At 44.6% G+C, this 144,179-nt stretch overlaps 2 protein-coding genes and 1 non-coding gene across 5 annotated transcripts; 1 reads left to right on the top strand and 2 right to left on the bottom strand.

Moving 5' to 3' along the window:
- Positions 1 to 27,260: 27,260 nt before the first annotated feature.
- On the bottom strand, positions 27,261 to 44,663 carry POLDIP3 (DNA polymerase delta interacting protein 3). Of its 2 annotated transcripts, none has more exons than XM_066596207.1 (9): positions 44,531 to 44,663; positions 41,560 to 41,941; positions 41,356 to 41,445; positions 39,292 to 39,402; positions 37,566 to 37,766; positions 37,321 to 37,398; positions 34,459 to 34,588; positions 33,347 to 33,413; positions 27,261 to 27,804 (listed from the first exon to the last, which is right to left on the bottom strand). In XM_066596207.1, exons 1-9 carry the CDS (start codon positions 44,593 to 44,595, stop codon positions 27,621 to 27,623), a joined length of 1,308 nt encoding a protein of 435 aa, XP_066452304.1. In that variant the 5' UTR covers positions 44,596 to 44,663; the 3' UTR covers positions 27,261 to 27,620. The 2 variants fall into 2 exon arrangements, with proteins under 2 accessions (XP_066452304.1, XP_066452305.1); XM_066596208.1 differs by having other exon boundaries at positions 39,292 to 39,399.
- Positions 44,664 to 44,921: 258 nt separating this feature from the next.
- LOC136622766 (U12 minor spliceosomal RNA) lies at positions 44,922 to 45,070 on the top strand. The gene has a single exon (XR_010791949.1). It is a non-coding gene; the product is annotated as a U12 minor spliceosomal RNA (small nuclear RNA).
- A 19,025-nt stretch (positions 45,071 to 64,095) lies between these two features.
- Positions 64,096 to 142,430, bottom strand: LUC7L2 (LUC7 like 2, pre-mRNA splicing factor). Of its 2 annotated transcripts, XM_066596205.1 has the most exons (10): positions 142,068 to 142,430; positions 133,912 to 133,982; positions 127,008 to 127,102; positions 122,229 to 122,327; positions 102,831 to 102,941; positions 94,077 to 94,220; positions 78,695 to 78,871; positions 78,120 to 78,214; positions 77,084 to 77,260; positions 64,096 to 70,221 (listed from the first exon to the last, which is right to left on the bottom strand). In XM_066596205.1, the coding sequence occupies exons 2-10, from the start codon at positions 133,967 to 133,969 to the stop codon at positions 70,077 to 70,079; spliced, it is 1,101 nt and encodes a 366-aa protein (XP_066452302.1). In that variant the 5' UTR covers positions 133,970 to 133,982; positions 142,068 to 142,430; the 3' UTR covers positions 64,096 to 70,076. The 2 variants fall into 2 exon arrangements, with proteins under 2 accessions (XP_066452302.1, XP_066452301.1); XM_066596204.1 differs by lacking the exon at positions 133,912 to 133,982 and having other exon boundaries at positions 142,068 to 142,429.
- Positions 142,431 to 144,179: the final 1,749 nt, after the last annotated feature.

Here is a 144,179-nt window from a genome sequence, read left to right as displayed (position 1 = left end):
TTTGAACCGGAATACTCAATGGAAAAAGAGTCATTGCGTTCAAACTAGTAAACCAAGAGGCACAAAAACAAGCACTTTGTAGGTCAAGATGACATTGTATGCAGCGAAGTCTGAGCGAAAATATCCTTTAGATTTTTTTTTTTTTTTTTTCAGGTTGCAGTTAGCATTTTTTAACACAAGGGGGCGCCACACAATTCAAATTTTACGTCACCCAGTGTAATAGTATTTCTGGGTATGGCCAGCGTTTAGCTTTTACTCTCCTGTCGGAATATAATTATAGCTTCAGTGTAGACTGACACTAGAATATACAAAAGACTTAAAGAAAAACTAAAGAATACGGATGAATTAACATCCTACTCTGGGCAATTCAGTCCCTCTTTCTTCACATAAAAAGTAAAATTACTTCACCAAATTGCATGAAAAAAGTTTGCTGGGTGACTATAGGGAAATTATTTCATCTGTAGGAGCCTTCCATAACATCATCTGTCTGAGCATCCATTGGAGAAGCGGGCAGTGGAAAACAGAGCCCCTGGAAACATGAGAGAGCGTCCCCTGTCATGTATTCCTGGTCTCTGCCCCCCATGCATCAACTCCAATCTTCCATGCACTATAAACCAGCTTAGTCGTCTACTATGTCCCAAGCTGCATCTTCACAAAGGTTTGTTTCCCTGAACTTATCACACATCCAAAGTGGCCACATCTTGGAGCGCAACAAAGTCTGGTCAAACAAAACCTTACTTCAGACAATCATGATGTTAGCACTGGATACAGTGGCATTGGGGAATATAGGCCTCCCAAATGCAGCAAAATGGCCGCCAGAGGCAGAAAGGGGCGGGGCTACAGATCTCCCAGGCGAGGCAAAATGGCTGCCGGAGGACCGGGTGGGGCCAGGGGCAGCAGCACTCCCAGGTGAGGCAAGATGGCCGCTGGAGGAGGAAGGGGCGGGGCCAGGTCCTGTCCCGGATGGGGAGGGACCGGAAGTAACATCACACACCCTGAAAGTGAGCACATGGGGGGGAAGTAACTTCAGGGTGGGGGCAGGCCTCACTACATTTACTGCAGAGTCACACTATGTTGGATTGTAAACATTGCAAGCGCGGCCGCCATTACAGGGAGGGGCTGTAGTCAACACAAAGGCATTACATTGTTCATAAGCAATACACATACCCCCCTACATGCTTTCTCCTCTTCAATCGCTTAATTACGTTATACCTCCTCCTAGCAATCTAAAAACGCCTTTCTTTCTGCTAGGCTTCCTGCTCATCTTCTGAAAACTTTCTACAACTTATCCTACCTGTCCATGACCTAACATTTCTTTCTGCAACTTTTCCTGGTCCTTCTCTTTGTATAACATTTCTACATGTTTTGCATATTCCAAAACATCCTGTACTGATCCCTCATTCTATTCTGCCTGCTTATTCTATTCTATACTGTGTCCAGAAACTTCGAAGTGTTCCTTTTGTAAAATCTGCTTTCTTCAAATCCTTCCCATATAACCTCTCTTTCCCACTCAGAAAAGACAAAGGAAACAGAAAGGGTTAATTGAAAAAAGCTTTCAGTTCACTCTCTTATCAGCAGCCCTCCCCGCAATAATAAACACTGCACATTCTTTCTATAATAGCAGACAGACGGGATTACTGGAGAATACCCACAACGGCTCAAGGTATATATATATATATCTCATCTACCTTTATATCAACCCAAGGTCTACTAGCAATCCCGAAGAGCACTTCCTGTACACGTCCTAGACAGGACATTTTAGCTATACACAGAGACTGACGATTATTTTCAATGACCAAGAGTTTTCTGGAGCCAGCCGTCACACCACGGCTATACTTCATACCTTTTTACATATGAGAACATAACACGCTCAATCATAAAAGGTAAATATACGTATCATAAATCTTCCTAACCTCACACTAGTATTACCTAGGAGAAAGTGTCACTGGCGTGTTCCCTCAGACGTAAACAGCCGAGTCCGCCCTCCCGACACATTAACCCTCACAGAATTTATCTCTTGGTCTTGTATACACAGTGTTTAACCGTCTCAGACACAACAGCATACAAAATACCCCTAGACAGGTAACATGGTGATTTTCCGAGTGGACAGAACTAGAGTTATTACCTGTCTTTCAGTGAAGGTCCAGTCTGGATCAGGAACAGGCAGAAAAGCAGTCAGAACCCAGCTCACATCGGTAGATTTACATAAAGCAATCTTACCGTGTTCTGTAGATTTTCAGGCCCCTGAGTTCTGCGTGCCATCTGCCGATCTCTGTACGTTCCAGGCTGTGACCTCACAGATCCACTCGCTCACCCAGGGACTCCACTGATCTGGATTATGATTTTCTCCAGCAGGCTTTTGGGGTATTTTGTCGCTTTCCTAATTGTATCGTGTGCACACTTCGTGGAGCAAATTAGACACAAGCTATCAGCCTCATATCCAAAATGGCTCTCTGCCCAGAAACAGCCAGACAGGGCCTTTTATTGTACAGACACACAATGGGCGTGCAACAGGTTACATCAGTAACATATAGGATTCTCATTTGTCGGATCATATAGAATCCCCCGCCTCCCCTTCTCCCCACCTCTCTCAAGTAGAAGCCTTTGTCTTTAACATGTGTCCAAATCTGAAAGTGAAAGTAGATATCCCTTTGTTCAAGAAGATTCTGTGTGTGGGGGATGGGGAGGACTGGGAAAACACTCAAGCAATAACATAACACTGTGATTTAACTCTTTCCTTATGCAGCAGAGTTCCACCTTAGGCTGAAGTCACAAAACACACATAATACGTCTAGTGCAAATCGATAGACATTTTACACCAACCAATCATCATGTCTATCACATAGAAACCTTCACCCCTCTTCATCTGTCCACCATAGGAACAGGAAGACACTGTTGGTGGAGGTGCTTTTAAGGCTCTTCCTGTCCCTACAGAGGGCATCCGTCATGTGTAAAGGGTCCGTCGTGATGACGACCGGGGAAATATGGGTTTCAGACGGGGTGTGTGTGTGTGGGAGGGGGTGGGGGGGGTGCCCAGACCACCCTGGCAGTTTCATTCTCCCCCTCTACTGGGCGATGTCACTTTTGTGTCATCTGTAGCTGACCGTAGGTTGGTTTCCCACCTTGCGAGATTGGGACACTACCCCCAATCAACAGGATGAGTGTCTTCTGTCACCTTTCCCTGATTTCCTTTCTTCTTTGTCAGTCCCTACTACTTTTTCCTCCCTTTGTCTTACTAATGCCTCACACCTCAGTCGTTTTGGTGATTCCCTTTTGAGTAATTAAATCGCCCCCCATGACTAGCAGCTCATTTTGTATTTATAATGGCAGATGTCTGAACATCCCCGCTATGATGGGCTAGATTCTGGCACATATGCACAAAAAACGGATCCTGATAGCCATCTTTCAGGGAAGACACAATATTAAACGTTGACGCGAAAATTTTCGCACGAACTATAGTTAAGTGCTTAAAGAGGTTGTCCCAAGGCAAAACATCAAAATTTTACATTAGCCCATTCCCCCTGTCACCCCCCGGCATAAAATAGCACTTTAAAGCGGTTTTTAAACCGCTTACTACTCACCGATGCGATGAAATATGGACTTAGAAAAATCTTCTCCCTAAGATGGCCGCCGGTCCTTTCCCAGGGGTGCACCGCGGGTCTTCTCTTCTCCTTCCTTGTGTTCCATTGCCGATTCCAGCCTCCTGATTGGCTGGAATCGGCACACGTGACGGGGCGGAGCTACGATGACGACGCGGTGACCAGCTCTCCGGCACGAGCGGCCCCATTCACCAGGCAGAAGCACGGACTGCGCAAGCGCGTCTAAAAACGCCAGAAGACATCGGAATTAGACGGAGCCATGGAGACGGGGACGCCAGCCATGGAGACGGGGATGCCAGCAACGGAGCAGGTAAGTGAATAACTTCTGTATGGCTCATATTTAATGCACGAAGTACATTAGAAAGTGCATTAATATGGCCATACAGAAGTGTATAACCCCACTTGCTGCCGCGAGACAACCCCTTTAAGGTCTCGTATTTTTCAGCTGAACCATAGAGACTAGATGGGACTTGTCCCAGGGCCGTGAGGCTAGGGACAATACGATACAGACCCTCTCATTAATAGGCAGAGCGCGAGAAGCAAACAGTCCCCTGTGCCTTCTCTTGGTTGATGCAGAGAAGACTTTCGATCGGGTGAGCTGGGCATTTCTCGAGGCCACACTGAAGAAAATAGGTCTGGGTAGTAGACTAATAAGTTGAATAATGGCCCTTTATAACAACCCCACAGCACAGGTCCAGGTAAACGGGAAGCTCTTTGCCCAGATCAATATCGGAAATGGTATGATGCAGAGGTGCCCACTTTCCCCGACCCTGTATGTCCTAGTTATGGAATCGTTAGCCAATGCCATCAGGGAGAACAAGGAGATACAGGGTTTTAGGGCAGCCCAAAATAACCACAAAGTGGCATCGTTCGAGGATGGCCTTTTTGTATATATTACAAATCCTAGCCGGGCTTTACCTGTTATTCTTCCCGAATTCGATAGATATAGCCAGGTTAGCAACTTTAAAATGAACTTTAATAAGTCAGAAATCCTGAACATCACACTCCCAACATCGGAAATTATACACCTTAAACCCCTGTTTTCCTTGAAGGGGCAGGATTACAATACTTGGGGGTTTCCTCACTCCTGACCTAGGAAAATTATTCAAATTGAATTTTGAACCAATGTTCTCCTCTATAGCAAAATATTTAGAAAGGTGGCATCCGCTGACCCTCTTGTGGTTAAGTAGAATCAATACCATTAAAATGAATTCTCTCCCTAAGCTCCTTTACCTTTTTCAAACTCTGCCCATACAGATCTCACAAAATTATTATAACCCGTTAGTGACCAAGCCTGTTTGCGCCTTAATGACCAGGCCAAATTTTGCAAATCTGACATGTGTCACAAAGGTTTTGCATATCCAAGCGATTCTGACATTGTTTTTTCGCCACATGTTGTACTTCATTTAGGCGGAAAAAATAGACCGATAGAATTTGTGTTTATTTATTAAAAGCGCCAAAATTGGGAAAATTTTGAAAAAATCGTCATTTTTTCACATTTCCAACGGCAATATCCTAAATATGTGCAAACATAATATAGAAATTTTTGCTAAGATTTATATTTCCACCCGTTTACTTTATTTTGGGCGCACATTGGAAAAACTTTCGTTTTTTTTTTAACCATTTAGGAGACGTACAAATTTAACATTACTTTTTAGCATTTTGAGAAACACTTTGTTTTCCTGCACCAAGCCAAGATTGGAAAGGCTCATGAGTGTCAAAATAATAGATACCCCCACAAATGACCCCATTTTAAAAACTACACCCTTTAGTGTATTCACTGAGGGGTGTTATGAGTATTTTGACCCCAGCTTTTTTTTCAAGAATTAATTCAATTTAGAGGAGAAAAAGTAAAATTTCATATTTTTGCAATTCTATCATTTTAAAGACATATTTTTTTCCTATAGTTTACATGAAAATGAGGATGTACACCCCAAAATGGATACCCCTGTTTCTCCCGTGTTCAGAAATATACCCATTGTGGCCCTAATATTATATCTGAGTCCACAACTGGGCCCAAAACGAAAGGAGTAGTCAGTGTCTTTCAGAACAGAAATTTTGCTTGAAGTCCTTTTAGACCCCATAGCACACATGTAGAGTTCTTGAGCGCCCAAAACCATAGAAAACCGCCACAAATGACCCCATTTTGAAAACTAGACCCCTTAAGGAATTTATCTAGGGGTGTACTGCATATTTTGACCCTACCGTCTTTGAATGAATTTAAGCCAAGCAAAAGGAAAAAAATTAGGATTTTCGGTTTTTTGGCAATTCTGTCATTTTAAAAACAGCTTTTTTTGTACAGCACACATATGAATGAAGACTTGCACCCAAAAATGGATACCCCTGTTTGTCCTGTGTTCAGAGACATACCCATTGTGGCCCTAATCTTATGTCTGGATGCACAACAGGGCCCAAAATGAAAGGAGTAGTCAGTGGCTTTCAGAACATAGATTTTGCTTGAAGTCCTTTTAGGCCCCATTGCCCACTTGTAGTGTTCTTGAGCGCCCAAAACCATAGAGAACCCCCCACAAATGACCCCATTTTGAAAACTAGACTCCTTAACGAATTTATCTAGGGGTGTACTGTGTATTTTGACCCCACAGTTTTTGAATAAATTCAAGCAAAGCAAAAGGAAAAAAATTAGGATTTTCGTTTTTTTGGCAATTCTGTCATTTTAAAAACAGCTTTTTTTGTACAGCACACATATGAAGGAAGACTTGCACCCCAAAATGGATACCTATATTTGTGCTGTTTTCAGAAATATACCCATTGTGGCCCTATCTTATGTCCGCATGCACAACGGGGCCCAAAATGAAAGGAGTAATCGGTGGCTTTCAGAACATAGATTTTGCTTGAAGTCCTTTTAGTCCCCATTGCCCACTTGTAGTGTTCTTGAGCGCCCAAAGCCATAGAGAACCCCCACAAATGACCCCATTTTGAAAACTAGATCCCTTAACGAATTTATCTAGGGGTGTACTGTGTATTTTAACCCTACAATTTTTGAATAGATCTAAGCAAAGCAGTAAGAAAAAATTACGATTTTCCTTTTTTGGGCTATTGCGTCAATTTAAAAACATTTTTTTTTGTACAGCACACATATAAATGACGACTTTCACCCCAAAACGGATACCCCTGTTTGTCCCGTGTTCAGAAACATGCCCATTGTGGCCCTAATAGACTTACAGGACACATGGCTAGGCCTACAATGAAAGGAATACCCGTTGGATTTCAGGGTACAACTGAATAAATTCCAGGCCCCATTGCCCACTTATTGAGCCATTGAGCGGCCAAAACTATAAAGAACCCCCTCAAATGACCCCATTTTGAAAACTAGACCCCTTAACAAATTTATCTAGGGGTGTACTGCGTATTTTGACCCCACAGTATTTGAATGAATCTAAGCAAAGCAGAAGGAAAAAGTTATGATTTTCAATTTTTGGGGCAATTTTTTAAATTTAAAAACAGTTTTTTTGTAAAGTGCACATATGAATGAAGACGTTCACCCCCAAATGGATACCCCCGTTTGTCCCGTGTTCAGAAACATACCCATTGTGGCCCTAATTTACTTAAAGGACCCATGGCAAGGCCTATAAAGGAGGGAACACCCGTTGGATTTCAGGGCACAACTGAATAAATTCCTGGCTCCATTGCTTATTTGTACGGAATAAAAATTGACTCCCTAAAAATTTCCCCCTCCCCTCCCCCACACACTCCGCGCCCTTTTTGGCGTTCGCAAATCTTAGATAAAAGTAATAATATGAACTGTGTGGTATTTCCGAAGACAGGGGTAATTACGAAGGCTGGTTGGAATGGGCCTATGGGGCAATAAAACCGGTATCCCCCTCCTCTCATGCTTTTTGGGGGTCATTTCAGTAGGGGGTATGGGGTGTAAAAAGTGGCGTTCCATGAGTCTCCGTAAGCTTGATGAGGTGCGGCGGTCTCACATAGAAGGCGCTCAACAAGCTGCTCCTGGAACTGCAGGAAGGCGAGCGTTCCCGGGGCTTCTTGTAAAATACGTATCACAGGTAGCGGTCTGAATAGCACTGGGCTCACGCAGCCGTAGGCGGAATCTGCTTGCGGAGGCCTGCAGCGGATCCCAGCTGTGAGCCCGGCTGTGACCCTGCGTACGGCCGCATAATGTACTGCGCATAACTGCGTACTTACACGGGCGGTCATGCGCAGTAGTTTTTTTTGTTTGTATTTCCCGCACCGTCGCTTAGCGATGACGTGGGTACCCGCAGCCCGTATACAATGTAGTTGCGTATGGGCAGCGGGTATATCCGCGACCACGGAGCACAATTTGTCTCTATGTTGCGGATATCCGCGGTAAAATAGAACCTGCTGCGTTCTCTTTTCTGTGAGTGGATTACACAATTCCGACCCACTAATGTGAGCGGAATTGTGTAATCCAATGCGATTGATCTGCGTATTACTGCGGATCAGACGCATGCGGAATCCGTAATTCCTATCCGGTCATGTGAGACCGGCCAAAGGTAGATCTCTACCTATTTATCACGTGACCGGGGACCGCTCAACGAGGCCACCGGTCACTGCTCCAGGCTCTCGGCGACCGTTGGTTGCTGGGAGCAAGGAGATTTTAAGTTTCCTGGGCTCCCCGACTCCTGCACATGTGTCCGGTGTTTTGCCGGCGGTCGCATGTGCAGAATCCGGGTAAGTTCATGGATGAGGATCGCGTCGGGGTGCAAATACGGAGGCCTCCGGTAAAAAGTTTCATCTCCTCTCACCGATCGCATCGGTGAGGGGAGATGAAACTTCAAATTTTTTTTAAAACTTTTACGTGATCGCCATTATCCATTGTATAACGGCGAACACGTGACCAGGAACCGCTCACCGCGGCTCCCCGAGAAATCTCCAGGCTCTTGGCTCAGTTTTGTAGCCAGGAGCAGGGAGATTTTCAATTATCCTGGCAATCCACAGCTTTTGCGCATGCGTCCGCCATTTTGGCGACGGGCATGTACGCAGAAGCTGGGGGCCTTATGTGCGTACTTTCATCCTCCCTCACGGATATGATCCGTGAGGGGAGATGAAACGTACGCTTTTTTACCTTTTTTTTTTTTACTTTTTCACACTTTTTTTTTAACTTTACATGATCACTTTCATCCATTGGATGACAGTGATCATGTCCCCAGTGACATCCCTCTGCTCTTGGCTACACATGGCAGCCAGGAGCAGAGGGATTTTGAATGTCCCGGGGCTCGAGCCCCTCTGTGCACGCGCCCGATGTCAATCATCGGGCGCGCATGCGCAGAGGGGGACCTCGGGTCCCGGACCATCGGGACATCGGGGAGGACTTAGGTGAGTATTTTCACCTCCCCTCATGGATCCGATCCATGAGGGGAGGTGAAACTAGCACTTTTTAAAAAAACTTTTAAAACTTTTTCACGATCGCCGCTATCCAATGGATAGCGGCGATCGTGGGCCCGGGGACCGCTCACCGCGGTCCCCGGTAACACCTCCTGGTTCCTGGCTACCTTCAGGAGCCGGGAGCCAGGAGGTTTTGAATTTGCCGGGGGCTCCCGGGCTTCTGCGCATGCGCCTGACGTAATCGTCTGGCACGCATGCGCAGAAGGCCGCCGGCGGGTCCGGGAGGACCAGATCTCCGGGGGATACCGCCGACAAGCCAGGTGAGAATTTTCAGCTGCGCTGATGGATCCGATCCATCAGGGCAGCTGAATATCTTTTTTCACTGCTTTATTTACTTTTTTGCGATCGGCGCTATCCATTGAATAGCGCTGATCACAATGCCGGGGGGGGGGGGGTTCTTGCAGCCCGGGATGACAGTTCCATGCTGTCGGCTACCTGCGGGCACCGACAGCATGGAGCTGTCACGTCCATAGCCCGAGGGGCTTTATTCTCTGTAGGACACATGTTTTTATGTCCTCAGAGAATAAAGCCCACTTGGGCAGGACGTAAAAACACTATGGGCTGGTCGTTAAGGGGTTAATGAACTCTGATGAGCAGTGACACACTTTGTTTTGGGAGGTTTTGAGGTCGCGTCTCAGCTACAGACTGCTTACTCTGCGAAAAGAGAGGGGTTTACCAGATCTGCTTCTATAGTACAGATCGGCGATCTGTAAGACTTTCTTGGACCTGGTGCACGGTGAGGCCTTTCAAATTATGGGTTGAATTGGAACACAGCTATGCTCCAGGATGGGTCCGGGGACTTCTTTGGCTGAGAGGAGGATAAGGATGGCGGTATCAGGGTTAAAATTCTAAGTACAGCACCAATCAGGCCCACCCCACTTGCCCCGCTGCCGGCCGTAAGAATAGACACCACACAGGGATCTGGTATCATTCCTCACACGGGACATGGCTCTCGGCTGTGCCCACGTCGACGTCGTGCTTTATTACAGATTACATGAGATCTTATACCCTTTGTCCCATCCCCACTAGGGGGTGATGGGCTCATAACCATATATGGGAAGTCCGGATTTGCGGACTGAGACAGTGAAAATCATATAACAGTCATTATCTTGATACTGGCGCCTCTGGCTTACGTACAGAAAATCACGTATTCAATTAACTCCAGTACAAAGAATCACCCACTCAATTCTAAGAAGTCCGGATTTCGGCCTAAGACAGTGAAAGTTATGTACATTTGAACATCTTGATATCTTGTTTCTGGGAAAACGGCCAAGTACATGCGTCCTTCATGTCTGGTTCTTTTTTGCTGTGTTTCTAGAACATCTCTTGCAAAGCCTTGGGATATCTGATGTAAGGCGACATATAAGTTTTTTCTCTCATTTGGAATTGAATAAAACTTGCATATAGGTATAAAACATAAAAAACACATATGGCAATATATATATATACCCTCACAAACCCCCCTAAAAAACTTAATATGAAGATCAAGCATCAGACTTTGCACTCTTCCTCGGTCGTCTCTCCTTTGCGTCAGGGTTTCTCCACTGCCCGTAAGTCCCTACTCCTAAAAGGGAGGGATCCCTACCTCACCTCAGAAGGAGGCCATGGATTCCCTGGGCTTATTTCCGGGCATCCATACCCTCTATCTGTACAAGTTAACACCCCGCAGGGTGTGCCCTCGCCGGAACCTAAGGTCTTCTGCACTTTCCCTAGGCAAATGGGAAGTCCACTGACAGTCCATCTTATGAGACTGAGGCAGACACAGTACTAGTCCATCTCTCCATTCTTCTGGTAACGTATCTGGTTGGCATTATCGGAACTGGCTCTTCATCTTTTTCAAACAAGGGAAATTTTGGTCACATTAAAGGGATAATACACGTACAGGAAATTACATACCCCACCTCTTTCTGCTAAAATCATATCCAGGGCCACTCTATTTTGGAACGCCATGGATGCAGTGGGCCCTAATTGGTCAGCTAACCCTTGTAAAGCATCCCTAGTGTAGTTCACAAACCTCTGCTGATTGTAATAGATATAATTCATCCAATCTACATTATTATTAACAGTGACAATAGCAAATAAGGACTCAAAACCTGCTTTAACCTGATCTCTAGAATTAAATTCATCTGGCACCCCCCTTGGCACTCCTATTGTATCTATGTATACATGTGGATTAAAGTTACCACCTGGAGCGTCAATGTCTCTCTTAGCACAATGCGGTGTTGGATTCTCACCCTCAGTGTACTCTTCATATTGCACATTTGATTGTATTAATTTGTTCTGAAACAGGGGGCTAGTGTACAGTAGTCAAAGGTGTGTGTTAGAGGAATTGTACCACATTATAGCATGTAAAGGATATGCAGGATCATGAGTTCTTTCAGTGCGAAGTGTGGATCCAAGTGGGCTTTCCTTCGAGCTTGACTGCAGTTGGGGTGGTGAACAACATCTGGTAGGGACATTCAAACCGGGTTTCTCTCTCAAACTCTTTACATAGACCCTGTCACCTGGTTTCAGATTGTGACACTCATCTGTAGGACCTGGGAGAAAAGCAGAGACTGCAGAATACATTATTAACAATTCCTTGGAGGGACCTATGACAAAATTAACAAGAAAATCATTCCCCAAACTCTGATACTGTGGCATGTATCCTCCTAAGAGAAAAAGAAAAACTAATAGAAGACACTCAATTCAAAATTTACCCATTTCCTCTATTGTCTTTTGTATCTACTTTCCCACTACTCCGCGGACGGTAGGGTGTGTGAAAAGCCTGGAATATACCCAAAACAGACATGATGTGTTGCATTATTTCACCTGTGAAGTGTGTACCTTTGTTTGACTCAATCACTTCCGGTACCCCATATCTGCAGATTACCTCATTCATGAGCTTCTGTGCGGTTACCTGCTTATTTACTTTGGTAACAGGGTAGGTCTCCAACCTGAAAAGACATCAACAACAACAAGCACATTTTCATGCTTCCCAACAAGTAGTAGCTGAGTGTAGCCAATTTGCAATCCCTGAAATGGGTAGAGTGGTCTAGGCAAGTGTTATGTGGCAAATTTTACTTCTGCCCTGTTGCTTACGGCAAAGATCATGCAAAATTGGACAAATGATGCAGCAGCTACAGAAAACCAAGGAGCCACCCGTCCTCGTTCAAGCGTCGTCATCATTGCTGCTTCGAGAGGTGTGTCTTTCCGTGCATCAGCTGGGCCATCATGGGGCACAGGGACTATGGTGGGCAAGTGCTGTTGACTGTTCACCATACATCGTCCCTTTTTAGTCCATTTGTCTTTTTCTTAACTGTAAAGTCTTTAGCATATCAAAGTCCAATGTTTTTATCAAAGTCCAAGTTGTTATCAAAGTCCAAGTTTTTATCAAAGTCCAAGTGTAGTCAAAGTCCAAAGTTATTATCAAATTCTTCTTTTCTTCTTTCTTCCACGGCTTGAGGGCCGCTGCTTTTGCTGTGTGGCCTGTGATGGCGTTGCCTCTTGTTTCTCCGGTGTAGGAATTGGTGTGAGCTTTCCACTTTGTCAGGTAGAAGTAGGGTCTCAATGAGACTGCACCGCTGCAACATTTTTAATTGGCTGTCCTGCTGAGGTAAAAAACTGTCTGGCCTTCCATGTTGGGCCGTAATCATGAGCTATGCCAAATGCATACCGGGAGTCAGTGTAAATGTTTGCCGTCTTACCTTCCTCCACTCTACACGCCTCCGTGAGTGCTTTTAATTACGCTTCTTGTACTGCGACATGCGGAGACATTCTGCTTTTAGGACATCTTGTTGTGTAACCACTGTATATCCAGTGTGGAGTCGTCAATCACCCTGGGTACCATCTATAAAAAACAACTCAAAATATGCATTATTAACAAGGGCTTTCAGTAACTTTTTAAAACTTAAATTTTCTTGTTGCATCAATGCTAGACAATCAGGCTGGTATTCTATTTCAAAAAGATCAGAACCTTGTTGCAAAAAATTTAAAAATTTAAAAAAAATGGCTTGCAAAAAATTTTAAAATGGCTGAATTTAAAAATGGCTGACTTGCAATACCTAGATCACCTATGCCTTCTCCTCCCCCCCTTTAAACCAGGGTACGCAATTGGAACAATAGTACCCGGTTTAAGGTATTGTAAAAAGATTTGATGGATGCAGATAAGGCCTGTAAGATGTTAGCACCAATAACAGACATAAGTTACATCGGGACAGAATAATCTACAAACATCTATTCATATTTGAAATGTGAGATCCCTTTAAGTGAATTCATTATTAGTCTGATCCTGCCTGCAATATCTTTATCAAATTTCAGACAGGAGAAAAAAAAAAAAAAACTTTTACTAGCTGCTCAAAATCCTCACCCCTCCCTTGTGGACAAGAGGGATGAAACTTTACTACGTACTATTACATCATCTAGCTCCACCCCTTCGATATTGGCACATTGCGTCCGTCTTCTCAGCTCCATTTCAGCTTAACCGTCTACACGTCCACATCTCAACCAAGCAAAGTCCCATGCATGGGGAGGACTTTTATCCCCAGTCAATTATCTGCATCACACATTCCACCACAGCTCGAACACGGGTCACCAACTCTCATCCATCCATGCTCTCAAGTTTGCTCCGTCACCCCCCTTGGAGGTGTACCAGTACATGCAGATGCACGGACAAAAAAAGTTTGACAAACATACATCAGTTGAAAAACATTGAGGTGAGTGCTATTATCTTATAAAGTACATAATTCTATTGAGATGAGATTGTGAATGAGCGCTATCTTTGACAAATTATGTGAAAAAGTTTGCTGAGTGACTGAAATATTCTATATTTCTTATTTACTGAAGCTATTATATGCTGTATTAAACGCTAAAGTGTTTTAGAATCTGTGGGTGTTTTTCAACCCCCCTTGTGACCCTGAGCTCAGAGTGAATCTGAAAGCCCCCACCTTTTCAAAATAAATCTCTGAATATGCATTCACTGACTGAACAGCCCTGCATTTTGAAATCATAATTAACACATATCCTGGGACCTTGCAACATTCATTTTCAACCCCTGTATAAGTAAGAATATACATTAGAAATTACTATATTTCCCTGCCTACTAAGACAGTATAACTACCGTATATACCGGCGTATAAGACGACTTTTGAAAAATCTGCTCTGCAGTCGGGGGTCGTCTTATGCGCCGGTAATACAAAAAAAAAAAAAGTGTAAAAAAAAAAAATGTATTACTCACCTCCCACGGCGTTCTGTCGCGCTCCGGCAGGATGTCGCTCGCTCTGGCAGGCTGTCGCTCGCTCCTCGTCCCCGGCGCAGCATAGCTTTCTGAATGCGGGGCTTGAAATCCCCGCTTCCAGAAAGCTAATACACACGCCGGCAGCCATGACAGCATTGAATGGCTGTGATTGGCTGAAGGCGCACGTGTTAGCAATCACACCCATTCAATGATGTCATTGAATAGTGTGATTGGCTGAAGCCACGTGTGCTTTAGCCAATCACAGCCATTCAATGATGTCATGGCTGCCGGCGTGTGTATTAGCTTTCTGGAAGCGGGGATTTCAAGCCCCGCATTCAGAAAGCTATGCTGTGGCGGGGACGAGGAGCGAGCGACAGCCTGCCGGAGCGAGCGACATCCTGCCGGAGCGCGACAGAACGCCGTGGGAGGTGAGTAATGAATTTTTTTTTTTTCTCCACTGTATACCGGCGTATAAGGTGACAGTTGGGGGGTCGTCTTATACGCCCCGTCGCCTTATACGCCGGTATATACGGTAATTAAATTCATTTCAATTCATTGCAAGCAAGCCAAGATATTAACCAAGGTTGTTATTGCATTTTCTCTCTCGCTGTTATCTTCCGACCTTGAAGACTGAACACAAGCTCGCAGCTACATGTCAACAAACTCTTCTCCCCTAAAAGCAAGCTCAGTTAACTATTTGCACTTACAGTATATACATATATATATACACACATATATATCCATATCTATTATCTATCTTGTATTATACACATTTTCATCTCTTTCTTTGCCAACAAATCACATGCATTGTAACTTACTTATCGACTTTGCCTGCTCCTTCAGCACTTTCTCTCCCCTACCTAACTGCCAATATAACCTTCAATAGACACTCTCCTGACGCCCTCTTGATCACTTACTGTACTTTTCAACATTTCACTTACGGACACTTTCTTAAACAAATAATGTGTATATACTTTCTCTGACTGTCTCTCTCTCTCCTCTCCAGCACTTTCTAGCAAACCTTGGTCTTTCAAGGCACCTCTGCGTCCTAAAGACCTCCTCCCAGACACCATTTTGTAATCTGCCGTGCGGGTCGGTGTCACACATTTTCATTAGAGTTTTCTTACATTTTACAGATTCATCCACACGGCGGCAGCCCTTGAGGGGCTCTGTCTTCTTTAATAAGGTCTTACGCATATTACAACAACAATAATAATACGCTCCATAGAATGCATCCCTCTTAATTTTCAAATTGTCAGCCCCTTATATACCGGCAGAACAACCGAGGGTCCCTTCTCCTTATGGAACCAAGCCCCATAAAATGCATCTCTCTGAAATCAAATCGCTAGCCCCATATATAAGGCAAACCGACCGAGAGTCCCTTCTCTTATGAAGCCTTATCTCACAAAATGCATCCCTCTCTGCTAAACCATTAACAACTAACTAAACTAAACTGAGGGTCCCTTCTCTTGTGAGACTAAATGAAAAGAAAGAGAAAAAAAATACTTCTGCAGATAGAACAAACAATCAAACAATCTCCACTATCGCTAAAACGCTACGGACTTCAAAGTACAAATAAACTACAGACTAGTTTCTGGGTGAGCCATTGGTGCGCATATCACGGTCAGTGGTCCATGACGGCAAACCCGGAGCCCACACGAGTTACCGTGTAGAACTCTTAACCCAACCCGTCCGGTCACAAACCACAGATAGTCAGTCCCGCTGCAAGACTCGCAGTGTAAAACACAACATAAATATATGTTTGTCTTACCTGGAGTTCTAAGTGAGTTGATCAGGCTCGGTTTGCAGCAGGACGGCTTCTCAGTAGCGTGGATCCGGGTGGAATGCGTTGTAAGCTCCGATTTTACCGCCGCACGTTCGGGCGCCATTTATCAGGGTTAAAATTCTAAGTACAGCACCAATCAGGCCCACCCCACTTGCCCCGCTGCCGGCCGTAAGAATAGACACCACACAGGGATCTGGTATCATTCCTCACACGGGACATGGCTCTCGGCTGTGCCCACGTCGACGTCGTGCTTTATTACAGATTACATGAGATCTTATACCCTTTGTCCCATCCCCACTAGGGGGTGATGGGCTCATAACCATATATGGGAAGTCCGGATTTGCGGACTGAGACAGTGAAAATCATATAACAGTCATTATCTTGATACTGGCGCCTCTGGCTTACGTACAGAAAATCACGTATTCAATTAACTCCAGTACAAAGAATCACCCACTCAATTCTAAGAAGTCCGGATTTCGGCCTAAGACAGTGAAAGTTATGTACATTTGAATATCTTGTTTCTGGGAAAACGGCCAAGTACATGCGTCCTTCATGTCTGGTTCTTTTTTGCTGTGTTTCTAGAACATCTCTTGCAAAGCCTTGGGATATCTGATGTAAGGCGACATATAAGTTTTTTCTCTCATTTGGAATTGAATAAAACTTGCATATAGGTATAAAACATAAAAAACACATATGGCAATATATATATATATATATATACCCTCACAGCGGGGAATCAGGGTTTCACCCTTCACAAGTTCCCTCCTGAAGATTTGAGATGGTTTTGCATACGGTCCTTGGATGCCACTGAGTGGGAACCTGGATTTCTCCCAGGGAGATATGGGATTACCACTATTTGACAGACTGGGGGCTCTGTTCCCGATAGTACAGGACCTGATCAACGAGGAAGAACTATTATCACTTAACATGATTTTGGGAGAGAGGGGTTCTCTGGCACGTGCGTGGTTCCAATACCTCCAGATTGGTCCCAGGGCACGTATAAAGGGACCTATCTCAGATCTGACTGTGCTACCTACCCCCTTTAGGATGCGTGAAGACCCTCGCGAGACGAGGGGGAGATTTCCGCAGTCTATGGCATCTTGGTAGCTGGGGACGCCAGGATTCAAGTCTTGGGAAAAAGAATTGGGATGAACCTTGGCAAAGGGGTAATGGGCCAAAGACTTACTCACAATAGGACGGTCTTGGGGAATGATCAAGAATTAAACTATAAATTGATAACAAGGTGGTATCGCACAACAGCTCATTTGACTAGATATTACCCAGGAACTTCTGACCTGTGTTGGAGATGTATGGTGACACAGACACGTTCATGCACATCTGATAGACTTGGCATCGTATTCCTGGACTTTGGAAGGAGATCAAGGTCATATACAATATTTTGAATTGGAGTTCTCAGATGCTGGTTCCTGAGATTGCACTATTATCAATCTTGCTGGGGCGCATCAGAACTAGCATCACAACTCTGGAGATTCAACTGGGTAACTGCTATGGACGAAATAGGCGGTATGGAGGAGTTAAGGGCCAGAGATGATAAGTACTTGGGCTATTGGTCTACTTGGGAGGCCTGGATGACATTCCGCAGTTCCGCAGAGTTCGAGCAGTGGCTGGTGAACTGAATGGGGGCTTGCCTAATTAGGGCTTGGTCAGGGGTTATTCGTCTGATACTGGACTGAGGCACTTTCTCTATTCTTTGACTCCTCTCTTTCTCTTCTACTTATTCTTTTCATACCTGCCTTCTAGTTCTTCTCTCATATGTACCTACCTCCCTCACTTCCCCCTTCTTCTTACTCCCTGTACGTCTCGATCTTCTCAGGGTGATCTCTCTTAGGGATCATCGTATCAAGTTTGTATCGTTCTTAAACGTTCATAAGCTCATTAATGCATAGCTATTTTTTTTTTTCTACTCAGCTTCCAAGAGCTAAAGGCGACTTATCTATATAGAGCGCAGTTTATTACATAGTATGTTAGGCTGAAGGGAGACAATGTCCATCTAGTTCAGCCTGTTTCCAGCTACCCTTGTTGATCCAGAGGAAGGCAACGGGGGAGGGGGTGGGCTGGAATTATTTGAACGTTGGTTGTTATACTGGATACATGAAAGTGAAGTTGACGCCTATTGCACTGTTTGTATCGCATAACGTCGCTAATAAAAATACTTTTTGAACCATAAAGCATGTGGATTTGATTTGCGGACCCTTTGTTCCAGAAAACAAGTCGAAGCATGCTCCATTTCAATGCGGATCCCGCACGGACAGCTTACATTGAAGTCAATGGGAGCCATCCAATCAGCGACCCATCCAAATGTATTTTTAAAGTAGTTTATATAAAATCCCACTTTTAGCTCTCAATAGACCACTGGACGCATAGTGCTCTATAGTGTGGGGTGGCCAGAGCCAGCGGCAAAAACAAGGGGTAGGAATATTGTTACTTAATGTGGTTCTGCAGTGGCACAATACACTAAAGACTTGTCAGTAAAAGCAGTAGCCTCCCTTATGGATCAGTGATTGTTGATAATGGGCATAGAAGCCAAACGCATAAGTATTGGGCGTGCTGACAGGAGACCAGGAGATGAACAGAATTCCTTTTGTGCCATTAACACAAAATAAAAGACAGAGAGAGTATATAAAAGTTGTGTAAAAGTGGCAGATGATGTCACATAAGCCCAGCAGGCATACAGTCAGAAACACTGAGCGAGCCAGGATATGGATACAACTCAGTGGATACAAATAAAAGCAGAAAAAAAAACCATGAAGAGGTTAACAGAGGATACAGTACAGAACGATTAACTGGACATGTGAATATATAAAAGCAAAAAATGCCTGTTTTTCACTGAAGCAGGAGAATTTACTAGATAGTTTAGTAGATGTATGTGGTGGCCAGGATTATGCAAATGGTAAGAGCAGAAAATAACAAAAAGAGTAGCAGCACCAGCCGCCAGCCTACCATAAGGGCTGGTGCTGCTACCCTTTTTGTTATTTTCTGTTCTTACCTTGGGGCCGGGATGGGGTGTGAATGCTATGCTAGAATAGCTGCAGCTAGATAGGATCGGCTATCACTCACCCAGCTATAGTTATAGGATCAGAAATTTTAGTTCCTTTTTGCAGCAGCTTACTGATGTGGCTGCTGGCAGTATCTTTTTGGTTCCTGACGAAACCAGACTTACTGGTGGAAACGCGTTGAACCGTTTTATAGAATCGGGTCGTGATAATGATCTCCTTTAGATTTGCTGGTCGTGATAACAATCGCCTCTTTGATCGGCATATATTACTGGTTTATCCAGTCTTTTGGCAGAAAATTGAATATTTTCCAGGATTTAAAGTCAGAGGGACATATAATTGTCCTACAGGACCCTTTTATATTGATGTGAGCCAAGCGCTTTTTGGTCTGGCTTTCTTGATTAAGGATATCTGTCCTGGTATAGAGGGCTTTCTGCATAGAGGCATTGTTCTTGGCCTCTCCTTCTTGCCCTTTTTCTTCCTTTCCCTCCAGCCCTGGTTTCTACTCATAGTAGGGCTATGAGGAATTTTTAGACTTTTTTATGTTTGTGTGTCCTATTTCTAGACTTTCTTAATTTTTTTTAAAGTTTTGAGTGGATATTTATTAGAAGTTACGTTTTAAGCTGCATAGAATTAACTAAACCATGAAAATTCAAAAAATGCCTGTTTAGATGAAACTTGGTGTGAAAATTAAAAATTTCAAATGAATAAAAATAGCTAAAAAAAACCTAAAGCATATCTGAAAAGCGCCAGAGAACAGGACACTTTAACCCATAACGGCACCCCTATTGCAATATTCTCAGACTTGGCGAGGCGCACCTTGCAACTGCGCAGAGCAGTAAGGCCCCTACTGGAAGTCCTGAAATCCAACAAAATCTTGTATCGCTGGGGGTACCCTTTTCAGCTTACGGCCACGAAAAACGGCAGGACAGGGACTTTTAGATCCCCTGCCGATCTCTCTAGATTCCTGGACATCCTGGAACTACCAAAGGTGGCATTACCAAACTGGCCGCATTTGCCATCCCTACCCACCCCCGGTCCCAGAGAAACCTGGCATGAGGTGGGCTCACCGGGGCCGAAAGCTCGCGGCCGCACCAACAGACCGCCTCGCTTAATGCACACCACCCAGATGGCCTGACTAAGACCACCTGGGCAGGCCGAAGCGCTTGAAGGAGCCCTTTATAGATAAGATGCTTTAATACGAGCGGTTAGACCCTACATGGTCCTGATTAAAGATAAAAGTTTTTGAACAGTAGCGGCTAAAGCTCTAAATCCACCTGGCACTTGACCAGATGGATGAAGTTTTCCTGAGCTGACTGATCGCCAAACGCATATGATCCTAATGTTACAAATGTTATTAATGTACCTGGTAATATAACTCGTTTACTGATTGAATGTTATGCCGGTTGGGGCGGAGGGAGCCCTGAGATGCTCAGGCATCTGCGACATCTCCACCTACTCGGGGGGACGACACAACAGTGTCGTCTACAACTGACCGTAGGTTGGTTACCCACCAGTTGAACTGGGAATATACTTCCTAGTCGACAGATGGTCTACTCTCTGTCACCCTATCCCTCCTCCCCCCATCCTCCTCCCTCTCAAGTGTCCTTAAATTTATTTCTCTCACCCCAATCTTGGTTCCGGGAGCTGTGGTACTCTAAGATGCCGCCACGCACGCCAGTAAACGATCATGACTAATATATGATTCTGCACTGTCCAGAGGTCTGAACATACCGGCCAAAAGGGGCCAAATACTTGCACATTTACACAAAAAAAAAAGATTGCAATAGCTATGTTCCAGGAAACACACTATAAGAAAGACCACATCCCTAAGGGCAACAACAGATACTTCACAAAGTGGCACCATAGCACACACCCGGACAAGAAAGTCTGCGGAACTTCCATTGCAATACACAAGAACCTCCCCCACAGAGTCCTGGCCTCCATGGTGGACACGGAGGGCAGATACCTTTTTCTTAAAATAGACCTGGGAAATCGCATAATTACAATCGCTAACGTTTATCTCCCCAACACAGGTCAGGTCGCCTACGCCTGCCGGATGCTACGAGAACTGACACGGTTCGCGGAAGGCTCACACATTGTACTAGGCGGGGACCTCAACGTGGCCCTGGACCCCACTCTTGACGCTTCAACGGGTAAGTCCAGTCTATCCCATACGGCCCTACATAGATTGCGGAGAAAATTATCTGAATTGAAGCTCGTTGATCTCTGGAGAACACTTCATCCAGAGACCAAGGACTATAGCCACCACTCCATGGCCCATAACAATTATGGACGATTGGACTACATATTTGTTTCACATAGTCTTCTAGACTGGAGCCACAGATGCTCAATAGGAAACTTCATCTGGTCGGACCACGCACCTGTCTATGGGGCCCTATGCGGGGAGGAGACAACAAGAGGCCTAAACAGTTGGAGACTTAATGACAATCTCCTGGGCGACGCTTGCTGCTTAGAGGAGATAAGGCGGACAATAGGAACATTTGTGGAGACCCACAGGACAGACACTACTTCACCGACTATCCAATGGGAGGCCCTAAAATGTGTCTTAAGAGGAGTCTTCATATCCCATGGGACAAGATTAAAACGGGATAGAGTAGCAAAGTTAGCTGACCTGATATCTAGACTAGAAAAAAATGGAGTTGGCCAACAAGGCTAGCGCTTCCCCGACCCTAAAGGCGGAGATCTCGGCTCTACGCCAACAAATACTTGGGATCATGGACCAAAAATACCTACACATAAGAGACAGAATAAAAAGGGGGTACTACGAATTCGGAAACAAATGCAGCTCCTGGTTGGCGAAAGCATTAAACCCTCGGGAGAACCAGTCATACATCTTTGCACTGAGCAAAGCTGACAAAAGCAAAGTACATGCCACAAAAGACATCCTGGAATGTTTCAGGGAATTCTATGGGGAGCTATATAACAGAGGGGGTAGAGGAAATAACGGCGATAGATCAATATCTACAAAAATATGCCCCGACAGAGATCCCGACGGAAAACGCGCAACAGCTGGAGGACGACATTTTAGACCAGGAGATAATAGATGAAATTAAAAGCTTAAAGATTGGAAAAAGCCCAGGACCGGATAGCTTCACGCCCAGGTTCTATAAGATATGCGGAGACCTATTGACCCCTATGTTAAGTAGAGCCTTTAACGCGGTATCTGGAAACTGCCCAATCCCATCCCAAGCCCTGCAAGCAGTAATCACAGTAATCCCAAACCGGGCAGAGACCCCATGTCATGTAGCAACTAAAGGCCAATATCCCTGTTAAACGTCGACACTAAAATATTTGCTAAAACATTAGCCTCCCGCCTCCGTCCCCTTGTCCCTGGGCTCATCCACAGAGATCAAGTGGGGTTTGTGGCAGGACGCGAAGCCAGGGATAATACAATACGGACCATTTCCCTGATAGAGAGAGCACGAGAGGAAAAAAAGCCCACTATGTCTGCTGTCGGCTAATGCCGAAAAAGCTTTTGATCGCGTAAACTGGAGGTTCCTAGAGGCTACATTAAAAAAAATAGGATTAGGCAATAGGACAATTGGCTGGCACTTTATAACAACCCCACAGCTCAGATACGGGTCAATGGGAAGCTCTCCACACCAATAACCATAAAAAATGGAACACGACAGGGCTGCCCGCTGTCACCGACGCTATGCATCCTGGTAATGGAGTCGTTAGCTAACGCGCTGAGGGAAAACAAGGAGATAAAAGGATATACAAAATCCAGACAGGAGCACAAGACTGCCCTGTTCGCAGATGATTTACTAATATATATCACCAATCCCAGACAGGCCTTACCTGCAATCTTACAAGAATTTAAAAGATACAGTTATGTTAGTAACTTTAAGATCAACCTGAGTAAATCAGACCTTTTAAGCATTACACTCCCGGCATCCGAAATTGCACAACTTAAACGTCTGACCCCCATGAGCTGGAAAGAAGATAACATCAAATACTTACACGATTTGTGTGTGGGGGGGGGGGGGGGGGGGAAACAAACCGCGTCTGAATAACAAACTACTAACCCAACGGAAGGAGAGAGGAGAGACTGGACTGCCAAACCTACTCCTCTACTATAGAGCGGCCATATGCAAGACAGTCTTGGACCTAGTACACAAGGGGACCACTAAACGCTGGGTTGAGCTGGAAAGGGAGACAACGGCAGGGCGAATTAGGGGCCTTGCGTGGTTGCGAAGCGGGTTAGGAAGGAGAGGCATCAGAGTCTCTCCCTTCATAAATTCCTTGCTAAAAATATGGGATGGTTTCGGGACGCGACACGAGCTGGTAAAAGTGCCAGGGCCGTGGACACCGCTGAGAGGGAACCCAGACTTCCCTCAGGGAGATTCGGGATTACCCCTTCTGGATGATCTGGATGTGGAGTTCCCTAGGGTCAGAGACGTGATGGATAGAGAGGGTCTAAAACCGCTAGGAGACCTCCTGGGGGTGGGGAACCAGAAGACAGGTGCATGGCTCCAGTACTACTAGATAGGCCATTATATACGATCCTTAGGGCCAATATCAGGCCTGACGGCACCAAACACACACTTTGAAATGCTATGTGATCAACCTCAGAGGTCCAAAGGAGAGATCTCCGCGATCTATGGCTTCTTGGTTGCCGGGGAGGGACTGGACTCCGGAGGGGGGCACAGGAGAGCCTGGGAGAGAGAACTAGGGAGGGAAATACCGGAGGAGGACTGGGACAAAGCCATATGCTTGACTCACAAAATGACGATTTCAAGCTGCCACCAGGAACTTAACTATAAGCTATTAACGAGGTGGTACCGAACACCAGTGCGGCTGGCTAAGTACGGAGGGGGGGGTGTCTGACCTGTGTTGGCGATGCCTACGAGAGGCTGGCACACTCTCACACATATGGTGGTCATGCCCCCAGGTTAGGACACTCTGGGAGGGAAATAGAAGCACTGTACAATGCGCTGAACAAGGGATCCCATGTGTGGACCCCTGAGATGGCCCTCTTATCGATCCTCCCGGGGTCACTAAAAAACAATAGGAAAAGCTCTCTTAGGTTCTACCTTCTAGCAATGCGCACGGTGATACCCAGGCTGTGGAGATCCCAGGACCCCCCTACCAAAGTGCAGTGGGTGACCGTCCTAGATGAAATAGGCCGCATGAAAGAACTGAAAGCACGAGACGACACGAAATATCCAGTATATCACGCCACATGGGAACCCTGGCTAACATTTCGTAGTTCCCCAAGATTTGACCAATGGTTGGTAAGTGGAATACTACCTAGTTAGAACCAAACCTGAAAGGGTGCAAAACAGCCCGGGAGCCAAGAACCCCCCCCCCCCTTCCCCTGTCCTACACCCATCTCTCTTAAGGCTTAATAGACCCTTGCGCAACATGCGCATACAATTAGGCGCGGTCCACAACTTCCATCCTCCGCACCCCCGCCACCCCCCCTATTAGGGGTCCAGGGGATGCCGAGGCAAGGCTGGGGACCCCTACCCCATGTCTCAAATATTCTCTCCCCCCCCCCCCCCCCATTACTAACCCACCTTAGACCCCTCCTACCCCTTTTCCCTTCTATGATGTTGCAAAGTTTTAGAATAAGACGATCATAAAAGTTTACTAGAAGCAACTATAAGCGTAACTAGCAGGGGTGGGCGGGATGAAAACCTTTATTAAGTACAAGCAAGAAGTTTAATGAGCAAGAAAGTAATAGATGCTGTTGAAATGTTTTTGAAAATGATTGTACAACTGAGTATTGAAAATTAATAAAAACACTTTTAAACAAAAAAATAAATAAATCAATTTTTTTGAAAACCTAAAGAATAAAAATCAAATACAAAATTAAATCAAAATGTGGATAAAGTATATGAAACATCCCAGAACAGTGTATGATAATAAGCCAGTATCATCAGACTAGATATTATGCAAGGAAAACTCACAAAACAAGCCCAGATTGATGGCAATCTGAAGTCTCATAAGATAACAAATTATAAGGAAAGAAAACGTTCTAGAAAAATGTAAATATACAAATATTAATAAGAATAAGGGCTAATGCCCACGGCTGGATTTCTGCCGCATGAAATATGGCAGAAATTCGCAGAATTATCCCGCAGCTATTAGGTTCTATTGATCCTAATAGCTCAATGTTCACGCTGCAGAATTGTACCGTGGAATTTTGCAGCGTATAAAAGAAACAGCGGAAAAATGTGTGGTCGGCTTCCATTGTAGTCAATGGAAGCTGGCCGTCATGTTATACTTCCACTGTGAGCACGCTGCGTGATCACTCACTGCCAGCACGTCATGCGCACCGGCTCACCTGCCGGTACTCGAGCGCTAGATCCGGAGAGATGATTATGGGGTCTTTGGGGGCGCTGTTACAGACTCAGTTGTCATATTCCGCTGGCAGAGTCAGTCACGGCAGTGGGCATGAGGCCTAAACAGGTCTAGAAAAAAAATGAATATAAATAACCAGCCTCAATGCAATCATTCCAGCAGTTAGTAACCAAAGTACATAATAAGAACTCCCGTTGTCTTAACTTTAAAATATATTTTAGGAACTCAAAAGGAATCCGTTTAGATTCCTTTGAGTTTCTTTTCCTAACAGGCAGTGGATGGAAATCTGTGTGTGAACAAACTGGCGTGATACACTGTGGAAATCAAAGAAAGGCTATGTGATTTTCCACATTTAAAAGAACCAAGGACCAGGGAGGGGTTGGGGGAAAAACAGTTGTGTACATTAAAGATTTATAATATACTTGAAACCTGTACAAAAAAAAAAAAAAAGAACCAAGGAGGGCAATGGGCAATGATGAGGGTTTCAAGTTGCTTTATGTGAGAGCATAAGTGATTCTTGGGTCATCTATCGGCAAGTTAGGGATCACTTTATAGCATGGGCCAACTCATTTGAAAGCTAGGATTTTAGGTTTTGTGGTACCATCTATGTCTAGTCTTTAGATATCAATGGGTTTAAAAAAAAAAAAAAAAAGGAAAGCAAATAGAAAGCTTTCAGTTTACTTCCCTTCACTGTTGTTTTTTTGTACTGCAGACTACATTTGTTCAGTTTAAGAAACGGAAACCAAATGGAATGGAGGCAAACTAAAAGATTTACATTTATTTTTAAAACCCACTGAAATCAACAGGAAAAATAAATAAATAAAAAAGCAGAAATGTTTGTTTTCATTTTGTTTCTTTGCACCAAAAACAGAACACAGATGGAAAGCCTCAGCAGAGCCCTTAAAGGGGTTGTCCCGTGAAAGCAAGTGGGGTTATACACTTCTGTATGGCCATATTAATGCACTTTGTAATATACATCGTGCATTAAATATTGGCCATACAGAAGTTATACACTTACCCCCTCCGGAGCGGCCCCATTCAACAGAACAGAAGAGGAGACTGCGCAAGCGCGTCTAATGGAAGGAGAAGGCGGCTTCGGTCGGCGCCATGGAGACGGGGACGCCAGCACCGGAGGGGGTAAGTGTATAACTTCTGTATGGCCAATATAATATTACAAAGTGGCCATACAGAAGTGCTTAACCCCACTTGCTTTCACGGGACAACCCCTTTAAGGCAGGTGTGAATGGGGCCGAAATCTGGTTTGGTCAAGGGGTGGTCTTCTAAGAGAGATTTAATTGTATGTAAAAGGTCTTGGATTTAATTGCTTGCGGCTATAATATAAAGGGTACAGCATAGAGTGACGATACCACAAAGCCCAAAATCTAGGACATTCTAGGTTCAATATTGGGGGGCACAGAAGTTTTACTTCAGGACTGTGTGTATGAGGAAGGGTAAAGCAGCAAATGACAGCAGAAAAATAGATTGCAGCCAGTTACTGTCACTTCTCCTTTAAGGCCTACCAGTGACCCCGGGGGAAATGGCATTACAGGAAATCTGCTGGCTCCATCACTAAAGTGTTTACTTCTCTGATCACAGAAAGGTTTGTTCTATTTAGTGCTGATGAAGAGACAGTCATGGAAGTGAGGAGAATGTATGAAGTCTGCATGTCTTAAGCCATTATTTCATCAACCGGCTCCCTGGCACATCCCCTACTGCCATACCAGTTAACCAGTTTGCCATAATTGTCTAATATGGGAGTAACCCTTTCAGACGAGGATTCATTTCATAAATCAAGACAAGTCAAATATTTAAAGCCCAGCTTGTGTATAGACACAGGAACCGCTCATGTCTGGATAATCCTGCTGCAATCCAATTGTAGAGATCTAGGTGTACTACACCAAGTACAAAATATCACCAACAGATTCTCCTTTTAGTAGAAAGGGTTTATTGAAGAGTTTTAAACAAGTTATGCGACTCACTGTACATTTAGTTTTCCATTTCAGGAACAGTAGAACCATAATCGTGCTCTATCAGAATACTAAGACAAAAGGGACAACTGAAATAATGCGATAATGCAACTGCCCCACGGAGGGTGAACTGTACTACAATACTAGGAAGAGGATTGATTGTCCAGTGACTGCTGCGAGAACTCCAACATTACCTATCTGCTGGTGGTCAAAAACAAAACCTCAGGAAGCAAAATAAAGTTTTTTTCCTAGAGTCTCTGGGCCTGTGGGTCAGAATTTTCTCCAAAGTTTCTCTTGCTAGTCTGCAGTTTGTGTATCACATCAGAGCTTAATCTTGAATGCAGTTGGCTGGACAATTGCTGATGACCCTGAGGATTTAAAGAGTGCCTTTAGGATAGTATCAGGGTCAACTTCAGCTGGAGGATTAGAAGCAGCACTGGAGGATGTTGTGTTTCTTCTGGATTCCCCTTCCTTCTTTGTTGTTGAGGGGGTGTCACTTAATCTTCTAAGAAAAAAAAATATTAAAAGTTTACGTTTTTTCAGCAGACTTATTTTAAAACTCAAAATATGTTCAAATAATTCAAGATTCAGTTACGAGTAATACAATATGTGAAAGACGCGCCATCAAAACCAGTTAACATGGAATCTGGCAGTTTTACATGATGCCTACAGTTTGATTAGCATGTTCATAGAGCAGAAGGTGCCGAGCAGACTGATACATAGTTTTATGGGGAAAGATTAAGGAGAACTCGTATTTATTCATTTAAACCTCCGCACTTTGAGCTGAACAGTCCAGTGGGTGGAGCTATTAGTGATTAACTGCCCACAGGAGCAGACTGGTCATACAACCCACTAGGATTAATGGTGGCCCAGTCAGGTTCTGGAGCCAGAGGAGGGGAGAAACTTTTTTGCCTCAAGTCAGCAGGTGAGCTGTGCAGGCGCAGACTGCTTGGGCTGGGGCGGGAGTAGCGTCACAGGCAAGATTGTTTTTTATTTTTACTATAGCTAAATGGAGAAAACTACTGCCTGAAGGACCTTCCGCCCAAAAATGCCAGCTCCCTATCAGTATACAGATCCAAGTGATAATGCTTAGACCATGTGTGGATGTTACATCATGTTGCAACTTTACAAATGCTCGGTAGAGCTTTACTACGTTCAGCCCATGAGGAAGCGAGAGCGCTTGTAGTGTAGGCTCTCCTTCCCTGAGGGGGAGGCAGATCGTCTGGCTTTATATGCTCCCTGAATTGATGTTTTAATCCGTCCAGCGATGGTATCTTCAGATGCTGGTTTTCCCTTATTCTGATATTTAAGGAATCCGTTATCTTTTTTTTTTTTAAAGTTTTGTGAGACCTGTAATGGCACAACTGATGTCTAAACTGCACGAGCGCCTTTCCTTGTCATTTTAAAAAAAAACTGACAAAAAGGCAGAATTATTCTCTGTTCCATGTGGAGTGTCGACCCCGCATTAGGAAAGAGAAATAAGTCTAGTCTCATGACTATCCTATCATCAAGCACCTTTAGGTAGGACTCTACAGGATAATTCCCGTATCCCACCCATCTGCCCAGGGGTTGTAAAAACTACCAGCAAGGCTACTTTGATGGATACGTCTTTCAGTGATACGGAATGTATGGGTTTCAAAGAGAGGTTCTTAGAGGCTGTTTAACACTCAACTAAGATCCCAGATCTTGTAAGGTCCAGGCTGCTGGGATCTCGACTACCTGCTCCGTACCAGTTGCAGAATTTCCTCCAGACTCTTGTATATATTGGAGGTAGAGTTCTTTCAACCCTTGAGAGTGTGTATTACCTTGGACGAATAGTCATTGGTCTCTCAATCTCTGCCACTCAGTAGCCAGGCCATCAGCTTCGTGCAGAGGATCTCCTGGCAGAACACTGGACCTCAAGACAAAGGTCCTGCCTGAGGCCAGCGGAATCAGTGTCCATATCGCATAGAAAGACAATGACGGGAACCAGGGCCTTTTGACAACGCTGTGCAATGCATACAACCCTGGTCCGGCCGTTCTGGATTTTATGCAAAGTCCCAGAATTTAGGGGAAGGAGGGAGAGAATATGCCAAATCCATGTCCCATTCTTGTTAAGATGCATTTGGTGCCAGGGTATTGTTTGCTGGATTTAAGGAAAAAATTCCTACATTTCGAATTTATCTTTGATGCAAGAGGACTATCTGGGGTTAACCAGATCAACAGATCTAATATGTTTAGTTTTAGGGACCATTCCCCTGGATCTAACCTTCCCAAAAAATCTGAAATAACGTTTTGAGAGCCTTTTAGATGAATAGCCGATGAGGACTTTATTTAGTTCTCTGCCCAGGAGAATATGCTTTTGATAGACATCTGAAGATGGTGTCTGGTGTCAAATAAGACACTGTTGGCTGACAATATTTTTACGTGATTTACGTGAAAAGGGTTTTTTGTTTTTTTTTTTAAAGTGTATGGCTCTGCTGCGGCACCTGCCAGCTTCAGATGGTCTCCTAGCTATGAGGACCACAGGCACATTGGGCATGCCACTGAAGTGGTTACTATAACGATTTCTGGGAGAATACATGCAGTCTCACACGATTTCATGAGGTCTTTCAGCTGGGCCTGAACAAGGTGGTTGTTTGTAAATCAATTATAGGAACTTTACTACAGAGTTCCAAAGTTTTTAAAAGTCCATGGAAGACAGACAGCCTTTTACAAAGTTGCTCCTTTCTGCTTTAGCTGTTGGATTTAAAGTGCTGTCCTTGTATCTGTGACTATTATCACAGATATCAGTTCTATTAGCTGGATCTTTATAGATTATATAACATTTTTGCTTTTGTGTAGAGAGCAAGGAAACTGCTGAGCTAAACTTTGGTTCTCCTGTTTTACTAGACGTGTTTTAATCCAGTTTAAGGTATAGCGCCACATCCCCTTAAGGGTGCTCATAAATACAGGTCTTTATTTGCTGGTCTAGAGGGACCTGGCTGGGGGTAGAGACTAGTTCTCTGACTATCTGGCGGAGATTACTCAGCTCTGCTCTGATTAGCCTTCTCCAAGCTATGACTTCTCTCTTGACTATGGATTTCCATCCTGCAATAACAGGCGATTACCATTATACCAATCATATACCATGAGCTTCTGTTTCAGCGAACTACTCAACATGGCTTGGCTATGGAGTTTCATCCATGTAATAAACAGGTGAGTGCCATTAGGTAATGAGCTTTTTTCCAAGTGGATTTGTCACAGTTTGTAGATTTCCCCTGCTACCTCCTTGCTGTCCATAGTGTTAGGAGGAAATGCAGAGCTTTAATTCCCGTAGGAAAAGCTCTCAAGGATTCAAATCCAGCACCCTACTTTGAATTTGGCACGCTGATGCTACTAAAATGCATCAGTCACGCACAGTGCAGCACTGCATCACCACTCACAGCCGGCGGCTAGACACCTGGACCTGAGCGCAAGATGCAGAAGCATTTGCCGCGAGTCCTGCGGCCTCCTGACTGCCTGTGGTTTCCTTGCAATAAATTTTGCTGTTCATCCTTCACCATTTTGGTTGTACAATCAGAACAAATTGTCCTTTTAACATTATTGTCCAGCCTTTCATATATAAAGCGCATCTCTTTATCCTTTTCATGGGAACGCCGCCGGCAGCGTGCGTCTGACGTCATTGCGTACGATGCAGCGCCGTGTCATGACTGGGAGCCGTGGGCCGCTAGACGCCGGGACCTAAGCGCATGATGCATCTGCACCTGCCGTGGGTCCTGCAGCCTCCTGACCGTTCTGTTTTACTGACGGGCCAGATACTGGATATTCCGTCTCTGGTGAGTATAATTTTCAGCGTCCATCTTTCAGCACGAAGAACTCCCTCTGTGTCCGTTTGGGACTGGAAGAAACATTGGAGATGGGAGGTGGTCTTAAGAACTCTCCTCTTCTTGTCCCGATGAGCTTAGGCAGGGCAACCTCCATGTGTTCTGTCAGGATGGACGCTATGGTAAATGACAACTATATGGAAGTGTGGTAGCCCTGCTTTAAAAGTACCAGGAGATATACATTTCTTCTGCCTTCTGAAGATAGCCTACTGACCTGAGTTTACGAGACCTTAAAAAAGAAATCTGAACCTCAATGAAGACTTAGACCACCAGGTAGCTTCGCAGAGGGTACAGTAGTGTGCAATTGAGTCACTCACTGTATACCTAATGCCTGTGGAACTGAGGGAAGAGATAGAACTCAAGCGTCAAGAAAGAGGAGTAGGCCAGGAGAGGAAAAGAGCAATAACCAGCTTTGCTAGTGGTAAAGGGCAAGCAAGATTATAGCTGGATGGATGCTGAAAAGGGAAAGATGTCCAATCACTGGACAGGTTCACTCTTGAGGGGCACAGAAGTGCAAGAAAAGAGAGGCAAGAGACTTGATGCTCCACAGTGTACTGATCATCTTCAACCTGGCTGCAGCAAAATGTGGGTGTTTTCTTAACTGCCTTGTTAAGACATTGCTGTGGCTTTCAACAGAACCATAATAAAAAGTGAATAGATCTGGTGACTGAGGGGCAGAAGGATGGATGAGGTGCCAGGCCAAGGACCATGAGAGAGGATTCCTGAGTAATCTGGTCTGGAGCATTTAGAGGGGGATTACAGGCTCCCCTTAGTGAGGGAAATAGATCCAATGGAGAGCAATGAGCTCAGGAGACTCATGAAGCCTCGAAAGGCATGCGTTGTCGAAAACAAACGTGGACAGAGGAGGACAATATGTTCAAGGATCTGCCCCTTAGTTGTGAAGGCTGGTGGGAGCTTGTATGCATGCAGTTTGGAAACGGATGAGAAATGCTAACTGTGCACAAGGGTTAGGCCATTTAACCAGTTCCACACACCTCAAACTTAACTGCTTCGTGACCAAGCTTTGTTTTTTTTTAACCCATTTTCATTTTTTCCTTCCCCCTTTAAAAAAAAAAACAAAAAAAAACGTAACTCCTTTATTTATCCATCAAAGTAGCTGCATGGGGGCCTGTTTTTTGCGGGACAAGTTGTATTTTTCAATGGTACTATTTAATGTACTATATAATGTACTGAAAAACGTTAAAAAATTCTAAGTGGTGAAAAATGGGGGGGGGGGGGGATGAAATTCCGCCTTTCGGTCTGTCTTGTTTCTACGGCTCACAAACTGCAACAAAAATGATATAATAACTTTATTCTAAGGGTCAGTAAGATTACTACGATACCAAAACATAGGTTTTTTTGCTGTACTACTTGTCCTTTTTTTTTTTAAAGATATTTAACTTTTTTGTCAATTATTTTTTGCCGTCATTTTCTGAGCGCAATAACTTTTTAATTTTTTCTTCGACATAGTGAGAGAGCTCACTTTTACGAAATGTCCTGTAGTTTGTTTTGGGACCATTTTGAAATACATATGACTTTTTGATCGCTTTTTATTGCATTCTTTGCTAAAGACAGGGTGACCAAAAAAAGCTCATATCTGGCGCTACTTTTTTCAGATGACGTTCACCGTGCGGGGTAAATAATGTGTTAATTTGATAGATCAGACTTTTACAGACACAATGATACCAAACATGTACTTTTGTTTTATTATTTAGATTTTATTATAAATGTGGCAAAAGGTTGTTTTTTAAAAAAAAAAAAATTTTAAATAAAGGGTTAACAGCCCCGATGAGCCACGCAGCTCGTGGGAGCTGTTGCCTATGAGTGTCAGCTGTAAGAAAATAGGCAACAAAATAGGATCTAATCCCATATTAAAGGGGTATTGCATGAGTCCTTTTGACATCATGGTTTTGAAATCAAATGCCCAACAAGCGCGTAAAGGTGTTATTTTAAGGGCTCTACATACTTTTGGCCATAAACTGTAGTTCTAGTATGAGGGAAGGATGATAAATTCAGTTTTGTACATGTTCAGTATTCACTATGGAACCGTAGCCAGAAAGGTAATATTGGGACCAGTAATGTCAGACATAAATACAACTGCAGATAAAATGATCGTTCCATGTGTGGTTCGCATACTACATTTTGTCTACTTATTACAAAAGCATTTTTTAAAGATTTTCTCATAGAAAAACCAAAACTTACAGCAGGATTGGCTGGTCTGATGTGATCACACTGCCATTCAAATGAAGATTGCATTTCATCGGTTGCCCTGAAATTACAAGTAAAGTAAATCAGTAGAATGTTGATCAAAACAAAACGTTTAGTGCGCCTTCATACGGGGGTGAGCGCAATATCGCTCCGAGAAACTCAGACAGATATTGCGCTAGTAAAATTGTCCGGTAAATACAGGAAGCTGGATGGACCTCTTCATAGTCAACGGAGTCCATTCGACATTTTCATTGTTCGGCTCTGCGGACAGAGTCAAACAATGGAAATCACCTGGAGCCCCAGCGCAAGTGTGAAGAGGCCTTACTTGTCTAATTTGCTCCATCCTGTATGCGATCCTATGGTGAGTTAAGTCCAGCTCAGTAAACAGGTGAAGAGGTTGGGTATCAAGACTATGAGCCCTGAAAATGCACCCATATTATGGATATGTGAAAGCAAATTTGGGAACATTTCATTTTTTCCAGTGTGCCATGTTCACTATATGGTCCATTGGAAACTAAAGCTAAACAGTACCCTAATCAAACAGCCGAGAGCGAGTTCTAACCTGCATCACACATTACAAGTCCTATTCTCCTGTAGACTCGCACAAAAATAGGACATGCTGCAATTTTTCGATCTCGCATTGTCGGTGCGAGCAAAAAGTTGTTTATGTAAACTAACTTATTGAAAATAGGTTAATTCAGTGACAGAAGTTTTGCGATCACACAGAATGTGTTATTTTCTTGCCTAAATACAGCCTAAACTATCTCAACACTAAAGAAATTGACCAAACCCATGATTTATTTTATTTTTTTTAGAACAGCTTACAGTGGTGCAACTGAAAAATAAAAAGGAGTAATACTTTACCACGTCCCTGCGACTTGCCAGTCTGTTCACTCTGCAATGAGGTGTCTACACGACATGTAACCGCTGCAGCGCTAATCTCAGCGATTGGTCGCAGCAGCCACATGCATGTTGACAAGTTACCACAGAAACTGGAAGAAATGAAGCTAGGGGCAGAAGCACTGACGAGGCAGGGGAGGGTAATAGAGTATTATGCATTCTCTTTGTAGGAGTTGCCAGTCCCTCACATTGCCCACACAACTTACCATCTAGATATCTGTTGTTGTATTTTTTGTAGGCGCCAACTGCATCTTCCTTTCTCACGAACACAACCTCTGCAACTCCCGGGCTAAGCAGGCGGGCACGCTTCAAGGCTCCACATACACAGAAAAGCTCCTGAAAAGACAGTCTAAATTATGATCGCTGTGGCTTAAACTGATCTAATAGGACTAATGCGGCAGAGGCTTCAAATGGAATCCCCGTTGCATGTGTGAACATGTCCTTAATGTGAATTTCAGTACATAGAGACATCTGATAAAAGGAAAGTTTCTGCCACTGACTGTTAGTCAATCTTTCTGAAAATACACCCAATTCTATATACAAGAAAGCACATCTCATTGCAATCGCCCAGGCAAGAGTTTTTGGTTCTGAATGATACCTTGCTTGTAAAGCACAGGAAAAGTTACAATGGTATATGGGACACCAACACCATTCTAGTGAGAGGAAGGCTACTTCCCAAGCCACGAAGACCTGGCTAGCAACGAAAGTACACAAATCTTCTCCCCATGTCTACAGCAAAATACAACGATCTTTAACCCTTTCCAATCCAATTTTGGATTCCGGGTTTCCTAAAAGGCTTTCCCTTTTTGCTGTTATACAACGGTGCCATCTGCTGGCTAAAGCCAGTGTGTGCGCCAGAGTGGCTCCGACAGCAGAGTGGCTGGTAATAGACGGTAAGACTACCCTGTCGGACGTCATCTGACATTGAAGCTGTGCAAGCTTCAAATCAGAATGTAGGAAGACGTCAGACAGTGGATTAGAAAGGGTTAAAAGCATCTTCCTGTGCGAAGATGGCCGAACAGCTTCTCTGACTACCTGATGTACGCTGTCAGTTAATATACATCGCAGTCCATGCTGCTCTGACCTGTCGTTACAGCTCATGTGGACAGTGCTGGTCACTAAGAGCAGATGGAGAGTCTTAGACTAAGCATGCATACTAATACACAGTGCACATCAGGTAGTCAGAGAAGCGGTTAAGACATTGTTCGTACAATGGTGGGCTGCTTTAAGGTGCGTTCAGACAGAACGATTATCATTAAACTAAAAAAAAAAATCGTTAAAACAAATGGTAGTGACTAGTTTGGTCTAAACGCAAGCCAATGACTCAACAATCGTGCACTTTGTTCAGGATTCAGTTTCTGCAGGACTAAAAATATCGCCGGCTCGCTCAGTTCTTGTTGCTCTTAAACGCTACCTGCTCCGTATATATATAGGAATGTGAGTGCTGAACGAGAAGTCAGCAATTCAACAATGATCAGGCTGCACGAGTGCGTACAAGTCAGCAGTGACGTCATTCACTCATTCAAACGAGAAATGGCTCGTCGAAAAGGATCCTAAGACTTAAAGCATTTCTGCTCACCGGTGGAATACTTCCAGACCCTTCTCATATATTCACTAGAGAATCCGATCGTGAACCAGCGGCTGACTAGACACAAATGTACTTACTGAAAGACTAAAGCATGTCTAAGCTTCTTGGTGTAATACTGCGGTCATTCACAACGCCATAGTGGAGTTATACAGTTTATCCCTTACCCTTCATACGTATAACGGTTACACATACATTCATGCACACAAAAGCTGCTAACAATTAAGTAAATGCTTAGATCATACATTGAATCTGGGTGCCCTCCATAGTCTCCACTCTTTCACATGCTCAGACCGAAAGACACTAATGGCAGACCCATCAATTCTGCTGTCCACGTGTGGATGGCAATCACGTGAGGTCCTAATTGTGAGCACAGGCTCGACACCTTATGCCACCCTGATGCAGTCTGAGAGTTTGGTCAGAAACAAGCAGCCCGCTGGAAGTTATCATATAAATCCGTGCGTGCCGCAGCCATGCAATATATTTACCCTTCCGGACGCTGCAGAGCTCTCCTCAGTGCAGGCGGGATGTGCTCGACACGCCGGCAGCATCCGCCGTGCACAGGCTTTCTCCTCCTCTATCTGCAGGGAATAGGGCTCTATGCAGATGTCCAAAGTCTGTGAGATTATTCTGGCATGGGGTGGTAGTATGATCAGTCTCCCTGTCTGGCAATGCTGGGTGTTGCAGGGTTAACTTTTCACAGTTCCCTGCTGATTGCACTCTGATATTCAGGGCTACTTTCAGCAGTGTCTTCAGTGTCCCACTGACTGCTGGTTACAACAGCTTTATTGCTTTAGTGCTTTATTGCTCTGTAATCTGCCTTCTAGCAGTGTGCTCCCGTTGTTCCTGCTCTGCACTGTAGTCTGCCTTCTAGCAGTGTGCTCCCCTTGTTCCTGCTCTGCACTGTAGTCTGCCTTCTAGCAGAGCCTGTGTGCTGCCGGCTTCACTCAAGCAGGGGGGCGTGGCTTCACCTCCTGCTATGGCCAGGCTCGTGGCAGAAGCTGGAGATGCAGGGGCTGAGGGCAGAGAGCAGGGCTCTGATGTCGTCTGTTTTCCCTCCTGTTGGTGAGCCCCTCCGCTGCTAGAGGTGCCTATGGAGGTATGTTGCTGGGCACTTCACTGGCTGCTGTCAGCAGCGCTGGGCCTCCCTGCACAGGCACATGTCAGTTAACCCCCGGCTGTTGTGTCTAAGTGGAGCTGGTGTGGGGAGGCTCCCGATGGCTCCACAGACTCTTTCGGCAGGGCTGGGACGCGTCAGACGGGCGCCCACTATGTTACTGGCCTGTTCCTGGTCTGTCAGCTGGATGTTGCTCCTTGTGTAGCTCTCTGAGGCCGGGTGTGCAGCAGGAGCTTACCTATCTGCAGCTCTCCATGCTAGCGCCGGAACAGGAAGTCCCGTGTGAACCCAGCTTAATAGCGTACTGTTACAATAAACACAAAATCCCCCACCCTTCATACAGCTCACAGAAAGTACAGTACTTACCACAATGTCCTCCTCTGTGACCCTCGGGTGCAAGTTATTAACGGTCATTTTTGTGCCTTCTAAAGGGCTGAAAACAGACTGAAAATAACATGAATTGTTAGTCACAGCATTAACGTGTCAACGGACGTGTAGAAGTGTCTGCACATTGGGAACAGAACACCATAAAGTGCAGAATGTGAAGAAGTAGCTTCTACAGCACAAGCTGTTGCTAGATAACAGGGTTACGTGATGCATGCGAGGCTCACCTCTGTTGGAGTCGCAGGTACTGAAGCATTGGCCTCCTTTGTGACAAGTGTCCGCGACACATTGTTTAGGGTCTTCGTGCGCAGTGAAGTTGATGCAGAGCTAGACTGCGGAGGAATGGGAGTGGTGTACGCATCATTCTGCACCACTTTAGTCAGAGGTAATGTTTGGCCAAGCGAGAAAGTGTTTCCAGACATTTTTAGCTACAAAAAAAAAAAACTAAAATAAAAAGATGTTCATTTTTTTCTCTCCATCTCCACACTGCTAATTTCTTTAGCTGTATATACACACACACACAAACACGTTAGGCTGGGTAGGCTAGATGTAAGTGCGAATTGCACATGAGAGGCTTGGGCACAACTCACATCGAGTAACGCTTGGACACCAGTATGCTGAGACGGCACATTGACCAGCATCAGCAGGTCCCATTTTTCATCTGTGACAGGGATTGGACATGTGGAGAGTTCTTTCACGAAGACCATCAGGCCATATGAAAAAAGGTCAATGTGCAGAACCCTACAAGCGGGCTGTGGCTGTCTGTGGATTAACATGTGGCCCCCACATACACTAGTGTGCAGGGGCCCCATGAAAAGAGTGGAATAAAAGGCACATGCACCCATCCATATTACTGAACCTGAGTATGGGACATTTGGCACCTCAAATACATCTTAGATCGGCGCGTTCTGTCACATTACAGAATTACTAAGCGAAGGCACGGGACATATCTATGGTGGAAAAGTAGCGTTCTATCTAAAAAAAACTATAGCCGTGTGCATGAGGCCTTAAGAAAAATAAAGTTAGACAGTAACCCCTTAGTAACCGGGCTAGTTTTCACCTCGTGAACAAGCGATAGTTTGTTTTTTTTTTTCGTTTTTATATTGTCGTGTTCCAGAAACATAACATTTCTATTTCTGTCATCGATGTAGCTGTAGGAGGGCTTGTTTTCTTGAAGGACGAGTTGTATTTTTTAATTGCAGGACTTTGGGGAAATTGCCTATTATGGCATTGAGGACAGCAATTTGGGGGGATTTTCATTTCCACTTTTCAACAGCCATAACTTTATTTTTCTGGCCGTTTTTTTTTTTTCATACAAATAGTGGAAAATGAGCAAAAAAGGATTTTTTCCCCCCTCATACTGTTTATGTCCCTGAGGGAGAACTGAGCCATAGCAGTGGTTATCGCCATGATAAAGCATTGCAGGGCTTATGTACCGCAATGCCTTATCACTTGTAATAGCAATCATAAGCAATGGCAAGCCAGAACGCTGGTGTCTGGCATCCTATTGTCATCGCAACCCGTCGGCCCACCACGATTTCCTCACAGGGTCCGATGACATCACAAAGGGATTGAGCTCCGGAAGGGCAAGTAATGTTCTTTTGCCGCAGGCAGGGTGGGATGGTATGGCGGGCTCCCGCCCGCGGAATCTGACCTGCCCTTGCACATGAGGCCTTACACCCTCCAGTCATCCGCACAACTTACAGCCTGAGAGCAGCACAAGGTAGTGACAGTCACCTGGATTACAGTGATCGGTGGCCGGCACAACCTCATGGTTCTCTAAGTGAGGGTTGAAATGCATGGTGACAGATTCCCTTTAAACAAGGCTGCATGCTTCAGGAAAAGCAGGAAATCCTACCAAGTAGTAAACGCTGGGCCTGTCATCTGCTCACTATTCATTTTTAGGTTGTTCCATAAAAACAAGACCAAGTCCAATCTAAGTGCTGGAATTACCCTGTTGTGTACAGTGCTGGCAGCTGGCATCTTCATCTGTTTGGTGGGGATCTGAGAAAGCTCGAGCTCATCATCAAAACCATCATCATCTAGAGCGTGTGGAGAGACCTGCTGAAAGACAGACGTGTGAGGTGGCAGTTGTACATCAATGCTGAGCGGTATATAGAGGTTGTAGAAGAACATATGCTCCCATCCAGACAACATCTCTATCAGGGAAGGCCTTGCAGATTTCAGCAAGACCATGCTAAACTACATACGGCATCTGTCACAACAGCATGGCTTCACGGAAGAGTCTGGGAACCTGCAGTCCGGACTGCTCACCGGTAGAAACAATTAGTGCATTAGGAAATAAAAGACACGGCAAAGACGACCGAGGAATGTTGAGCAACTGGAATCCTACATCAGACAAGAATGGGACAACGCTCCCCTTCAAAAACTCCACTAATTGGTCTCCTCACTTCCCAGACTGTTGTAAAAAGGAGAGGATGCTACACGACTTTTGTGAGATGTGTTGCTGCTTTAATTTCCAAGTTTGCTTTTTTTTCTAATGAGAATGTTTCCCTTCCTCCCTCTATACGTTCTCTTGTGAATAAAATATGGTTAGAGGAGATTCCCAAATCTACACTTTTTGCTTTACATTTACTTACATTTTACACAGCAGTCCTACCTTTATTTTGAAATTAGGGCTATACATTCATATTATGGAAATGCAATCGCCTAGACAGTAAAAGGGAAACTTCAACAAACTAAAACGTTTCCCATGTTCCATTAAGGAGCTGCATGCATCGTCTTATACCTGATTTTTGCTTTCTGCAAATATCCCACTGGGGCCAGTACATGCAAGAACCCCTATCAGACTTTTTCAGTTTATACAGGTAAAACTTCTTGCAGAGTTGACAGTTACTGATCAGAGGCCCCTCTCACACAATGTACAGGATAGCAGATCAGCCTCCCTGTCCGTCTTGTCTCAGCTTATTCGGGAAGAGAGGAGAATTTCACTATCCTCCCAGCAGGCAGCATGGTTACTGGCTCTAGCTGCTATGTGATGCATCATGGAATGACAGTAGGAAGAGGAAGTAGGGTGAAATCTAAAAGTCTAAGTTTTGTCTGTTGAGAAGCAGAGAGGAGGCTTAACAGCAGAGAAGTGAATAGAATACACAAGAAAGTTCTCTGGAGCTTGATGTACAATGGGATGTGGGTAATAGTGTGAAAAGTTTGGCTTCCACCGGCAGCCTGCTTTAAAATGGCTGCAATTTTTTGAGGTTTACTGCTATGACACAATTAAAAAAGCACTAATATATATTTTTATCATTTCCTTTGTCACTACATTCTGAGAGCCATAACCATTTCCCCATCTATGAAGCTATGACATTTTTAATGCCATCATTTTGGGGTACAAAGGTCTTTTTGATTTTTTTTTATTACATTTTTGCAAAGGGCAAGAACAAAAAACACCAGAAATATTGGTATTTAAACTTTTTTCAAATGGCTAAAGAACACACTAATTTTAAAGTCCCATTTGGGGACCTTGTTCGCAAATATACTACACCGCAATACTTCAGAACTGCAGTGAAGAATACCTTTCAAAGTAATGCTTGCAGACATTCTATTAGGCCCTGCCAGATGCAGAGCCTAATAACATATTCTAATATGGCAGATATGGGGGCTTCATTAGGAACCTGGCTGCTATGACAATCCATCAGCATTTCTCAATGGTGTTGAGTAGAGATGAGCCAACCTACTAGTTTCGAGTAATTACTCGATCGAGCACCGCGATTTTTGAGTACTTCCGTATTCGGGTGAAAAGAGTACTCAAAAATCGCGGCGCTCGGGCGAAAAAGGGGCGTAGCCGAGTACGCTCGCTCATCTCTAGTGTTGAGGAATGGCTTGACAGTCTAACCACTTAGATGCTGCAGTTGCTAGTGCCAAGAATTCACACCATGTGTCAATTACCTTACCGATTCCCTTCTCTAGTGTATGGAGAGGATATAAGCTCATGCACTTTTCACACACGGAGATGCCAGTCTGTCACATACCCGAAAACAGTAATCTGGTAAAAGTTACCCGTTTCCCAGGTTGATGGTTGACAACATTTATTCGCATTCCTTTAACAGAGCTCGTTAGACCTAACGATATAGTCTTCGGCTGTGGAATCTGAAAAAGAAAGTATTCCACATAAACAAATTCTGTATATTTTAGGGGGTCTCTGCGACAGGAAGGGGGACGTCTCTGCGACAGTATTTTTGCCTTTGTTGCTGCACTACTTGCCTGGATGGTCTTAGTGATATTAATGGCGGAGGAACCTTGTGCTACAGGTGAGTTAATAGAAATGGCCGGCGCACTCCTCTTTAAACTGAGCTTTTCACGGGCGTCCATCACTTTGGTTGGTTTCCGGCCTACGGTGACCTGCTGCTTCCTGGAGTTCAGCATCTCGCGAGCATCTTGCACTTTACCCTTTATACGGAAACGCGCATCTTTGGCTACAAGTTTCTCGCGGGCATCTTTCATCCCAAGTTTCAAACGAGCATCTGTTATTCCTATCTTCTGGCGTGCGTCAAACGTCCTCTGGAAGCTCGTGGCAGGTAGACGACCAAGAGTTGTAGACGGGTTCCTGGACCTCATACCTCCCATAGCCCCCCTGCTACTGCCCCTACAAGAGAAGAAAAGAGGCGGTGCTTATTAAACCGCGCAGCGTACAAGATATATCCATCATGGCACATTAAGGACTACAGTCACACGTACTTTACTGCTCCTCATTATTTAGGCCGCTCTCACACAGGACGCTTTTTACCGCGATTAGCGCAGTGTCTTGAACGCCGCACTAACCACAGTACAACCCCATTTATTTCAAAAGGGCCTCGCAGACCAGCGCTCGAATGCGATGTTTCTAACACCGTGATTTTCAAGCGCTGTCTGCTTTATTTTCATGTGTTTTAGCGCTTTTTAACGCACCTCATCACCCATCACAATGACGGGTGTGTTAAACACACGGTCAAACGCTGTAACAGGCATATGAAATTGTGGGAAAATGCTGCAGCTTCTGAACACGTGTGAGAGCCGCCTTAGGCTGGGTTCACACGGGGCGGAATGTCTGTGTGGAAAGTCCGCGCGGCAATTCTGCCCGCGGCTCCAAATCCCAGGATTAGCCAGCAAAGTGGACGAGATTTAGCAAGCCGCACAAAACCTGACATGCGGCGCAGAATTCAATTACGCACCATCTCAATTCTTTTCTCGTTTCCGCAGCGGCCTCTCTATGGGGAGAGAAAGCCACAGCGGAATGCCGACCGCAAAACCGCTCCGAAACCTGCGGGTTTTGAAGCTGCGCTTCTCCCGCGGAAATCTTGTGGTTCTTCGGTGCGACCATTCTGCTGAAATTCCATCCCGTGTAACCCCAGCCTTGTAGATTAAAGCTCCATTTACACTGAACGTCGGGCAAACGATGCCCGCCACTCGCCCCGCACGTACTGGATGAACGTCGGGCAAACGATGCCCGCCACTCGCCCCGCACGTACTGGATGAACGTCGGGCAAACGATGCCCGCCACGCGCCCCGCACGTACTGGATGAACGTCGGGCAAACGATGCCCGCCACGCGCCCCGCACGTACTGGATGAACGTCGGGCAAACGATGCCCGCCACGCGCCCCGCACGTACTGGATGAACGTCGGGCAAACGATGCCCGCCACGCGCCCCGCACGTACTGGATGAACGTCGGGCAAACGATGCCCGCCCCGCACATACTGGATGAACGTCGGGCAAACGATGCCCGCCCCGCACATACTGGATGAACGTCGGGCAAACGATGCCCGCCCCGCACATACTGGATGAACGTCGGGCAAACGATGCCCGCCCCGCACATACTGGATGAACGTCGGGCAAAAGATGCCCGCCCCGCACATACTGGATGAACGTCGGGCAAACGATGCCCGCCACTCGCCCCGCACGTACTGGATGAACGTCGGGCAAACGATGCCCGCCACTCGCCCCGCACATACTGGATGAACGTCGGGCAAACGATGCCCGCCACGCGCCCCGCACATACTGGATGAACGTCGGGCAAACGATGCCCGCCACGCGCCCCGCACATACTGGATGAACGTCGGGCAAACGATGCCCGCCACTCGCCCCGCACATACTGGATGAACGTCGGGCAAACGATGCCCGCCCCTCGCCCCGCACATACTCGCTCTCGTGCTCCTGTAGGGAGCTAGTATCATTAGCAGGGGATTTCTCTGCTCGCTCAACACTGACATAACAGAGCGGCTGTTCAATACTGAACGGTTTCACTAATCCCCATAGAAGTGGAAGCTCCAGAAGCCAGTTGTGTCGGGTCCATAATCCCATATTCCTAGGTCAGGCACCACCATGTGGGACGTCAGTTACATGGAGCAACCAACCCCGAGGAACGCTTACAGGAGTTCTCCAGGACTTTTAGTATTGAGGACCTATCTTCAGGAAGGGTCATCCATACTTGATCGGTGGGGGTCCACAAGCACAGTTCCCCCCCATTTAATGGAAGCATTGCCTGCACTACCACACCTGGCCACCACAGTATGGACAGCGCTATCTGTTTCCAGTGCTATTTACGATGACAATGGACCCGGCAACAGGCTGATTGGAGGACCCAGCCGGCCAACTACGGATGACCTATCCTGAGAATGCCACCAATAGTGAAGGTCCATCTTAAAGGGGTGGTTGGACTATTTATTAAACCTAATGTCCCCACCGCACACAGCACGGCACCTTGGTGGGCGACACGATTATCTATGTTGGTGACGTCCCGTAAACCTGTCACATGGGGGGGGCTACAAGCAGGTCTACCGGATGTCACCGAGAGATGACCGCCGCAGGAACGTGAGGGGTCACTCGTGTCCACCTGTCATCGACTACAATGGAGGACTGCGCCAAACACACAGCTGAACCCAACGATGGGGGCTGGCAGAGCACAGGAGAACCCGGAGCCGCCCCCCAGACATCTGGCGGGGCCACAGGGAGAGCCCGGAGCCGCCCCCCCAGACACCCAGTGAGGGCCACAGGTAGAGCCCGGAGCAGCCCCCAGACATCTGGCGGGGCCACAGGGAGAGCCCGGAGTCGCCCCCCAGACACCCGGTGAGAGTCACAGGTAGAGCCCGGAGCAGCCCCCCAGACACCTGGCGGAGGGCCACAGGAAGAGCTCGGAGCCGCCCCCTAGACACCGGGCGGGGGGGGCACGGGGAGAGGCCTGCGCGGCTGCCACTCACCTGCTGTACACGCCCGCCGACATTCCTCTTTTCCTGATCAATTCATCCAACGACACGTCGGCCATGTTAGTAACCCGCAGCTTCACAGCAGCGACCGTAAGAGAGGACGGCCGAACGCCATGCAGTGACGTCACCACGCAGGGCGGCCGTCGCGCTGGCGTACTACCGTCATGCACTGCGGCTGTGCTGATGATTTGCATACAAGCGCCTCCACTTGTAAGTAACCGTTATGATAGCAAGATTGATAAGCCAGTGTTGATAAGCCACCCGCACTTGGCCGACCAGCACTTCCTGCATCTATCAGCGACACTCGGGAGGTAATCATGAGCCTCTCCCTGATGTAGACGAGCGGTCCGCATACGGTGGACCCAGCGCGCGGCAGTAAGACGGTATGCCTTAAACTAATGAGTAAGGAAAATAACGAGCCGGGGTAACGCCTGGTTCTTCACTGCTTATGTGAAAAGAATTTTTGAGCGGGCACAGGTCGCCCCGTGGAGGATCCACCTACTTTGTGGGACCTTCAGGTGTGTGATCTGCCCGATCCCTACTGTGGTTAATAGTAGAGCTTACTAGTCAGCTATGATGAGGACTGCCCACACCTCCTGAGGGCACAGGAAGTCCTAGATCTGCAAATTCCCAGTAAGGCTGTCTGTCAGTGGGCATAGCGATATCCCACTGCAGGGGCTGCTGCCGGCCAGCACTTTGGCACCATGATCTTCTAAAATTATAGGTTTGTTACAGATAGGCCGCCTGCACACGGGCGGAAATCCTGAAAGTTTGCATAGGAGTGCATTACAATACGCACTCCTATGCAGACGGCCGCGGTTTGGCCGCGCGAAATCTCGCGCGGCAAACAAACCGCAACATGTCCTATTTTTGTACGGGGCACGCACTCACCCGGCCGTCGGCTCCGGTCTGCGCATGCGCCGGCTGCGCCGCAGTCGGCACATGAAAGAGCTGGGGATGCCAGGCGCGGGAGAGTACGCGCTCGTCCCTGCAGGCTCTCGGGTCGGGTCCCGTGGCGAGAATTCTCGCAGCCGGATCCGACCCGCTTGTGTGCAGGCGGCCATAATCGCAGCATGCCGCAATTTTTAACGCGAGCGGAAAATCACAATTTTCTGCTCGTGGACATTTGGGCTGTGCTTTTCCATAGTTATCCTAATGAAAGTGTTCACTGCGTTACCCATGTGTGGATTATCGCCACGGGCAACGCAGTGAAAATTTGCCCGTGGACAGGAGGCCTTAACATGATTGATGCAAAGTGATTTGGGGCTAATTTAGATTAGACAATCCCCCCCTCCACCGCTCCTTTGCAGCCCCCCAGAATTAACTATAGAGATTATAGATGGAATATTTAAAGTGTTTTTCCAGGCAGAGCCCACTGGTTACAATAAGGCCCCAGCTTGCATCAACCACTACACAGGGGGCACAGCAGCAGGTTCCACACCAACCCCTGTGTATCCCGGCAACACTCAGATCCATTGACACCATGGAAAGGCTGCTTGCTGATCACTCGCCGGGGTGGATGGTAGTATGGTAGAGCAGGATGAGCAGGCAGCCAGCTGGGTGACAAGAGGAGGTACAGAAAGAAAAGATCCTTGGAGGCTAGACTTGAACTGGCACACCTCAACAAGTTTGTAGAGTTGGCAGATGAGGTGGATGCCACAATAGGATTGCAGCAGGACATGCCCTCTGACCACCAGGGGGGTGTCTGCTCCTGTAAGAAGCGGAGTAGGAGTGCAGGATAGGCTAGACAAGTCCTGGTAGTGAGGAACTCAATTATTAGGGGGACAGACAGGGCAATCTTCCACAAAGACCGGGATTGTCGAACAGTGTGCTTTCATCCTGGCACATCACGGATTGGGTTAGCAAACTACTGGGAGGGGCTGGTGAGGCTCCCATGGTCATGATACACATTGGCAACAATGACAAAGTTAGAGGCAGGCAGAAGGTCCTTAAAAAGAATTTCAGGGAACTATCATGAAAGCTTAGAGCAAAGACCTCCAAAGTAGTATTTTCTAAAATACTACCCGAATATAAGACAGTGTCTTATAATAATTTTTACTCCAAAAGATTTTACTTTTTTACATGTATAGCTGCCTGCACACTATTTATATTGTGTTTTTTTATTAACTGTCATTAGGGCACAATTTTGGAGTAGGGCTTATACTTCAAGCATCCTCAAAAATCAGTTTTTTCTTCAGTGTATTCACAGAGGAAGATGAAATGTCAGAGTGATAATGTAAACTCTCCACTAAATGTCACCAGTCTAAGGTTGCTTATCCACGGCCAAGGTGGAATATCGCTAGCGATATTCCTGGCGGGAAAGCAGGAGGGATAACTGACAGGTCTCCGCGGTGAGCCTATCTAATAGATAGGCTCACCATGGAAAATCACAGCATGCCGCGATTTAAATCCTGCAAACGGAGAATCGTTATGATTCTCCGCTCGTGGACTCCGGGCTGCGCTTTCCCTAGTTCTCCTATGGAAAGCGTTCATTGTGTTACCCGCGGCCGGATTATCGCCACGGATAACGCAATGACAGCTCGCCTGTGAACAGTCAGCCTAAAGGTGCATTTACACGACAAGACGATTGATCAGAATTTGCTCAAACAGCAGTTTGAGTGACAGTATTGAGCGATCATTTTGAATAAACTCTTAAGTAGCTAATTAGCTACTAAAGAGCTTATTAGTGTGTAAATGAAGGCTCCTGCTGTATGCAGAAGACAGCGGGACATTTATAACTTATAGGGCACACAACCAAGTTGGATTCTGGATGCGGGGTCCCACAGCAGAATCTGACCCTGTGCCCGAGAGGTGACCCCACGTACCTGTCGTCTTTTCTGTACTGCAGATAGTCCAGACCGCTCACCGTCGGACATGCGCAGTGCACGTTTTCCCACGCTATCGCTAGGCAATGATGCAGAATCCGTGACCTGGCCGCAATGTTCATTGCAGACTGGCTGCGGGTTGGACAGCTTCCATTTAGTTCAATGGAAGCCGTCCGTGCGGACACCGCACTAAAAGAGAGCATGCTGCGATTTTTCCTCCACGAGTGGAAAATTGTAATTGATTTCCGCTCGTTTGCAGGAAAAAGCGCTTTTTCATAGCCTGCTATGGAAGGTATTTGCTGCAGAATGGATGCCCGCTCCAGATTCTGCAATGCAAACATGCCCGTGTGCAGCTAGCCATAATCTTAATCATTCAGTAGGTTTTCAAATATGTTGGTAAAAATGTTCTGTGTGTGATTTTTGGATACATTGTCCGACTAAACAAAAAATTTGGCAACCGTGCCACGTGCTGTACCCTGATGGGAGATGTGGAGGAGAGTCTGGTGTGTACACATGCCTGGCAATGTTTTGTAGGCCATGCCTCCTTCCCACAAATGCTCCCTCCACCACAACCTATTTATTCTTTGAAGTGTTTATGAGAAGTCTTTGTATCAAGCCCTTCCTACCACAGCCAGCTTTGGCAGAAAACTTTCTGTTTTCTCATCCTTCTCTTTCAAGAGCTATAACCTTATTTCTCTGTCAACATGGTGGTATGAGGGCTTGTTTTTTGCAGGATGTTTTGTAATGGCACCATTTAAAGGTAATCTAGTTTCTCCAAGCTGCCAGGGCAATGTAGGGGACCACACTGGTTCCCTTTAGGCCCCCTGTCCACGGGCGTTGCGGTATCCCGCGGTGGAGCTCCACCGCGGGAGCCGCCGCCCGGGAACAGGAGCCGCATACGAATCTCTGCAGGTCAGTCTAATCTGATAGATAGGCTGACCACGGAGAATCGGGGCAATTCGCAGCATGCTGCGAATTGCCAGCTGTGAGCGGAGAATCGCAATGTTTCAGCGCTCGTGGACAGGGGGACGGCACTTTAGACGGCATGATTTGCTGGCGGTTTACCACCGGCGAAATCACTGCCATGGATGGGGCCTATGTGTGCAAAAGAATGTATTTAACCCATCAAGGACCAGGGTGTTTTTTTTTTTCTTTATTTACCAAAATTATTTTTGCTGTATTTTTTTTCCATGACATCTAGGGCTATTTTCTCACTGACCTTTTTTCCCATTTTTTAGGGAGCAAAAAACTAAAAAACTATATATATTTTTTAATACATAGTTATTTTTACAATTGGTATATTTGCCAAAATAAAGTATAGAAATGGGTTCCTTATTTTGTTACTGATGTTTTGATATATAATATGTATGTTACAGGGCGCATATGGCGACGGTTCAGGTTGGTGTCGGCGATGGGTCAGTTTCTTTTTTTATGTATGTATATTTTTATTTTATTCGGCAATTTTTTTAACTTTGTTTTGTAAGTATTTTTTTTTTTAAATCTATGACCCCCTATGATGTCATATAAGACCACTGGGGGTCATTTACATTCTTTTATTTTAATTAATTACCATATATACTCGAGTATAAGCCTAGTTTTTCAGCACATTTTTTTGTGCTGAAAAAGCCCCCCTCAGCTTATATTTGATCCAGGGAAGGGTTAATAAGAAAAAAAACCCTCCATACTCACCTTCCAGCCGGTGTCTGTGTCCCCGGCAGTGATGCGGCAAGCTGCTTGAATTCTCCCAGCTGTCCTTCCCTGCCGTCCTCTCTGCTCGGCTCTTCCATCCCCCACCATCAATGCTGTGATTGGATCGAGCGTTAGCCAATTACAGCCGGCGCTCGATTATTCACAGCCAATCAGTGAATGACTGGCGCTCGATCCAATCACAGCACTTACTTTCACAGCGCTGACAGCGGGGGATTTGAACGCCGAGCAGAGAGAGGACAGCCGCACAGACACAGATGCCGGCTGGGAGGTGAGTATGGAGGGCTTTTTTTTTTACCCAGTATATACTCCAGTATAGCTAGGCTTATACTCGAGTCAATATGTTTTACCAGTTTTTTGTGGTAAAAATTATTGACTCGGCTTATACTTGGGTCGGCTAATACTCGAGTATATATGGTATAAACTTTTTCACTGTAGCTGGGGCATCCATAGGGGCCCTAGTTACAATAGTCACTAACAGAGCTGATCTGGGTCTGCTAGGGCCCTGCAGTATCAGGGGGAACCCGGTGATTATATGATCACTGGGTCCAATAGCAGAAGTGTAACTTCTGCTTTCTCACTTCACTGCATAGTGCTCATTAAACACTATGTAGTCTGCAGAAGCGCCTCTGCCTACTACTCTGAGGCCTTGGCCAAGACTAAACAGCCAACGACCCAACCTACTCCTGCTACATTGCAGGAGCATTATAGCCTCCTGCAGACAGCCGGGTCGGATTCTGCTGCGAGAATTCTCACAGTGAGATGCGAGCCGTGCCCCTACAGTGACCTGGCGCTCACCTCCTCCCGGCGTCTCACTCTGCGCAGGCTGTCACACAGCCAAGAGCTGGTGTGCCACCAGTGATGTTAGGCTCGCACAGAAATAGAACTTGCTGCGATTCGTTTACCGCACAAGTTTTCACGCGGTCAAATCGCGGCTATCTGCATAGGATTGCATTATCTAATGCAATCCTATGGCAGTGGGCACTAGGGGAAATTCTGCAGGAAATCCCATTGCGGAATTTTCGCCCGTGTACACTTGGCCTAATCCTGTGTCATATTTTTACCATTGGTTGTGAATAAACCCCAGGACCAAGTGCTGTAAATTTACAAAGCTTGATCAGAAGGCTGCTTGTCCATGGGGGATGATTTGCTGGCGATAAATCTGTAAAGCTTCCTATATGGTTGCTATGGAAAGCGCAGCACGGCATTCACGAGCAGAGAATCTTAGTGATTCTCTGCTCGCGGGGTTTAAATCATGACATGCTGCGATTGCCGTGATTCTCCACGGTGAGCCTATCTATTAGATAGGCTCATCTCGGAGATCTGTCAGCGCTCCCACCTCTTCTCCCGCGGTGGAATATCACTAGCAATATTCCACCTTGGCCGTGGACAGGGGCCTTAAAGGGTTAAAATCATGAAAGACAATAACTAATCTTTTTTTTATTTTGGGTTTTGAGTTTTCCACATAAGGGATATTACATGTTAATGTAAAATTTACAGAGGATTGTGCTTCCTTTCTTTTAAAACAACTTCTAAATTCCTCAATACAGCGTGTGGCAACCACTGCAGGTACAGCAGTGAGCACTGAGTGCAGAGTGTGCAGAGCATGAGTAGAGGAGGGAGCTCTGTTAGCAGCTGTTTCACACTCCTGTGACAGAGACTGCTGGTAGAAGCTGTCTCAGGAATGTAGTAAGCAGCTTGATACACAGATAACAGAGCTCCCTACTCTAGCTGCCTACTGTGTAGCTGCCAGATGCTGGGGTAAGTTTAGAAGTAGAGTTGAGCGAACGTACTGTGTCAAGCTTGATGCTCGTTCATGTATTAGCGTACTTGATGGTGCTCGTTACTCGAATGAGCATCACACCATGTTCGATCCCGCCGAGAGAGAGAGAGGGAAAGAAAAAAAAAAGCTCCGCATCCGGCGTCCCACATACAAAATGCTCGAGTCTCCCATTATAGCCAATGGGGTTCGTTACTCGAGTAGAGCTCTCGCATTTTACGAAAAGCGTGACTCGAATAACGAGGACCCGAGCATTTGGGTGCTCACTCATCTCTATTTATGGTTCAAAATATTTTTATTCAATTTTGTCTTTTAACAGAAATAAAACATAGATCATCCGGGGCCAGAAATTCTGGCCATATTGCATCATCAAACAATTTTATGTTATTAACAGTAAACTATTACCAACTACCTCCTGTCTGGTTCTTAGTTGTAATCTGGAACATTATACCTTAAGGTATTTTATAAACCATTTAATATTGTTAACTTAATATAATAGTTGGTACAATTTGTCAGATATAGCTCTAGCAGAATCTAGAGTGTAGAAAAAAGAGAAACAAAGAAAAGTTAGAAGAATAGTATGAAGGGGAGGGGTGAGTGGGGGGGGGGGAATAGTCTGACCTGGTGTTCCTTTCCCTTCAAGTCCGTTTTATATGCCTCTAGTCGTCAAGAGACGATTGGATCCTGGGGGCGGGAATCGTTCCACTTGTGACCCAATTGGAGATCTCAACCGTTTCTCGTTGCGAGGACCAGGCATACCATGTCGTCAGGTGTTTCCTGAGACGCATTTCGTCTCTTGCACACAGCTCCTCCATATACCCGATCTCATCCAATTTTTCTATCCACATCAACCTGGTGGGGGCCAACGGTACCTTCCATTTTAGTGGGATCACTTGTCTAGTCGCCAATACAAAGAACCTCAACAGTGATCTCTTGGCCCCCGCCAGTGACCCCTGAAACATTGACAGTAACGCTATTTCTGGTGTCAGCCGGACAGTTTTCCCGCTGATCCAGGAATATAATGCTCCTACATCCCGCCATAGGGGGCCGATCATCGAGCACGACCACCAGATGTGTGTATATGTGCCCCTCTCCGTGAGACATCTCCAACAGGTATCCGAGTGCTGCGGGAAGATTTTGGCCAACCGCTCTGGTGTTTTATACCATCTCGTCAAAATTTTATAGTTCAGTTCTTGAAATTTGCTTGAGATATTCAGTTTATGTGTTAGAATATAGGCTTTTTTCCAGTCCTCCTCGGGGGGCAAGTGACCCAGCTCCCTCGCCCATTCTCTCTCTAAAGCTATCCCGCACCTCCCAGTGTCTGTTTCTACCATGTAGCGATATAGATCAGAGATTTTGCTTTTTGTTTTTGGGTTGAGGACAAATTGGCTTTCAAACGTTGTGGGAGCTGAACCCAACAACCTTATACTTCCTTGGGACCTGACATAGTGGCATAGTTGGAGGTACTGATACCATGCTCCAGCTGGGGGTCCCCGTTCCCCCAAAATTTCCTCCAGTGTTTTTAGGCCTTCTCCAGTGATCATATCTTTTACTCTTGGTATATCCCCTGGTCGGTTTTCTGTTAACATATTAACAAGAGGTGAGCCCTTAAGGAATGTCGGGATGTTTGTGTTACCCACTAGCGGGGTTAGTGGTCCTGGCCTCTTGATTAATTCCAACCTGGCGGCCACTCCCAGCCACACCGAGATCAACTCCTCTATGAATGGGGATAGCCCCAGCTTTTTGTGTTGTCCGTTACCTGGAATCCAGATAAGGCCTGCTCCCCTATATGGTATCGATTCTTGTTCCATATTTACCCATCTTTTCTGTGTCTTGTTATGTGTCAGCTCTAGTATACGTCGGGTCAGGGTTGCTTTGTGGTAGAGTGAGATATTTGGGACCCCCATACCCCCTTTGTCTCTTGGCCCTGTAAGGGCCCTCCAACTGCGCCTCGGCCTCCTACCGCCCCAGATAAATCTCATCATTATTCTCCTGATTCTATGCATGTATGTCCCTGGTAGACGAATGGGCACCGTCTGTAACATATACAGGAACCTGGGGAGGACGTTCATTTTTATTGAACTAATCCTACCGAACCAGGAGAGGGGCGTGCTGCGCCACCTGTCCAGGTCTTCTTCTAATTTTGTTATCAACGGTTGGTAATTTTTTTGGAACAGATCTTCCATTTTAGGGGTAATGTTTATGCCCAAATATTTAATCCCCTCTTTCTTCCATCTGAATGGAAAAGATGCCTTCAGGGCTGCCTCTTCACTTTCTTGGATATTGACATTTAGGATTTCTGATTTGTTCAGATTTACCTTAAAGTTGGACACCTTGCCAAATTTGCGGAATTCTTCGAGTACGCAGGGGAGCGCCACCCTTGGATTTGTGAGATATAATAATAAATCATCTGCGTATAGGGCTACTGTTTGTTCACTTTTTGCCACCTGTACCCCTCTGATGCTGGGATTGGTCCTGAGTGCATTTGCCAATGTCTCCATTACCAGGATATACAGGTATGGTGACAATGGACAGCCCTGTCTTGTGCCGTTTCTGATCTTCACTTGCTGAGAGAGTCTACCGTTCACCCTTACCCTTGCTGTCGGGTTGCTGTATAATGCTTTGATCCACCCCAAGAATCTAGGGCCCAACCCCAACTGTTTTAGGGTCATCTCCAGGAATCCCCAGTCGACCCTGTCAAACGCCTTCTCGGCGTCGACGGACAGCAAGCACAATGGTGCACCAGACCCTGTCGCTCTCGAGATCAAGGCCAAGGTCCTAATTGTGCTATCTCCTGCTTCCCTTCCCGGCACAAAGCCCACCTGGTCGCCATGTATCAGGCTAGGTATATGAGTTTTTAATCTACTCGCTAATAATTTAGCAAATAATTTGGTGTCTATATTGAGTAGCGAGATCGGTCTGTAACTCCCACAGCATGACGGATCCTTGCCTGGCTTAGGGAGGACCGTGATTATCGCCTGTAGGGCCTGCGCCGGGAAGGGACATGATCTCGAGACTGCGTTGAATGTTTCCAGCATCAGAGGGGCTAGTTTCTCCATGCATATTTTGTAAAAGCGGGGGGTTAGACCGTCGGGTCCCGGGCTCTTTCCGATTTTTAATGTAGTGATTGCTTCCTTTAACTCTTGCAGGGTGAAGTCCTCTTCTAGTGCCCCTGCTTCCTCTCTTGTTATGTGGGTGAGGGAGTTTTCAGTTATGTATGTGTTCTTCTCTACATCAAGGTTATTCTTGGGGTCCCCTAGGTTCCCCTCTAGGTTGTAGAGTTCCTGGTAATAAGTGTGGAAGCTCTCTAAGATCTCTGTGTTGCTGTGGACCATCCCCTTCCCGGGTTTATGGACCTCAAACACATATGTCTGTGCTTCTCTAGGATTGAGGGCCCTCGCTAACCCCTTACCGCATTTATTTCCGTGCTCATAGTGCAGTCCCTTGAATTTGTCCCTACGGCATAGTGACGCCTGATCCAGTATACGCAGGATTTTAATTCTAGTTGTGGATATTTCTGCTGCTATACTGTCTGCGGGTGAATTTTTATTTAACGTTTCCAGGCCGTCGAGCTGTATCAACAGCTCTTCTAGCCTAGCTGTCCTCATCTTTTTTAATCGTGCCCCGTGCGATATAAAGATCCCTCTAAGTACACATTTTAGTGCCTCCCACTTAAAGGGCGTAGGTGTAGTATCATTTTTGTGAGTTTCTATGAATGATTCTATTGATTGTTGAATGTCCTGCAGGCAAGCTCCGTCTTCTAGCAAGTTATCATTAAGTCGCCATGTAAGGTTTGTTCTTTCAGTGTTTCCCCCCACCAAGGACCCCCAGACTGGAGCATGGTCTGACCAAAGGAAGGGGCCCATAGAGGCCGACGGCCTTCTGTCCAACAACCCGTGTGAAACAAACAGATGGTCTAGCCTGTGATAACTATTGTGTGCGGGCGAGTGAAAACTAAAGTCCCTCTCTCTGGGATGTAATGTTCGCCATAAGTCAACTAACTTGAGCTTTGCTAATTCTGCGCGGATTCTACGTGTCGTTGAGGGGGAAACCCCCGACTTACCCCCCGAGGAGTCTTTTGCCGGATCCATGATTAAGTTGAAATCTCCGCCGAGAATGATGGAGGAGCCGCTCGCGAAAGCCGCCAGGGCCCCCAGCACTCGGATACCGAACTTCTTCTGGTCCTGGTTGGGAAAGTACACATTAGCAAGTGTTATTATGTCGTTATTCACTTGAATTTTTAAGAACACATATCTCCCGTTTTTGTCCATTTCTGAAGAGAGTAATCTGTGCGGAAAATTTTTATGGATTACTGTGGACGTGCCGCCTGCTTTTTTGTCTGGGTGTGGACTGTTATGCCAGTTAGTATAGTGGCGATATTTACACTTAGGTATCTTGGTGTCCTGGAAATGGGTCTCCTGGAAGAAAACAACCATGATCCCCTTCCGGTGGAGGTGGTCCATGATCTGCCCCCTCTTAGTAGGTCCGTTCAGTCCTCTCACATTAAAGGTGCAAAATGTGATGTCAGCCATTGGTCACCGTGGGCGTAAGATAAATTGGCTCTGCTAATGGTTGTAGGTCAGTCAGGTCGGGGTGAGGGTGGTGGGGTGATTTAGATAGGGAGAAGAAAGATAGAATTGAGCAAGAAGAGAGAGAAAAAGGTTCGTCAGGTAGAACCTTGCGCAGCATCCAGCTACTGCGTTTGGTTTCAGGGAGAACTGCTGGCATATATAATGCCCGCATTCACACTAAGTGTGATTGGTCGCCCTGTGTGAGGGACGTGTAGGTACCGGCTAGGACATGCGCCGAACCCCCGCGCCTCCCCCCACAACGCGATCCTTACGATAGTGCTGCAGCCCCTCGTTGGGCCCTGGTCTAAAGCTCTTGAGGCACCAATCATCATTTGCAATCTAAAAGAGAAAACAACAATTTAACTAGTACTATATCATTGTATAACTTGGAATGAAATACGATATTAGAGTCTCGGATAACGCCCGTTTCTCGATCTCTGAGGAGCGGGTCATTCTGCTCCTCCGGACGCCAAGTGGGTATCTTCTGGTCTAGTTCGTTTTCTTCCCCAAACATAAACAATTTGGGTGAAGTTGAAGGTCGTGCAGTATGTTGTACTATTTCCTGTATGAGTCAGGTATGCGACTAAGCTTGTATGCCAGATATATTTGGTGAATCATATACTACTGCATAATGCGTGGCGGGGTCCCGCAGTAAGATCAGGTGTTTCTGTCCAATGCCTTTTGCTTTTCCCGTCTTGGTTTGGGGTGTGCGCTCTGCCACTGCTCCTGTGCTGTGGGGGCCAGTACCGTCGGTACCATAGGCCAGTCCGGCAGCGCTATCATGGGTAGTTGTAAAGTACCCAGAAAGTTGGGCAAGTCTCCGATTGATCTGAATATGGCAGATTTCCCATCCTTTCTGGCTGTTAAAGAAAAGGGGAACCCCCATCTGTAGGGTATCCCCTTATCCTTCAGGGCCGTCAGCAGGGGTCTTAGGGCACCTCTCATCCGCAGCGTGTGGCGTGCCAGGTCCTGCAGAAGAATTATGGGTCTACCATCGTGTTGTAGGTCCCCTTTGTCTCTAGCTTTTCTCAAGATTGCATCTTTATCTCTGAAGAAATGTACTCTGCATATTACATCTCTTGGTCTTTTGGGATCTGCATTTTTTGGTCCGAGGGCCCTGTGGATCCGATCTATTTCGATCATATCTTCCTCTTTGCGGTTCAGTAGTTGCCGGAAGAAGGATTGCGCCCAAAGTTCTAAATGCTGCCCTTCTATTTCCTCCGGGAGACCCCTTATTCGCAGATTGTTGCGCCGGTTTCGGTTTTCTAGGTCATCAAGGTGTGTAATAATGCCGGCAATTTGGTCTGCTTGTGCTTGGATGGCCTGTCTGTGGGTTTCTAAAATGGCTGACGCACCCTCCTGTGCCTCCTCAACTTGTACTATTCTGTGTCCTAGATGCTGTATATCGTTGTGGATATTTTCTAGCGCTTTTTTGTTAGATGCCTCTAATCTCTTGAAGAACTCGTCTAGCTCATTTTTTGTTGGTATGGCCATAATACGACTCTTCCATGCTTCTTCACTTATTTTGTCAGGGGAGTTGCTAGATTTTCTTTGAGGTGGGCTGCTTGTGGTGCTGTATGCAGGGGAGTGTTGCCATGCTGTGCTACTACTTTCATCAGCTATGGGAGACTGCATTGTGGGTTGGGGGGAGCCATATTTGGGGCAGGGGCTGCTCTCTGTTGTACTCACAGTTCCTTTATATCCTGCTTCCTCCTCCTGTGATGTCTGCTCTGTAGCGTGGTGATTCCTAGGGCTTCCCCCCGACCTGTGTTGGTTGCTGGCCGGTCTGTCCCCGCTCTCCGCTACCTCCAGGTGCCCTCCGGGCGGCTGTGTCAGCTCTGCATTGCTCGCTTGTGCCTGCGCCTGTGGTCCCGCGGGAGCCGGCGCCATCTTGGGTGCGGCGGCGGCTTCGCCTCCGCTGCCGAGAAATCTCTCCAGCGCGCCCCTTCTGCCGACCGGAGTGCAGGACAAAGATCGCGGCAGCTTCTTCTTCCCCATGTGGCGTCCGGGATCCGTTCTCCGCTGCTTAATGGTGCCTCTTAAGCTGCTGGTAGGGTCAGAGACGCGGGAGCTCGCTTAAGGTGCGACTTATCCCGCCATCCGCTAGCCACGCCCCCCACTCATCTCTATTTAGAAGCTGTTTTAAAAGAAAGGAAACAAAATCCTCTGATGATGGATATTATATTTTAAGATCATATGGAAAACTGAAATACAATCCACCGATCCCTCAAAATAAAAGACAAACAAGAAAACTGTATTTTGGGTGATTTTTTTTGTGTTTTATTTTTACAGCCTTCACTGAATAAAACAGAATTCCCAGGTATATATATTTTTGTATCAAGTGTGGGTTTGAGTTTTTTCTCCAGTTTATTACCCAATGTAATTGGGACAACAGCTGGCAAGTTTGAGAGACATGGGATTCCAAGAACAACAGGACTGTAGATTTGTCACCAGAAGATCATTGCCCAGATAAAGAACAATTAGGAACTTCTTAAAAGGCCACCACTTCTAATAATTTTGTTGAGTATTCTGGAGGCAGCTGTAATTCCAAAAAAGGAGTGCTTGAAACTGGAAGTAGTGTGTTATCCCCTTTAGGTATACTGCTAGCCTCAGAATGTTTGATCTAAGAGTGAACCGGTTTGTGATAATATGCATCTTGTGGATCTAGTGATGCTATAAACCTCCACCTAAGGGCTATTTCAGATGACCGTATATCAGCTTGTTTTTCACGCCGAGCCGATATACGGTGTCCTTGTCTGCAAGGGAAGGAGGATGGAAGAGCCAGGAGCAGGAACTGAGCTCCCGCCCTCTCTCCACTATTTGCAATAGGAGGGGGGTGAGACGGGGGCGGAGCTAAGTACGGACACTTAGCCCTGACCCTCCCATTGCAAATAGGGGCGGGGAAGGGGCCGAGCTCAGTTCCTGCTCCTGGCTCTTCCATCCTCCCCCCCTGCAGACAAGGACACCGTATATCGGCTCGGCGTGAAAACCGAGACGATATACGGCCGTCTAAATAAGCCCTAAAGTAGATTTATGATAGACAGTGTAGTCTCCATCTTAAACTTCTCAGAATGATTATAGCGTGTTTCCTGAAAATAAGACCCTGTCTTATTTTAATTTTTGCCCCAAAAGAGGCGCTAAATCTTATTTTCAGGGGATATCTAATTATACTTACCTTAATTAGAAGCACAATTCACAGCAGATTACCAACAGCACTCAGGAAATTTACCTTTTTTGGGGGAGGCAGGACATCTGTTCCTCCAAAGAAACAAATATCAGCGGCAGCAGAAGTATGGTGCATAAAATACAGAACGTTATTCTTCCATCTTCAATAAAAATGCAACGTTTCGACAGTCACATGGTCTTTTTCAAGCATTACTGCACAGAACTCTATACAGCCTATAAATACTAAATTGACACAAACTACCACCAAAGAGGACGTTGTACTAGAAAACTCCTCCCCCTAAAGAGTGCTCCCACACGTGTGCACATACTTAATGTTAATATCATAACCCCAATTAGCAGAATTCTTACCCGGGATCCAGGTGCACATAGCAGGTCTCCATACTGCCTCCGGCGTCCTATCTGTTTACTGCACATATCAGATTTATCCACATAGTCTCCATTGCGCACGCGCTGGCCTCCGTACTGGCGTCATTACGCCATTATCTCACGAGAGCAGTCAGTTCTGACCCAATGATCTCCATTGCGCATGTCACTCTCTCTCCCAACTTTATATAAACACTGCAGATGCCCAAAAGCCCGTGATCAGCAAAACGGCCTTCAGAGCCCGCGAAAACAGCCGGCGCCAGCCCAGGACCATCAGAATTCTTGATGGTCCTGGGCTGGCGCAGGTCGGCGGCTTATCCGGTATCCAGGTGGTATAACCCGGCTGCAATGCTGTTCTACACGTTTGATAGAGCTATTCAATATAAGAAGGTCTCTTGATGAAATGCGTACAATGCTTCCTACTTTATTCCTTATTAAAGATTATTATAAGCATCATGGATAATGCTGTATGTAGGATACCAGGGGGATTGGGCTGAGATTGGCTGTGAATAAAGGTGTGAGATTACAATAGATATCGGTAAAGAGGCAATACTGGAGGATTGCAGTGAACAGTAGTCTCTTTAATAATAGTCAAAAGCTCCCTGGTATAATGATGATATGTTGGTGTCACGGGAGAGTAATAGATGGTAGCCATGGTAACCGAGAGGTTACGTGAACAGACAAAACCACTGTGTATATATTTTTACTGAGATATGTTGGTTAGGCCTTATGTGAAAATTAGTAGATAGCAGTTTGCCAGAAAAGAGGTTATTTGCAGTACTTCTAAAAAAAAGAGTTCTTATGGTCCTGGGCTGGCGCCAGCTGTTCTCGCGGGCTCTGAAGGCCGTTTGGCTGATCACGGACTTGTGGGCATGCGTAGTGTTCATCTAAAGTTGGGAGAGTGAAATGTGCAATGGAGATCAATGTACGCATTTCATCAAGAGACATTCTTAAATTGAATACCTCTATCAAACGTGTAGAACAGCATTGCAGCCGGGTTATAGCACCTAGATACAGGATAAGCCAGCAACCTGCGCCAACCCAGGACCATTAAGAGTTCTGGTGGTCCTGAGCTGGCACCGGCTGTCCTCGCGGGCTCTCAAGGCTGTTTCGCTGATCATGGATATGTGGGCATGCACATTGGTTCATCAAGCACTGTATTGCTTGGCTGAGCAGTGCTCGAGAACCAATCAAGGCCATCTCTTCCTAGTAGGTGGAATTTATGAATCCTGTAGCCAGGAAATGATCTTCTGTGGACAGCCGAGGGCTGCAAGAAATGTGTCGAAGCTCTAGAGAGCAGCTGAAGGGACCTGAATCTTTTTTTTGTTTGTTTCATATACTGCAGCTGGGGCTTATTTTTCAAGCCTCCCTGAAAAGTCACGGTACGGCTTCTTTTCAGGAAAACCGGGTTTTTGTTGAGACTTCAATAAATTTATTTATAAAACACAATTTAATTTTGGAACTAGGACCACTGTGAAGTAATATCCTTGACACTGCTAACTTTGATGTAGTGGTATTATCGTCTTCCTGTCTAATAAGTTTATACCCTGGATTAGGGCTAAACTTTGAATGGAAGTAACTCTGAATCCTGTGGGAAGACGTCAGACAAAAGGAATGCTCTACCCCTTTTCTAGCATCATTTTGAAAGTCTTCCTGACATGGACACTATGCCATAATCAATTATAGATTTCTACAGTGTTGTGATTCAACAGCAATCCTTTATTCCCTGCATTTAACAATGTGCGTCTTTTGTGGCATTTTAGATTTATAGGACACATAGTCACTCTAAGAATCCCCAAAATGAGAGACCGCAAATGCACACAATCAAAAGATCATTAAAGGCTATGGAAACCTTTGTATATGAAAAATATATGCGCACATCACACCCCCTGCAGAAAAAGAGTAATGCACATTTTTTGCATTGAGTTTTCTTTCTCATGCATTTAGAAAGCCTCATACTTGCATTGAATTCAGTAATACATAATGGTATCACTCCTTTTTACCATTTACTAGTGTGGGACAGATTGGTGGTGGAATAGATAAGCAGAGTGTAGTTGATTACAATGCTATCTTTAGATCAAATGACAAGATAGTGGGAGAAACACTGGACTAAAAACAGAGTTTAACTGGACTAAGGGCAGGTGGGTGGAGGCAGATGATCTAGATGTAGAGATGAGTATAACAAGTAGTACTGCAAGGTGCAGTATGATAGGATATGGGGGCTAGTGATATGATCAGCATCTCTCAACACTATCATACAGCCCTTTCTAATACGTTTTCTTGCTCCAAAATGAATAATTTTTTAAATCATCTTTTAACACTTATGACTGGGACTGAATATAATAAACAATGGCATGCTACTTTTCATGAACTGCACTTTTCTGTGTGGAAAACTGACATGAACCTCCAAATGAGTATGTGCTGCAACTACTGAAAGCTCCCGAGTGGTCGTCTGTCAGAAATCCCTTAGCAATGTGACCCCCACCTCCCCCCCCCCCCAAATCACAGGCAATGTGCCGAATTCTGACTGACCCTGCAGTAAGGGTGCCTACCCACTAGCAATAAATTTTCTTGTGATGTGAGAGCGAGTGCCTCGCAGCGCAAAGAAAACTCAGCGATATCGCTCAGTGTTTTCAATGGGGCCGACGGCAGCAATGCCAGCCCCATTGAAAACATAGGGAGTACATAGCAGACTTCTGTCACTGCTGTGATAGCTATGGCAGAGAATTCCTTCATTCCTGTGGGGACCGTGGGGATAAAGGAATCCTCTGCCACAGCTGTGGCAGAAGTCCATGATGCTATCCTATTAATTTCAATAAGGTTGACACTGCTGCAACCCCATTGAAAGCAGTGGGTTGCAAGCAACCATTGCAGCAATAATTTTTGGGGAAGGGCTTGAAATATAAGGCCTTCAATGAAAATCATCCCTAGCTGTAAAAAAAAAAAAAAAAAAACAAAGAAAAAAAAACACTGCTACACTCACCTAGAAGAGCCAGCCAGCTCTGGCAGTAGTCTTCTGGAGGCCGGGGATTGAAAAATCCCAGTCCCCAGAAAGTGCTAGACTCATTGGCTGAGCGCTCAGCCAATAACAGGTAGCGCTCAGCCATTGAATGACAACTGAGCGCTGCCTGTAATTGGCAGTACTCAGCCAATGAGACCAGCGCGTTCTGGGGGTGGGGATTTTTCAATCCTTGGCCTCCAGAAGATGACTTCTGGGTCGGACAGAAGAGCCAGATAGTTCTTGGTGAGTATAGTTTTTTTTTTTTTTCTTTTTTTTTACAGCTAAGGATTATTTTCAGGGGCTTATATTTCAAGCCCTTCCCTGAAAATTATCTCTGCGGGGGTTGCCTGCAACCTACTGTTTTCAATGGGGCCACAGCAATGCCGACACCATTGAAAGCAATTGGATAGCATCACAGACCTCTGCAATAGCAGTCACAGCTGTGGCAGAAGTCTGCGATGTACTCCCTATTTTTTAAATGGGACAGGCACTGGCCCCATTGAAAACACTGAGCGATAGCACAGATTTTTTTCTCTGCGCTGTGAGGCTTGAGTGTAAAAATTGAGTACGAAACCATTGAAAATATCATTGGTTTCATAATCACGTGTTTTCACTCGCGCATCGCAAGAAAATATATTGCTATTGGGTAGGCATCCTTAGCTTCTGAGCGGTTGTGTCTCAGAAATCCCTCAGTGTAAATCTGGCCCTCCCCCTCTCACAGCATCCATGGCAGGGGGCTAGCTAGAGGAGGGGCTAAGACAACATATCGATTTACTCTCGCCGTTGGGTCTCTTTCACACAAGCATTTTATCGCGGCTATTTTGCCGCGATAATACTCTGGCCGAAAAATGTGACCATCTGAAGAATTGGATTCCAATGCATTTGTTCAGATGGGGAATTTTCCAGTGCGTAAAATAGCACATATGGTGCCCATTTCGGCCGACTGCTTTTACATACGGCCAGAAAAGATAGGATTTTTGCGGGCCATTCCCATAGAATAATATGAGAGCTTATAAGAGCTGTCAGAAAAGGAAAGGGGGAGAGTTTAGCAGCGGTTTGTGTTGCTAAAGTCCCTCCCCCTCCCAGCAGCTCCCGTAGGCTTTGACGCTATTGACACTAGGAGCTTGCAAGGGGATGGGGAGATACCTTAGCAGCGCTAAAGTCTCTCTCCCTGGCCCACGGAATTCCAGGCTACGGCGTATATTGAACAGGTGAGAAAACGGGAGATTTAGCCCGACCAGGACAGCGGAAAAATCCCAACGCCTATGTGAAAGAAGCCTTAAGTTGGCTTCACACGTGACGTGTGTTGCGAGACGCGCAAATTTAATCCCTAATTCTTTTGAATGGGGTCATACACATGAGTGAGGTTTCCCTGCATAGCACCACGAAGCGATGCTATGCAGAAAAGAAGTCGTGGCATGTTCTATTTTGTTCATGCTCTCGCATCGCACCGCCCGTTGTTTGCAATGGCGCTGGCGGCAGCATTGCACCATGTGCTAAGTGTACGTAATGCAAGATCCCCAATTGGAAACGAAGGGAGAAAATCTGCAAAAAAAATCATTGCGGCTGTCAGTCTGGCGGAGGTTCCCTTTATCCTCGAAGTGATGCAAGGCAGTTTTGCCATGAAAACGCCTCGCATCCTCAGGGATTTCACATTGTAGGGAGCGCGATGTGGGGAGTGGGAATTCACAGCCCAATATCGCGCTTGCCAGTGTGAAGTTAGGCTTAGGCTACCTACATATGGGCGAGCGCTCGGCAATCTGCGTTTTACCCACGGATACAAGGCGATTTCCAGTCAAAAACACCTCGCATCTATGAAATTCCAATCCTCTCAAACAATAGAGGATCGTAAGTGTTTCCCATTGATTTCAATTGGAAACCTTGCATCACAGTCAGATGCACAGCATGCAAGAACCATGCAATGTATTTAAGGTCCCATTGAAATCAATGGGTGATGCATTCCGTATATACAACTCCATTTAAAAGAATAGGGTTCATATTTGCACAAGATTTGTGTGTCTCGCAATGTACTAACTCACACGTTTTGTACTAACTCACACGTTTCTTGGCCGTGTAGTAGGATTTCAGTCCTTCGGATTGCAATGTCTTGAAAAACAATACAAGGATAGAAACCAAACAATTAGAAATTTTTAATGAAAACCAATTACAAGAAGTCTTCGTTTCCAAAAACACATTGATTAAAGAAAAAAGAGTGCAAACATGTACATAGCCTTTAAGATCAACCACATAACAGTAAAATGCTGCATGGAAACCTTCAGCCCATTCACACTTCCAGTGCACATACTGCCACCTATAGTGTTCTTTAGTTTACACATGGTTACAGCAGGAGATTTAACACCACATAACATCTTAACAGTCTTAGGGCTCTTTCCCACAAGCGTAGGTGTTTTTACGCGCGCCCGTCAACGCCATAAAAACGCGGGAACGGACGCACAAATCTAACACTTGTGCGCCCATGCAAACGCCATGGGCCGGGCACATATGTGCTGAGGCCACAATGCGTTGCCTCTCCTTCCCTCCGGCTGTTTGCAATAGGAGTGGGCGGGATGGGGGCAGAGCTAAGCATCCGCCCCCCCTTCTCTTGTCTGCAGCCAGCAATGGGAGGATGGGAGCTTAGCTCTGCCCCTATCCCCTATGCAAACAGGCGGAGGAGAAAAGGGGGAGTGCATCAGATGGTAGTGTATGTCGACTGGCCAGCCGTGAAAACAGCGGCCGATATACTCATGTGAATAAGCCCTTACCTCCAGACCTCAGGTCAGAGACGACATCCATCTTAAACCTGGCACCAGACTTGCAACCAAAAGCAGCAGAGTGCCTTACCCTGCAGATGACTGTGTGGGCCACCCCGATTCAGGCCCACTGCTTGATGTCACCCACTGCACTCTACACTGCTGGGCAACAGATAGTTGGAAAAGACTGGAGGAACTCCGAATGTCTAGGTACCTGTCCTTACCAAGGCCCTGCTATCCCTCCCGACTGGTGATACAGAGTGAGAGAAGGAAGGATAGATGCCTGTGACAAGCTCTAACAAGGCAAACTGCCATAATGAGAGTAAGCTCCTGGCCCCCTGGAAAGAACAGGGAGACCCTGAGATAGTGCCTTCCTTTTAAGCTTCCTGTTCCTACCCAATGAGTAAAGGATTAAAGCAAGGGTGTCGAACTCATTTTCAGTAGGGGCCAGATCAGCCAATTATAATTGTATAGTAAGGGCGCGCTCATATATTTGCACAGTGTATTATGCGCATAACTTTTGTGTGGGGAATATGCAGTGAATTCAACCTATTGATTTCATTGGGTTTGTTCACGAGTGCATTTTTTTCCACAAGATGTGCAATTGTGTGAAAAAAAAAATACACAGCCTGACCTATTTTGGTGCGTATTATGCACTGCAATAGGGACATAAATGTGCAGGAACGCCGAAAAACGTGGCATATCTGCCCGACTGAAATGCGCTTACACCTTTGTGAATAAGCCCTAATAGTGACCACCATGTAGTGTTCCCATAGTGACAGTAATCAACATAGTGACCCCCCATAATAGTCCAAAAGGCCGATAGCACCCTCTGGCAAGGGCAGTATCCCTACAGGCTTTACACTCACCCAGCCTGCAGCTCAGGTCCAGCAGTCGCTTCAAAGTTTGTGACTGCGAAGCTCTCAACTCAGCGCACCGCTGGTGGGGAGAGGTCAGCGATCACAGACTCTGCACTGCAATGTCGGCAACTTCACAGAGGCGAGAAGTCATCGGTCACAGACTCAGCAGTGGCTGCCGCTGTCAGGCTGGACTTGCAGAAAGGGCGAGTATAACGCCTGTTGCCAAGATCGTTTGGATATAAGATGTGAGATGGATGGGCATGGAGGCTCTAGTACCCTGTTGTACCGCCACTAGCTTGGATATAAGATGTGATATAGGGGGCATGGAGGCTCTTGTACCCTGTTGGGTCTCCTCTAGCTTGGATACAAGTTGTGATACGGGCGGGCATCCTGCTGCATATCACTCCATATTTGCTGTAACAATCTGTCGATTATGCAAACTCCTAGCCTGTCAAAGATGGCATCCCAGATTATCCTATACATGTTGGTGACAAATCTGGCGACCGGGCACCCACGGAAGTGTGACAATGTTGTGGGGACATTCCTTTGACCCCCTTGTGTGTGTGGCTGAGTATTATCCTGCTGGTAAATGCCTCTTTGAAGCCGCCATGGGAGGAACACATGTGGCTGCAAGATGTCCTGAACACATCGCTGAGCTGTTATTGTGTCTCATACCAGTACTAGGGGTGACTGACTTCGTATGCGATGGGCCCCCAGACCATCACACCAGCAGTGGGGGCACTGTGCCGCTCCATAGCAAAGGCAGGATTGAAGCGCTCACTCCGAGGTCTCCAGACACGAACACAGCCGTCGTCAATGACAGAGGGTGGGTATCAAAGGCAGTACACTTAATGGGTGCCATGAGGTCCCAACACCTCTTCACAGTGTGGTCAGAATAGCCCAGGTGGGAACAATTCACCAATACGACCATCCAGCTTCTCACATCCAAATAATGCACCCCTCTCAGACTCTGGTAATGGGGTGAAATCTCTTCTCTGCGTCATAGAGATGTCTAGTGGTCAACAACCTCTACACAAGCTGAAGAGGTCACTACACACAAGGAGCGTCCGAGAGGCTTTTTATAGGTTAAAGTTGGAATCACTTCTGGGTCTCTGGTGGGGTTTTTTTTTTAAACAGTCGTTGAGTGTTTGTCCGTACTGCATGGCATGGCCTCTGCCCTGTCTCACAACAATCACCACCCATGTGGGGCCTTCTGAACTGGGAAGAATTAAGAGCCCTTTTAAATGGCATTACCGTGCCTGCAATAGTTACTGTACTTTCACACTGGATAGACGATTGCTCAGTGAATTGAGGTGGAGAACGCCAGATCGTTCCAGTTGCCTGCTTCTATTTGCAGTAAACAGGTTGCGGTTCATAGATGAATGATTACCTGTTTCCACTGGTCGACTGCTTGATAATTTTATTTGTCCAGTTTCTGCAGGTATAAAAATCATTCAGTCACTGCAAGTATTTGCACTGAACGATTATCATTTATTTAGATTCCTGTGATCTGGAAAAAATCTGAATGACTATCATTCAGTGTAAAGAGAACCCTCAGGAAAGGATAAGGAAGCTTGCAACAAGTTTTTACTTTTTTTTTTAGGGATAGGGGCCCAAATCAAATTTTTGCTACAAGGCCCCATGATGTTCATGTGCGCCCCTGCCTAAGTGCATAAACTATTACTTTGCTAAAAAACTGCAATTGTAATGTGAGGGCCATAGCTTTCCATTCACACGTTCTATTTCAGCTGATAAAATATAAGGAAAAATAAGATGTATGGAAGGTGACATTAATATATTTTTAATAAACAATATTGGCATTGAATACAGCCATGAAAATTGTACAGTTAAGCCAGTATTGCTAATTGACAAAATCAACAAAAATTCATAAAGGACTGTACTGGTTTAAAAAAAAGGAGTGGTTTGGTGATCAGTTCCTTCTCTTATAAGTCAACTAGCTGATATACCCGGCTTCGCCCAAGTTAATTTGGTACTGGTGTTTATCTGGTGTTCACACGGAAAGTCTTCTGAAGTCGTGGTTACTTTAGAGATACCGAAAAAAATATGTCCACCATTTTGCATAGTTCTCTGCGTTACCCAGGAAACACCACGGGGAGGTAACCATGCGACGTTTCCATTATATAAAATGACATCAGGAAGTGAGAGAATTAGATTCCATACGTAAAATTTGGACACATTCTTTTGCACTTAGAATTGAATAATCGAGTTGGGACCCATTAGCTTTTTCTATTTATGACATAATCAATGCCTGTGCCAAATTTCAAGTTTCTATGACATCGGGAAGTGAGAGAATTAGATTTCGTACGTAAAATGTGGACGCTAATTCTTTTGCGCTTAGAATTGAACAATCGAGGTGGGACCCATTAACTTTTCCTATTTATGACATAATCAATGCCCGTTCCAAATTTCATGTTTCTATGACACCAAGAAGTGAGAGAATTAGATTCCGTACGTAAAATTTGGACGCTAGTTCTTTTGCGCTAGAATTGAATAATCGAGTTGGGACCCATTAGCTTTTCCTATTTATGACATATTCAATGCTTATGGCAAATTTCATGTTTCTATGACTTCGGGAAGTGAGAGATTTAGATTATGTACGTAAAATTTCGACGCTAAGTCTTTTGCGCTAGAATTAAGTAATCGAGTTGGGACCTATTAGCTTTTCCTATTTATGACATAATCAATGCTCGTGCCAAATTTCACATTTCTATGACACCGGAAAGTGAGAAAATTACATTCCGTACGTAAAACTTGGACGCTAATTCTTTTGCGCATAGAATTGAATAATCAAGTTGGGACCCATTAGCTTTTCCTATTTATGACATAATCAATGCTCCTGCCAAATTTCGAGTTTCTATGACACCGGGAAGTGAGAGAATTAGATTCCGTACGTAAAATTTGGACGCTAATTCTTTTGCGCTAGAATTAAATAATCGAGTTGGGACCCAAAACTTTTCCTATTTATGACATAATCAATGCCCGTGCCAAATTTTAAGTTTCTATGACATTGGGAAGTGAGAGATTTAGGTTATGTATGTTAAATTTCGACGCTAATTCTTTTGCGCTAGAATTAAATAATCGAGTTGGGACCCAATTACTTTTCCTATTTTGGAGATCATCTATGCTTGTGCCAAAATTCATGTTTCTACGACATCGGGAAGTTGGAGAACTTTTGGCGAGTCAGTCAGTGAGTGAGTCAGTCAGTGAATGAGTGAGTGAGTCAGTGAGGGCTTTCGTCTTTATATATATAGATGCCATCTATTTGATGCATGGGGCTCCTAAGAGGATGAGTAGAACAATTAATATTTTCCTGTCTTTCAGTCATTCTTTGTGTAAAGGACAACTGAACCTCATGTTACACACAAACACCACAGAGGAATGTTTTAACAACCAGTTGCACATTACTGAGAGCGAGCACTGGTTAGCATGGAGGACGGAATGCATGACAGATACAGTGTAGATACAGTACCAGTCATACATTAAGACTGTAACACCAGTATGAGCATAGCTTAGTATTTTGTGAAGATTAATGTATTTTTTGCTCTTTAATCAGTCCGTGCACTTGGGGTTCTACAGATCAGACATATGCCATATGCCATTTTCTTATCACTACAACAATACACTGAAGATATTGGGATATTGGTGGGAAAGGTGAAAGGGGGGGGAGGCAACATCCAAAACATCCACTGTTTACTTCGCAGCCATTATTAACAAAAAATAATTCTAGCATTTATAGGGAACCTGTCATCAACTACAGGCACTATAAAGTAAGTACTGGTGCTTATAGTTTAGCTGACTAGGAGCCCGGGGAGCCATTCACACGCAGAAACAAGGAGCAGACGAGTATGAACACGGCTCCCCGAACTCACACCCAACTAACTTAGAAGCACCATAACTTACTTTATGGCTCCTCTAGTTGATGACAGGTTCCCTTTAAGTTGATATTAAATAAGAAATGCAAAAAAAATTAAAAAAAAAAAAAAGAAAGCAAGAAAGGAGGAACCAATATTTCTGTAAATGAAACAGCAGAAGCTATGACGGCAGAGAACATTGCTCTCCTCACTGAATCTAGTCGTTGTGGCGTACAAACAACATTCAGAAAATCTTATGTGGCAAAACTAAGCAAATGTAGCTTTCAAGCAATGAAATAAGGGTAAAAAAGTTCTTGCGTCAAACCACCCCCTCCATAAAAAAAACAAACTTCTTGCCATTTGACAGAAAACTGAAGTATGTACAGAATACTAAAAGGAGCTGAAATAAACTGTTATAGACAAAACAGACTAGAACACAAATTGTCTACAATAACTAAAAAGAAGGACTTTATGGTTTAAAACCAATATATATATATATACCAATCATAGATTTGAGCTCACATCTATTCCTAGCAGAAGTAGCCAACTGTCCTTGATACTATCCCTTTCAAAAACAGCAGTAAACTAAGCAACAGTTTGGAGCTGAAAAAAAGACAAAGCGGCCTCAGATCTCTCCGGCTTCACGTTCTTCAGAACTCCGTTCCTCCGACTTCCCGTTAGCAGTTTCATAGGTGCGCTTCTTGCGCCTTCGTTCTTTGTCTCTGGAACGATCTCGCTCTCTTGATGTTCTCTCCTTATCTCTGGAGGACCTGAAAGGAATTGCTAGATTCAATTTACTTATGATAAATGGTTGACATGTAGGCAAATATACCTAATATAATTTATGCCCCCCCCCCCCCCCTCACCCAAACACAAGAAAAGTGACAGATACACGGATCAGCCATATCATTAAAGCCAACTGCCTTGTTTTGAGTACGTCCCCTTGATGCTGCCAGAACAGTTTTGCCGCACCGAGACAAGGACCCTGCAAGAAATGTCTCCTGCAGTATTTGGCATCAGATCCTCAAACTCCTGTAAGTAGACAACTGCATGAATCAGACATTTCCAGCACAACCTATACATTCACTATGCTGTCAATTCCAGTGATGGAAATTACCATTAAGGTGTGACTGTCCTTTGCTTATATGTATATTCAGAAAAGGGGTTTCTACAATACTATAGTCACCTTTTGTTTTTTTCCATACTGTCTCTAGACCAGGGATGCTTCTCATGACTAAGGGCCAAATTGTCCCACTGAAGCACTCCTAAAACGTACAGTACAACCAACTAAGACATTTGAAAGAATATGCCATAAAATATCTGATGGGTGCTGGCTCCACTTCCACGACTCCCACCTATTCAGAGCAGGAGGGTCACCTTCTTCAATGTTCATAAAGGAGACCGCATATGCAGTTCTCGTCATTGTAATTTATGCAAGATGATGAAAAGGCCAAAAGTTTCACTACTCCCATGAACTACCACTATGAATAACTACACTACAGACAGACATGCATACCTCAACAGCTCCTCTCAGAAGCACTCAGGGGGTCCCAGAAGCCCAGATGGTTGTCCCAAAGATGATTACACTTGTAAATGGCTGTTCCTGCTTTCACACTATGTTCCATTCCTCTCATATAGAATACACGTGGGCTGCCACCAAATATAGACAAGCATATCTGTGCCAAAATGGTCGTGGACTGCACAAAATAGCGCCACAGGCTGCATGTGGCCTGCAGGCTTTGCACCCCTGCTCTTCCCTCTAAAGCAAGAATTAAGTTGGCTCAGCTGTGGATGTGAGGTCACATGACCTGGCAGCCATCTTTCAGCATGTAGTTTAACTGCTACATTACGTATTTTTGGGAGGGCTGTAAGAAGTGACACATGATAAGAAGCCATGTTGATGACAATGTAAGTCAGTGGAGGCCAAACTCAAACTTAACCCCATGCAATACAATACATCTCCCTTCTACCAAGATGTTCACACAGTTCGAGTGTTAAGTGCTTAGTGTTTAACGATGCAGTAAGCAAGTCAAGATGTGAATCAGTGTGACGATATGGGTGGATGCATTCACAGGTTTTGCGAGTATGAAGGGAAAGACACCAGGACTGAAAGACCAGAATGACTCCTCATCCTAGGAATTAGTGGGGAAATTGTGTGGGTTTAGGTCCACCTACTGCTGGACGAGGGGCAACACTTCTAGGTGGGATAAGAGCTAGAATGTAGAGGTTCTGTAACCAACAAGCTGGGGGGGTCTTCCTACACCGAGAAGGTGCGAGAGCAGCACACTTATGCAGCGAGAACACCTTGCTGGTGAAGTACAAGGGGTGTCCTTATACGGACTACAATACACAGTAACGACAGACCCAACCACAAACCAGATGGCATCCTGGACTAGAAGAGGTGTATGGGAAGCATAATCACTTCAATCAAGTGCTGAAGCAGAAAACCAAAAGGTGAGGTACAAAAAGCTGTCTGTGCTCATCATACAGGCAGTACAATCACAACATGCAGGCCAGACAGGTCATTCCTGCTCAGGGTGTTCCAAAAGCAAAACCATCAAGGTCACCACTTATTAGTGCAACACATGCCCCCCAAAAACCTTACCTCTGCATAAAAGGTTCCATGCAAATGGATTTCATATTTTTACTCTGTTACACCTAGAGATGAGCGAGTATACTCGCTCAAGGCAATTGCTCGAGCGAGCATTGCCTTTAGCGAGTATCTCCCCCGCTCGAGACTGAAGGTTCAGGTGCCGGTGTGGGGGAGCGGTGAGTAGCGGCTGTCAGCAGGAGGGAGGGGGGGGGGGGGGGGGGAGGGAGGGAGAGAGAGATCTCCCCTCCGTTCCGCCCCGCTCTCCCCCGCAGCTCCGTGCCCGCTGCCGGCACCCGAACCTGCAGTCTCGAGCGGGGGAGATACTCGCTAAAGGCAATGCTCGCTCATCTATAGTTACACCCCATATAGTTCACACTTTTTATAACTGGATTCCAGCAGAACCTGCACTGCAAGAGCTACATGGAGTTCCTGCAGGCTACCCAGAGATATAAGTCCACATATATGACATCTTCATACTTTGGAGAACCTGCTTAGTTTATAAGGCAAGTGTCACCAATGGGTAAAGCAGGGCACAGCTTATTGGGCACTGAAATGGCATATCTGTGGAGAAACTAGCAATTTTAACTTTTTACCATCTGCTATGCATGGCATTTCTAGAAAACACCTGTGAAGTTAAAATGCACATTACACCCATTGAGAGATGTCGTAAGCTGTGCAGCATCCAAAATGGGGGTCACTTTGTGGGAGTTTCATTTATCGTATCACCTCAGAGCCTCTGCAATTGCTAAACAGTGATGTAAATAACCAAATTAGACCATAGATGTACATGGTGCTCTTTCACTCCTAAACCCGCTTGTATTTCCAGATAAAAGATTAGGATTAGAGATGAGCGAACGTACTCGTCCGAGGTTGATGCTCGTTCGAGTATTAGGGTGTTCGAGATGCTCGTTACTCGAGACGAGCACCACGCGGCACTCGACTCCATTACATTTCCTTCCCTGAGAAATTTGCGCCCTTTTCTGGCCAATAGAAAGACAGGGAAGGCATTACAACTTCCTCCTGTGATGTTCCAGCCCTATCCCACCCCCCTGCAGTGAGTGGCTGGCGAGATCAGATGACACCCGAGTATTAAAATCAGCCCCGCCCGCGGCTCGCCAGACACACGCGAAGAGAGATCAGGGAAAATGCTGCTGCTGCTATAGGGACAGTGTTAGCGTCTTCAAGAACCACAACGGTCCTTCTTAGGGCCACAGCTCACCTAGTGCATTACTATTATGGCTGCTGTGAGCAGTTTTGCACTATTTTTTTTTTTAATGTATATCGGCCGTGCAGGCTATAGCGTTCTCAGGCTGCAGGCTGTACTTGAGTATAGGGGCAGTATTGGTCAGGCAGGGACAGTGGTAGTGTAGAATCCTGTCTACAAGAACCCCAACGGTCCTTCTTAGGGCTACCTGTGACCGTGTGCATTGAACTCCGTGGTTGCTGGGAGTTGTAGTACTTCAGTATTGCACAGCAGAGCCTGCGTACAGCCTTCATGTAAATATTTTCCTGTCCGCAGTTAGTGTAACGTCAATGCTGTCTGCCTCTAAGTCTACGCCAAGAAACCACAAATTTTTTACACCGCTCTGTGTTACACTCATGCTGTCTCAGAAGTGTACGGTGTGTCAGACGCCCAAAGATTGAAAGTGCAATACACACTGCCTAGCCTCAGCCTGCATTGCATAGAAAAAAAGGAAATTTTAAAAAGAAATCCTTTTTACGGCTGACTGTGACCCAGTGCATTTGCCTGCGTGGCCTGTGGGACTTCACGCCCATCCAAACTGCATAGTGCACAGCAAGGCCTGCGTGCAGCCTTCATTTAAATATTTGTCTGTCCGCGCTTAGCGTTACGTCAGCGCTGTCTGCCTCCAAGTGTACGCCAAGAAACCCCAAATTTTTTACACAAGTGCACAGTGTGTCTGACACCCATAGATTGAAAGTGCAATACCACACCGCATAGCCTCAGCCTGCATTGCATCGAAAAAAAAGGAGATTTTAAAAAGAAATCCTTTTTACGGCTGACGGTGACCCAGTGCATTTGCCGGCGTGGCCTGTGGGACTTCACATCCATCCAAACTGCATAGTGCACAGCAAGACCTGCGTGCAGCCTTCCTTATAATTTATCTCTGGCTTCATTTAGCATTATATTACCGCTGGCAGCCACCAACTGCGCAGCAATAATTCCCAAACTTTTTTACACAGCTCTGTCTCTGCTCGATTCTTAATCCACCATGCTGAGGGGTAGGGGTAGGGGACGTGGGCGAGGACGCGGAGTTCCAAGTGAGGGTGTGGGTATAGGCAGAGTTCCTGGTCCAGGCGAATCACAGCCGGCTGCTGCGGGAGTAGGAGAGAGGACAGTTTCTGGGGTCCCCAGCTTCATATCACAATTTTTGGGTCCACGTCGTAGACCTTTATTAAAAAACGAGCAGTGTGAGCAGGTCCTGTCGTGGATGGCAGAAAGTGCATCCAGCAATCTATCGACCACCCTGTCTTCTACGCCGTCCACTGCTGCAACTCTGAATCCTCTTGATGCTGCTCCTCCTTCCTCCCAGCCTCCTCACTCCATGAAAATGACACATTCTGAGGAGCAGGCCGACTCCCAGGAACTGTTCTCGGGCCCCTGCCCAGATTGGGCAACAATGGTTCCTCTCCCACCGGAGGAGTTTGTCGTGACCGATGCCCAACCTTTGGAAAGTTCCCGGGGTCCGGGGCTGGGGACTTCCGGCAACTGTCTCAAGAGCTTTCAGTGGGTGAGGAGGACGATGAGACACAGTTGTCTATCAGTGAGGTAGTAGTAAGGGCGGTAAGTCCGAGGGAGGAGTACACAGAGGATTCGGAGGAAGGGCCGCTGGACGATGAGGTGACTGACCCCACCTGGTGTGATAAGCCAACTGAGGACACGTCTTCAGAGGGGAAGGCAATTGCAGCCGCAGGACAGGTTGGAAGAGGCAGTGGGGTGGCCAGGGGTAGAGGCAGCCACCCCACTCCCACTGCCACCCATGCTGTCGGTCCACACGGACTTCACATTAGGGAGTGGTACCTGCTTGTGTCGACTTATAAAAAACCACAGTCTGACTGGGGCATGCAGTGTGGGCCGAAGCCCACCTGTATTTAATCTGACGTTAGCTCTGCTGTCCAGGGCACTGCAATTGGATATATTTATGTACCGTCGGTGGGTTTCAGGGAGCCACCCATGCTGTGGGTCCACACGGACTTCACATTAGGGAGTTGTACCTGCCTGTGTATACTTATAAAAAACCCCAGTCTGACTGGGGCATGCAGTGTGGGCCGAAGCCCACCTGTATTTAATCTGACGTTACCTCAGCTGTGCAGGCCAATGCAATGGGATTTATGTACCGCCGGTGGCTTCCTGGGACCCACCCATGCTGTCGGTCCACACAGAGTTGTACCTGCCTGTGTCTACTTATAAAAACTGGGGCATGCAGTGTGGCCCACTATCCGGGACACTGCATTGGGACAAACTACAGGAGCAATACAGCACTAATGAGATGTGCACAGCTACGCTAGCATTGGAGTCCGCTGTAGGACCGCGATTGCTGAGGGTTTGTGCAGAGGCCTATGTCCTGGGTGCAGTGAAAGTCCGCTTCCTGCCTAGCATTGCTGAAGCTGTGGGCCGAGGCCTATGCTGTGGACACGGTGCAAGTCTGCCATGTTTAGCCGCTCAGATCTATTTTTTGTTCATGTCCTGGGTTTCCTAGGACCCACCTATGCTGTTGGTGCAAACTTAGTTCCCATCGCGGTGTTTGACCTGTCTGGCACAAAGACACTGACTGACTTGGGTAGGGGGCAGAGTGCAGATGGCTTTCCCCTTGCAGTGTCGATTGAACTATGCGACACCTTGACAGAATGAATACTGTGTGGCACATGAATTCCCCATTGCTATCCCCACATTTGCAGCTCCTGACGGAGGTGGCACAGGATTGGATTTCTCATTGCTTCTGTACAGCATTGTGGGCTATCGCCCCGCCCCTTTTAAAGAGGGTCGCTGCCTGGCCCTGCTAATCCTCTACAGTGTGTGCCTGCAGTTCCTCCTGATCACAGACACACTTATAAATAGACATGAGGGTGGTGTGGCTATGCAGCCAGCGTGTGGCATGAGGGCAGCTGAAGGCTGCGCAGGGACACTTTGGTGTGCGCTGTGGATGCTGGGTCGTGCTGGGGGGGGGGGGGGGGTTGGGCAGCATGTAACCCAGGAGAAGAGGCAGCGGTGTGTCCCGCAGGCAGTGCTAGTGCTTAGTTGGAGGTAGTGTGGTGCTTAGCTAAGGTATGCCTTGCTAGTGAGGGTTTGTCCGAAGTAAAAATTGTTAGGTGGGGGGGGGGGGGGGGGGCACTCTTGCGGCTTAATAGTGGGACCTGGGAACCTGAAATGCAGCCCAGCATGTTGCCCCTCGCCTGCCCTATCCGTTTCTGTGCCGTTTCCATTACTTTCTTGGGTTTTGCAGATTTTCACCAATGAAAACCTTAGCGGAGCATGGGTGATATACAACAATGCTCGAGTCGCCCATTGACTTCAATGGGGTTCGTTACTCGAAACGAACCCTCGAGCATTGCGGAAAGTTCGACTTGAGCAACGAGCACCCGAGCATTTTGGTGCTCGCTCATCTCTAATTAGGATCACATGTATGGTGCTTCTAATACCAATTAAACACAGAATAATAATTTCAAGGTGAGCGTTTGGGGCGAGGTGTGTAGCCCCTTCACAGTCCAGCGATCAGAGGGGGTCTCCACACCCAGACTCTCACGGATCAAAGCTTTTTATGTCTCTATGTCATGGGAAGAGTAAAGTTTTGATACGTTCTGTGCAACCTGGATGCTGCGGCTTTATTTTACATTGGACTTGATTGGGGAACAAGTTCAGATTCGTGGCGGCTGATGCGTGGTGAAGGTCCGGCCACTTTTGTGGTGAGGAGGAGTGCTGCTGGTGACCTACTATTTATCTGGCAAAGCTTTTTATGTGTCACTTTGACATGGCAAAAGTTATTTCAAACTTCAGTTACTCATTAAAGCAGAAGACATACTTTGACTTGGAACTCCGATCTCTGCTCCCATCACGACTTCGTTGATGACTGTGACTACGACTGCGACTGCCAGAACGTGATCTGTGGCGGTGGCGTTTCTCACGGGACCTGGAACGTGTTTTTCTCTTGCGCTCCCGGGAGGAAGAACGATGTCTACGCTTTTCTCTGGATCTAGACCTATACAGGAATAAAATGGTATGTTCAATAATTTAACCATTTCAATCCACGTAGATTTCACCCATGTGAACATAGGGGTACATAGCAAATTTCTTATTCGTAATGCAATAATAAAAAGTGCAATAATTTTAAGGGGAATGGGTCCTCAGAAAATTTGTGGAATGCAGATCTTTGTTTTTAGAAAATGGGTCATTTTCTGATCGTGTTCAACAAACATTATAATAAGGGAGTGAATTTTTAATACCTTTTAATTTTCCATGTCACTAGCTAGATTTTAAAACTAGCTAATATACCCGGCTTCGCCCAAGTTAATTTGCTAAAGGCGTTTACCTGTTGTTCGCAGTGAAAATTTTATGACGTCGTGGTTACTTCCGAGGAACCAAGGAATAAAATATGTAAACACATAGAGGAGCATTAGATTCTCCTCAGTATATACACACACAGGGAGGGGAGGTAGATTGTCCTCAGTATACAAATCATTTCCCTACAGGTAATATATTACACGCATGGCAAAAATTATAATATATTACAATGTAAAAGGCACACACAAATTATATATGTAACACATTTACACACAAACAGGTGCCTTGTGTAGAAATCCTGTACCCATAGGAAGACAGAAGATGCAGACAACACTACTACTGGAAATCATTACACAATGGTTTGAACATGACAACTGATGATGTTCAGCGCTGACACTTAACGGCCAGCACCTTCAGGAACACAGAGCCGTAATCCTCCTACAGGACGTTCATTTCACATGCCCATAAATCAATAATAAGAAAGTGCTGATGCCTCCTGGCGTCCGTCCCTCTGTACAAGGCACACCATCTGTGATAATTACTTGCTTATTCATTACCTTCTTTTCAACTTGTCCCGTTCTTCTCTGTCCCTCTCTTCTCTGCGTTTGAGCCGATCTTGATTTCGCTTCTCCTGTTTTTCAGCCACTATTCTCTATTTCAAAGATTTTAAATTCCATTAACAAGTTTACATTTACAGAAATCTTTTAAAATAAATGGAATCTGCAAAGAGAATTGTGGAAAATGAAGAAATGTTCTAAGAAAATAGTAAAAAAAATTAGGCCACAATTGGGGCGTTTTCCCATATTACAGATGCTGCCCTATTCTACACCTGAGCCCAGCCAAACTCTGCCAGCACTGCATGTAAATGGTGTTTTTATGCCTCATTCACATGTACTGGAAAAGAAATCAGTGAAAATAATGACTGTGGAAATTGTATAATCCACACCATGCTGATTAGTCACATGGGTTTGCTTTACCAAACACTAATGGAGGTAATCTATGAGCAAATATGCATGCAGTTTCAGCTGCAGATCTCTTCCAAGTCTACGGCAAACGTCTAACGTTATTTCCAGAACGGGTCCTTAAATGGAGAAACACATTTTTACATAGAAGAAAAAGATAATAAAAATACCTTTAATTCATCTAATTTCTCACGTATTTCAATGAAGCCCAAGTGTAATTTGCCGCCAAAGTGATCAGCCAGTCTTCTGTCGTTATCATGGAGTCCCAGATAGGCAGAGCATACTTCACATACTCTCAGCTTTTGCTGCTGGAAGCTTGAAGCCGGCATAGAGCTGCGGTAGATTTCCTGTTTGATAAATAATTTATGATCACTAAAGTACAAACCTCCACATTTAAGTGTAATCAAATGTAACCTGAAATACAAATCAATCCACACAGAAAAGGTCTTGGGGATTTAAGCGGACAGTAAAAGGGAACCTATTGAATATGGTTTCCAATCTGTAGGTAGTATGTTATAGAGCAGGAGGAGCGGAGCAGATTGATATGTAGTCTTATGGGAAAGATTCAGTATAATGGTCATTTATTGATCATCCTAGGCTTAGGAGTCTGGTGGGCGGTCCTAATCAGCAACTGGCAGTATTTCCCGTTCCGGGGTAGGTTTACACAGGGTGGAAATGCTGCGGAATGTCTGCAAAAGATTCTGCATCCCAATCAGAGCCAAAAAAACCCGAACCACTTCAGAAGATACAGCGTTCACCTCCTTTGGCTGTCAGCATACTCCTTCAGCAGGCACCCAGCAGCCTGCACCAAGTGCGGCACCGCTGGTCTGGTGATGGCACTTTTGCATGTAAACATACTATTAGTGTGCAGTGTGATAACTGTGGATGGTTAAAACCACCAACTGAACTCGAATTCAAAATAAGTAGAAATCTAGATCAATAACATACAAGTTATACTGAATCTCTTCCCACAAAACTATATAAATATATATGTTTAATATGACCGGTTCCCTTTAACTGGAGCAACCAGTGTCAGGTAGCAGTCAAGGCAAATAGCATAATGGGATGCATGATAAATGGCTTCGGACCATAGGAAGAGCATATAGTTCTTAGTTTCCACAAGGTTCCATGCTTGGTATGACCAGTAACATGTATAGTTTTGGGCACTTGTCCAGCACCCACAGAGATAAAAATTAGACTTTAGTTGATTTAAAAAAAAAAAAAAAAAAAAAAAAAAAGCTCAAAAGAGGGGCCTGGATGTCTCTCCTAACAATATTACATGTTATAGTCACACGATCATCTCAGAAGGGTTATTGATCCAGGGATTTATTTTGATTAACAGATTTGGAAACTGGTAGGAATTGTATTCCCTGTAATGAAGAAAGCTAGCATCTCCGTTCTGTTTTTCCCCCTCTCTCAACACTGCAGGATATCAGGCTGCACCAATGGCCGCAAGTCTCTTTAGCCCTACAAACTCAACAACGGGACCTGCTGTACAAGACTTGACAGAACTAGAATTAGCTGGTATTTAGCATTTCAGTTATCTGCCAAATCAAAACTGGTCTCAGTGACTAAATTGGAAGCTACGGTGGGATGTAATCTATTATACATACAAATTCTGTCTTAGGAGCCAAACAATGAAAATAAAACGCTGGATCTCCCACTGAAAGGACACAAAAGGCAACCATTGCCTATAAATGAGGTCTGTAAGGTCCATCATGCTGTGCTATTTTGTCTGGAAATGTTACCCCTTAGTACTGAAGCCCGTTTGTGCCTTATTGACATTTTTTGTCAGCATGTTCCTAGAGCCATAATTTTCTGTCCACATAGTCGTTTTAGGGCTTGTTTTTTGTAGGATAAGTCGTATTTTTTAAACTGCATCATTTTGGAGTATATATATAAAACTTATAATTTCCACCGTTTCTTAGATTTCAGTTTTACTGCAGGCAGAATGTGGGAACCAAATAACTGAGTTTTATTTATGCTTGGCTATTGTACGCTAAACATTTTCAAGCTTTGCTTTTGTGTTTCTGTATTCCAAGAACCATAGCATTTTTATTTTTCCATCGACTGGGCTCAATGAGGGTGTGTCTTTTTGCGGGATTTTTGGGAACAAAAAACAATTTCATCACTTTTTCCCTCCATTTTTATTCTAGAGGCAAGATTAACAAAAATCTACAATTCTGGCATTTTTCCTTGTAACAGTGTTCAGTGTGCGGTATAAATATGTTAAAGTCTGCAGGTTAGTACAATTAGGTCAATATCAAATTTATACTTTTCAAGTTTTTTCTTTTTTCCCCCTTCTTTTATTGTTCTTTATTGTTGCATTCAAAAAGGCCCAAATTTTCTTTCCCCCCCATCAATGGTGCTGTATGAGGCGTTTCTCTTTACAGGATGAGTTGGTGATCAATGGGACCTTTTGATCGCTTTGTATTCAGTTTTTGAGAGTAGAGAAATGGAAAATTAGCTATTTTCATAGCATACACCATATGGGTTAAATGTATTAAATTTATGTGGGTTATTACAAACCGGATGATACCTAATCTGTGTATTTTTTAAATACTTTAATTTGCACGTGTGATTCTCAGACAGGACATGGACACAGAGCTTATTCACACATGCGTGTATTTTGCTTGTGCGTAGTCAGTGTTTGCATCGGGCTGCACATGGACACAACATGCACCCATTCACTTTAATGAGTCTTTTCAGACATGCGTCTGACTTCACACAGCCCAGCGGCCTGTGCATATAAAATCACAGCAGGTCCCATTTTCACTGCATTAAGGACTAGAATAAGAGATGCAATGTCCAATAACCTTGGGGCTTGGACTGCACCAGGACCTGTATCCATGTGCTGTCTAAAGCAAGTTGTGCCCAAGAAACTCAGGTGCAACTTACACACATGTATGTGTAAATGAGCCCTGAAAGGGGAAAGAGTGGAGTTTGACTTTTTTTTTGTCTCACTAGGGAACTTTAATGTCACTACATTTGCTTGTTCGTATAATACACTGGAATACCTCAGTATATCTTGTTATGGTCCAGAGGCTGAGCTTCATAGGCTGCCATAGATGGCAGACTTTGAGGCCATGTTTGTGCCTCCGGCTGGCATAGCGACCCATCACATCGCAGGGTTCCAATGAACAGGGGGAGCCCTCTCCCATTGTCAGCCTTTTGTATAATGTGGTTGTATGTAAAAGTCTAAATGGCTATGCTTGACGGTTTCTCCGGACCCACCGTTAGGGATGGTGCTGAGCCTCCATGCCAGGCTTCTTTTTGCTTGTCAATGACTTTTATGCCTGCATAAGATGAACATTGGCTCATTCTTTTATTGTTCAGTTTAAACCGCAATCGTTCAGTTCCTCTCATTTGCTTATGCTTATACAAGGACTTAACGACTGCATGAGTGCAAATGAGTTAGCTCACTCATTCAAACTAGAGTTGGCTTGTCTAAAACCCCATTTACACACATTGATGATCGCTCAAAATTCATCAGAAACTGACAGTTTTGAGCGATTACCCCATTAGTAGCCAATGCAAAGTAATCAGCCCATAAGTAGCAAACTAGCTTCAATTGCATGTAATTAGAGAACAGCGGGTGGTCTGTTCTCTAAATACATAGCTATTGCTCTCTAGCGGGACAGCAGCTGAAAGAATATCAGCGCTGCCCGCAGAGAACTCAGCGTGCCGTCCCGGCTATCAGGGCCAACGGATTTTAAGCTTAGCTAAACTCCGGGATGGACGAAAAGTGCATGGGTAGTACAGTATGGGCAAACATGTACGCAGAATGATTATCGCTCAAAAGATGGCTTTTGAGCGTTAATCGTTGCGTGTAAAAGGCTCTTAAAAGTACCGTAAGGAAAAGGTACCAAAAAGTAGAGGCAGGGGGGAAAAGAAAAAAAACAGAAAAAAAAATGGCCACAGCTCACCATCCCCCACCCACAGGCTCCACTTAAAAATCCTTTAGGCTCTGTTCATACTTCCATAAAGTATTTTGCTTTTCTGCCCTGTCATTGGGAAAGAAAAACAAAAGTTATGGAATGCCAAATACATCATAACCGTTACCAATGGCACCCCACAGACGCTACTGGCTTATAATGGGGTCTGTCGGGTTCCATCACGAGGTCTGTCATTTTGATGGCAAGCAGTGCAGAATACAACATTATTCTTCCAGTCAAATGTGACTGAATCTCCAACAGAGGCTACAAAGGGAGTCTGACAAGAGAGTTAATTGTACATTAAAATTGTGAAAATTTAAAAATTTTAACCCCCCTTAGGACATGGCCTATTTGGAATTTAGGCAGTGGCCTACATAGAAGAGAAGGGACTCCATAGTAAAGATAAAAAAGGGCCCCTTTTCAAAGACCAACTTTGTTATGTAATGCATAAATGTCATGATTACAAAGGCTAAGGGGGTTGAAATATTAGAAGGGGACTATTTTTGAAACTATGGCCCTCTAGACCTTCATATAGAAGCGTAGTGATGTTTTTGAATTCACTTTTAAAAATACAACGTGCAATGTTTGGTGCAGTGAAAATTGCAATTTTTCCACTGAAATGCCATTTTAATGCCTAAAATTTGTGTTTGCAGCTTGTGTCACTAGAGACAGACAATTATGCCATAATTTCTTACACTGTACTCTGGGTATGGCAATACTCCACGTGGTCATAATCCGCTGCCTGGGTAAATGGACAAACTCAAAAAAAGGAGCGGCCAAAATGATGTTGAATTCTGGGGATATAAGTATAAGCTGTGCAGAGTAGCAGAGACTTATGATGTATGCGGAAGAAATCTTTAATGCACAGGTCAATTTTCGCGGCGCAGGTTTCACATTGGAGAACAGTGTCCTTTCTTATTCTTCTTTTATAATACACACTGTACTTTTTTGGGAAATTTCTTTCTTTCCAGTGTGGCGGACTTTAATGGGAAAGTGTTCCTTAGCACAATGCGTATGACCTTTCTACCAGAAGTACTGGCCTAGCCCTTTTCTGGTTCCCAAATATTAATGCACTGATAACCACCTCTTGGCACTTCCGAAATCTTCCCCTCTGGCTTGCACATCAATGTAGCACATATGCATTATATAGTGCCATCTGTTAAGTGGGTCCAGCCAGTTTCTTGTACCATACCCTAGATTTCTGCATGGCGCAGGTGAACTTTACCTGACAAGCTAGTCCCTTCCATTTACCCATTCTGGTCCAAGCTGCATTCTGGTTGGGCATCTGTTTCCTGGTACTTCACACTGTGATGGGTCACAGCTCTAGCAGTGTATTGTGGTCAATATAGATGTCCCTCTTTGTCCCCACAAAAGGTTGTTGCTGAACAATGCCCTGCTCTCGCCCTTTGTACACGTTTGTCAAAGCCGCATCTTGGGGAGGCTTCCCTGATTTTGTTTATTACAGTTCTGCATGCCACAGTACTTCTGGACAACAGGCACTTGAATAATGGGATGCCATTATAGAAGTTATCCAGATAGAGATTTTAACCCTGGTTCAGCGAGTGTGCACCAAATCTATCACTCATTCCGTAGGGGTTGATCCAAATCAGGTGCTGTTCCCTTCATAAATCCTAAACTTACAGATGTATCATGATTTATGTATTGTTTGTGTTCCCCATGTGCCTCGAAAGTGCTGGAGAATAAGTTGGCACTATACAAATAAAGATTATTGATGTACTCTTGCCCAACTTATAAATCTCTCGTTCTTACTTGGCAGGTGCTGGCTTCCTTTTAAAATGTACCAGGGACCCCTCAATAGAAGTGTTCTTCTCGAAGTGTATACCTAGGCAAACCTGGCACTGAGATAGTAGATCTTCCCTGGGAGGGGACGGCCCATCATCAGTATAATGTAGAAACCCAGGGATTGCTTCAATACATACCTAGGCCACAGACAAGTGGGACATCGGGGTGCGCTGCAGTCTGTGCACCAAAAGGTCCTATTACGTTGGGCTTTTTTACTAGTCCAATATTTAAAAACCCCAAAACGCCACCTATGGGGTTTAGCAGAACAGAGGTGGGGTATTGGGTGACAAATTGTTGGGAGTACAAATTAGTCTGGGCCACCATTAAGTCAATGAAAGCTCTCTGAAAGACTCCTGCCATGTTGAACTGTATACCTGACTTTCTAGTGAATTCAGGGATCCAGAGTACATAATACTCAGGGTTATCCACATAGTGTCAGGAGACTCAGGGGTGTACTGCAGTGGGAATTCTGGGATGCCTTCTCCAGAGATTCTTCAAAGTGCCTATATGACAACGGATGACATTAGGAAAAGGGTCTCCTCTGCACAAATAAACTTAGTTTTGCATGCAAGAAGGCTTATGCTTGGCAGAAAACATTTTGCAGGACATATTTGTGTGTCTATGAGGAACTGCAACGTGTTGTGTTAACTCTTTCCAATTTACTGTCGGATGTCTTCCAACATTCTGATTAAAGCCTGTGCAGCATCAATGTCAGACAGTCTTCTTACTGTATATGGCTGGTCATTCCGCTGTCTGAGCCTTTCCAGCGAGTCATATACTGCAGTACTGGCTTCAGCCAGCAGATAGCACCGTTGTATAATGGCAGAAAGAGAAAGCCCCCTAGGAAGCTCTGAATCCAAAACTGGATTATAAAGGGTTAAATTATATATAAAATAAAGAATGTAGTACTACAGAATGGAGTACCAAAAGTTACCTACCAGCGTACAGTGGCACACTAGGAAGGTCCAGTAGCAAAGATACTGTGGCAAACTAGGAAGGTCACATCACCTATATTTTCTCCATCGATTTAACTGCATGAAGGACAAGTTGTATTTTTTCAATACCAGCATTTTGTGTACATATAACTTAACTGATTTTATTAACTTATAGGAGTTATTAGAGGATCGCAAATTCAGTATACTATAATGCTTCTGTATTGAAGCACATTATACCTATCAGCAAAATCTAGACAAGAATCCTATTAGACTGTGTCAGAGCCCAATAGGTGTACAGATCGCAGAGGGGTCATAAAATACATGGCAAAGGGCAGGAAAGGATTAACAAAATAGAACATTTTTGCGGTACCCAAATTAAAAAAAAAAAAATTCCCTAAAGAAATAAAATAAGTTTATGGATCTATATTGGGCATACAGCCATGACAGACCTATGCATAAATTGTTAGGCCCATGGCAACCTAGAATCCCATCAAACTACCTAGATGCCACAGTTGCTATTGAACACAGCATCTGAGGGTTAAGTGGCCGGGCAGGAGAGGATCAGGTGGCTGTAGGGGCGAGAGGAATGGGCCAAACTATAGTGAAAATACATCAATGTTCTATGAGAATGTTCAGACCCAGCACACTTCAGACAGGCCCCCAATGGCCAGTGCTTGGAATTACAAACAGAGAGGAGTACTCGGCTGCTGGGACTTCTAAACTGCAATTCCAGAGGAAAGTCCTTAGCTATATTTTAGGAAAATCTCCATAACCACCAAGCCCCTCCTCTCACAGCCGAACAGTGACTGACCGATTTTGCATGAAATGAAGTGTGGGGTTGTATACTAGAAGTGCAGGAGGAACATGGTGAACAGTCAATTGTAACTGCAAAAATAATTTTTGCATTTAAATTCAGATAAAAAAAAAACAAAAAAAAACACACATAGCCTTTAAAGGGGTTGTCCCGCGCCGAAACGTTTTTTTTTTTTTTCAATAGCCCCCCCCCCGTTCGGCGCGAGACAAACCCGATGCAGGGATTAAAAAAAAAAAACAGATAGTACTTACCCGAATCCCTGCGGTCCGGCGTCTTCATACTTACCTTGTGAAGATGGCCGCCGGGATCTTCACCCTCGGTGGACCGCAGGGCTTCTGTGCGGTCCATTGCCAATTCCAGCCTCCTGATTGTCTGGAATCGGCACACGTGACGGGGCGGAGCTACGAGGAGCCGCTCTCCGGCACGAGCGGCCCCATTCAGAAGACAGGACTGCGCAAGCGCGTATAATCGGGCGATTAGACGCTGAAGATTAGACGGCACCATGGAGACGGGGACGCCAGCAACGGAACAGGTAAGTGAATAACTTCTGTATAGCTCATAATTAATGCACAATGTATATTACAAAGTGCATTAATATGGCCATACAGAAGTGCTTACCCCCACTTTGTTTCGCGGGACAACCCCTTTAATGACAGTAGCAATTTCCCCAGTCCTGTCATGCATACTGTGACACTGAACGGGTTAATTCTGGATGGTCGCTATATTTCACCCCGGTTCAGATTGTATGCCCATGAAGGGAGTCCGTGTCTCACTGCGTGGGACACGGGGAAAAACCAGGGATGTGATCTTCAGCATATAGTTGCTGGAGATGCTTTTTACAAAATGTGTTGGGCCTGGGTTTTTTGGAATGGATGGCAGGCTTGGTAGTGGGGCTGCCCATTCCACCCCCTCCTCTCCAAGTCTTATTAGGGGGAGGCAAGCTCCCCAGGTGTAGAGGCTGGGTAAGTAACCCAGCCTATAACGTCTGCAAAGAGGCAGACAGACAGGAGGCCGGGTGCAACTAAGTACGCTGGAAGCTGCTGGTCTCAGGAGAGGCCTTATCCCTGACCAGGGGACAGACTGGACTTTGGTACAAGTGTGTGTTTTTCGTAAGGCTGCAGCAAGCCATACGTATAGTTAGGGAAGGACTATATTTAGCTGGTGCTGGATAAGCAGGATTTTGTTTAAGCCTGAAGTTAAGGCTGTGTTTTGTTTAATTTTTGTGCTTTTCTAATAAACACAGGCCCAGCCTGTATGGACTTTTATTTGCTGTTGTGGTCTCCGACTGCTGCTCACACTGCAACACCACGCTCTACCTGAGCTGGCTCTCCCACAATACATGTAATGCAATTTAAATTTGTATGCGTGTTATGTTTATACTGTGATTTTCAGAGGCTTTTTGGTGGCAAACAGGGCCTTCTTTCTGTGGTATATAATTATAGGTAACTTAAAAAAATTGTCATGGAAATGTATCGTTGTATTGGTTCAGGTAACTAGGACAACTAGCTTGAGTGTATAGTCTGTTTTTGGATGAACCAATCACAGCTCTTGCATTGGTCCATCGAGTGCAGCATTGATTGGCTGAGTAGCACTGGACAAGCCAAGCAGAGCCAACGCTTCCTGGAGGCGGGATTTATGAATCTCGTGACCAGGAAGTAATTTTCTGTGGGAAAACGAGGACTGCAAGACTCACAGCGGAGCTCCGCACAGCAGCAGGAGGACCAATACTGAGCCTTCTGGGCAAGTATGCCTTTTATTTTTTCAGGGAATGCAGTTAGGGCTTATTTTAGGGGTGAGCTTAACCTTCTTGTGATAAAATCGTGCAATTTTATCACTGGAATCAGCATAGCAATGCATGATTTTTAACAATAAAAACGCATCACTGACGCTACAAAATAGCGGAAACACAGCTGTGCTATAACTGCAATTTTGAAGGCGCAGGTACATAACAAATACGACTGTTACATGCATATTTACTGCATAATTTAAGCAGTCGTGGTCTATTATTCGTAATATGTGCCAGAATAGGACATGCTGCAGATTTCTTCATGCACGTAAATAAACATAGGTCTGAATGGTCTAATAGAATTTAATAGGCTTTTAGCACAGACAACATAAGACCATGTGGGCGAGCTCTAATGCTCCTTGTGTAAGGAAATGCCCAAGAGGTTTTGTATATGAACTGCAGGGCCTAAAAACATAAACCATAGGTAGTGTAAGTTTCCTGGAACAGTGTAATTTTGACATAGACTGAGAATCCTGCTGGTATTCATCCTGGGGTATAATGGCTATTTTTTGGTAGGTGGAACGAAAAGGAAAAATAAAAGAAATGTTTGTGGAAAATACAGCAGTGTTGCAATTTTACAGTTAGAGCGCCCCCTATTGAACCATTGCAGTCAAAATCTTAACTTTCAAGGCTAGAGAGTTTTTTCGTCCCTGTCTTAAAGGTGTTGTCAGAGTTACAGTTCAACTGTAAACCACTAAAACAAATTGTGATATACTCACCTCTCCCTGTTCCTACTATGTCCTGCGGCGCTGCTCCAAGTCTTACCTGTGACGTCAAGTTTAGAGTCTGTCCAAGCCCGTTTATGGGGCATCACATGCACTACAGCCAATAACAGAGCTTAGCGCTCAACTGCAATTGGCTGCAGCCTGTAAACAAACAGAGGATTGAGTATCCACACGGGACAAAGCAAAAGTGGGGATAGTGGAGTAGATAATTGATTATTATTTTAGTGCCTGGGAAAGGAATTTTACAGCTGTACCTCAAACAACCCGTTTAACTTATCCCCCAAAAACCAAAGTTCTCATGCAGCTATGTTGATTGGGAAATAAAATGTATGGCCGAGTTGTATACTTTAATGATACCATGTAATATACTGAAAAAAAAATGATGATTTTTTTCTTCTTTAAATGGGGTGTTTGGGAGGAAAAAATGTAACTGTGCCTTTAAAAGGTTTCATTTTAATTTTTTAAACTCATTTTATTGAAAGATTGCTTACAAAAGTCATGTAAAATTATATGTAAAAAACACTAAAACAAACATTTTGCACTGTCTTACAACTAGTAGTAGAAGAGAACATGAAAAAAAATAGTAGGTCACTTGTCATACAAATTATTCAATGCCTCGCTGATATTAACACTGGCCAATAAGCTACGAAGACCACATATTAAAAACAGTAAAAGGAGGGGTAACACCAAATGCCCCAAATCTGCTTAAATTTATCTGGAGACCCCGTTTTTATAAACCACACCATATTAAATCACATGCTTCCACTTGGCGAGGGAAGGGGACCTCGTGGCCAGATATCTATCAGATATCAATGGCCTTTAGAGCCATGAAGAGAGATTCTTGAAGAAAGAAATTTTCATCATGTGACCAGGCACCTGGGTCGGGGATGTCTGCCCATAATCTGAGAAAGTTACCTCCATCCAAAAGGACTAAATATAGGAGCAGGGTCATATTAAATGATTGAAATCAGCATTTCCAAATGGGCATCTATGACACTGAGAAGTTTATGACCACCCCATATGTTTCAACCCAGTCAGAGTTAGGCCCAATGTACATGTGCGGATTGGATTTATTAAATCCTGCACTAGCCGCCCATAGGAAACAATTGCGGTCCGCAACTGAATTAAACCCTGTGGATTTGATTTTTAGGTGCTTTGCGAATGCCCCGCGCAGGTCTAAAAATCGCAGCATGCTCCATTTTATCGCGGATGTGGCTCCTAAGGCAACATTGATGGATCATGTAGAGTTGTATAAATCATTTAAATCGACAGGATACCTGTAAGTGAGATACCATCGCCTCACCCCAAAGCTGACCATCTAAAAAGTACTTTTTACTTCGAGAACGCAGCAAGCTCAACTTTACTAGCTCGTCTAGACAGTAGATTTGTGTAGAATCTAGATACTGGCCCACCAGGTCCCTGGGACTGAAGATTACTTATAGGAAGGTACATAGATAAGGAGAATGGGGCCTGTGGAAATGGAGCCAATAGCGAGTGCCTTCACCAAATACAATTAAAAATATCTCGCCGATTTGATATCCGTTACCCAGGTCAGCTACAGAAGAGACCGAGCCGTCAAACCGGAGCACTTGTGAATCTCCATAAATACTCAACTCAATCTAGAACTGAACCTCATTCAGCTTGAATACCTCAGGGAGTGTAGTATGGTACCCTAGAGGAGTCTCACTATAGTACTAGCAATACCCCGGGTCACTCCAGCAGAGTTCCATACACTTCTAGCTAGCCTTTGGTAAGGGGGGAGGGGAAGTGGGAGGAGTTTTGTTTTTATGGCGCTCACCGTGTAGTAAAAATAACTTCATCAGTCTTATTATGGTGTCAAAATTATTTAAACAGAGTTACAAGAACGTTCCCCGTAAAACGGGGAGGTTAATCACCGGCCAGGAGACAAGAGCGAAGGCACACAGTTGTGCATCAGAGTCCAACACAAGATGGACAGCTGTAAAGTGCCAGAGGATTTCAGACTGTCATTTGATGCTAAACCAACTACTCGAGGAGAATTAAGTATTGTTACCAGTGAGGATACCAAACATGTAGAGCGATAAATAGCCTATAACGGAAGAATGCAAACACTTGTTAATAGACCTGTGCTTATCTGCTGCTGATACGCTCAAGGTCACATTCTTAGGGCTCATGTCCACGGGGAAAATAGGATTTAGGATCCGCAGCAGATTTCCTGCGTGCGGATCCGCACCCCATAGGGATGCATTGACCACCCGCGGGTACATAAATACCCGCGGATCGTCAATAAAAGTGATTTTAAAAAAAATGGAGCATGAAAAAATCTGGACCATGCTCCATTTTCATGCGGGTCTCCCGCGGGGACGGCTCCCGCGGGCTTCTATTGAAGCCTATGGAAGCCGTCCGGATCCGCGGGAGACCTAAAATAGGAATTTAAAGCATTTACTCACCCGCAGCGGACCGCGAAGCTCTTCTCTTCCTCACGGCCGCATCTCCCTTGCTTCGGCTCGGCGGATGTGCCCGGCGCATGCGCGCGGCACGTCGACGACGTGCCGGCGACGTGCCGCCGGCGTCAGGAATTCATCCGGCCGTGAGGAACAGCTGATCTTCGTCGCCCGCGCCGGATAGGTAAATTCTTTTAAATTGCTATTTTCGGCGCTCATGTCCGCGGGGCAGGATCTGATTTTCCCCGTGGACATGAGGCCTTAGAGAGAAGCATACTAAAAGAAAATTCAAAGTGAATTAACCCTTAATTACCACAAAAATTTGGTAATTTTTAACCCTTCGTTTATTAGAACAATACCAATACTACTTTTAAAAAGTCAAACCTTTAAGAGAAGGGGGGGGGGGGGGGGAAAGGGCTTTCGGCTCACGTTTCCTGAGACTTGTAACTTTTTAGTTGTCCGCCAAATGGGCAGCATGGAGGTTTGTCTTTTTTGGGGCAAGCTGTGCTTTTCATTGGTATCATTTTTGGGTACATACAACTTTTTGATCACTTTTTATTCACTAAGGAGACAGGGTGCCCTCAAAAAGACAATTTTGGCATTGTGTACTTTTTTCTTGCACTGTTCACCATGAAGGATAAATAGTGCAATATTTTAATAGTTCGATCTTTTACGAACACAGCGATATCAATTTATGCTTTTATTTTTTATATGAAAAATAGGAAAAAGTTGTTTTTTTTGTTTTGAAGCCCCAGTATGAGCGGCATGGAGATAGATGTTAAGGAGACACTAGTTTAGTAGTTATCAGTGAAAAAACTAATTGAGCCAAGACCCAATCAAGTCACAGACTATTATGTCAGTGATTACTATGTCACAGACATCCAGGAGGGGGGTGGGTGGGGGGGTGTAATGTCACGTTGCTTGCCTTTGTAAATTCTAAAGGCAGAAGTAATATATTAAATATACACTATAGGGATTATCAGAAGTAAATGGGACAATTCTGATGATCATTACTTAGTAAAGAACTGCGGGGCATGTGATTCCCTTATGTATAAGAATTAGAAACAAATTTTTAATTTTTTAAAATTAAAATCCTTTTTAATAATAATAATTAAAAAAAAACCACACACTTTTTTTTACCCAAAACAAATCCTACTAAGGGGACAATACAATTATCAACATTTCAAAAGGATCCAAAGAATGGAGATCATGGTGTGCTCTAATCAAGAAAGAAAAAAAAAAAGAGCCAAAAGAAGAGGCAGCATACTTCTCTGGGCGTACCGCCTGCAGTCTATAGTTAGAACATTCAGATTTAAATTTACACTATGACTCTAATTTTCTTAGGAAGTAGAGCAAACTTACAAAATGACATAAGTTATCAAGTTAATGGAGAATATCACTGATAAGCAATATAAACAGTGTAAACCGACAAACAGAAATAAGACACTGTCTGAAAAGAGACAGTATATACAAGACAAAACTGGGTAAGAGGGAGGGGGAGGCAAAAAAAAAAAAGAAGGGGGGGGGGGGATTAGGTTATTGGGTTAGTGTCTTGACACCCACCCATTCACCACACCAAGTGCACCCAGGGCCTTCCTGCTACTTTTCTCTCTTCACCTCTCTTAGTACTCTCAGCTGACATTCTAAATGGAGCCGAGGGGGCCCAAGAATTATACCAGGAGTTTCTCCATCTTGTGGGTCCAAAGAGCCAGGGTGGATGGTGAAGAGGACTTCCAAAAGGCCAAGATACAAGAGTGAGCTGCATTAACAAGGTGTAGAGCAAAGGCATGCTCAATGGAGTCCCACTGCTTCAAGAGAGTCTTTTCTGTACCAGTCCATGACTAGCTTCAGCATTGCTGCATGATAGTAGCATGGTATGTCAGGTAAACCCACCCACCCTGAGATTTGGGCAAGTAGAGAATTCAGTGAGTTAACAGCATTGGCTTATTAGCCCAGATAAATGTAATCAACTCCAATGAGAGGTATTTAAAGTAGGGGTGAAAAGAAGCCATTGTCCTTGGTAGAAGCAGTGGGGGCCTGATATAGGGACTGTATCCAAGTCCCCATGACCGGGCAAAGGTCGAAATGCCTTAGTACTGCAAAGAGAAGAGGCCATGCCACCCGGTCAAAAGCCTGCTCAGCATCGGTGGATAGTAGGCAGAGAGGGATATGTTTAACTTTAGCATAGTGTATTTGGCTCAGGAATTTTGTGGTGTTTACGCGGGCCTCTCTAGAGGGGATGAATCCAACCTGAGAGTGTACCAACTCTGGTAGCAGTGGTGAGAGGCGCATTGCTAGGACCTTTGTAAATAGTAAGTTCTGCGTTGAGTAGGTAGATTATTTGAACAAAGAGTGGTGTCTCTACCTTATGTTTAACAGTAATCTGGAAGCTAGACACCTCAGGAGTGAGGGGGCATCCATCCACAATGGAGTTCAGTGCCGAAGTTAGTGAACTGGTGAGCAGGTCTGAATATTTGTTATAGTGCGAAGACGGGAGGCCATCTGGAACAGAAGGAATACTAGAAGGCATTGATTTTAAGGCTTGAGAAATCGGTCTGTCTGGGGCACTCACTGACTCCAGTCATACTGAGAACAGGCCAGACCTCTCCAAATACTGCCGCATTTGGGAGCCCTTGGTGAAATCAACTCCCATCTCTCAGTGGGTGTCAAATTGTACAACTCCCTATAGATCTTGCCACGGTCCTCCTATATTTCCGAATTAAAAAAAAAAAAAAAAGTCCTCTGGCTAGAACGGATTAAGTCTAATTTATCTTAGACGTTTACTGGCTATACAGAATGTGAAGTGCATGGAAGCTGTGTGGGAACGTTTATGCGTCTTTTCTACAGCTCCAATTTCAGCTACAAGGGCCGCTATTGCACGTGATCTTACTTTTTAATGCTGAGTTCCTTGCCTCACGAATAGCCCCGAACAACACATTTATGCTCTGCCCACACCGTAAGGGAAGAGATGTCCCTCCAGTAGGTGTTCCTCAAAGTAGTGAATTAGATCTGCTCGAATAGGCTCACCAATAGCCATGTCATGCAACAGAGACATTCAGTCGAACACCAGTGCCAAGGTCTGGGTAAGGTTGCAGGGGATTTCTTTAAACAAAATATTATAATAAACAAACCTCAGCTTCTCTCTTCCGAATTCTGGTCTTTTCAACTTCATCCATAACCTTCTGTGATTCTTCAACATTTCCTTCTGCTCCTAGCTGCTCAGCTTTAGCTAGCAGTTTTCCAATCTCTTCATTCAGTTCATGGACTTTCTCTGCCTGAACAAATTAAATATTTAGGCATTAGAATACATAATCAACATCTCTACAACCATATGGCAGTGGCAATTTGTCATAAAACATGTAAATTATGACAAGTAGCTAAAAACCTGTCACAAGGCGCAGCTCTCCAAAATGAAGTAACCGTTGAAGAGCAAATAATATTTTATTGGATAACAGCTTAGAACTAACAGAAAAACTCATTTTGGAGGCACAGTCTCTTCAATTTAGCTGGGATAGCACACAACAAGTTAACAAATGGATTCTTAGTTGCACTTATTAGCCGATATGGTGGAACACCGGCAGTAGGGGAGTTAATCAGAAAAAGAACTCCGTGGCAGCATACAATGGTGCAGAAATAAATTTCAAAAAACTTTATTCCTCCATCTTCAAAAATGCAACATTTCGATCAACAAGTACGATCTTTGGGGCGGAGCCTGGCCGGAGATGTAGATAGTCACATCTCAGAGTAGCTCCTGCAAGATCCGACATTCCCATCCTGTTAACGGGACCCAGAGACGCCGAAAGGCAATCAAAAAGCAGCGGAGGCACAGTAGCAAGCTCCAGAGACAGAACAGACAGCAGCAGAGTTAATGATGCGAGGCAAGGAGCGGGGGAAGGCAGATGAAGCCGGCGGCAGGCAGAAACAACATGGCGCCGGAGGGAGGGAGCCGAGAACGCTCATACCGCGGCCCAGCACAAACAGTGCAGACACAGCACGTAAACTGGCAAGGTATGCCAGGGAGGAGGGGGGCAGAAAACAGGACTCCATAAGCCTAAAACAACAGAGGGGAGAGCGGGAGAGCCCACAGAGAAGCACACAAACGGAGGGAGCAGGAGGGGAGGAAGAAACTGCAGACACAGTACATGCAGAAAGTGAAAGTCAAAAGGAAAGAGCAGACAAAGCAAACACAACAACGGACCCTGCTAAACACAGCAAGGACAAGGAAAAACAAAATAGTCTACATGCTGTACAAGATCATGCTGGAAATAAGCAGGAAGTCACAAGTCAGGCAGACAACCCCAACTACAAAAATAAAGGTGCAAACAGTGTCAATCCAGACGAACACTACACAGAAGACAGCATGAATAATGCAAGCAGCCCAGGCATATGCACGCACAGCGCAAATCATACAGACACCTCAGAAAGCACTATACGAGACACCTCCCAAAGTGCAGAAGATGCCGCCAAAAAAGATCAAAGGTAGGAGGACGAAAGGTGCGCCAGGGAGCCTACGTTGAAAGAAATATTCAGCGAAATCACTAAAGGCAACGCATCACTGAACAACCTTAATATGCAGATGGGGGCGATGCAAAGTAATGTAAACCTGCTACGGCAAGATATGAGGAAAATATCAGAGCGTCTGACAGAAACTGAACAACGTATAAGCGACGTAGAAGACGCAATACAGCCGATGCAACGAGACGTGGAAAAAAATCTGCATGACATACAATATCTACAGAACAAGGTAGACGACCTAGAAAATAGGTCAAGAAGGAACAACGTGCGGATTGTGGGCCTCCCAGAAAAGACGGAAGGAAGAAACCCTGCAGAATTTTTTGAAACATGGCTGCCCGAACTGTTCGGAAGAAACACTCTAACTGCAATGTTTGCAGTCGAAAGAGCCCACCGTGTACCGACACGACCCCTCCCCCTGGGGGCTCCAGCCAGACCGATACTCATCAAAGTACTGCATTACAGAGACCGTGATACCATACTCCAAAAGGCCCGCGAAAAGGGTGAAATCCAATATAATGGCGTGAAAGTCTCCTTCTATCCAGATTTCTCCACGGAAATACAAAAGAAGCGAGCAACATTTGTAGAAATAAAAAGACGACTGCGAAACCTACAAGTGCCCTACGGGATGCTGTACCCGGCTAAACTGAGAGTGGCGGCGCTGGGCACGACACAATTCTTTGAAAACCCAAAAGATGCAGGTGCCTGGATAGATCAAAATGAAGAACAGATCCGGAGGGGAAGATCGCCGCGCAAGACACCATGAAGAGGCTGCACCTAAAGAAACGTTCATGCGAAGGGAACCGAAAATTTCTGAAAGGAGCTCCTGGGACGACAGGATGCATCGCGTAGGAGAATGGAGGACTGGTACCCCGATCCGATGAGACAACGGATCAGTGAGTTACATGTTGGGGGTGTCTGTTGTTTGGTCTCTCTCTCGCATATTAGGGGAATATTAGATAAGATACAGTTAAAAGGGATAAGGTTAAACGATAGAAAAATGATTCAGGGTGGGATAAGGGGAAGAAATGTCAACGTAAATGTACAAATGATAAATGTGTTGCAAATAACGAAAATATGTATAGTAAATGTGGATAAATGTCTGTACTGGGGGATGTGGGGGACCAAACCAAAATGTTACTGGAGAGCCCTATGCGGAGAACAAACAGTAATACACATACACATATACGGGGCGACACGGGCGAGACACAAATACAGAGATGGGGACCCTCCCAGTGCGTCTCACTCATAAAAACAAAAAGGGGTGGAGGCGCCCAGAAAATAATAACCCTGCGGAAAACAAAAAACAAGGAAAATGGGTAGTAGGATAAGGGTCGTATCGTGGAACGTGAGAGGTATGAGTGACCAGACAAAACGATCAGCAGTACTGCAAGTCATCAAGGAACAAGGCCTGGCTATTATATGCTTGCAGGAAACACATTTATCAAAAGAAAATACGGACACGTTCAAAATAGGGGGGATGGGTCAGAGCTTCCACTCCACACACACGAGGTACTCCAGGGGGGTCAGCATAGTGATACACAGAAATATACCGTTTAAATGTCTCTCACGAAAAATTGACCCAGAAGGCCGCTTTATATGCCTACACTGCAGAATCTACAACTACACATGCATTATAGCTTCAGTATATATCCCGCCACCATATAATAACATGATAATGAGGCAAGTTATAGGTTTCATAACAGATAAACCGGACATTCCAGTCCTTATCATAGGCGACTTTAATTCGGTCATTAACCCTGCACAGGACAGACTAAGGGCAGGAAACGCAAACGAAGAAAGGAACCTGACATCACTTGGTAAACTAATAAACGAGATATCATTGATAGACATATGGAGAACACGGCACCCCACAAACAAACAATACTCCTGCTACTCATCCACATACCAATGCTTATCTAGAATAGACCTAGCGGTAGGGAATATTCAGATATATAGAGATATAACCTCGATAGAATATCTACCAAGAGTTGTTTCTGACCACTCCATCCTACGTCTGGACATACAGCACAGTAACACTGTGAGTCATTCCCAAAAGAGATGGAATCTGAACTCGCACTGGCTAAACATATTAAACAAGGAAAACGTGAAAAAAACACTAGAGGAATACTTCATATTAAATAAGGATACCACAAGTATGACGATTTGCTGGGAGGCCATGAAGGCATATATGAGGGGGGTATACATACAGCAAATCACACAGGCAAAAAAGGGACATAGAGAAAGAGGGCAAAAAATACGAGACAAACTAAAAGAATCAGAAGAAAATTACATAAAAGAGAAAACTATAACAACACTCAACCTATGGAAACAGGCCCAAGAGGCCCTTAATAAATACGTCCTAGAAACGGCAGCCACTAAAAATGGGTTCAGGAAACAGACATATTATGAGGAGGGAGAAAAAACAGGACATATGCTGGCAGTTATAGCCCGAGCACAAACTAGCCCCACATACATCATTGAACTAAAAGACGCACAAGGCGAGATAGTCAGGGACGCAACATCCATAAGAGAGATTGCACGGGAATTTTACTCCTCTCTGTATTCCTCGAAACTGGAAAAAACGGTAGAACAAATCGAGGAATACTTGGCGGATATAAGAACACATAAATTGACGGAGGAACAGAGAGAGTTTCTAGATGCACCAATAGACTTGGAGGAGATGCAAGAGGCAGTAAAAGATATGCAAAATAACAAGGCCCCAGGGGAGGATGGTTTCCCAATAGAATTTTACAAACAACATGCAGACACTTTATTACCACAACTCCTGGAGACATGGGCGGGGGCGGAAAAGGAAGGGGAACTACCACAAACAATGCGAAAAGCAAAAATAATAATTCTGTTAAAACCAGAAAAGGACCCCCTGTTGATGGACTCGTATAGGCCGATATCGCTGTTAAACGCGGATGTCAAAATTATAGCAAAAGTTTTAGCCAAGCGGCTATCACAAGTGGCATCCACCTTGGTGCATCCAGACCAGAGTGGGTTTATACCAGCAAGATCAACGGCAACGAACATCCGTAGAGTATTTCTAAACCTACAAATACCCGTAGATAATACCGGAGACAGAATCATATGCTCACTGGACGCGGCCAAGGCGTTTGATAGCGTTGAGTGGCAATACCTGTGGAAGGTACTAGAAAAAATGGGCTGTGGCCCAATATTTGTGAGACGAGTAAAACTCCTATATGCTAGAGCGGAGGCGGATGTGTCCATCAACGGGGGGTCATCAGAAACATTCCCACTACATAGAGGGACAAGGCAGGGATGCCCACTATCGCCACTCCTGTTTGCACTTGCAATAGAACCCCTAGCATGCAAAATTCGGTCACACCAGGAAATAGTGGGATTCATAAGAGGAAACATGGAGGAGAAAATCGCTTTGTATGCAGACGACATGTTATTATTTTTAGGGGACAGGGAAAAATCTTTAGAAACCACGATGCAAACAATAAAAGAATTTGGAGCCTTCTCAGGACTCGCTATCAATTGGACCAAATCCGAAATACTATCAATAGACACCCCAGACATGCAAGTTGCCAACAGAGAATTAACCCTGAAATGCACCCCAACAATTAAATATCTGGGAGTTAAAATTACGAAAGAGGTCAGTGAGTACGGGAAAATAAACCTGGAACCACTTATGGAAAAATGGAAACAAAAACTTCACATATGGAAAAAACTACCCATGACAATCATAGGAAGAGTGAATCTTATAAAAATGATATGGATGCCCCAATTACTGTATCTAATACACAACTCCCCACACTGGATAACACAAAAATTTTTCCACAAGGCCAAGGGACTGTTTAGAGAACTCATATGGGGAGGGAAGACACCTAGGATAAAATTAGAACTGCTATACAATTCAAAAGAAAAGGGAGGATTAGCCTTGCCCAATCCGTTCTCGTACTTCATGGCCTCCCAGCTGCAACATCTCAGGGGATGGGAGACAGAAGAAACACACGACGCTAGTTTCAGAATCCTTAAAAATCTCTTTAACGGATCACATTTGTTTGAAACCCTGGAACGTGGAGCGTTTAAAAAAAAACGGTCAAAGTGCCCCCACGCTATTATTGATACATAAAATATGGTGGAAGACCAGAAACATGCTTGATATAAAAAACTGCACACAACATACCCCCATATGGAATAACCCGCACCTGCCAGAAATCAACAAGCTAAAAGGATTCCAAGGGTGGAAAGACAGGGGAGTTAGGAGAATGGATCAGATACTGGAGGGGGGGGAACTAAAAACCTTCGAGCAGTTAAGGCAAAACCACGACATCCCCAATAGTGACTTTTACAAATATCTGCAACTTAGACACGCTATACAAACGGAAAAAAACACGGCGGAAATAACAATGGCAATAAATATAGTAGCGGACATAATAGGAAAAGCCACCACCACAGCGGGGAAAATATCTGTACTATATTCCCATATACAGGACACGGTCAATGCACACAACCCGTTATCAACAAGAGCAAAATGGGAGGCAGACATAGGGCCCATTGAGGAGTCGCACTGGGAGGAAATCCTACAAATGACACCCAAGCTATCTCTGAGCGAATCACACAGAGTCTCACAAATATTTCTAATACACAGAGTGTACCGCACCCCGGCCTTCTTACACAATATAGGAATGAGAACCTCCCCGATATGTGTAAGGTGCAAAACCCACACGGCGGACCTAATCCACATGCTATGGCGATGTCCGAAATTGCACAGATATTGGATGGGAATAAGAAATGCAATTAACGCGGCATTTGGCATACGTATGGACTTTACACCATACGTGTGCATTCTGGGATACATACAGGATCTAACATTAGATGATCATGAAAAACTAGCAGTAGCCAGACTATTGTATATAGCCAGAAAAACAATAGCCCAGCGCTGGTTGGACGAAGAACCACCCACGCTGGGAGAATTCAAAAATAAGGTCAACCAAATTTTACCGTGGGAAAGGAGTATTTACACTAAGCGTAAGACCAGTCAAAAATATCAGGACATATGGCTGAGATGGATACACGCCCAGAGCAGTAATGTTGGATCAAATACATAGGGAGTGGTGAGCCGTGTGGGGAGGCACCAGTAAACCGGGGATTTACTAAGACATAACAACGTATGTAATGGATATATATAAAGTTTATTGGGAAATGTAGAACAAATTACAGACTCGATATACAATAAAATAAAGTGGTAAGGAGTAATAGGGAAAAGTTAAGAAAGGAGGGATTGGAGAGAGAGAGACCGGGCAACGGGCAAAAGAAATATGACCCCCCCTCGAATGCAACAAAAAATCTAACCCTGAATCAATAAAAGAAAACAGCAAGAAGATAAGCAACACGAAGACCAAAGAAGAAAACAAATATACGTTACATGAACTGTTATTATTGTTTACGACACAACACTGTGTTCATTCAGAGACAGTTTACCCAAAGAACAGAACGTTGAGAGAGAGATCTTAGGGGGGATGGGGGAGGGAGGGGGGTGAGGGGAAGGGGGTGGGTGAGAGGGGGAGGGGGAGGGAGGGAGGGGAAACCAAAGATTTGTTAAAAAAAATGTTTTAAAATATGCAAAAGGTGAAAAAGTTTAATAAAAAATACTTTAATTAAAAAAAACAAGTACGATCTTTGTCAAGCGTTCATAGCAAACACACCATGCCAATATCAATATATACAAAACAGAAAAAACACACTAACTAATCAGAAAATTAATATCATGTGATGCTGAAAATGTTGGTAAAGCACCTATATTGATGACGCTTGAGTTAAGGGCTTTAAGATTATTAAGCTTTGAATCCCCACGCGCTTTACCCTATAGAGTGTTGCGGTTCCTCTTCCTACCAGGAAACGGGCAACTAGGGGTACGTTCTTGATGTTTTTATATTGTCTACATATGGGGTGATTTGGGTATGATTGAATACACATGTATCAGTCTTAATTCGATTGGTTAGAGTGTTTTTCCTGTTTTGTATATATTAATATGGGCATGCTAGGTTTGCTATGAAGGCTTGACAATGATCATACTTTTTGATCGAAACATTGCATTTTTAAAAGATGGAGGAATAAAGTTTTTTGAAATTTATTTCTGCACCATTGTATTCTGCCATGGGGTTCTTTTTCTCTGCTTGGGATGTCATTAAGGGAACGAAGGTTCAGGTTCCCTCTGGCTGTGGTTCTTATATAATACTTGTATGTCCCACCTACACTGGGTTAAACAGAGTGTTTGTTATACTCTTTCTGCAATAGGGGAATTAATGGCGCCAGGAAGCAGGAGCTTCTTTGCTGATAGAGTGCTGAATTTGCAGCACTTCCCAGGGTTCGTCTACTTTGCATGACCTGTTACATACAGGTTTCGACTAGCTGGCACCACCTCCTTACACGCACATTGACCTACAAATATACCACGGACATCCTAGCCGAGCAAAAACCACCACCGGGATTGCTTCACCTCTCCCTCAGCACAAATGTGTAAATGTCAAGTAACAAAAAGCTTATTATATGGCACGTCCATTCTCCAAAGCTTGCATTGAGCAGAGATCTCTGCAGATCTTAGAGGATACCTGTGTGAGCACCTAGTGAAACTGCGATCATCACTCTGTAAAGGTTGGCAGAGTTATTTTGGGGAAGAAGATGGGCTTGTGTGGCTGCCAGTAATATTGAGTAAGTGGAGATGGGACAGTGGGAGAAAGGTCTGCTTTGTATTCTCTCTTTCTTTTCTTTTTAAATCACTGGGTGCTGGGATAGTAACAAGCCAGTCTGTACTCACCAGTAGTGCCAAGGCAGCATGGTCACATGCTGTCAACTTATTAACGAAAATGGCCAAGTAATGCCTCAAAGTTAGTGGTGCTTGGAAGTTATGGCTGCGCTTTCTAACTAAACAACACTTGTTTTAGTTTAAAAGTTTAACTGTTTTGATATTCCAGATGTAAGATTTCCTTAATCTTAAACTACATGTAAGGCAACCAGTATTACTTATGCAAACACAAAACTGATTCTTACTATGTATTGCTACTTGCTGATTGTTTATTTGCATATGTATGATATATGTGGGGAAAAAAAACAACAATTTGGATTAAAAAAAATAAATAAATTAGTGGTGCTGCTGAGGCCAGTGATTGTCAGCAGCAGTCACACACTTAGGCAAAACTTGACCACACTACCAGAAATCAGGATTGAGCAAAAGGGGAACTGAGTAAGGGGATGCAACCGGTGAGTATAGATTAGTTTATTAGTTTTACAGTGATCAGTGACTTTTTAAATAAAACAAAAAAAAAGTTAGCCACTAGACAACCCTTTCAAGTTTTTTTTAAAACACACAAATGTAAAAAGGTTAAATGCCTTACTTTGGCAGCCACTTCTGCACTTATTTCCTTCTGAGAATCAGCCAGACTTTTTTTTGCAACGTCTGTTTGTCGGTCACAGTCTGCGATGAAGGACTTCAAGTGGTCCATTGCCTGTTAGGGTAGATATGGTTTTAGAATCATTGGAAAAATCTTTAATCATCATCATATAGAAAAATTAAAGGTCCATCAAAAACTTGTATCACTGCCTCCATTTCTCTTGATATAAGGGAATTTGGTCAAAATCTTGGATGGATAATTAGCATATTTTTGAGCACCCTAAAGGCTCATATACACAACCAAATTATAGGTCTTTACAATCTCCAAGTTCTATGGAGCCATAATACAGTATGTATAGAAGCCTGCATATATTTGCCCCCCATACAGAGGTTATGTTGTGTTGGAGTTATAAAAATCATATAAAACCAGCCTCATTGCAGAAGTATTGTTTGTAGGGAATAATACAGCCACAAAATGTTGTCATGTAGAAGAACCAAATGGCAGCCAAGAGTGCTAATGGCTGCAAATACTTATTGTGCCTCAATACATGTGGGATTGCTGTCTTTATAACAATGATTGGGAACTGAAAACCAAGCCAGAATGTCATACACAGACAGCTGTTTCAGGGTTTGTGCCCCTCATCAGTGTGCAGTAGCATTCTGGCTTGGATAGCGAGAGGCTTAGAGATGCGGGTCAAGGATGGGAGGGGTATCCTCTCTCCTTGAGGAGGTGAGTGAGGAGGCCTATAAGGCCATGCATGCTCCGCAGAAAAATATGCAAATCCAGAAGACAAAATACCTATTGGATCGCAGCATTCCTTCAAATCAATGTCAGACACTTTAAAACAAGTCTTTAAAACGATTGGGAATTGAAAACCAAGCCAGTAAACAAACAAACATACAGCTGCCATCCAATACGTGGGCTTCTTTTAATGGACATAATAAAGAAGCGTCCAGGGATGTAATTTTATACTAGAAAGATTCTCGTGTGCTGCTTGCAAAAACTTTTTATTGCCTACACGTATTTGGAATTCCTTTTGGAGTCAGGATTCAGACGGCTAACCCCAAAAGCTTCCCCATATTGTACGGTAAATCGGTAGTGCTGCTGGATACCTTTTCTATACCCTTCATACTCTGTTGGTCACTCAGTTCCTTCCCATTTTTGCCTTTGGTTCTGCTGTTGCGTGCCAAGAAAAGTTTTTGGGCCATCGTGACCTATAGGAATAGGTCTCGCATATGGCCTTTCATGGCTTCTGCTTCAAGGCTCATTCCAGTCCATTTCCTTATCTTTCCTTGCTGCTCGCTGAAAATCGGCATTTAGTTGCCGAACTTTGTCTTTGCTGCTCTTCTTTTATCAGCTTTTCTGAGGGTTTGCTCGGACAGCCAATAGTGTTGTTTTTCTTGCTTCTTATAGGTGATATACTTACTGTCTGTTTCTATAACTGTGGATTGTATAGTGTACCATAGTTACTCTGGATGCTTTTCAGGTGTGCCAAGCAGTTCGAATCAGTTAGCGACCACAATAATGTATGATTGGTGCACTTGCTATTCTATATAAAAATTTGTTTGCCTTTATTAATACTTTATATGAATTTAAACCCTTAGCGAACCCCTATATGCCTTTTGACGGTGGACGTTAAGGGGTTTATTCTGACGCCCCATCTTTTGACGGCGGCTGCATCAGAAGCAAGGAGCAGGTCTCCCATGCCAAAAAGTGTAGGTGATGGCTTAGCACTTACTTTAACAGCGGGGACCTTAGAAACTACAGATCACCGCTGTTTAACCTTTTGCATGCTGGACAGGCATGTAAAAGGCTGACCGAGTGAGGGGGGGGGGGGGGGGGGGAGGAGCTCTGCTACTCAACCAATGGGCCCCCAAGATGCGATTGCAGGGTCCTGATGGGTTGCTATGGCACCCAGAGGCTTGAATATAGCCCCTGGGTCTGCAAGCTACAGTGGCCTATGAGGCTGAGCCTCTGAGCTGCATACGCTTTCCAATGCACGGCTATACTAAAGTATAGTTGTGTATTAGAGGAATGATAAAATATGCCGACATAAAGTCCCCTAGTGTGACAAAAATAAAGAGTTTACAAAAAGGTCTACAAGACACACAAACACAAAAAACAACTTTATACACAAGTGATATTGCTGCGTTCATGATGACCAAAAGAATAAAGTTATCACATTATTTAAACCGCACAGTGCTAGTCATAAAAAACAAACACACAGATGGCGAAAAAGGCTAATCTTGCCTTACAAAAATGTGGAATAGAAAGTGATCAAAAACGTCACATGGATCAACAAACTACCATTAAAAAGTGCAATTCATACCGCAAAAAAAACTAAAGAAAAAACTCACAGTACAGCTGAAGAAAAATAGAAAAATGTTAGGGTTCTTTGGTGGAACATTTTCCCATATAAAAGGTTTTAGATCATTTTTTTACCAATGCAATCCATAATTACAGCAACACATGCTTTGTTTTATATTTACAGAACCCCTTGACCAATCCAGGAGCTTCTTTCACCTTCTAGGCCAGGTGAACCAATGGGAGCAGAAAGTCCTGTTGGCAAGTAACTAGCATTCTCCCAGGCCCTCAACCTTTTGCCCTGAAGTGCTGCGATTACACTAACTTACAAGTGGCGTTCATTAACCCCTTAAGGACATGCCCCCCCAACCTAAAAAAAACAAACAAAACATAACTCCTTTATTTATCCATCGGCGTCGCTGTAGGAGGGCTTGTTTTTTCAATGGTACCATTCAATGTACCATATGATGTACTGAAAAGTTTTGAAAATTCTAAATGGAGTAAAATGAAAAGAAAAAAAAAAAGACCACAATCTTTCGGTGCATCTCTATGACGCACAAACTGCAACACAAATGACCTGATTTTATTCTATGGATCAGTACGATTACCAAGATATCAAACTTTTATAGGTTTTTTTTTGCTGTACTACATGTTTTAAATATATAAAAAAAATGTAAATTTAAATTGTTTTCTGTCGCCATCTTCTGAGCGCAACAACTTTATTTTTCCGTCGACATAGTTGTGTGAGGGCTCATTTTTTGCAGGACATACTCGTTGCGTTGGTAACATTTGGGTATACATGTGAATTTCTGATTGCTTTTTATTGCATTTTTTCCTGGACACAAGGTGACCAAAATTTTTTTGGTATTTTTTAAAAAAAAATTCTGACTTTCATAATGCATTACTTTGATAGATCAGACTTATGGACACAGCAATACCAAATATGTATTTTTGTTTTATTATTTAGATTCTATTATAAATATGGCAAAGGTTTTTTTTTTTAACTTACTTTTTTTTAATAATTAGTAAAACTTTATTAATCTCATTTTTAAAATTTTTCCCCCCCCTAGTCCCCAGAAGGGACAACAACTTGCAATTCTTTGATCACTTCTGTAGTATGATATAATGACACAGCATTTAATCATACTGCAATCGGGCAGACATTCCATCAAGCCACCCCACGGCCATGGCTTGACAGGCATTCTGCCAAGACAGCCCGGGATCTCTTTCAGAAGACCCCGGCTGCCACGACACCCGCATGGCTCCCTGAGATCTCATTGCGGAAAGGGTGAGGGCGAAGAAGGGTGGACCCCCGAACATCGCTCAGGGGATTTAAATGCCACTGTTAGAATTGCCAGCGGCATTTAAAGGATTAACAGCTCCAATCAGCCGCGCGGTTTATCGGAGCTGTTGCCTCCGGTTGTCGGTTGTAAGAAACAACTGGTGCCTGCGTTGTATGGAGGGAGATTGCCCCGCGGTCTCCCTTCATACATACTCCAATGCTGTAAATATGCATACTACAGCAGTAAGGTGTTAAAGATTTCCACTGTCCCACTTCTATTTATCTCAGGATGCTAAAAATGCACGTGTAATGATATAAGTCTCTATAGGTTACGTGCCAATCTGCAACTCTGAACTGATATCAGACTTTCTTTACAGGTGCTGAAGTGGTGCAAGGTCTGATAATGGACCCCGTGGGATACACAGTAGTCATCAGGTTCTTTTACTTGAAAGGCCGCACATCAAGGGAGACATTCAATGAGACGAAAGAGGTTTATAGGGAGGATTCCCCATTATATGATGTAGTCAACAACTGGCATAGTCAATTCAAATGTGGTCGGACTTCGGTGGAAACTGCTTCAATTTCAGGGCGACCCCACACTGCTATCGATGAACATACCATCCAGCAAGTGGAGGCTGCCACTTTGCAAAATTGCAGCGTAAGCATTCGCGACCTAGCCCAAAATGTCAAGATTAGTGTGGTGTCTGTTACAAAAAAAATAAAAAAATCATCAAAGACCATCTTCATATGCATAAGGTATCGGCTCGCTGGGTTCCGCGGCTGCTCACAACTTTCCAGAAGCAGGAACGAGTGGAATCCTCCCCAGCTTTTAACTATGTGCCATGGAAACCAGAAAGACTTTTGCAACAGACTGATCACACAGGATAAAAGCTGGGTCCATCACTAAGATCCGGAAACTAAAGTCAAGTTGATGCAATGGAAGCATCCGGACTCACCACCTCCAAAGAAGGCACGTGCCTAACCCTTGGCGGGCAAAGTCATTCTCACAGTGTTTTGGAACCATCACAGAGTAGTCTTGATGGATTTCCTATGCTTCACTGCTGCGGAAATTGCGGGAGGCCATTAAAACCAATAAACATGGCATGCTCACCAAAGATGTCGGCCTTCTGCAAGACAACTCACATGTCGCCCAGACGTAAGCAAGCTGCTGCAGATATGAAAATCTCCCTTATTCACCTGACCTCACACCATTGGACTAAGTCATTTTTGAAGGGCAATCATTTTCCAGATGAGGAGACTGATTTCAGAAGTAACAATGTGGCCTTTGGAGCAGCCTGTTGACTTCTGAGTGAGGTGTTTACAATTGCATGGGAGAAGTGTGTCCCCCTAGGTGGCAACCATGTAGAGAAGGACTAATAACTGTGCCAGGTTTCGTTGCTCTCAATCCACAAGAAGTGGGTTAGGGAAAATCTTTAACGAACTCCCCTTGTAACTCTTATCCTAATTAACTCTCACTAGCATCACCACCTCCTCTCAAGGAAAAGCAGTTAGGACAGTGGATTTTAACTTGGAGCCAAGTGCTTTCCTGTAGTGCCATACTTCAGGTCACTACATAGTTTACGTTAACGTCTGTACCCCCAAATCAGAAGCCTGTGGGCACTGGAGAACTACACAGTGAATTTGTTTGAAAATAAAAGGAAGACAAACCACGCTAAAGAAAGACTAAACTGGGTACAGGGCTGTCACTTCTGTAGTGTCTGCAGTGTTTTAGATCCTTATATTGAATATTTCATGTGCTGTTTATTGCAGTGGTTTAAAGACACTTTAACCAATCAAATATTGTCTCCTTCAATGGCAATGTTTTTGTCATTTCCTGCTTAAGTAGTATATTTTATGTATTACCATTAAAAAGGTCTTAAAATGGACTCTGCCTAATAAAAGTTCTCTCTCTCAGGACATTTTTCAGGAGACCAAGCAAATCAAACTTCTTAAGTGGGAATGACTGTATGAATATTTAGGTTTATTTTATTTTTATATATCCACCTAATATTTTATACGGGATTAGAAATGTTCTACTTTAAAATACTCTTATTTATATGATTCATCATGATCTCTAATACTTATCCCTCATTACTGCAATCATTCATTTTTCATCCATTTACCCCCATGTAATGGAAATTATTTGATTGTAAGGTATTATAATAATTATATGAATTTAAAATGCACAATGAGAGACACCATTGAAATATACCAGGAGAAGTTACTTCACAAACTAGGGACATATGTCTGGATGAGATAAGAATATCAAGAAGCTTCCACGTGTTAGCTGAAGGGGCCCTAGGAATATCAAGATACTAAGGGAGGGGTTGACGCCTCACACTAAGACTAGAGAATAATGTTCATAAACTTGAAATATGTGGATATGTGTATATGTACATGTGTATGTGTGTGTGTGTATATATATATATATATATATATATATATATATATATATATGTGCACGTGTATCTTTGTGTGCCTATATGTATGTAGATGCGAGTATATAAGTAATATTTAAAATTACGCCAGAGTCATATGAAAAGGACTACACAAAATGGCCGACCACATGCTTTGCTAAAGTACAGGGAATACATATGTGTTGATAAGATAAGAACTTTGAGCTACTTGGGCCCCTCAGCACTCCGTCAAGAGGTTATTCACTGCTGACTTGGAAGATTCTGGAAGGTATGCAAATGAAGGATTAGAATGCATCCAGTGAATGCCATGAAATGTCTGAGAAGTAACCAATCAGAGGTCAGATTGAGAATTGTACAAAGAACTATGATATTTCTTGTATTAATGAGATGTAGCCAATGGACACGAAGAAGGGTTAAGTTGACCTATGACAAATGTTGGATTGGAAACTAACCAATAAACTGCATAGTTAATTGTCCAATGATGTTGCGACACCCCATTGTAAGGGGACTATAAATAAAGATGCCCGCATTCTCCACCAAAAATGTTGCGGCAAAAATATATGGCCGTCTAGGGAAAGCGGAGTGTACCTTGTGAATGACGTCATATGACGTACTGAACTCTAGGTGTGGGCAGCCCTACTGCACGGGTCACCTGGACTTCAGTCACAGGGTACAGTCTGCTGTCCCTCATCAGGCCATCGCCGTAGCATGGGTCATATGACGTCATTCACAAGGTACACTCCGCTTTCCCTAGACGGCCATATATTTTTGCCGCAACACCCATGATTCATCAATTTAATTTTTTCTGATGTAATTTCCCCTCCTCCTTTTTACTTTTATGTATTGTTCTATAGGTTCCTAATATTCTGTTTTTATTTACTTTTAACCCCTTAGTGACGGAGCTTTTTTCCATTTTTGTTTTTTCCTACTCCCTTTTAAAAAATCGTAGCTCCTTTATTTATCACTCGAAGTCGCTGTATTAGGGCGCCTACCCACTGGCGTTTTTTTTCCTGCGATGCTAAATTGCGTTTTTTCTGAAGAGCAATTAGTATAGAATGTGTTCTTGTCCATTGGGGGTTTTTTTTCCGGTCCGTTGCAATTTTTAACATAGGAACTGTCAGTTGCATAGGTCTCCTTATTTTTCTCTTAATGCACCCATGATTGTCAATGGAAATTAATGAAAAACGCCGCGAAAAAGCCGCGGAAAACGCGTTTTTCACGCACGAAAATCGGCAACGCCAGTGGGTAGGGGCCCTAAGGGCTCGTTTTTTGCGGGATGAGTTGTATTTTTCAATGGCACTATTTATTGTACCATATAATTTACTGAAAAACTTTTAAAAAATTCTTAGCGGAGAGAAATGGAAAAAAAACGACATTCCACCATCTTTCGGTGCGTCCTGTTTCTACAGCACACAAATTGCAACAAAAACGACCTGATATTTTTATTCTATGGGTCAGTACGATTGCTACGATATCAAACTTGTATAGTATTTTTTGCTGTAGTACTTTTATTTATTTATTTTTTTTAAGATATTTAATTTTTTTCAATTATTTTCTGCGGTCATTTTGTGCGCACAATACCTTTTTTATTTTTCCGTCGACGTAGTTGAACAAGAGCTCATTTTTTGCGGGATGTGCTGAAGTTTCCGATAGTATCAATTTGGAATACATACGACTTTTTGATCGCTTTTTATTGCGTTTTTTCTGGGAGACAGGATAACTAAAAAAGTGTATTTCTGGCGCTCTTTATTTTTTTTTCAGACGACGTTCACCGTGCGGGAAAAATAATGCACTACTTTGATAGATCGGACTTTTACGGACGTGGCGATATCAAATACATATTTTTATTTTATGATTTAGATTTTTTAATAATGGATATGGCAAAAGGGGGGTGATTTAAACTTTTATAACTTTTTTTTAACAATTAAAAAAAAAAACTTTATAGATTTTTTTTTACATTACTTTGAAGTCCCCCTGGGGGACTTTAACATGCGATGCTTTGATCGCTCCTGCAGTATGACGTAATGCTATAGCATTATGTCATACTGCTTTTTTACAGGCAGTCTTTCAAGCCACCCTGTGTGGATGGCTTGATAGGCAGTCTGCTAAGGCAGCCCTGGGGCCATTCATTAGGCCCCCGGCTGCCATGACACCTGCACGGCTCCCCCGATCTCACCGCGGGGGACCCCCGAACAGCGTTCGGGGCATTTAAAGGGTTAATAGCCGCGAACGGCCGAGCGCAGCTATTGCCCGCGGGTGTCAGCTGTAATAAACAGCTGATGCCCGCGCTGTATGGGGGGAGATAGCGCCGCTACCTCCCTCCATACACGTCCTGCAACAGCAGGACGTAGTTTTACGATAGGGCTGTCACTAAGGGGTTAAATGACTTTACAGCACTATACATAGGAGTATATTCCTTTGTATGTACTTGTACATGTATATTACCTTATATTTCATTTATTATGCTTTACTGGATAATACTTAAGCCATGAGACCAATATACATTGTGTTGAACACTCACAACTTTATTTGTAAGGTGCGCAAAAACATCCCCTCTGTTCCTTGGGGGGTTCATGTACCCGCTAGCAGGAAACAGGGGCTTTGGATCACTTCAGCTAGATCTCACTCGCCTGCCCAGCGAGCTCTTGAATGAGGGAAATTTCGAAAATTTGCCGTCACGTCAATTACCAGCCCCGTGGTATCTGTATGCACAATCGCTGGCAGCAGCCATTTTCTTCCAACCCGCCGCCACGTGATCCTCAATGGAAGCCATCTTCTTTCGGTCTCATGTGACCTGATTCAGGGATCCAAGGATTCAGCTATCTTGATTCAGGGGGAAAAAAACAAACAAACAAAAAAAAACAAAAACGCACCAATTGAACATGTTCCACCCACTCCCTCCCTCATATTCAATAAATAGCTGTGTACTGGAGGGTTTATATAAACTGTTGGGCTGTGTCAGAAAAGCTAAAGTTAATAATGAATTGAAGCTTGCAAAAGAGGCCAAAATCAAGAAAAAAGGATTTGGGGGGTATGCCAAAAGCAAATGAAAAGTCAAAGATGCTTACAGAATGAAAATGCCGAATTGGTTAAGAATGATGTCGAGAAGGCCAAACTTTTAAATTCCTATTTTGTATCCGTTTTCTCTCAGAAAGTAGATGGAACATCCACTGATCTTCCCTGTGCTATTGGGGGAATAAAAGAATGCTGGCTATCTATAAAGCAGAGAGATGGTGAGGGAACACTTAGCTAACGTAAATGAATTCAAGTCTCAAGGTCCAGGTGAATGGCATCCTAGGATACTAAAGGAAGCAGCGGAGGTAATAGCTGAACCAGTCGCCATAATCTTTGAAAATTCCTGGAGAACAGATGTTGTCAGCATCTTCAAAAAAAGGGAAGAAGGTGAACCCAGGAAACTACAGGCCTGTGAGCCTGACTTTTATTCCGGGAAAGTTTTTTTTTTTTTTTTTTAACTCGTTTCATTGAAAATAGAGTAGCATAAGGAACATAGTCAGACGGGTGCAGCACTGAAATAATACATATCACTGTATAATTAGATTGATAGGGAAGTTCAGTCACCCTTACACATCAGAAACAAAAATTCATTCTTTAAAATCTGATCAGCTACACAAGCCAAATCCTAGAGGCCACAGGTCCCGTTCCAGAACGTGTATTCACTAGGGAGTACGCCTAAGCTCCAGAATAGATGAAGACATTAATTGTGGAGAATATAAAGCGAGGGGGGGGGGACAAAAAAAACAACAAAAAAACCACACCATAGTCCCCACACTTTATCAAATTTCCCAAGACACTTACGTCCCTTGTAGACTATATTATTATATGGCACCACCAAATTGACCAGCTTTCTCCACATTGAGAGTGAGCGCTTCTTACGATCCATCCGCCGCAGTGCAATCGTTTTTCTAGCAAGGAACAATGATTCACTCAGAAAAATTTTAATATGGTGTTGCCAGCTTTCTTCACCTACTATTCCAAATAGGAAAATCTCTGGGCTCGGTGGAACAGGGGCTCCCACAAGTTCAGAGAGGAAACCTGTGACCTTCCCAAAAACTTTCATTAATGGGGCACTTCCGCATATACCAAAAATCGAAATACTCGCAAGAACACCTAATGCAGTTTGTAGATTTGTATTTTATACAATCCTGCTGGAGTGAGATAACACTGGTACCCTATATATAGCTGGATCATTTTATTATTGGCTGCAGGGGATACATATAGAGAAGATTCCAAAAGCTCTTGGAACGTATCCTCGGTTAGTGTCGGTATCAGGGTTCTCCATTTTAATAGGGCAGAGGGTATATCTCGAGAGGCTCGTATTGAGATAAGGTGGGAGTACAGTGCCGATATAAGGCTCGGAGAACAAAGGATACCTATTAAGGAGTAATGAGAAATAGTAGGTCTGGGTGGTGGGAACAGCACCTGCAACGAGTGTCTAACCTGGAGAAATCTATAGAAATGGGAATGGGAGCGGGAGCAGCTCATATTTATTCTATAACTGCTCAAATGAGGACAGGGTGTTCTGTCGATAGAGGTCTGCCAGGGTCCGTATGTCATATTGTTCCCAAACCTGGGCGTCCTCCAATCGGAGCACTTCCGGGAGCCCAGGATTACACCAAAGAAGAGTGTCAGCTATTATGTTCATTAAACGTCCAATTGACCTGGCCTGCCGCCAGACTTGAGAGGCTAACCTATGAATTGGTAACACTTTGTTAGAATAGAAGGAGATTCCAGCAGGGACCACGGTCTAGGGATTTTTAGGTAATGTACCAGATGTGCCTCAGAGTTGGGGAGGGGTCATCAGTTAGCCAGCTTTTTTTCTTAAGTGAATTAGCTGACTGGCCACGTAGTAAAGGAACAAATCTGGCAGGGCAGCACCTGCATCCTGTTTCAGCCTCTGAAGCGTTAAGATTCGTTGTTTGGGGCGGGAATTTCACCATACAACGAAAGACATCAGGGACTGCATGAATTTAGAAAATCGAGTCGGGATATGTACCGACACATGCTGCATAATATATAGGCACTTCGGTATTACTATCAGCCGCATATTTTAAACTTAGACTTGCATGGATCTATTAAGCGGTATACATTTAGCTCTAGAGACCTTCCCACATCATTGGTTATCTGTATCCCCCAAGTATTTAAACTGATTGGAGATCTGGAGGCCGCAGAGAGTCGATATCTCCCAAACGACTCCCACCAGAAAGAGCCATCAGGGCTGATTAATCCCAGTTGATTTGAAGGCCAGAAAAAAAATCAACAAATATATTTATGAGATTTATCATGTGGGGGGAGGGTTGCTTTAGGGTCCGCCTAGAAAAGCAAGAGATCTTCGGCATATAAAGCCATCCAATTTTCCCTGTTCCCCACCGCGACACCCCTGTATAGCTGGGTTTCTTGTAGCATCATAGCTAGCGGCTCAATGGCCAGAGCAAATAGTATGGGGGAATAGGTGACACCCCTGTCTAGTTCCTCTATGTAGTTGGAAACCGGGAGAGCAAGACCCATTAATGGAAACAGCTGCTGGGGGGGGGGGGGGTCTCATCGAAACCAGATTTCTGTACAATCTGAAAAAGAAAGGACCATTCAATTGAATCAAATGCCTTCGCCACATCTAAGGAGGCCAAAGCCAAGTTCTCTCCGTCGGACGCCCCACCCTGCGTCACCACTTATGCCCTCCGTAAAGTATCTCTGGTGGATTTCCCGGGCATAAACCCTGTTTGATCCGGGTGGATTAAGTCCAGTATTATGGTATTGAGACGGTTAGCCTGCATTTTAGTCAGAAGTTTGTAATCCGTATTAAGTAGGGAAATCGGCCTGTAGAAACCACAGTCTAGGGGGATCTTTATCCGGTCTTAGAATAAGTACTATTGTTGCTTCGTAAAAGGATGGAGGGAGAGCTCCCCTCTCATAGGCCGCATTATATGTGGCAAGTAATGAGGGGAGTAAACACCAGATAGAGAGGGCAGACTCTTAACAGGGTCGCAACACTTAGGTTACCAGTTCTTCAATTTAAACTCGAACTCCTGGGGTTCCAGGTCAACAACTGGGCAATCTTGGGAGTCGCTCTAACCAGGTCTCAGCCTCTGCAGGTATAAAGAAGATGGTGCGGTCGCCATGTATGACACGCAGGTGGGCAGGATACATCATGGGATACTGCAAAGCAGCTTCTCGCAGCCGGCGCTTGACGTTGACAAAGGATGCCCTTTTTTTTTGAAGAGTGGCCGAGAAATCGGGAAAGACGGAGACAGTGGTGTTGTTGAATTTAAGCATCCCTTCATGTCTAGCAGCTTGTAGGGCGGCGTTTCTATCCTTGCTAGCATCGGCCATGGCGGGGCTCACGCAGGTAGGGGCCGAGATGAAACTTTATGTGCCTGTTTAATGGCAAAGGATGGAAAGAAGTCTGCCTCTGAAAGAAGGTCTTTCAGCCACCCCTCAGCCTGCCCTGGCAGACCTAAAATTCGAAGATTAATTCTTTTCAGTCTGTTCTCAAGGTCATCATCCTGTTGAGACCATAGACCGGCCATCTTCTCCAGTTCGGTCAATTTATCTGGTATTGGAGTTAGGGTATCTTCCACCTGAGAGATGTGGGCCTCAGCCTTTCCAACCCACTCCCTAAAGGTTTTGCATATCCTGTCGCAGGAGGCCCACGTCAATTTTAACTTCCTCAATTTTGCCTGTTAATGAAGTAGTTAAGCATTTAATGGCATCCAACAGTTGGGCCGTAACTTACCGTAGTGTAGGCTCCAAGTCAGTAGGCAAAGGTGGGCTAGAGCCCGACACTAAGGGTGGTTGTTTCATTGGGTCAGAGGGTGTGTGACTAACATCATCAGGTTGTTCGTGAGCGAATTCACGCAGCTGCTTTGATATTGGTATATTGGATTTGCAGCTTATTTTAGAGGTTTTACGGCTCCCCCACTGGCAGGGCACTGGTGTCAATATGATTGTGGTCAGCAGGGGGTCACCCACTCCACTGGGGTTCGCTATAAGCATACAGAGTTCTTTTTAGTAGAAAGTATCACTGTCTCTAGCTGGGTTGTGGCTGCTAGGAGTAGTATAGTAACTATCTCCAGTTGTGCTGTGGCTACTAGGAGTAGTAGTAGTAGTAGAGTAACTATCTCCAGCTGTGGTGTGGCCATTAGTAGTAGTTAAGTGTCCCCTATCTCCAGCTGTGATGTGGCCGCTAGCAGTAGTAGTGTGACCATCTCCAGCTGTGATGTGGCCGCTAGCAGTAAAGTGTCCCTTATCTCCAGCTGTGATGTGTCCTCTACGAGTAGTAGTAGAGCAACTATCTCCAGCTGTGAAGCGTCTGCTAGGAGTGGTAGTAGTAAGGCAACTATATCCAGCTGTGATGGGGCCGCTAGGAGGAGGAGGAGGAGGAGGAGGAGGAGTAAAGGGCCATTTACACGAAGCGATGATTGCTCAAAAATCGCTCAAACGACAGTTTGAGTGACAGCTTTGAGCAATCATTTTGCATAAATTATTAAGTAGTTACTCAGCTACTTAATAGCTTATTAATATGCAAATGAAGCCTTTAGCTGAATGCAGTTATTAGCTGGAGGGCTCTTATCCGCATTCAGCTCCTTTGTTCTCCGATTGGTTAAATAGCTGAAACAATGCTTTCAGCACTAACCACAGAGAACTCAGCGTGCGGTCCTGATAAGACCGCAGGATGATTTTTAGGCTGGCTTGAATTTAATGCTCAACTAGCAGTGCACAAAAAGTGCATGATAGCTGCGCGTTTTGACACAATTATCGCTCAAACAATCACTTTTGAGCGATTATCGCTCTGTGTAAATAGGCCTTAACTCTATATCTTACTGGGAAAGATCTTTGAACTAATTATGAAACAGCATGTATGCAAGATGACTTGGATGAGAATGGAGTAATTAACCAGAGCCAGCATGGGGTTTTTAACAAACAAGTCAAGCCAGACGAATCTAATTTCCTTCTATGACAGAATCACTGACGGGGTTGATCAGGGAAATGCGGTGGATATAGTATATCTTGACTTTAGTAAACCATCTGACGAAGTGTATTAAACCATACTTATTGAAAAAAAAAAAGACTAAATATGGGATTGACAAGGTAACTGTTAGGTGGATTCACAACTGGCTGAGTGATCGTACTCAAAGAGTGGTCATAAATGGCTGCACATCCAGTCGAAGAATGTATCAAGTAGCGTACCCTTGATGGGAAACTGATCAAATTTGCCGACGAGACAAAACTAGGTGGGATAGCTAACACTTTGGAAGAGAGAGAGTATTCAAAAATATCTATAAAAGCTTGAACAGTGGGCGGGGATAAACAGTATGGTATTTAACAAGGAGAAATGCAAAGTCCTACATCTGGGCAAGAAAAATTTTAAAAAGAAGCACCTACAGAATGGGAGGGATTGGGCTAAGCAGCAGCACATGTGAAAAAGACTTGGGTATACTAATAGATCATAGACTGAACATAAGTCAACAGTGTGATGCAGTAGCCAAAAAGGCAAACACAATTCTGGGATGTATTAAGAGAAGCATAGAGTCTAGATAATGTGAGGTAATTATCCCCTTCTACACTTCCTTAGTCAGACCTCATCTGGAATACTGTGTCCAGTTCTAGGCACCCAACTTTAATAAAAGACATAGACAAACTGAAGCAAGTTCAGATAAGAGTTACAAAGATGGTTAGTGGTCTGGAAATCATGGTTAAAAGATCGGGGAATGTTTAGCTTGCAAAAAAGAAGGCTGAGGAGGAGACTTAATAGCTGTCTACAAATATCTGAAGGGTTGTCACAGTGCAGAGGGATCAGCCCTATTCTCATTTGCACAAGGAAAGACTCGATGCAATGGGATGAAACTGAAAGGGAGGAGACACAAATTAGATATTAGAAAAAAAACTTTCTAACAGTGAAGGTGATGAATGAGTGGAACAGGTTACCACAGGAGGTGGCGAGTTCTCCTAAATGGAAGTGTTCAAACAAAGGCTGGACAAATATCTGTCTGCGATGATTTAGTGAATCCTGCACTGAGCAGGTGGTTGGACCAGATGACCCTGGAGGTCCCTTCCATGATACTATGACTTACTACCCTATGGTACTTGAAAAAACGAGGCTTTTGACCTCCGAAACATGTTGTACTTTCTCAACCTCCTTCATTATGTTTATTTTATATTGACTTGCATATAAAATAAAAGTCTCGAAATGAAGTTTCGCCCAGTGTCCGCCTGGAAAATTCTTCTTATAAAAGCATAGTTGGATAGTTAAGTCAACCAGCTGGCTTGCTCTCTCCTCTGAAGTAACCTGCTTTACTTAAAAAATGCTACTGGCACCAATTTGCAGCGCAGGAAATGTTTTTACATTTATTTCATATTTATGACCGAGGTCTTGTACCTTGGGTTATTCCGGTGACGCTCTTCCTGAACAGTACAAGGATTAAGTGCGTGTAGCAGTTCTCACTGTAGGCACACCCAGACACGTAGTGTGGGAGCCTGGCGTACAGACAGGCTACCCAACACCGGACGAGTCTACTTATTCTTACTCTGTTTTTAACCAAGAACGATAAAATACTTGGAGCATGGCAGTACTGGTCTTTATTTCGAGAAAAAAGATGGAATAAAAAGCTGTCAAAAGATTATATGTTCCAAAAAATTGGATAAATGAAATCAAGAGTTCATCCCGCATAAAACAAACCCTAGTACAGCTCTGTCGATGGAAAAATAAAAATTTTCTAACTGATTATGTAGCGACACAAAAGCAAATATATTTTTAAAAAATTTTAAGAAGTGTTTGTGTACTAAAAGACCAAAAAACACCATATAAACTTGGTGTCACTGGAATTGTGCTGACCCACAGAACAAGGTTATCACATTTACTTTGCACATTGAACATTGTAAAAATGAAATCCAAAAAACAAAATGGCAGAATTTACAAAAAAAAGAAAATAAGAAAAAGTTACAGTACATTATATGTGCCCTAAAATGATGCCATTAAAAATATAATTTGTCTGGCCAAAAACAAACCCTCATACGGCTGTGCAAACAGAAAAATGAAAAAGTTATGGCTCCTCGAATGCAACAATAAAGAAAATGAGTTGGTCATTAAAGGGGTTGTCCCGTGCCGAAACGGGGGTTTTTTTTTTTTCAACCCCCCCCCCGTTCGCCGCGAGACAACCCCGATGCAGGGGTTAAAAAAGAGCACCGGAGAGCGGTTACCTGAATCCCCGCGCTCCGGTGACTTCTTACTTACCTGATGAAGATGGCCGCGGGGATCTTCTCACTCGGTGGACCGCAGGGCTTCTGTGTGGTCCATTGCCGATTCCAGCCTCCTGATTGGCTGGAATCGGCACGTGACGGGGCGGAGCTACACGGAGTCGGCATCCAGCACGAGCAGCCCCATTGAAAAAAGAAGAAGAAGACCGGGACTGCGCAAGCGCGGCTAATTTGGCCATTAGACGGCGAAAATTAGTCGGCTCCATGGAAACGAGGACGCCAGCAACGGAACAGGTAAGTGAAAAACTTTTTATAACTTCTGTATGGCTCATAATTAATGCACAATGTACATTACAAAGTGCATTAATATGGCCATACAGAACTGTATAGACCCACTTGCTGCCGCGGGACAATCCCTTTAAGGCGGAAACAGGCAACATCACTAAGGGGTTCATTGCTATGAATTATTTGAATGTGTGATTTTATTTTTGAATCTATTGTCTTTGTTCATAGAATGTATTCTGGTAATAGATTTGTTTATTAAATTATTTTATGGCTAATAGAAATTAATTACCAATTGATATGACAAGTTTTTTTTTTTTAGTTTGTGATAGCAATGCATTTTCTTGTTTCCTCTCATTAGTTCCTTTTGATTTGATTTTTTTGCATCTTTTTAATATATTCTTGTATTGTATATAGTAGCTACCTTGTTTCTTTGTGTTCATTCTATGAATGGGCTCAATACTACTTATATAAATGGATGACATATGTTCCACTTAATGGCGTCCAACGCTCAAGGACCTCCCGTGTCTTTTTGTGTTAAATATCCCATCCCTTATCTGCTCTGTAGTGTTCTGATGAAAGCTCCGATTCGGCACAGAAACGGGTCACGATGATAAATTACTACTTCAATATGGATCTGGTTCCTTTTGGTGCAGCACCATTCATGTCTCCTTAACTGTGCTTTTTGATGCGGTCTGAGGTTGGCGGGTCCATTACCACCCGAGTGGCTGCAGCTGCCTATTGGCTTTCACACGTGCAGCCATCAACGAAACCAGATCTGGTGAAAGCTGTACTATATTCAATTATATCAATTTTCAGTGTGAATGTTTCCTACATTATGGAGCACTTTCTTTTTTTATTATAGCTCATCACTGAATAGAATTACCCAATGGACTCAAGAGCATACAAAAAGCAGGGAATTAAAGAGGAATTCCCATCTGAAACTTTTATGGCACCTTCACAGGATATGTCAAAAAAGTCCAATAGGTACTGGTTTTATTCCACCTTGACGTGGCTGTATATTGTGGCCGGGATCAGAGAACAGCCAAGAAAGCATATTACAAAATGTACATAATTTCCACAGAACACAAGGGGAATGAAGCAAAGCATTGTTGCCTAGCCTCACTCGGCTTTGTTTTCCTGACTTCTCATTTCTAGCAGTGTTTCCACAGTAGCCATGTTTGGCCCAGATGGGACCACCTTTCAAAATACAAGTTACACTGAATCTTTTCCTAAAACCTATATAAAATCAATCTTCTTGGCTCCTCCTGCTCTACAACTTGCTGCCTGCAGATCAGACACCATGCTCAACCCCTTTACAGCCATGTTGTTAAGATGCATGCTTGCTCAGGGCGATCCAGCTCTCGAAACCCCTGCCTAATCTTGCCAGAGCAAGCCGCAGCTAGCCTGACATTTCCTGCTTGCTGCAGGAGAAAAGTAGTACTACAAGATGGCCATTCACATGAATGGACATCCTATTACAGTTGGTCTGCCAGGATGGGTGCCGCTTTTACGGAACAGCGTGAGGGTCTTGAGCAGGGGACCCTTCTCTAACATGCATATATCTCTGCATGATTCTGTAATACGCGATGAAGAGAATCAATAAAAATTCACCGATTTTCATTGACCCATTCACACTTAGATTTTTTTTTTTATTGCAGATGATATGCTCGTAAAAAACGCAGCATGTTCTATTTTACTGCATATTGTGCGAGCTAGAGCCCTATTGTTCTCTATGGGCGCGGAATGATCTTCTCTACTGGTGGTCTGTCGCGGGCATCCCGAGTCCAGTCATCCTACGTGCCCATATACATCCACTGGTCCCAACACCGAACGTCCCAGGTGGGGGACAATTCATCGATACGACCATCAAGCTGCTCACATTCCAATAATGCGCCCCTCTCAGACTTTGGTAAAAGGGTGAAATCTCTTCTCTGCATCGTAGAGGCGTCTAGTGGTCCACAAGGTCTACAAAAGCTGAGGAAGAGGTCAATACACACAAGGAGCCTCTGACAGCCTTTTATAGGCCAAGGGGGTGGAACCACTTTTAGGGCCTCAGGTGGCCATTCATCTAATCATACCACAAATCTCATCATTTGCATATCTGCTTGAGACGTAACTGCATGCCGAGTTCTGCAACAAAGCGACAACTTCTTCTAGGAGTGCATTCCCCCCCCCCCCCAACAAAGAGTGTACATGGCAGCCCAGGCTGCCTTCCCCAGGCCCTGTGCTGCCATAACACACAAACTATCTTCTTGGGGACTGGCAGTTCATGTGACAGAGGGTGCTCATCTATGCAATCACTCTTCTGCAATGCTGCAAAAACACATTAGAAATAGTCACCTGAGTGGCCATCATAAAAACATTGTATGGCAGTCTTCAACAGGGTTTCCGAAGAAAAAAAAAATTATATATTTTGTTTTACCTATTCAGTGACTTCAGTTGTCCAACTCTGCTCTGGTCCCTGCAGTGGTGACATGCCGTTAATCGCTCGCTATCCACTGATCTCAGCAGGCATCTGCACATGAATGTTATGTTGCTGCTGTCGATACCAGTGATTGGCAAGTGGTCATTTGGGTGATGAATGGCACAAGCCTCTTGCAGGATTGAACCAGTGGCACTGGAAAAGGGAGGCCATTCAAAAGTATGACTTTTTTCTTTTCCACCTTTATATGCTCCCTGCCTTTTGTAAATCCATAAAAAACCCATCTAAAAGGTAAATCTTTCTTCTTCATTGCACCCCATGCAAGGGGAATTTTCTAGCTGACCAGCATGTAATAATTTGCTTACCTGTTTCTCATTATAATCAGTGGAAAGTAAAAGGTAAACCATTCACTGCTGTCTAAAAACCAATATGGACAAAATATTCAGAATTTGTTAAATTAACAAAAAACAAAAACTTACATCAAGTTCAAAGAAGAAATCTTGCTGCTTAGATGCAATCTCATAATCTGCTCTTAATGCCAAGTCATGTACTTTCAAACATTCTCCAAGATCCATTCTCTGCAGAGAGAAAGAAAAAATCATTATAGACAGAATGTGAGCTCAAACTATTAAATATGTACGACTACATCAGGGTTTCTCAACTTCAGTCCCCAGGGACCTCCAACAGGTCATGTTTTCAGGATATTCTATGGTAAGAACACCTGTGGCAATGTCTGAGGCACCGGCAATAATTACATCACCTGTGCAACACTGAGGAAATCCTGAAAACATGACCTGTTGTCCCTGGGGACTGGAGTTGGGAAACACTGGTTTACATGACGACTACTTAAAGGTTGTGGAAAGATAAGAGCTTCTCTGTAATAGTAGTTTTCTCTGCTCGGCGAACAGAGGCGGCGGCTAGGGAAGGAGCTGGGAAACAACCCATCAGTTTACTCTGAATTCAACAACATTTCAGTCCTCCAGTGTGGAGTGACTTAGAAAACAATGCAAAAGAAATCAAATCAGAAATGTTTAATCAAAAAAAAACGTTACAAAAAAAAAATCTTAATTTCCAAACACACATTTTTGTAAAGCAAAGAGAACAAAAAGTTATTCACTGTCTTTAAAGGCTATGTACATCAAGTAGAGTGCCAAACAGCATGTAATATTGGAAAAATGACATCATCGCTATGCATATCCTGCAGAAATGGTGTATTTTCAACTAAATATATGCAGCAATTTACTTAGCTAGCAGTGTGGACAAAAATATTAGGAGAGACCAAAACAATTGCTGCATAGATTTCAGTTTTATTTCCTTTGAAAATTAATCTACTTGTACCAATTTGTTCAGGCAATGTAAGGTTTTTTTTTGTGCCTTTGAAAAAACATAAGCTTTATGGGAAAGAAAAAAAATTACAACACACACGTGTGATATTTTTAGCTAAAACCAGAAGTGGACTGAAAAGGATTTGAGAAATGTGAAAAGGAAGGTCTTATGATACTTCCTGCTGGATCCACTTTTGGCTTTGGCTCATCAAAACCGCAGTACCTTTCTTCCAAAAACCATTGTGTGTGAAACCACCCTTATGCAGCTCATTTCTAAACAGATATAATATTACTTCATTGCGTCTTGGTGACATTAACCCCTCTGTAGTTTTGGACAAACTGTTTTTTCTGCAATAGGGGGGTGGGGAAACCATCAGCAACATAAAAGATCTGTGATTCTTCTGCATTTTTGCTGTCACAGAAGAGGGGGTGACATGTAATTTTGTTCATGTTATCATCTACACCACCTCCGCCTCCCATCAATCAGAGAGCATATATGGGTTTTTTTCCCCTAGAGAATGAAATGATTTACTCATCTAATCACTCCTTCACACCGTTTAATCCCACAGATGCCGCAGTCATTGCTGACCCATCTAAAAGTTTACTTTTCTTAATTAGATTAAAAAATGGTCTTTTTACCCCCCCCCCCCCCCTTACAAGGCTTTAAATATTAAAAGATTAAAAACCCCTACACATTATTGATATTGCCCCATTTATAATAGCCTGTGCTATAAAATATTACATCAAGAACAAAAAAAAAAAACAAATGAAAAAAATATATAATCTACAAAGTAGCCATTTTCTGATTATATTGCTTCTCTTACACAGGATTATATGTATATTATATATACACATATACATATACACCAATACTAGTTGTCTCACAAAAAAAAAAAAAAAACAGGCCTGATACAGCTCTGTCGAAAGAAAAAGAAAAATGCTTGTCCAGAAATAGTGTGGCGCCACATATTTTTTTTAGATTGTTTCTATTGCACAAAAGTGATAAAAACACAAAGCCTCTATAAATTTGCTTTAGTCATAATAGTATAACTCGTGTAATTAAGGGGACCTTTTATACCTCACTGTGAATACCATAAAAATAAAAATCTCAAAAAACAAATACATAAGTAAATAAATAACTGGTGAAATAGCTTCTTCCCATTCCCCCCCCCCCTGCAAAAAAATTGTTATTCAGTACATTATAATTTACCAGAAATTGGTTCCTATAAAAACTATAACTCTCCCTGCAAAATACAACATGTCATACGGCTTCATTGACATAAAATAAATACACAAAAGGGGATACGATTTAGTAGCTCTTGAGGCTAAAATTAGTTATGTCACAAAGGTGTTAAAAATGCATTTAAGATAATAGAGCAAATACATTTACATGAGACATTCAAAATCTACAATAAAAAAGGGGGGCATTTTTGGGACGGTTTTTCCAATTTTAACAGGACTTTGGGGAGTTAAGGTAAACTTATTTCCTGCTGTCAGCTTCAAGGTGTAATATGAATAAAGGAGAAATGAAAGGCCCCAAAAGTTAGGCATTTTGCTTTAACAAGTTGCAAGAACGTATGTTCATTTGTAGCTCTGTGGTCTATGGAGTCACCAGTGACTAAAGCACATAATCTTGGATTCACCAACAAATTGTACGCTGGATTGTTTGAATGAACTATCTTCATACCAAACTAGAGACAGAAGTTTACGAATAAAGTTATTAAAAACACAACGCCAATACAGTGGCGAATCATTGGGCATAAACTACACACACAGTTTAAGTTGTTGGTTGTCTCCCATTACAAAGGCTTCAGTAAAATGTTTAAACAACAATGACTGGCCAAAACTGTGCACTTCAGCTAAGTGATGAAATGTACTGCCACCTTAAGAGCTCAGTAATGTAATCTTAATAGGATTTTCTAACAGAATATTTAACTTGTTTGGCATTAATAGTTTATACTGTTGGACAAAGTTCTCATCTGTTACTTGTGTAGAAAGCAAAATATAACTCCTATATATTTCGTAAATCTACTTTACGGGTCCTAAAAGATGGCCACTTCAGGGTTAAATAAACATTAGCTTTTCCCCTGGATCAACAATGGGGGGGTGGAAAAGGGCTGAACTAGATGGACATTGTTGGTATTATTGTATCTTAACGCCACTAGGAAGTCCTGGTGGAGTCAATCTTGACAGGGGCCGACAACCCTCTGTACCTCATTGGCTGCAGACAACGGTCCCCTGCAGGTCCTGGCTGCCCACTATTCTTGAGCTGTTGCTGCAGGTGGCGCAGATGGAAGTGTCCCTGGAGGTGCTGTAATAATGCTTGGCCCTACACCGCTGCTGTTCCCGGTGTGCGTTGCTGGCAGGGCACTATTTCACCAGTATGGGCTCCCTTCTGTCCCGGCTCTCAAGGAAGCTCGCCCCCCCTTTCCCCGCGGGGTGAAAGTTCATCAGATCTGGAGCTTGGAATCCCCCTGGCGGCAAGATGTTCCAAAGCCCTGGCCCCTGCAATCTTGCCTTTCACCCCTGGGAGCGCCTTACCCGCCACCGGAAGAGATTCCCCACTACCCTCCCCCATTAATGAGCGCTGCCTCAGATTAATGTCACCCTCAGTATGGGCTCCCTTCTGTCCCGGCTCTCAAGGAAGCTCGCCCCCCCTTTCCCCGCGGGGTGAAAGTTCATCAGATCTGGAGCTTGGAATCCCCCTGGCGGCAAGATGTTCCAAAGCCCTGGCCCCTGCAATCTTGCCTTTCACCCCTGGGAGCGCCTTACCCGCCACCGGAAGAGATTCCCCACTACCCTCCCCCATTAATGAGCGCTGCCTCAGATTAATGTCACCCTCAGTGTGTGCAGCGGAGGACCACTGCACTTCAGCGGAGGACTGGAGGAGCACTGACCCTGATCGCCGACATCTCAGCTGTGACGGCAGGAGCGCTGAAATAGATTGCCGATAGGAGGAAGGGTAGTAGTATGCACTGCGGAGGTCCGGAGGGGGTGGGGGGGGGGGGTGTGCTTACTGTGAGCAGCAGAGGCCTTGGGGGGGGGGGGGGGGGGGCTCACTGTGAGCAGCGAAGGTCCGGAGGAGTGGAGCACAGCAAGTGCTCTGGCACAACAGTAAGAAGGAGTGGAGTGTGAGCTTATGGACAAAGTCTTGAACATAATCTCGCTGCTGAGACAGAAATTGGAAACATTGCCATGAGCATCAGTGGGGAACTTACATCACGGACTACAGTATTGTACAGAGCGCCGAGGACCTGCAAGTAAGCAATGCCGTCAGCCAATCAGCTACAGGGGGCGTCACCCCCTGTCAATCTTGGCTCCACCAGGACTTCCTGGTGGCATCAAGATACACCAATACCAGATGGCTGCTTATGGAGGGGCATGTGACCTGGAATGCCATTCAGCATTCTTTAAAGCGACATGTTGCGCATCAAAATCTAGCACAGCTGCAGTGAGACAGACCAAAATGACATTCCAGGTCACATGGCCCGCCATATTATTGATGGAGGCAGTCATACCGAAGAACAGGACAGAAATTAGAATTCAAGTATATTAGTAAGTGCCTACATTCATATTAAAAAATGCCTCATTTTGATTTAACCCTGAAGTGGCCAGCCCTTTCAGGTTGGCAGATTCCCTGTTTGAGACTCAATTTCCTGAAATAAGTTCCCAAGCAATCAGAACATTAAATGGCCAATATAATTGAAAATTAGCTAGAAAGTCTCTCCTCAGCATGACCAACGTAAACACCTCAAGTTGCCGCTAGGTAATAATTTCACTCCAACAGCAGCGAGGAGCTTCCTGATGGAAATTACAATCAAACCCTTGTTAGACTATTTATATATACAGCACAGACTTTTTTTTTATAAACAAGCCACTGGCAGACAGTCACGTTGTGTAAAGAACTAAATAAACCCAAATAAATTAACATACCGTTCCAGAGAGTATATCATGGGGACAGCAATTGAGCAGGTGACTTTTGCACACTCTTTCGTCACTAAACTTGATCCGCTGTCTTGTTGAATCCCCTGAAAAAGACAACCCATAATCTCATATTAAAGATCCGGAAGACTGTATTGTGGACCATAGCATCAGCCTAACCTGACAAAGCTGACTATCCACTAAAAGGTCAAGAAATGCCATCATAGGCTGTTTAATGGCTGAAAACAAATCTAAAAGTCAAGTTTCAGGAGAGAACATTTATCAGCACTATCTAATATTGTTCTTTCAATCCGTTTGCAGGTTCTGAAACAATCGATGTGGTCATATTACATATGATGGATAAAGAAGTTTTAAAATTTGAAGTTAAAAGGCACGAGTGCATTGGCTCAGAGCTCGGGATTTACTGAATAGAACGGATGGAAACAAACCAATATGAAGGAAGCTATCGCTCCATTATAGAGCTATGGGACATCTCTTGCAAATTGCAAAGCACTAGAAAATACTACATCATGGACTATAGAACTCTCCTGCCCCTAAAGCAGACCGTCAGGTACAAAAGCCTAATGCTAGTCTAGTTCTGTAAGCAAAATAATTGCCACAAATGTATTAAAACAAAAGGCCTTATGTAAGACTAGCAAGTAACAGTTACATTAGAATGCAGGAGTAATACAAACCTGAGAGGTACTTACACTAGTCAAGACCCAGGAATACTGTTAGAGCGCAACATTTTACCAACATTACCCTTCTTGTTCTCTGCAGACTGCCAACACATTTCATGGTGTGACCAGCTGGAGCCCCACACAGATTTTCCTATGTTTTTGCTTTTTGCTTTTCCTTGGATGCAGATAATTAAAAAAGCAAGAGGGCAACATCCAAATGGAATAAACTATTTACTGGTTAGGATACTGGTAATTAATTCACCATTCTAACGTGAAGGTAAACGAGTTACATTAAACTACGCAGCTGTGCTAGAAGTGACGGTGCTGGAATATTAATAAATGGCCTACACTAAAGTCTAGAAAATACACCTAGTGCCAATTTATAGATGCTTATATATGCAAAGAGAGGAGGGGAACAAGCCCATGTCTAAAATAATTCGTTAGGCCGCCTACACACAGGTGGATTCGCATCGCGGAATCTGGAGCGGAAGTCTGCCTCCAGATTCCATAGCAAATACAGCCCATAGCATGCTATGGCAAATCACTATTTCATCTCCATGAGCAGAAATAGATTGCGACTCCACACAGACAGCTTCCATTGAAGTCAACATGGTATGTGAAGATGGTTGCATATTGCAGTTCTCATTAGTAGTTAACGGAAGCAGCCCAATCTGCAGCCCTACCGCTAGGTGGTGATGCGGGAAAAGCAGATATATATCTGTACTGCGCATGTCCAATGGCTTGCCATGCAGACCATCCACAGTACAGCAAGACTTCCGTGCAGATGCCGGCTGGGCACAGGGTCGGCCTTAGACTGTATGGCCCAATGTTCACCTGTGGATCTGATGTGCAGTAGATCCGCAAATCAAGCCACCAATAGGGATACATGGGAGTCCGCAAGTAAAATAAAGCATGCAGATTTGCTTTGTGGACCTTTGGGTCCGGGAAAAAAAAAAAAGCTGCAGCGTGCTCCATTTCACTATGGATCGTGCACAGAAGGCTTCCATTGAAGTCAATGGAAGCCGTCCAATCCATGGCCCATCCGTAGGAAAGCTAGAGTTAAAAAAAAAAAAAAAAAGAACCTCCACTGCCCATGTGCACCTCTGCACACATCCATTCTAGTGAAGAAAAGAGAAGACCCGGACAGGTAAATAGAAGTTCCGCAGTGCCCCTAGCCACGGGCAGGGGCGGATTCTGCTGCGGGATCCGATCTGGCCGTGGACATGAGGCCTACATCTAACATTACTCTCACTATATAACCTACTACTGAGAATCGCAATATGCAACCATCTTCACAAACCATGTAGGGGAATTGGCCACAGCTTTAAAATAACAAAAAGATCTGATCGGGCGTTGTCTGATTGGTCCAATATCTAAAATCATTCAAACTATTCAACTCTGAAACCCTTTATATTTTCCTCCAACAATATTGTGTATGGTGAAAGTGTGGTGCAGGGGCTTCAGAAATGCACAATATCTTCCAGTAGATTTATGCCAGAAAACATTGATAAATCTGCCATGTTGTGTTGACTTTGCTCACGCTATCCTAAACAACGACTGTTCCAAGAAGGGCAGTAGAGCACATGTAAGGGTGGGTTAAAGAAAAAGACCGGACCAGATGTTACATTTTAACAAGTATATGTATGAATTATCAATTGGCACATAAATAATGGGTATATTTTAAAATGTATTAGTTATAAAATGTGCTAGTTAGATGGTAAGCCTTCCAATAGGTGGCACTGTAGAGGTTGTATTCCATCTCCCTTATTTGCACTGGTAATTATGAAATGTCAGGTGGAAATTTTTTATTAGGCCACTTTGACACGGAAGTATTGGTCAGTATTTTGCATTAATATTTGTAAACCAAAACCGGGCTCACAACATGAGAAAGATGCAAACCCTTTGATCATTTTTTTGTAACATAGGTTCTACTCGCAGTTGTGGTTTACAGATACTATCATGTCCAATAGGCCTGAGAGATTCACTAGGAACTCACTAATAATGGGAATCAAACTGATAACTGCTTCAAGATAAATATATTATTAAACAAGGAAACCTATGTGAAATCTAGGGCTTCTGCTGCAAATAAATAGACCTAGAGAATCCTAAGACTACAAAGGAACATAATCAGCAGTTTTCTGTAACATTAAGCGTCAGGCTGCTTTCACATCTGCGTTGGGGGTTCCGTTTTCCTGCTCTGTTTGCAGGGGCAGAAAATTTGAATCCCGGCCAAGAAGTTACACAGACACGGGTTTTCCCAAAATAGTGAGATATTTTGTAGCGCAGATGAGGGGCTGGATGCCGAGAATTCCACTAATCTAAATAGAGTTTTTGATATGGGCTGTCCAATGGGGAGGTGGCAATACACACACAATCGCTCACCACTGAAACTAATGGAAGGTATGTAATCTCTCAACCCGATTTCTGGAAACCAAAATGTACTTTTATGGACAATGAATTGTGAAAGCACAACCACCTAGCCATTAAATAATATATTAGAAAAACCTAACTGAGCAGAAGCCTTTTGAGGTTAAAGGAAAGTTTCTCAAAGGATTATTAGTGTGACCACTACGTCTTACATTCAAATTAAAATGAAGCAGGCAAAAACAATACCATTAAGTGTTTTTTTGCTACAAAAATTGATAATCTATTCTCAGGATAGGTCATCAATAACAGATTGGCAGGCATCGAGCACCTGGGGCCACTCCTGCCATTAGACACAACACTGTAGTGTAGTGGTCTAAGTATGGGAGAGCGCTCCACTACCATTCTGGGCCATGCCACTAAGAATAGCGTTTAGTCTCCCAGTTGGCTGTGGAAACTTCCTATCAGTTGACCGGTGAGAGTCCCACCTTGTGCTGTAAAAAAGCACACAACGATTATCGCTGAAAAGATTTTTTGAGTGATCATCATCGTGCCTAAACCAGGCAATAGTAAGATCTTGGGCAGATATGTATGTGTGTGTGTTGCAACATCAAAAGTAGCCAAGTTCCTTTAGAATACATTAGTATGGTTATTGGAGCAGGAATAGAACTCACAGAGCGACTCAAAAAGTTACATACCAGCAGCAAGTTTCTAAGCATGCTGGCATCATTGCTCCAGCAATTTGTACAGGTCAAACATATATATTTTATGTCCTTAAGATGAACTTAAAGGGGCTAGACCATAAATTATTTTCATATCAAAAGTCTTAAAGGGCTGTTAATAGCGGGTTTTAGAGTAAATTTACAGCGCTACTTTAAAAAAAAAAAAAAAACACTAATTTTTTTTGTATTTTTCAGTCTTTGTGCCAAGATTTTTTTTTAAGCCAGAAATTGTTTTTAATTAACTGTTTTTATGCACATTTTTCCTTTTTTTGTCTACATAGAGCACCCTATAAGAGAAAAAAAAAAACAGACTCCACACCTAGTGCACGCTGCTTTTTTTTTTATTAGTAAAACCACAGTGAACCTAAAAACGCAGTACACGTTAAAAAATACTCAAATTAAAAAGCACAGCCTGAAGGAGGATTCAAAATTCCCTAGTGACCTATAGCTAATATCTGGACCCAGGATTTTTTCCATAGAAATTAACGAGCACAGAAAAAGCTAAAAATGCAGCATTTTTGAAAACCAAGAACTATTCCATAGTATGGGCAACAATCAAGCTGCTTCCCCTCGGCAGCTGACAATATAGCCCCTTAATACTACTTCACCTATATTACAACACTACTGTAGAGGCTCTGCCCTTCTGTGACAAGGGAGACAGACGTTTCTTTGGTTGGTCTGCAGTAATGTGGGGTGTTTATGCAGACTGGGCTGTTTTGAGAATGACTGTGGTGGGTTCAGCAGCACTCGGTGAATTAGGTGGACCTGCACATAGTATTTACAGTGTATACAAGGAGCTGCCACGGTGGTCATAACTCTTCACTCAATCACATTTAACAGCATCCAACTGGTAAACGTTTGTTTTTTAAAATTATCCATATGGAATATCTGAATATATGAACATATGGAATATCTATAACTCGGACCTTTAACTAAGAGGGCTTCTATTACAACTCCTTTAACAAGTGGTTATTGCAGGTCCGATTATTTCAGATTAACCAGTCCATCAATTTCACCGCACTCAGTACCTCTACAACATAGTGACAGACCTCTCCCCAATGTCAGGGTCCGGACCGAGGATAGGGCCACAGCACAGTCATGGACAACAGCTAAAGAGAGGCTGACAAAATACTAGTGAAACAGAGACCAAAGCGTTCTCCATCTCACACCGAACCCTACAAGGGCATCCTTATGCAGGTTTCTGCATAGAAGACGCGGCACAGGGAAAAACTATGTGAAAAGAGGCTTCAGGCTGGTTTTAAAGTGGACTTAACCCCTTAGACACTGCGCATTTTGGCCATAAGGACGCAATGATTCTTGAGGGATTCTTATCTCCACTTTTTAAAAGTCATAACTTATTTTTGCATCGACATGGCCATACGAGGGCTTGTTTTTTGCGTGGCAAACTGTAGTTTTAGGTACAGCTGTTTTGATAACTTTTATTGTGGTTTTTTTGGGAGGCAAAGTGAATAAAATAAGCGGTTTGCTTGTTTAATTTTTTGCCATGCAGGATTAAAAAAAAATTGTGTGTTCAATTTATTGTACAGTTCTTTGCAGATAAAAGGTTACTCATTTTTGTATTTACAAAAAAACAAAAAAAAAAGGGAAAGTGTGAAATTATATATTTTTAATGTCCCTGTAGAGGACCTGAACCAGAAAAGCTCTGATGACTATGATAATGCATTGCAAGACTTCTGTACTGTAATGCACTATTGCTTACAATTGCGATCACAGGCCATGGAAGGCCCGAACAACAGTGTCTGACATCCAGTTGCCATGGCAACTAATTGGTCATCCACGATTACATAGTGGAGGGCTGATGACATTGATCGCGGCATGCAAGTGGTACACAGCGGGGGTTCGGTGTTCCTACTGTTGCAGCGGGAGGCTGGCTGTCAGTCATTGCCGCCTCTCGCTGCAGGATGACGCGGGCTCACTTCTGAGCCTGTGATATCCACAGGACCTAAGTACACACCCTGTGGCATTAAGGCCTCATGTCCACAGGGAAAATCAGGCCCGCTACGGATTCTACATGGAGAATCGGTAGCGGGTCCCTCCTGCCCTGCGGACATGAGCGCTTAAAATAAGAATTTAAAAGAATTAACTCACCCGCAGTGGGCCGGGCACCTCTTCTCTTCCTCACGGCCGGATCTTCTTTCTTCGGCCGGCGGATGAAATCGGCATGCCGCGCGCATGCGCCGGGCACATCCGCCGAGCCGCAGCAAGAAAGGTCCGGCCGTGAGGAAGAGAAGACGTGCCCGGCCCGCTGCGGGTAAGTTATTCTTATTTTAGGTCTCCCGCGGATCCGGACGGCTTCCATAGAAGCCTGCGGGAGCCATCAGCGTGGGAGACCTGCACGAAAATGGAGCATGTTGCGTTTTTTTTACATGCTCCATTTTTTTAATTTCACTTTTATTGACCATCCGCAGGTATTTATCTACCCGCGGGTGGTCAATGCATCCCTATGGGGTGCGGATCCGCGTGCGGGGGAAGAGTTAAAATCCGCTGCGGATTTTAATTCTTCTTTTGCCCGTGGACATGAGGCCTTAGGGGTTAAAAAAGCAATTAGACAGCTACAACCTGTGGTTCTTTCCCAGATTTAATTTTCTAAAAGTGCAGTGTAGAAGGTTTTAATGAAAAATATATTAGGATTTGGGATCAAGTATGATGTTAAACTTTGCATAAGACTCCCAGTGATCTACAGAGCTCAGGTATGCTCAGGATAGAGATACTCTTGAAGGAAGAAAAAACCTGGACAGAGGATGTTATTAAGGGTATGGCACTAGTTTATGGGTGATCAAGAAGGCCATATGCTAATCTAGATAAATTTCATGATGGCACCATGGTATAAAACCACACTGCCAACTAGGGATGAACACCGGTTTACTAAAATTAACTTTCCTAAATCTAAACCAGTTTTACACATCGCTATTAAGAAATATTTTCAGCATACCAAAATGCAATCTAGTTCTTCCCTTGGCAACCATGCTGGTTAAGGTGGTGTCTACAATGGTAGACCCGTCTCCTGTTTCACAGTTTATAAAGATTGTGTCACTCTGTTGGGCCAGCAGCTGCAAGGGTTAACTTTGTTACACAACTGCGTTTTTCTCCACATTCATTAACACATCTGAAAAGTTTGTTATAACTCACGGCTCGGCGAATGCGGGGCCTTTCTGATACTCCCTTGCGGATTGAAGTAGGCAGGCATAGATACATTGAACCTTTATAAATAAAACAAGGGGGCCAGATTGTTCAGTTTGTATAAAATACATTGCGTCTGCCAGCATTTTAACACAGTAGCAAAGTACATGTTGATCCAGACTTTATGACATACAATACAGTCATTCCCTCCCAATGCAGTTTCACATATCACAGTATAGTTTGAATAATAGATCTTATTTAAAAGGCTAAATACATATGGGAGTACTCATCATATAGACTCCGCGTTTAGTTTTGTGCAGTACCAATGCATAGATTTAGTTAGTAAAGTATTGAACAGCTCACAGATCAACTGTTCAGGAAATACCATTTAAAATGGGAAATCCGAGACATTGCAGCATACTTTAAGAACGCCTAGTCATATGGATGTACATGTGAAACCGCATACCTGGTTATATCCACAAGTCATGCATTGATTGACAGTGTGTACCTTCTTCATGTGCTCAAGACAAAAAGAGGAAGGCAGGAATTACAGCACACGCTCCCCAGCAGAACCAAACCCCGAACGCCGCAACCTTCAGTATACTTAGAAGCTCCTACAAGACGTCTTCTACTTACATGTGAAGCATATGATCCTAAAACATCACCAGCTTTGTCAGGCGCATTACAATGGGCGTTGCTGGTGCTGCCACGATGGGAACACTGCTGTGTGCAAGGAGAATGGACATGGCATAGCACAGCAAGCTACACGGGCGCTGCGGAAACAGTGCAACTCTCAGTACTTTGCAGTTTCTGTCACTCCCATTCACTTCTATGGGAGATACCGAAACAGCCCAGCATGTCCATCTGTTAGTGCGATTTCCCCATACAGCCATGCGGGAGCAGTGGGGGCCACAACTGGAGAGGTGGGCTTCACCAATCAGACTTTTATGGCATATTCTGTAGATGTGTCATAAATGTTAAGATGAAAAGACCTCTTAGGCCTTTCTGACACAGGCGGTTTTTTCAGCGTTTTCTGCGCTAAACGCTGTACCACGCTACCATTCATTTTAATGGGGCTTCTCACACAAGTGTTACAATGCAGCATTTTTAACGCTGTGATTTTGAAGCGGTGTCTGTTTTATTTTTGTTCATTTCAATGGTTTTTAAACGCTGTGTGACACCCATTGAAATGAATGGAGTGCGTTTTCAGCGTTGCCGAAAACGCTGTAGAATGTGGTTACCGCGTTTCTTCAGTTCTGGCATTATCAGCTTTCTTGGCTGTTTATAATTGTCTGCAAACGCCTGTGTGAGGGAGGCCTAGCTGCAGGAGAGCAGCATCACAAATAAAACATGGCTTTCTTCCAAAAACAGCGCTGCACCTGTCCACTGGCTGTGGCTGGTATTATACCTCAGGTTACCTAGTGAATACCACAACCTGTGGACAGCAGCGCTGTGAGAAGAAAGCAGCATTTTTATAATTTTATTTTTTTTAATTCCTGGACAACCCCTTTACTACAAGTCTCCTCAGGACCAATGGATGAGGCGGCAGAGATGCTTCCTCCACTGCTTACAGGTCTCATTTGAGGGCTTGTATGAAATAATCAGAGTGGAAGAAATATTTCTACCCCCTCCTTTAGAAATCCAGTTGTCAGAAACCCCCAGGCAGCCCAACCTTCTAGAGAGCCATACATACAATAAGTGCAAATGATGGCCACTGGGAAGAGGTTACCCATTAAACACAATCAGGGCTGATGAACTGTGACTGAACCAGGCACCAACTGGCAACTAACCTTAGAGGTTTGTTCTTGCCTACCTGAGTGATGAGGATGGATTGAACTAGTCAGTCTGTTACTAGGCCTTAGCTGACAGGGAGGGGAGCATCCAAGTCATCAGCAGTCCAGTAAGAGGAGAACATTTAGTTTTGTGCTCTATATATGAAGAGGCAATAACGGTCTGTGATTCTAACATTTCAAATCCCCAAATATGGCTTTCAATATATGGCTTACAATTCTGTTCATTTCGGCTAGTCCATAAACAGCTGCTAAAATCTCAGGACTCCCCCATGTGCAGCGATGAAGCTGGGCGCCGTACTCTTCACTCTCCAGGGATAAGGGGGTGTCCCCACGTGGTTTTGTTATAACGGGCTATATGTCTTTAGATACCAGCGAGTTCGGAGGACCGAGTACAGAGCTTCCCGAGTGCAGCTGTTCTGCACTTCATTTCCTGTTTTTTTTCTAGTCAGTGGGCTGCTAGGAGCGCTGCAGGGGTATCTCCTGCACAGGACCCAATGGGTGACCTGTCCAAATGCCCTATGGGCAAGGAATGAGGCTAATTGCCTACAAGTAACTGGGAGTGGCCACACAGCACGGAAGCAGAGATTGTTCTGTAATCGGCGCGGTGCCTGGCCTGGAAGCCTTAAGGACTGTAAATCCCTAACCCCCATTGTATGTACTAGTTTTGCAGCATGCCTGAAATAAGGGTGAGAGAGAGACGGCAGGTTTCTGACGGAGAACTCTGCACCGACCGGGGAGAGAAAACCAGTGGACCGCTAAGGAAGCCACGTTTCCTCTAGTTTATGGGCAGTCATTCCTAAGGACTTTAAACATTGCATTAGCAGTAAGCAGCTTGTGTCCTACAGACTGCAGCATGGTTGGTTAACGGACGCATTGTTAAAGACAGAGTCTTCAGGCGTTAAAGACTTTAGTGAAATGTGACATTGCCGATACGGCCAAAAAGGCCATTTTGCTTGTTGCATTGTTCACATTCAAGATAAATACACGGCATATTCCAGACCGGGTCCGAGCTGCCCTCTACTCCTGTAACTTCCCTGGGTCAAGGGCATACCCCTACCATGCATGCCCAGAGTCTGGGAGATGGGAAAACCCAAGAACTTGGAGGGGTAGGCAGAGCTTATGGAGTGGAAGATTAGACACAAATGGTCCTGCCATCCTAGTGGCACTATAGAGCCAGCAGGCCATACTGGTGCCAGCTGCATGGGGGAGAGGAAAAAGGAACTAGGATTTGGGTGTGAACTACAAAGCAACAGCGGATTTGAGAATGGTAAATAGTGAAGAACTATACTTGACGCCAGCGCATAGCATGTTTCGAGGCAACACAGCCCCTTTCTCAAACAGCTGGACTACACAGTATTAAATAGACACATTAAATTAAGTGAAAGAGTGTATAGTAAAAGTAGTCAAGGGACAAAAACACAAAAGATCAAATTACTTTTTAATGGTGTTTACCATGCAGTATAAATAATGTTAAATTAATCCTGCAGGCCGGTACCATGACAATACCGGATTCATATGTTTTGGAAGTTTTTTTGCAACTTTTTAAAAGAAATGTAGTTTTTGTTTATTGCTGCATCCAATGCTCTCAAAAATACGACATCACTGAATGGCTGTGATTGGTTCATCGATTGCCTGCTCTGATTGGCTAGCGCTCGAACCAATAACAGCACTTACCAGAGGCGGGGTATTCAAAGCTCTGTTACCAGGAGAAGAGAATCCTGTCAGCACTAAGGACTACAGCAGAACGGGGACCAGCGCGAGCGACAGACACCGGGAGGTGGGCAAGTATAAAAAAAACCAAAAAAACCCCAGCCTCTTCAGAGGCAAAAAATTAATATAGGACAGTGTCTTATTTTCAGGGAAACACAGTAGCAGTAATATGTACCCTAGGGCACTCCAACTGTTGCAGAACTACAACTAGTATTTATATGGAGGCTGCAGACACCCGCTGACCCTTCTGTATCCAAATACCCCTTGTAACCAAGGTGCACCATGCACTGTCACCTATATACAATATTGCTGCCAACTACAGACGGCATCTACATGGCAGCGCCTTTTATGCAGCAGTGATGTATTACTGCAACAAAATAAGATGGTCTGCAGCCCACTATGAATCTGGAGATTTCAGACGCTCGTGGAGTATATTGGAGGGTTCTTATGTACAACCTGATATACCGGTTAGCGACCATGATAGTAATAATGGCAGTAGTAGCAATGAAGACTATCACCAACAGTAATGTGTATTGTTGTTAAAGGGGAATTCCCATAATTACATTTATCACCCATCCACAGGATACATGAAAAAGGTACTGGTGTATCTTGATGCCACAGGAAGCTAGGGGTGTGACAGGTGTCACCAGGAGTGAACGGCGGGAGGAGCCGCCAACCAGCAGCATGCAGGTAAGTTGGGAGACTGGTGGCAGGGAGAGCCAAAAAAGGGCCGCCAGCAATCACAGCTGCGGGGTGCGGGCAGCTGGGACACTGCCGCCGGGGAGAGGCACAGCAGTTGTGGCATGAATCCGCCAGGTATAATCGCAGCAGGAGGTAGGAGACTGCAGCCAGGGAGAGGCACAGCAGGCCTGGCATTATGTACTCACACAAGAGACGCCAGCAGTGACACGAGGCGGCCGCCCACATAATGCCGACCCCTTCTCCTGAGCAGCCAATCAGGTTGTGGACATTGTTTCTACTGCTGTCTCGTCTCCACCCATTCTTCCGGTGGTGTCAAGATACACCAGTACCCATGAAAAATGTCCGATTGCTGGAGTCCCCCTAGCAATCACTAGAATGGGGGCAGTGCGGAGTAATCTGAATTGCGCAGTGGTTGAGCACACATGCCGACACTTGTTCATAGGCTAAGAGGCTGATGTAAATAAGCAAGGACGGTATATTAAAGGGTCACTCATTATTACCTACTCCTTTCTATCTGAAACTTTCATACTACAAAAGCTTTCTGTGGGGAGCAGAGGCAAAAACTGCCATCAGTTACTGCTGATGAGTGGCGGCTCCTGTCCCACAGTCCGGCCTCCCTCACACAGGGCGTTTTTGTACAGCATTTAGTGCTGCTTTTCCACCACAGCGCTAAATGCTGTACAAGGCTCCCATTCATTTCAATAGGGCTGTTCACACAAGGCTGAAAATGCAGTTTTCTTTTTTGGCTGTTCTCAGCCCTGTGTTGCCCATTGAAATGAATGGGCAGTAGTCTCAGCGCTGCTGAAAATTCTGCACAACTTGGTACCACGCTTTTGGTAGCGCTAAATGCCCTAGCTACACTGCCTGAGTCACAAAAAAAATATCAATACTCACCTTGCAGGCAATGTCGCTGTCCCTGACGGTGCTCTTGGGACTGGTCAGCCTTCAGAGGAACTTTCGCTAGTAACGGAGATTCTAAATCCCCGCCTCCAGTGAGAGATTGCTCTGATTGGCTAAGTAACAGCGCTGGATGCGTCCAATCACAGCCATTCATTCATCGAATGGCTGTGATTGGACGCATCCAGCACTGGCTCTGATTGGCTCAGCCGGCTGTCACTCAGTCGACTCAGCCAATCACAGCAATCTGCCGACTTCACCTACTAGGTGAATTAATTTCCCCCCCCCTCTTTTTATTAGCAGCAGCTGCGTTCTCTGCTGTGCTGCAAATGCAGTGAAAACGATGGCATAACACATGCCAGCGCTGCTGAAACCAGGCAAAATCTGCAGTACACACAGCTTTGAAAAACGCTGCGTTTCTGCAAACGCCTGTGTGAGGGAGCCTTATAAGAATAGCAGCTCATCCTATTGACTGCATAATTATGGTCTGTAGTCCATTTAGGTGAATATAGGAGCTACTAGTATATATAGTACCAATGTATCTGGTGGCACACTGCGCCACTAATAATGTAGTATAGTGACTGATGTAATCACAAGTATCTCACCGAAGGCCCTGTGATGACTGTTGGAGTTGGTAAAATATTAAAGGACATGTGATGTCACAGTCATGTGATCAGGGGCGGAGCATGTAACTCATCACTCACAGACAAGTGGTCGTTAGTACGTTGATTTGATGAAGCTAATGGAAGTGTCCTCCCAACAGGCAAAGATGGTACTAGCTCTAGCTGATCAGGCAATGCTGTGCAGATGCATTGTGGGAGTGTTAGACGAATGTCTCCGGACTGCAGGAGACAGGAGAAAATGGGGGAGGTGAAGATCTGGAAAGTAGGCTGACGGGGGGGGGGGGGAGACCCCTTAAGGAGTCGCTGTCATTACAATTCCCTTATGCAAAAGGGTACAATGCAAAACATGTCGGTATTAGTGTTTCTTGACGCCACCGGAAGCTAGGGGTTTGACAGAAGGAACACCCCTCTCACACCCCCAGCTCCCGATTGGCTTTATTTTCAGTTTCATCCTGCAGCCTCCTGTCAGCCCTGCAGGTCCCCTACTCCCTGTGTGCTTCCCCGGCCGCTTCAGCACAGTGCAGGGAGGGCGACGCAGAAGCGGCTCTGGCGCCCATGCACCGCTCCCTCAGTGTCCGCCGCTGCCCTCTAGACTCCGCATTCCCCTCCCTCCCTTCCTCAGTGACAGTCAGGGCCGCAGCTCACCCACTCTCTGTGTGTCACCGGGCGCTGCACAGTGAAAGAAGGGCGACGGGGAGGCGGCTCTGCCTTCCCCACCGCTCCCTGACTGTCTGCCACTGGCCTGCAGTCTCCGCTTCCCCCTGGCTCCCTCCCTCAGAATCAGGGGCGCAGGTCCCCCACTCCCTGTGTCTCACACCCCCCCCCCCGCTGCAGAGTGAAGGGAGGCCGACGGAGAAGCAGCTCAGCCGTCCCCGCCGCTCCCTCTGTGTGCGCCGCTGGCCTCCGCCTCCCCCCGTAACTCAGTGTGAGGGATTGCAGGAGTGCAGCATCGGCCGCTCCTGATGCCAACGGTGGTCCACTGAAATCCGGCGCCGATGGTGAGTGCGGGGAGGCCGACGCGGAAGCGGCTCTGGCGCTGCTGCCCCTGTTGCTCACTCTGTGTCCCCCACTGCTGCAGAATGCTGACAGCTACCCGAGAAAATCCAGTGCCGCCGCTTCCTCACTGTCTGGATATGCAGGGCACTCCAATGCCATCTAAGGTGCTGTTAGTGAGTGCCAGAGCCTGACAGGGGGAGTGGCCGGCATGTCAAAAACACTATCTTGTCGCCACCCACTCTTCCAGTGGCGTCAAAATACACTAATACCAAACAAGTCTTGGTATTCTATAGGCTCATTTATGATATGCTGTAAGTGTGGGAGAGGTGCTGGTCCCGGGGGGACAAACCGAGCATCCAGGATAAGTGCCTCATGCTACAGTTTCCTTAACTTCCATTCTAGCAAACTTGGAAGGTCACCGGTTTGCCGGTGTGTCGCCCAACGTGAGCTTCTACCAGTTCACAGGTTCCTGGGACCTTCTAGGGTGTTACTAGACGGAACACCGACTAGTCGTGTCCCTGCGGTCCTGACCGCGTCCTGGCATCATGGCTCCCCGGGCTGTGGTATGTTGGACCAGCCAAGCCATCTCTCACATGGAACTGTAGCCAACGGACCCCTGAAGACGCCACGGCACACGGGACCGCCATGAGGCCAACAGACCAGGGATATCACAACTACTGAAAGCTAGATTTGCTCCTGGATGCAGCAGATCTGTGCTGTTCATACATGTGCGACAACATATGGAACCAACCGGTGAGCCGGCGCTCAGCGCACAGGGGGAGCCCCGCGGAGCCTGCGCTCAGCGCACAGGGGGAGCCCCGCGGAGCCTGCGCTCAGCGCACAGGGGGAGCCCCGCGGAGCCTGCGCTCAGCGCACAGGGGGAGCCCCGCGGAGCCTGCGCTCAGCGCACAGGGGGAGCCCCGCGGAGCCTGCGCTCAGCGCACAGGGGGAGCCCCGCGGAGCCTGCGCTCAGCGCACAGGGGGAGCCCCGCGGAGCCTGCGCTCAGCGCACAGGGGGAGCCCCGCGGAGCCTGCGCTCAGCGCACAGGGGGAGCCCCGCGGAGCCTGCGCTCAGCGCACAGGGGGAGCCCCGCGGAGCCTGCGCTCAGCGCACAGGGGGAGCCCCGCGGAGCCTGCGCTCAGCGCACAGGGGGAGCCTCGCGGAGCCTGCGCTCAGCGCACAGGGGGAGCCCCGCGGAGCCTGCGCTCAGCGCACAGGGGGAGCCCCGCGGAGCCTGCGCTCAGCGCACAGCGGGAGCCCCGCGGAGCCTGCGCTCACTGCACTGTTTGGCCGCCGGTTCATTGTTGCTGTTTCCCGCCTTCCTACTTTCAAGCAGCCGGGAGCCCGCCGCTGTCTGTACGTGGAGGAGCACACTGTCAATCACACCCGCCCGCAGCACAGCACACCCACCACACGGACAGACACAGAGGAGACGTCACTTACCGTCCCTGGACGTCCCCATGAGCTGGTCGAGCATGGCGCGCATTTGGGCCTGCGCCGACATTGTGAGAACTAGACGGGCCCAAGACGTGAGAGATCCCCGTCTATGCGGAGCGACCGCGTCCGTCAGCTACACTCCGTGCGCCCCGGCCTCCCAGTACAAGCCCGGCTGTCAGCGGCCGGTCCGCTCCTCACACAGCGGCCGGTGCGGCTCACAGGACGGAGAGCGCAGTTATCGCGAGAACTAGTGGAGCTTCACGAGCGGATAGCTGGCAGTCACTGCTGTGTGCAAGCTACAGGCGGGAACCCCTTCACTGCCGGAGGGGAGGCATGAGCTTCACACGGCAGGGAGGGCCACTACTGGGAGGTGAAGGGTTGCTCAATGTAAACACGAGCCCTGTAGTATGTATAGAGCATATAGGGGGAGGGGCACGTTATACACTCAGCCCTGTAGTATGTGTAAAGCATATAGGGGGAGGGGCACGTTATACAGTGAGCCCTGTAGTATGTATAGTATATATAGCAGGGGGGGGGAGACATTATACACTGAGCCCTGTAGTATGTATAGTGTATATATAGCAGGATGAAGCACATTATACACTGAGCCATGTAGTATGTATAGTGTATATATAGCAGGATGAAGCACATTATACACTGAGCCATGTAGTATGTATAGTGTATATATAGCAGGATGAAGCGCATTATACACTGAGCCATGTAGTATGTAGAGTATATATAGCAGGAGGGGCACATTATACACTGAGCCCTGTAGTATGTAGAGTATATATAGCAGGAGGAGGCACATTATACACTGAGCCCTGCAGTATGTATAGTATATATAGCAGGAGGGTGGCACATTATACACTGAGCCCTGCAGTATGTATAGTATATATAGCAGGAGGGTGGCATATTATACACTGAGCCTTGTAGTATGTATAGTATATATAGCAGGAGGGGGGACATTATACACTGAGCCCTGTAGTATGTATAGTATATATAGCAGGAGGGTGGCACATTATACACTGAGCCCTGCAGTATGTATAGTATATATAGCAGGAGGGTGGCATATTATACACTGAGCCTTGTAGTATGTATAGTATATATAGCAGGAGGGGGGACATTATACACTGAGCCCTGTAGTATGTATAGTATATATAGCAGGAGGGTGGCACATTATACACTGAGCCCTGCAGTATGTATAGTATATATAGCAGGAGGGTGGCATATTATACACTGAGCCTTGTAGTATGTATAGTATATATAGCAGGAGGGGGGACATTATACACTGAGCCCTGTAGTATGTATAGTATATATAGCAGGAGGGTGGCACATTATACACTGAGCCCTGTAGTATGTATAGTGTATATATAGCAGGAGGGTGGCACATTATACACTGAGCCCTGTAGTATGTATAGTATATATAGCAGGAGGGTGGCACATTATACACTGAGCCCTGTAGTATGTATAGTATATATAGCAGGAGGGTGGCACATTATACACTGAGTCCTGCAGTACATATAGATATATATAGAAGGAGGTGGGCATTATATACTAAGCCCTGTAGCATGTATAGTATATATAGCAGGAGGGGCACATTATACACTGAGCCCTGTAGTATGTATAGCAGGAGGGGCACATTATACACTGAGCTCTGTAATATGTATAGTATATATAGCAGGAGGAGCACATTATACACTGAGCCCTGTAGAATGTATAGTATATATAGCAGAAGGAGGCACATTATACACTCAGTACGGAGGAAAAATGGGAAAAGTTCAAAAGGATCCTAATCACCTCATGTGAGCAGTTCATTCCCTTTAAAAATAAAAGAAACTCAGCTAAAAGGAAACCAATGTGGCTCGACAAGACGGTACGAGGGGCAATAAACGAAAAGAAGAAAGCGTTCAAACTACTAAAGCAAGAAGGCAGCGAAGAAGCACTAAAATCATACAGGGAAAAAAACAAAATATGCAAAGATACGATCAAAAGTGCCAAGGAGGAAGCAGAAAGACGGATCGCAAAAGAGAGCAGAAACAACCCGAAGCTATTTTTCAACTACATAAACAGCAAAAGGATTTGCAGGGAGAGCGCTGGCCCTTTAAAAAACAATGCAGG

The sequence above is a fragment of the Eleutherodactylus coqui genome, chromosome 3, assembly GCF_035609145.1.
Source record: "Eleutherodactylus coqui strain aEleCoq1 chromosome 3, aEleCoq1.hap1, whole genome shotgun sequence".
NCBI lineage: Eukaryota > Metazoa > Chordata > Amphibia > Anura > Eleutherodactylidae > Eleutherodactylus > Eleutherodactylus coqui.
This window is presented reverse-complemented; position numbering and strand designations above follow the sequence as displayed.

What these genes read in the sequence shown, in the direction of transcription:
- POLDIP3 (XM_066596207.1), bottom strand. Translation starts at nt 44,595, where the DNA reads ATGGCCGACGTGTCGTTGGATGAATTGATCAGGAAAAGAGGAATGTCG. An exon ending in CCAGCACTGTACACAACAGG is followed by an intron (nt 37,767 to 39,291) that starts GTAATTCCAGCA and finishes TTTTTTTTGTAG; the next exon opens with CTAAAAATGTCTGGAAACAC. An exon ending in CAACAACAGATATCTAGATG is followed by an intron (nt 33,414 to 34,458) that starts GTAAGTTGTGTG and finishes TTGTAATTTCAG; the next exon opens with GGCAACCGATGAAATGCAAT.
- LUC7L2 (XM_066596204.1), bottom strand. Translation starts at nt 142,128, where the DNA reads ATGTCGGCGCAGGCCCAAATGCGCGCCATGCTCGACCAGCTCATGGGG. An exon ending in ATGATATACTCTCTGGAACG is followed by an intron (nt 122,328 to 127,007) that starts GTATGTTAATTT and finishes TTCTCTCTGCAG; the next exon opens with AGAATGGATCTTGGAGAATG. An exon ending in GATCGGAGTTCCAAGTCAAA is followed by an intron (nt 70,222 to 77,083) that starts GTATGTCTTCTG and finishes AATTCCTTTCAG; the next exon opens with GTCCTCCAGAGATAAGGAGA.